This window comes from Pseudorca crassidens, chromosome 3 (assembly GCF_039906515.1).
Source record: "Pseudorca crassidens isolate mPseCra1 chromosome 3, mPseCra1.hap1, whole genome shotgun sequence".
NCBI lineage: Eukaryota > Metazoa > Chordata > Mammalia > Artiodactyla > Delphinidae > Pseudorca > Pseudorca crassidens.
Window position 1 is genome coordinate 79,991,939 of NC_090298.1, and position 144,179 is coordinate 80,136,117.

The 144,179-nt window shown below is 35.9% G+C and overlaps 2 protein-coding genes across 7 annotated transcripts; one reads left to right on the forward strand and one right to left on the reverse strand.

Moving 5' to 3' along the window:
* Positions 1-12,604: 12,604 nt before the first annotated feature.
* Positions 12,605-87,276, reverse strand: CHD1 (chromodomain helicase DNA binding protein 1). Of its 6 annotated transcripts, none has more exons than XM_067731315.1 (37): positions 87,144-87,276; positions 84,887-85,084; positions 61,652-61,853; positions 60,513-60,617; positions 59,174-59,238; positions 57,091-57,240; positions 56,678-56,952; positions 55,396-55,621; positions 55,110-55,210; positions 54,496-54,674; positions 53,128-53,255; positions 52,231-52,447; positions 51,478-51,567; positions 50,406-50,596; positions 49,503-49,691; positions 48,019-48,181; positions 47,004-47,156; positions 45,239-45,310; positions 44,635-44,784; positions 41,940-42,088; positions 41,476-41,572; positions 41,261-41,356; positions 39,398-39,574; positions 36,525-36,685; positions 35,193-35,234; positions 34,369-34,499; positions 33,308-33,446; positions 32,930-33,080; positions 31,487-31,609; positions 30,340-30,468; positions 29,613-29,876; positions 29,123-29,263; positions 24,867-25,045; positions 17,413-17,509; positions 16,395-16,446; positions 15,668-15,878; positions 12,605-14,128 (listed from the first exon to the last, which is right to left on the reverse strand). In XM_067731315.1, exons 2-37 carry the CDS (start codon positions 84,937-84,939, stop codon positions 13,783-13,785), a joined length of 5,394 nt encoding a protein of 1,797 aa, XP_067587416.1. In that variant the 5' UTR covers positions 84,940-85,084; positions 87,144-87,276; the 3' UTR covers positions 12,605-13,782. The 6 variants fall into 6 exon arrangements, with proteins under 6 accessions (XP_067587416.1, XP_067587417.1, XP_067587418.1 ...); XM_067731316.1 differs by lacking the exon at positions 87,144-87,276 and adding an exon at positions 86,822-86,840; XM_067731317.1 differs by lacking the exon at positions 30,340-30,468.
* LOC137220561 (uncharacterized) lies at positions 85,776-102,781 on the forward strand. Its single transcript, XM_067730026.1, has 3 exons — positions 85,776-85,975; positions 86,539-87,924; positions 89,495-102,781. Exons 1-2 carry the CDS (start codon positions 85,776-85,778, stop codon positions 87,602-87,604), a joined length of 1,266 nt encoding a protein of 421 aa, XP_067586127.1. The 3' UTR covers positions 87,605-87,924; positions 89,495-102,781.
* The last annotated feature ends 41,398 nt before the right edge of the window (positions 102,782-144,179 follow it).

Below are 144,179 nucleotides of genomic sequence, written 5' to 3' on the forward strand. Positions count from 1 at the left end.
GGATTATACTTCAGTACTAAAAACAAACAAACAAACAAAAAATTATCAAGTCATGAAAAGATGGAGGAAACTTAAATGTATATTACAAAGTGAAAGAAGCCAATGTGAAAAGTCTACATCCATAAGATTCCACCTGTATAATACTCTAGAGATGGCGAAATTAAGGAGAGAGTAAAAGGATCTGTGGTTGCCAGGGGCTGCGGGGAGGAAGGGATGAGTAGGCAGAGCATAGGGTATTTTTAGGGCAGTGAAACTATTCTGTATATTATAATGGTGGATACATTTTATTATACATTTGTCAAAACCCATAGAATGTAAACAACCAAGAGTGAACCCTAATGTGAACTATGGACCTTGGGTGATAACAGATGTGTCAATATAAGTTCATTGAGTATAACAAATTTACCACTCTGGTGAAGGATTTTGGTAGTAGGGGAGACTGCATATGTAGGGGTAGGGAGTATATGGGAAATCTCTATACCCTCCAATCAGTTTTGTTGTGAAACTAAAATGGCTCTATAAAACAAAATCTATTTTTTTAAAGACAGAAGCAATAAAATAAAAAAATCAATAAAACCAAAAGCTGATTTTTGTTTTATAAAGAGCAACAAAAATGGTAAACCTCTAGCTAGACTGAAGAAGAAAAGAAGCTACAATGTTCCTGATTAATATCAGGAACAAAAGAAAAGGAAAACATTACTGCAGATCCTACAGACATTTAAAAGATAATAACTATAGGCCAAAAAATTTACAACTTAGAGAAAATGTACAAATTCCTTGAAAGACACAAATTGTCAAAACTGAAAAAGCAGAAAATCTGAATAGTCCTATATCTACTAAAACCAGTCCATATGGCTTCACTGGTAAAGTTCTATCAAACATTTAAAGAAGAAATAATATGCCTACACAAACTGTTTTAGAAAACAGAGAAAAGGCACAGCAAAAGAAACCATCAACAAAATGAAAATACAACCTACTGAATGGGAGAAAATATTTGCAAATGATATGACTAGTAAGGGATTAATATCCAGCATATATCAACAGCTCATACAACTCGACATCAAAAAAACAAACAACCCAATTAAAAATTGGGCAGAAGAATTGAAAAGACATTTTTCTAAAGAGGAAATGCAGATGGCCAACAGGCACATGAAAAGTTGCTCAACGTTGCTAATCATCAGGGAAATGCAAATCAAAATCACACTGAGATACCACCTCACATCTGTCAGAATGGCTATCATCAAAAAGAACACAAACAGCAAATGTTGGTGAGAACGTGGAGAAAAGGGAACCCTTGTACACTATAGATGGGAATGTAAATTGGTGCAGCCACTGTGGAAAACAGTATGAAGATTTCTCAAAAAACTAAAGATAGAACTACTATATAACCCAGCAATTCCACTCCTGGGTATAGATCTGAAAAAAAACAAAGACATTAATTTGAAAAGATATGTATACCCCAATGCTCATAGCGACAATATTTGTAAACTGTAATTGCCAAGATATAGACGCAACCTAAGTGTCCATCAACAGATGAATGGATAAAGAGGTTGTGGTGTATATATATGGTTGGACTTGGGGTGCATTATGCTAAGTGAAGTAAGTCAGAGAAAGACAAATACTGTATGATATCACTTATATGTGGAATCTAAAAAATACAACAAACTAGTGAATAAAACAAAAAAGAAGCAGATTCACAGATACAGGGAACAAACTAGTGGTTACCAGTGGGAAGAGGGAGGGGCAATACAGGGGTAAGGGATTAAGAGGTACAAACTATTAGATGTGAAATAAGCTACAAGGATACATTGTATAACACAAGGAATATAACCCATATTAACTATAAACGGTGTATAACCTTTAAAATTTTAAATCACTATATTGTACACCTGTAACTTATACAATATTGTACAGCAACTATAATTCAATTTTGAAAAAACTAAAAATTACACAACACCATAAACAAAATGACAAACGGTTAATACCCCTAATATGTAAGATCCTTTATAAACCTGTAAGAAAATGACAAAATATTCAAAATCAAAATGGACAATTAAAAAATTAGCCAACATATTTTTAAAAATTTTCACCTCCACTATTTTCAGTCATCAAAAAAGGAAACAGGGATCTGCTGGTGGGATTGGAAAATGATCTCTCAGAAAGGCAATTTGGAAATATTTGCCCCAAATCTTAAGACCCACAAATTCCACTTCTAAAAAGTTATAGTAAGGAAATAGTGATGTGCCAGGTATATTTCTTAAAGTTTTATTTATAATAAGGAAAAATAGAGTCTATATGCCCAACAGTGGGGATTGGTTAAACAAATTTGTGTTATGCAGTTATTAAAAAATATATAAAACCCATTTTATATCATATTGCTGTTATATCACATTGTAATATCACATTATTAAGTGAAAAGCAGGCTATAAATTAATACACATACACACATCAAACATATAAATACACATACATGTGTGACCACAATATTTTAAACATTATATTTAAAATATTTTAAAAAATATTAACAGTGTGGGCTTCCCTGGTGGTGCAGTGGTTGAGAGTCCGCCTGCCGATTCAGGGGACGCGGGTCCGTGCCCTGGTCCGGGGGGATCCTACATGCCGCGGAGCTGCTGGGCCCGTGAGCCATGGCCGCTGGGCCTGCGCGTCCGGAGCCTGTGCTCCGCAACGGGAGAGGCCACAACAGTGAGAGGCCCGCGTACTGCAAAAAAAAAAAAAAATTAACAGTGGTTACCTACAGACAGTGGGGACAGTGCTGGAATTTTTTTTACTCTTCTTTGTATTTTCCACATTTTCCAGATTTTCTACCATGGGAAAAGATACTTTTTTTCTGGGAGTCTGAACTTTGTCATTTTCACTATGTCTTATTTTCACAATTTTTGCCCTTTATTTTTGATACCAAATAAACATTAATAGCTCAAAAAAAAAAAGAGAGAAAAGGAATATACTTGTCACCTCAACCTACAAGATCAGCGTTATCCTACTCAAACTAGAAAAAAAAAAGTTATAAAATAATACAACAAAACTACTGACAAATAGCACCATGAATATAGATGTAAAATTTTAAACAAAATATTAGCAAGTTGAATCCAACAGTATATGGAGAAGGGAAATACACCTTGATAAAATAGGGCTTATCTGAGGAATGCCAGGTTGGTCTGACATTTAAAAACCAATGTACTTCATATTAATAAGAAAGAACAAAGAACACATCTCAACAGACATTTATGATAAAATGTCTCCACAAACCAAGAAGAGGTTAACTTACTAAGCCTGATAAAAGGCATCTATGAAAAACTTACAGCTATGATCATACTTAACAGAGCAAGACAAATGCTGAGATAAGGGATAAGCCAAGGATGTCCACTCCCAACCCCTCTCCCATATCAACACTGTACTGGTGGTAAGGAAAGGAAAAAAGTATACAGTTAGGAATGAAGGAATTAAAGCTCTTTTTATTTGCAAACAGGATCATGTACATAGAAAGACCTAAGGAAATTATCCTCCCCCTCCCTTGCAATCTACTGGAATTAATAGTTTAGCACATTGGCAGGATGCAAGGTCAACACAAAAATCAACTGTATAACTATACACTAGAATCAAAAAATTGGTAATTGAAATAAAGTACTTACAATAGCATCCAAAATACTAAATTTGGGACTTCCCTGCTGGTCCAGTGGTAAAGAATCCGCCTTACAATGCAGGGGATGTGGGTTCCATCCCTGGTCAGGGAACTAAGAACCCACATGCTGCGGGGCAACTAAGCCCGCGCACGGCAACTACTGAGCTCAGGCGCACCTCAACTAGAGCCCGCATGCCGCAAACTACAGAGCCCACGTGCCCTGGAGCCTGTGCGCCACAACTAGAGAAGAGAAAACCCACACGCCACAACTAGAGAGAAGCCTGCACACCTCAACGAAGATACCGCGTGCTGCAAGTAAGATCTGACGCAGCCAAAAAAAAAAAAAAAAAAAAAAACTATCAAAAGTCATCTAAAAAAAATACTAAATTTGTAGAGATAACTTTAACAAAGTAAGTGTAAATCCAATTCACTGACAACTGAAAAAACACTGCTGACAGAAATTAAATACATAAATAATTGGAGAGATAAAGCATGTTTGTAAACTAGAAGATTCAGTGTTTTATTAAGATGCCAAGTCTCTCCAAATTTATCTGTAGATTCAACACAATTTCAATAAAATCCTAAGAAGATTTTTTTGGTAGAAATTTACAAGCTGACTAAATGTATAAAGAAATACAAAGGACCTAGAGTAGCCAAAACAATTTGGAAAATGTACAAAGTTGGAGTACTACTCTTAGTACCTGACTTCAAGAATTATTTATAAAGCTACAGTAATCAAGATCATTTTATTTTGGCCCAGGGATATTAGATATAGATAATAGAAAAGAAGAGAATGTCCAGAAATAGACACACACGTGGTCAATTTGTTTTTTTTTTTTTATAAAGGAGTCAAAAAATTCAATGAGGAAAGGTTACTCTTTTCAATAAATGATGCTACAGAAACTGGACATCCATATGGAGGGAAAAAAATGAATCTCAACTCTTCACATTGCACAGAAAAAATTAACTTGAACTGAAACAATGATCTAATAGAACAGCGAAAACTCTTCTAGAAAAAAAAAAGCTTTGAGATTTTAGGTTAGACAAAGATTTCTTACATGGGATACAAAATGTATAAAATATTAAGGAAAAAAATTAGAAAATGGACTTCGTAAAGATTTAAAACTTCTTTGCAAATTACTGTTAGGGAAAAAAAAGGCAGACCATAGATTTGGAGGAAATATTTACAATATACATATCTGATAAAGAACTGGTGTTCATAATATATATTAAAAGTGCTTATGGAGGATGTTGATAATGGGAGACACTATACATGTGTGGGAGCAGAAGGTATATGGGAAATCTCTATAGCTTCTGCTCCATTTTGTTAACACTGCTCTAAAAAATAAAATGTCTTTAAAACTACAACAGATAAAAAAGCTTACAGTTCACTAGCAAGAAAACAAACTACAAAATAGGCAAAAGATTTGGCAGGTACTTTACATAAGACATACAAATGGCCAAAAAGCACATGAAAAGAGATCAATATCATCAGTTATCAATAAAATGCAAATTAAAACCATAATATGACTGCATTACACAACTATTACAATAGCTTAAAAAAACTTGACAGTAGCTCATGCTGACAAGGATGCAGAACAACTGGAACTTTCATACATTGCAAAGTGACACAGCTGTTTTATGTAACAGTTTGGTAGTTTCTCTAAAAGCTAATTAAGTACTTACCATATGACTTACCAACTCTTTTCCAAGGTATTTACCCAAGAAATAAAAACATGCAAAAAACAACTTGTAAAGGAATGTTCAAAGAAGTTTTATTCATATTAGCTAAACACTGGAAACCCATTTGTGAGGTGAGCAGTATATCCATACAATGGAATTTTACAAAGTCATAAAAAGGAACGAACCACGGATATATGCAACAACATGAACTAATCTCAAAAACACTATGTGGAGGAAAAGACAAAGTGCATACACTGTATGATTTTTATTAATTTACGTATTAAACTTGTTAGACAAATCTAATATGTAGTATTTTAGAGCAGACCAGTAAGCAGTTTCCTGGGCTACCATTTAAGTATGGAGATTGACTGGAAAGGGGCAATGAAAACTTTTGGAGTGACGAAAATATTCTATGTCATGAGTATGTTATATATTTCTCAAACCTCACCGAACTGTGCACTTACAGAGCAACAGAGCACTTACAGAACTGTGTACTTACAGAGCAACTTATTGTACATATATTACACCCCAGTAAAGTTGACTTAAAAAAACCTCTCATTTGAGAGTTTCTCTTCTCAGGATGTAAATAGCTCCAAGAGAACATTCCTCCTGTTCTAACAAGAAAAAAGATGGTTAATCTAAAAAAAAAAAAAAAAAACAACAGTTTTTCTTGAACCCATTAGAGAGCAGAGGTCACCAGGCAACCAAGTGAGCCGAATCATAAAGAATGGCAAGACTCTCCAAGAGGAGCTAATATACATTAACTGTATACTATATTTGACATATTATGACAGGAAGAGAGTGTTTTATAAAGCAGGTAGGAAGAAATCAGTTCAGTTTGAATGAATTCTTAAAGACTGTGTGTGGGCTACTGCTGTGGTTTGCAAATGCAGCAAAAACACAGGGACGCTTCAGGAAATTTTAAATTTTCAAGGGAAACACAGTGACAAATATCTATTGGCCCAAAACAACATTAACTACCAGCTTGAGATGGTTCAGTTTCATCATTATATCCCATTACATTGCAAAGCTGTTTTTTGATGGTTTCTTTGATAAACAAGTACTGGGAGAAAATCAGTATGAAACAGGTGATAAGGGTGGCTGTCTCCAATCTGATTCCATGATCTGAGAAGTTGTACAACAGGTGCACATATCCCATGAAAAAGTACATAAGGTTATTTTAAGAATAAAAAACAAATATTTTTCTTTTAATACTCCAAAAACTAAGATTAGAAGGGAACTTCCTTAACATGACAAAGGTCATATACAAAAAAACCTATGGCTCATACCATACTCAGCGGTGAAAGACTGAATTCTTACCTTTTCCAACCCAGATGGGAATAAGGTAAAGATGCCCATTTTTACCAACATTATACTAGAGGTCATTGAAAGGACATTAAGGGAAGAAGAAAAGGCATCAAGATTGTGAAGATACAATTTTTGTCTTTTCACAGAAGATGTGTTTTTCTACGTAGAAAATCTCAAAGAATCTGGAATTAGAACTAATTAGTGAGTATAGCAAGGTCACAAAATAAAGGTCAAATCCAAAAAACAATGAACACCTTGAAATTTAAAAAAACATAATAGTAGAAAAATATGAACTACTAAGGGGTAAATTTAACAATATATGTGTAACATTTGTACACTGAAAAACCACAGCATGTGATGAAATTAAAGACCTAACAATGGACATATATACTGGGTTCATAAGTCAGAAGTCTCAATATTGTTAAATTGTCAATATTCTCCAAATTGATTATAGATTTAATATAATCTCAATAAAGATCCCAGCAGGCTTTTTGGTAGAAATTGAGAAGTTAATCCTAAAATGTATGTGAAAAAGCAAAGGAATTTAGAATGCCAAAACAATCTTGAAAAGGAACAAAATTTAGAAATCATACCACTTGATTTCATGATTTACTATAAAGTACAGTAATCAAGATAGTGTGGTGTTAGCATAAGGGCAGAAATATAAATAGGCCAGAATAGGGAGCCCAGAAACAGACCCAAACGTATATGGACATCTGATTTTCAACAAGGTGAAATAAAAATTCAGTGGAAGAGGACAGTCTTTTCAATAAATGGTGCTGGAAAAATGGGATATACATATTCCAAAAACAGAATATGAAAACCCCACTCCAACATGCAGTTTTGATCCATATCTCATACTACATACAAAAATCAACTTGAAATGAATCACAGACTTAAAAGCAGTTCCTAAAAGTATAATCCTTCTAGAAGAAATCATAGGAGAAAAAAATCTTTGTGACCTCACGTTAGGCAAAGATTTCTACACACAAAGAATGAATCGTAAGAGAAAAAAATGGATAAACTGGACTTTATCAAAAATTTTTAAATTCTGCATTTCAAAAGACTGTTAAGAAAATGAAAACACAAGCCATAGAGTAGGAGAAAATCTTTGCAGCTTATCTGATAGATGACTTGTATCAACAATCCTGTTTTATAAAGTTGGAAAAAATGTGAACAGATACTTTACCAAAGAGATAAGGATGGCAAATAAATACACTAAAAGATGTTATCACTGGTCACTAGGGAAACGCAAATTAAGTTACCACTGCACGCTTATCAGAATGGCTAAAATGCTAAATGCTCACATGAGTAGAGTAATAAGAACTCTCATCTATATCTGGTGGGAACATAAAATGGTACATCCACTTTGGAAAATGGTTTGGCAGTTTTTTATAAAGTAAAACATGATTTACCATACCACCCAGCAATCCCACTCCAAGGTATTTACCAGAGAAAAATGAGAATATGTCTATCCAGAGACCCTTACATGAAATGTTTGTAGCATCTTTATTCATAACTCAAAGACTGGAAACCCAGTTGGTGAATGGTTAGAAACAAACTGTAGTACATCCAATACGAGAAATGCTACTCAGTAATAAAAAGGAGGGGATTTTTGCTATTTCACTTGAGAAATATTGCAAATGCAACCTATTTCTCTTGCATTATAGTGTCTTTACAAGTCATGTTCTTTACTTGTGAGGAGGAAAAGATAGTGGCATGCCATCTAAAAACATATTTCCTCTCAAAAGATAAAATAGACAAATCAAAATGTTTTATATTTTCCTACTACATACCACATCTCTGAATATCTTTTCACAAAGTATCATTAAATTTCTTAAGTAGCCATAAATAACAGAAACCAATTTTTCATTTATATGTAAGCACATGCATATTATTTATAACAGTGGAGTTAACCTCTATTATTCAAGTCAATAAATATTAAAATCCCTAAAAATATTACTTGGGCCCTTCTCTGCCAAGTTTAATTTATGGAAATGACACTTAGTTGTTTCTCTATTTCTCAAGTGTCTCAGGTGATTTGTCAGGTTTAAAAACTGGAAGATTAGTAAACAGACTCTAGTAATAGAGATGCCGATAAGGCATACAAAAGTTTCCAATAATACTAACAGATCACATAACAATGACAAGAAAGAAAAGTTTGGTAATACTAGCCATTTATGGAACATAGCATTTCTGGGAGACATCAAAATAATGAAAAAAACAGATATGTGAGGCACTGTTTTAGGTGCTGGGGATACATCAATGAACAAAATAAAGGCCCTGCCCTACTGGAACTACATTCTAGTGAAGAGACAATGACAAATGAAAATAATAATAATAAAGTCAAGTAATGGTTAAGCATTAGAAGAGAAAGCAAGATAAGGAATGTAAAAATAAGAGCAGAATACTAATTTGGAGACCTGAGATGACATTTGAGCTGAGACCTGAATTAGGTGAGGAACAAGTTTTCTGCAAATCAGGGATAAAAATATTCTTAATAGAGGAAACAACAATCCAAAGACCCAGGAGTATTCTCGGGTGTATTCTAAAAACAATGGAAGTAACGTGAGTGAGGCAAAACAAACAAATAGCTAGGGGGAAAGTGTCAAAGATTACTGAGCTGTGAATGCCGGTCCATTTATCAAAAATTATGGAACATTTGGAAGTTGGTTTTTTTCTTTTTTTTTTTTTTTAACTGTCAGTGATGGAGAAGAGTTGAATCAAGTTTTATTTAAAAAAAATTTTTTTTTACGGTATGAGGGCCTCTCACTGTTGTGGCCTCTCCCGTTGCGGAGCACAGGCTCCAGACGCGCAGGCTCAGCAGCCATGGCTCACAGGCCCAGCCGCTCCGCGGCATGTGGGATCTTCCCGGACCGGGGCATGAACCTGTGTCCCCTGCATCGGCAGGCGGACTCTCAACCACTGCGCCACCAGGGAAGCCCAAGTTTTATTATTTTAAAATTAGGTATCTATTAGATATCTAAGTGGAGATGACTTCATGGGGAGTGGTTGAAGCTGAAGATACTCAGCACAGAAATGGAAGGAGAAGGAAAAACAGTAAAGCTGTTGAGACAGAGAAAAGAAATTCAAAGGTCGTACGCTAGCAATACCATAGGAATTCCAAAAAGTAAAAAGAACTGGGCAAGAGGCAAGACGTGAGCAAATAAATAATAAAACCACACCTAGACTTAGCACAGTGAAACTGCACAACACCAGAGACAAAGCAAAGGTTTTGAAAGTAAAAAGAGAATAAAGCAATAAGTGCCAATTCAATTCCATAGCTCATTCTATAGACTGGAAACCTAATGGCAGCCTACAATAATGAAATTACAATGCAACCCACATTTGTGCATGTGAAGTATGTATGTCATCAATACAATCGATTATCCTTAGCTCATTTAATAGAATCATTATAAGCTAGGGAGCTTCTTGAAACTGTTTATACCTCTTCAATTTAATATTTAGATCAAAACGCAAATGTAGAATAGAATTTGGAATTAAATTAGGCATCTCCTTCATTTGGGAGTTTGAACTACCAATCCCATTTCAAGTAAAGGTTGGGTTTTCTGGTTTTTTTTTTAACTGAAGGACAAGATGGCTAATGGCCTTTTACAATAGAAAATCTGGCACATGAAGCCCCACTGGAGAACTTGTATAGATACTTGAAAAAAATCTGAAAAGTATTTTTTAAATTCTACTTTACCAAGTAATCTCATCTTTCATTATTTAACATAGGTACTATTTCCTAAATGTAGGTCTTTCTTTATAAAGAATCCAAAGATTTTCTGTAATAAAATCTACCTATTAGGTAGGTGCTAAAAAAAAGAAAAAAGAAACAAAATTAGCGTAAAGCATTCTGCAAAATCACTATAAATATATAGTCATTTCCAGGAGAAAATGTAATTTCAGTTGAATTATTTTCTTTTAAATGTCTAAAGTAAATGCCTTAAGAATTTAACACAGAAGTTTTGACACTGTCTCGATATTTTTGTTGTGGCACTATTGCCTAGTTGCTTCCTTTTAAACATGTTCCATCCATCAATCTTGCATAAAGTGCTGCAATAATATGTAATAGGTTTTGTTTGTATTTTTGAATTGAGTCTTGAATGTAAATAATCTTGTTTGATAGAGGTATCTATGTTAATATGCTTGAATGTATCAATTCAGAAACATTTAAAAATTTTTTTTTGCATTATTTGCTAAGTAATGAACTACTCAAAATTTTAACAGTTAAGCCCCATTAAGCAGTTTACATTTAACTTTCAGATGAAGCTGGGAAATTCTAGGGAAAAAATCCTATGTTTTAATGATTAGTTGCTTTTTCAAATTCCCCCACCTTAAAAACCCTCATAGAGTTATCTATAGTCCAATGATCATTTTCTAGTCAGAAACAGTAATGTGGTGCAAAGACAGAATTATGCCATTTACCCTTTGTGCATACTCTTGATAAATTTCAAGGAAATGAAATCTGTGTAAACCAGCCTATAATCTACACAAAACTTTCATTACTTAACCTCAAAAACAGATCACAAAAGGGAAATTACATATGTAATCTATGTTTTACGCAACTTTAAGGTTCTAATTTTATTAAGCCCACTCACTGTGAAGTTAATGAATGAATCATTCACCCTCATTTTCCACAGCTTTCCAGTCTGAAAATTATCTTCTAACATACCCTAAGCAAAGAATATTTTCTTTATACGCAAACAAGCCATTGCTTTTAGTAAGAATCATTTATTGTATATTATTAAGGTGGAGGGTTAATTGGTACAGTACTATGCATAATCTCTCATTCTCGAAAAATTAAACACAAATGGATAAAAATGGCAGATCAGAATGAGCATGTAAAAAGACAAAAATTAAGCATATTTTATAGAGAATTTTTCCTGTTATATCTATGTACTAATGTTCTTCTTCATGTGTCTTAAAAAATTTATGCCTTGTTCCTTTTCTACATAATTGCTGATTCTTAAAAATAATGAACATATTTTTCATCAATTAATAAATGTTACATACAGTTTTAGATTTTTCATTCAACTCAGCTATTAGTTGACTGAAATATTCAACTAAACGTAGCATTATTAAGAAAGTTAGAGCCCATTCCATTGTCTCAAAAATGTAATACTGTTTTATGAAATTTTCACAATAGGATATAATGCAAATGTCCCAGCTACAAAGTGATGAATTAAAAATGCCAACCCTGATCTGTTTGCTATGTTAATATTATGATTTTATTAAGCATTATAATTTTTTATTAATGCGATCTTATAGAATAAAGTAATCATTTATACTAATAGTGGAAAAAAGTGAAAAAGCTTAAAAAATGTGTACCAGCACTAAACTGTTTTATCACTTTTATATTTAATTATAATCAGATGTTTTAAAATTTGAGTTATTTCTCTTGTTACCTGACATACCAGGAAAAGACATTCAGGGTAACTCTGGGGCGGGGGGGATAAAGAAGCTCTGTTTTGTACACGTAGTGTAAATTTTAGACCTAATTGGATAAAAGGAAAATATTAAAAAATATATCTATGGACAAATTTCTGTACATCACTCCCACAGCTAATCAATAGATACATTTAAGAATATTATAGGAATATATCAATACACTTATATTTGTCAGTTAAGGTTCAAATTTGTTAGATCACAGCACACATCCAAGAATGTACGCCACATGATTAAAAAATTCCCACTGAATATAACAAAATAAAAAAATCTGTAAATAAATATAAGGCATTCTAAAATAATATCTGCAGAAAATCGAGTCCAACAGATTTCTATGATCTAAATTTTACTTCATAGATTCATATATTCTTCAAAATAGATTTAATTATAGTGCTACACATTAACAATATTCAACTGCTTATCAAAATATCCTTTTCTATAAGCTAAATGTTACTACTTAAAAAAAAAAGTTAAGTGCTTGAGGGAATAAGAATGCAGCAGAAAATTACAGGAGCCCACATATCCTTTTTCTTAAATTTAATTTGTCATATATAAGGTTTTTATATACAATCAGTGTGCATTGTAACAGTTTTTATTAAAAGTCAATCAAGTTTATCTAAAATGTTACCTGGCTGCATAGCACATTTGACATTATTGCCCACATGAAAAGGAAAACAAATGGATTTACAATAACTTTTGGCCATTTGGATTCTGAAAGTGTTCATACACCTACCCTTTTAAACCAAATGCATCTGAAAAAACTGTTTCCAGAGCATGCAGTTTAGATTTTACATTATCATCTCACCATTTTGTTACACAATATTGACTAAAAAAGGGAAAGGAAAGAAATAACATGTATCTAATAAAATAGTCAATATAAAAAGGACTAATGGAATTAAGTGGCCCCTTTCCCCATTTTTTTACATTCTAAACAATGATTCCATCAAGACAAATCATTAAAAAGTGTTATTACACTGATATATATATTTTTAAATGATAAGAAGGCCTGAGTTGGTAGGGAAAGGAACAGTCAAAAAAAGCCTGAGAAGGGGAAGGAAGTAAGGAAAGCTCATTTAATACATTTACAGTAATTTACAGCCATTGTTTGTGTGTGTAAAAAGGCATAATAATAGATCACAAACAGGAAATTCCTGGCTATTTTACAGATATAAGTACAGAATTTAAATATTCAAGCTTGTGATGAAAAGCGGCAAGGTGGTCGCAGTGTACATGTAAACAAGTAGCTTTGGAAAGTGAATAAAGTCCTTGAGTGTGTTTTCTTTATTAAGAAAAGAACTCTCTTTCATTCCTTCCTGAAACAAGATCACAGGTCAGAGTAAAGTTCATATACAAACATAATTTAAATGGATGTCAGTCTAAAACCACTGACTTAAAAACAGTTTTATCCAGCCTATATGGAAGGGCAGTGTTGAGGTCCCTGTAATAGTAAACATTTTCCATTTCTTTAAAAAAGAAAAGAAAAAGTACTACAATATTTGTAGTACAGTGCAGCATAATCCTTAAATATAAAAATAGTTTCTCTTCTGTTGGGATAATAGACCTTGCATCCTGGAAAGAAGTAACAATACTGCTACTGATAGAAGATCTGTTTATATCTTTCAAGTCATGTAAGGCAATTACTGTATTGGTTTATGATATATGGCTAAAAGAAAAGTCCAGAAAGACACTATCAGTTTTTGTTATGTTTTCCGACTACTCCAGGTATGCTCAGGTGTACTTCTGTGTTCAATTGAGTGTTCAAATGGAGATCTGGAGCCATAAGGAGACCTCTGATCTAGTGGTGATCTAGAGCCACTACTGGAAGCTCTATGGTCCAACTGCCAATCTGAGTGATACCTATAATCCCTGGAAGATTTATGGTGTGTATATTCAGAACTTGACCGATGGTCTGAATGCAACCGATGATCTGAATGAGAACGATGATCAGAATGAGTTCTGTCTTTTAAACTTCCTTCCAAATTTGACCTGTGGTCTCTACTCCTGTGATCATCCAGTTTTCTGTGTTTCTCTCTATCACTATAGTATCTAACAAAAGAGAAATTAGGAATTTTAGTTAAATTAATAATGCTAATTAAATGTTTCCAAATAAAATCTTATTAAAAATAAAACAAAATTGCTTTAAAGCATACTTTTAATTGTATACAAATTCAGTGTTTCATCACAAAACTTTATAAGTGAGCTTAAAAATCACTGGAAATATCTCTGCCTGCCTTTGGAAAAACTATTCCATTCATTAAACTAAAGTGAAACCATACAAAGCACTTCAGGTAGCATCTAATTTCTCATGCTCATTTTAGATTGGTTGCTACTTTTTATTCTATGCATCATTTGTCTTAATACATCTTAACTATCTGAAAGTTGGAATTAAGGTAACTACATGAATCTAAAATACCCCTGAAATCAGAGCCTTTTATGAACCTGTAAGCAGGAAAAAAAATAAAAACCTCTAAAACAGTCTATGAAATAAATTTGTAAAAGAGAATTTTTATTGGTTGGTGATGCCTATTAAAAGCTTCCTTAATTTGATTACTTATATAGTAAGACTTGATATATGTCATTGTGAAATTTACTCCATACATAAATGCAGCAGTTGGCTAAAAAAAATTATGGCAGTTTAATGAAAAGTAATCTCTAAAATGTTTGCCTTTTCAAATAAAATACACCAAACATAATTTAATGGTTTTTGGTTCACAAAAGGTCCTTATTATAAACAATATAAATTGTTATATAAGTCTGTGAAATTACAAACATTTACCACAACAAATATGGCTTTTCCTTTTCATTGTGTGCCTTTTTCCAATTTTAAGAGCCATTATACAATTGACATGTTTATAATGTGGCTGTGTGTCTCAGAAATTACTGCAGTGAGCACAACTAAAATACAAAAAAACCTACTCATTTCCGTATTTCTGATCTTTACTTTTACTCTTCTCAGTATTTTTGTTTGGCTTACAGTAATGATCACTATAATGAAAATATTCCCTTACCAACAAAGGAGTAAAATATATTGTTATTATATTCCAGTTATTTACTACTTAAAGGCTTCAAAAATATAATAATATATGGCGAAAACTTCCTGATTTCAGGACTATCTCAGATTGCTTTAAGTTTAACCTCAATGAATTGTTTTCACATAAATTAATTATTCACATAAATATTAGTTTTTTTTAATGGAATAGAATGTAGAATTCACTACCACCTCACTTCAGCCACAGTCCATCAACCTTTTATTTTACCTTACTTACTACATTTTGAAGAGTATTTGAGCCAATATTCTCCCAAACCAGAATAATGAATCCCATGACTTACAGAACTCCCTACACTAAACTTTTTCTTATTGTATACTTTGATCTTAAATTTATAATTAAAAATCCATTTTTATAGAGAAATTCAGCTCTTAACCAAAAGAACTATATTTCAGTTTTTCTTATTTACAAACAAAACCTTTACCTTACATAAGACTTATTTTGATTACCTGAAGACTGAATTGGCTGATAAAGTCAAATACAACAAATAAAATAAAGAAGACATCAATAAGCAAAATTTTAAAACTGTTAAGTTTACCTGCTGTCTTGCTTGTAGTGATCCCAATCACGATGATCTTTACCATTACTAAAAGAAGAATAGGGTCTTTTCCTAGAGTCACTCTTTTTATAAGAATCTCCCTGATGTCGGTCTTTATGATGATCATGATATTGAGATAAGTGCCTATCAGATGAGTAACTGTCCCTGCTGCTATCATCATGATTTGTATTCTCTTTTAATCTTTCCACATCTGTTAGATAGAAGTGTCCAACTTTTGTTAATGACTTAAAAAAATACATGGTAAACAAAAGTAACTTCACTGCTAGATTATAAGAACTTTTCAACTCCAACTAACAAAACCAGTTCTCAAATACAGGCAGTTACAGCATTTAGAAATGGCTTTACAAAAGCCACACTAAGGCTTACAAATAGGTTACTTTAATCTGCAATGTGAACAATCACAACCGAAAAGTATAAGGCCCTTTTCCTTCTCAGACTATACTTTTGTGACTCTTACACAGAAAGAATACTATTATTCCAAATAATGTTTTTTTAAAAATATGTTCATTTCAACAATTATTCTATAATTTTCTAGAAACTGGTAATAGGTTGATTTATGGGAAAGTTAATAATAAGCTAAAAAGGATTATTAAGATACTAGATACAATATAATAACATGGGTATATATCATCTAAAACACCCCCCGCCAAAAAAACCCCCCAATTTTAAAATTTACTTTCCAAAACAATTAGCAAGACTGACTTACCTGGATTTCTAATCACTTGAGTATTCAAGTTGCTGTTCTGGTCATTATTTTGCTAAAATAAATGCACATAGGTAAGAATCTTTTAAGTGGCTTCAAACACCCTTATAAAAAACAGGATACAGAAAACCCTTATGCTAAAAGAAGTTCTCACTTAAGATATTAGAATGTATAAATGTAATATTTGCAGATATTTTTTAAAAGTATAAACTATTTGTCCCATGACTTTTTAAAAAGTTTGACTTTGAAATAATTTTAGACTTACAGAAAAGATGCAAAAATAGTACTGAGGGTCCCCATATGCTTTTTATCAGATTCTCCTACTGTTAATATCTTATATAACCATGGTATAATGATCAAAACTAAATAATTAATACTGGCACAATACTATTAACTGAACTACAGACTTTATTCAGATTTCACATTTTTCCACTGAGATCCTTTTCCTCCAGAATCCAATCTGGTACTCCATTACACTCAGTTTTCATGTCTTCTTAGTTTCCTCCAAACTGGGACAGCTCTTTAGGTTTTTCTTGTCTTCCATGACCTTGACACTTTTGAAGAATACTAGATAGCTATTTTATAGAGTATTTCTCAATTGGGGTTTATCTGATATTTTCTCATGATTGGATTGAAGTGATGCTTTTTTGCCAGGAATTCCACAGAAGTGATGTACCTTTTTCAGTACACAGTGCAGGGGGTTCATGATGTCAGTATGTCTTATTACTGGTGACATTAACTTTGATTGCTTGTTTAAGGTGGTGTGAGGCAGGTTTCTCCTCTACAGAGCTATTATTTTTCTCTTTGTAATCAATAAACATCTTGGAGGAGATACTTTTAGACTATGCCAATATCTTGTTTTCTTGCCCACTCATTTTAGCTTCCCTTGGAGGATCTTACCTGCAACAAATTTTATTGTGAGATTTTCTATTTCCTTTATTCCTTCTACATTTATTAACTGAATTCTTCTGTAAGGAAAAATGTTTCAATAACATAAAGAAAAAATGATGCATTCATTTACCTGAGATTCCTGCCGTTTTTTAATAGCATGCTTATATAATTTATGTAATTTTCTTGCATCAAACTCAGTAAACTTAGATACAAAAATCCACAGGTTTCTAGAAGAAGAAAAGGCAAGTTAGTCTGGTGGAAAATATTTAGCTTTTTAATGAAATCCCTCCCTCTACACAGAAATACACACATCTTAGCCCTCTATGGAACAAGGTCTCAGGAGATTATTTCTAGCACTTTTTTTAAAACTTCATATATGGATAAGATTCCAAATAAAACTGGACATTGTTAACTTTTACTTCTCTTTCAAATTCCTTCATTTTACAATCTTTGGATTTGAAAAGTAGTAATCAATCCTAATTTGAAACCAAAGGGAAGTAAACTTACTTACAAATCAGGAAGGGACTCATACTGTGGTTCAGATTAGATACAAAAGGAATAAACTATGTTAATAGTTTGAGTAAAGATACCATCAGATAATATGGATTAAGCCTGTGAATTAAAGGTCCTGAATAATGCATTAAAAAGCAACTGTCATTTTATAATTGTGATGTAATCGTCATGAGAGTAACATGATCAGACACTATAAACCAAGGACAGTATTGTATCTTTAAGTCTCTCTTCCCATCCCAAGGCTGGGATCAGTAATTGATCATGGTACTCCTTCATGATAAATTCAGATGCAGTCTCTGAATCCTTCTCAACACAGCTTCCTCAGAGGCACTAATAATCAGTGACACTTGAATTGAAGTCTATCTGCCATCACTGAAAAAGTAACAGCTTCATATATTTACAATTTTTTCTTGAACCACTAGCTTTACAGTAGGTATGTTAAAGATTTTGAATCTTGCTTATATAAACAGAGGAAAGAAATTACTAATTAGCCAATGATGGAGGTTTAGTGGACTACCCAATATCAACATCTTTGCTGAGTCAAGCAATAGATTTTTTTTTTTGCGATACACAGGCCTCTCACTGCTGTGGCCTCTCCCGTTGCGGAGCACAGGCTCCGGACGTGCAGGCTCAGCAGCCATGGCTCACGGGCCCAGCTGCTCTGTGGCATGTGGGATCTTCCCAGGCCGGGGCACGAACTGGTGTCCCCTGCATCGGCAGGAGGACTCTCAACCACTGCGCCACCAGGGGAGCCCCAAGCAATCGATTTTAAGTGATTTTTAAAAAATAATAAACTCTGTGTTGTGTGAATAATGACTTCCCAAAAGAAAGCCATCTCTCAGGATATTAATGGAAGAAAGAAGGCCTAAGGAAGCAAAAATTCTTAGCTAGAAAATAACTATTCTCATCCTTTTTTATGGGAGAAATAAAGTTATACAGAAGCACTTAATTGGGGGATTTTTTTTTTAAGATTTATTTGTTTATGGTTGCGTCAGGTCTTAGTTGTGGCATGTGGGATCTTTCGTTGCGGCGTGTGAGTTTTCTCTTCTCTAGCTGTGGTGTGCAGGCTCCAGGGTGCATCGGCTCTGTAGTTGCAGTGCGCGGGTTCCAGAGAGCGTGGGCTCTGTAGTTTGCGGCATGCAGGCTGTCTAGTTGAGGTGCGCAAGCTCAGTAGTTGTGGTGTGCGGGCTTAGTTGCCCCACAGCATATGGGATCTTAGTTCCCTGACCAGGGATCGAACCTGCATCCCCAGCATTGTAAGGCGGATTCTTTACCACTGGACCACCAGGGAAGTCCCAATTTGGGGATTTCTAAACAGCTGAGACATATTTCTCTCAAATACCAAGCATCAATTGCCTATGACTACAAAACATACATTGTTACAAAGGCTTGAATGAGATAACTGTATAAAGTATCTAACCTGTGTCTGGCTAGGTACTTTATACAGTTTTTATATTTTCAAAGCTCTTTTCTATTACTTAATTCCACAAATAACCAGCCTTTAGGTAGGCACAGTCAATGTAGCAGACAATTTTTCAAATAAATGAACAAATGGGGTAATGAGGCTAAGTGACTTGCCTAAACTCATATAGCTAGGTAAGGCTAGAAGGCAGGGCTCTGGCTCCTAATTCTCTTTCCACTAAGATGAGTAATTCCCAGCCTTTTGATTTTGGACATTGAAATGTGTGAAGAGCTGCTTGCTAGTAAACTCCTAAGTGTTAGTAAATTTTGGAAATCAGAAATCTGTGAGTCATACAAAAATTGCAAAATTATCCCAGCATGTGTGCATACAGAGATGGATATCCGGTGATTTTCTAAAAGAATTCTTACCAGTGTTGTTAAGACAGTTGTGGCTTTCTCAAGTGTTTTCTTTCCTTTTTGTTTTATTAATTATAAATTACCATTTATAATTTAGTTTGTGACGGCTCTTTGCTTAACTGTGTATATGATGATACCTATTCCTCATCAATATTTTGATCTATAATTTTACAAAAACTAGACTATAAAATTGTACTGCAGTTTAAAGAGCAGTCACCCAAACCCTTATATTTAATGTGCATATGTGTGTGTAATACTCTCAAAATTTGCTTCTATAGTGATACTTCATATAGCCTGTAACACTGGGCTATTTAAATAAATTATGGCATATTAACAGGCATATCAAGTTATAAAGACTAATATTAGCAGGCTATTTTAAACTAATGGGACATTTTCACAATACATATGCACAGACTATTTTGTTTCTTAATTTTCAACATCATGAAAATTTTCATACAGCGAAGATAAAAGAACTTTACAATGATCAACCATATACCTAATACCTAGATTCTCTTATTAGCATTTTACTGTGCTTGCTTTATCACATATGATTCCATTATGTCCATCCCTCTGTCAATCCCTCTAGTTTTTGTTTGATACATTTCAAAGAAAAACAGGTATTAGTATATCTCCCCCCTAAATACTTCAGCATGCATATCATTAACTGGAGTCAATATTATTTAGTTTTTTCTTTTGAAACACTCTTTAGATTATACTACTCTCGGTAATCAATTATCAGTGAAATGAAAGAATGAAGAAATAGCTAATACTGAGTCATGAAAGCTAATTCTTTCAACAAATTTGATAAAAGTTTATCAGATAGCAGTTGGGAAAATTAAATCATTCCTAAATATAGTAAAATCCTTGTAATTTACATCTAACTTAATTAGCCAAATCCTATTATTATCCATTGTTTGACATTAAATTAGAATAGCTTATTTAAAAAAGTATCAAAACGCTGATTAAAAATGGGCAGAGGAACTGAGTAGGTATTTTTCTAAAGAAGACATACAGATGGCTGACAGGCACATGAAAAGATGCTCAACATCAGGGAAATGCAAATCAGAACCAAAATGAGATATATCACTTCACACCTGTCAGAATGGCTATTATAAAAAAGGAAAAACAAGTGTTGACCAGGATGTGGAGGACATGGAGCCCTCATGCACTGTTGCTGGAAATGTAAATTGGTACAGCCACTATGGAAAACAGCATGGAGGTTCCTCAAAAAATTAAAAATAGAGCTACCATATGATCCAGCAATTCCACTCCTCCGTACTTTTCTGAAGGAAATAAAAACACTAATTCGGAAAGATATATGCACCCCCATGTTCACTGTAGCATTATTTTTACAATAGCCAAGACATGGAAGCAACCTAAGTGTCCAACCATAGATGAATGGATAAAGAAGTGGATCTCTCTCATTCTCTCTCTCTCTCTCTCTCTCTCACACACACACACAAATATTACACTGCCATAAAAAAGAATAAAATCTCGCCATTTGCAACAACATGGATGGACCCAGAGGGTATTATGCTAAATGAAATATGCCAGACAAATACTATATATTTCACTTATAGGTGGACTCTAAAAAAACAAAACAAATGAACACATAACAAACAGAAATAGACTCACGGATACAGAGAACAAACTAGTACTTGCCAGAGGGAAGGTGCATAGGTGCATGGGCAAAATAGGTAAAGGGGATTAAGAGGTATAAACTACCAGTAAGAAAATAAATAAGTCACAGTGATGTAACGTACATCACAGGGAATATAGTCAATAAATACAACAACTCTGTATATTTACAAATCACTAGGTTATACACCTGAAATTAATAGTGTAAGTCAACTATATTTTAATAACAATAAAGTAAAATGCAAATTTGGTCCTGTTTAAAAATAAATGAAGTTAAAATTATGACTAATGTTCATGGGGTTCTATTAATTTATAAAATACTTGAGTTATTTATTAAAGATAAATGAGTGTAATCTGGTTTTCATTTTGTTACTACAACAAAAGGCTAAAAAAATCAGTATGTCTTTAAATTGTTAAGAATACTGTGTTAGGGCAGTGGTCACCAGATGATATTAAAACTTTCACTATTGGTATGACATTAACCTTGAAATAAAATTTATAAGCAAACTTAGAGAAAATTAATTAAATGATACCTGAGTGAAGTGAAATCCACAGCAGCTGAGAAAATTCATCGCCTTTAAATGAATTTATAGACTATCTCTAGACTATCTACATTCTACAGTTAACTCAAAAGAGTAAAGAGGTAGGAATTAATAAACTGTGTTTTTATTAGTAATTAAATTTCTTTTTAAGAATACTTTTTTCCCTAGAAAAAACCTAGTTGAAATTAGATTCTGGTCCTAATTATATCACCTGCTGAATTGTGTGATCTTGGGCAAAACTCCAGACCTGCAACTAGCGTAGAGTGAGCGCCTTGTTGTTAAAGTTCATGCCCTATGCGCCTCCTTGGCCATTACCCCAGTCCCAGCCCTACAAAGCTGTTCACCTGAGTCCATTTTTTTCTTCTGTAAAAATGGAAGTATTAACTATTAAGATTTCCTAAATACAGCATTTTTAAAAGGATCAATTAGAATGACGCATATGAAAGTACTTTGATATACAAACGAAACACAAATATACATTATTATGGTTATCACTTGATTGTAAGTGATTTTTAAATAAAAACTAGTGTTGCATTTCTTCACCAACTATTTGGCCAAAATATTTATATATAAACATCTATAAGCAAGAAATAAAGCAGATAATTATGGTTACTGTAAAAATTTGCTTAACGTCAACTGCTGTATAATTATGGGTGAAGTCCCTATCTTTAAAATTACAGGTAAGGTCTTGATCTTCCTTCCTTTTGTAGAATCAGTAATTGTAGCTGTGTTCTGTGGGTTGGAGTGGAATAGAGCAGGGTGGTCAGAAGTTCAACCTTAACACAAGGGACTCTCCCTTCTACATTTTTCCCCAATCTTTCTCTAAAGACAGCACTCAGACCAGAGCAAAAACTAATTTGCTTTTGAAATATTTTTCAATTGGGGTCTTTCTGTTCTTTCCCATTTAAAGGAATCTGGTATAACCAGAGACAGTGGCAGCAGGAATAAGTACCAAGGAATATGAAATCAAGGTAGATTGGGAGAAAAACAAAAGCTAATTTGCCCAGCTGGGTAAAAAGAGGAATAAAACCTTGGGAGAGGGCTTCCCTGGTGGCGCAGTGGTTGAGAGTCTGCCTGCCGATGCAGGGGACACGGGTTCGTGCCCCGGTCCGGGAAGATGGCACATGCCGTGGAGTGGCTAGGCCCGTGAGCCATGGCCGCTGAGCCTGTGCGTCCGGAGCCTGCGCTCCACAACGGGAGAGGCCCGCGTACCGCAAAAAAAAAAAAAAAACCTTGGGAGGTAAGGGCGAACACAAAGAAAAATGTCTCCTGGCTATTTGGTCTCTCTTCTTTTAAAGGTTTTTTTACCCCCCTCCCCCATTTCCTAATAACAACCTAAACCTGAAATAACATCCAGTTGTATTAGTCGACATGTAATTTCAATGAGATGCTGCTTATTTCTAATCTAGAAAGCAGGTAAAATAGATATTCTGCCTTCTTCACAACATCAAAAATCTAAACTCTAATTATATTAAGGTTTAAAAACTGGTATGTAGTACACAAGTTTTGTCAGAGAGAAAATAAGCTCCTTTACACTAAAAAGTAGAAAATAACTTTAATATAATCCTTTAAATTAACTAAATTTAGCTTTAAAAATAACTCACTGCATTTCCTTTTTCCCTAATTTTATCACAGACAAGCAACAATCAAGAATATGTCTGGGAGCCACTGACAGAGAACATTTATTTAACTTTGGATCTTGAATATAAAAAGATAGAGGAATTCCACTATCTTCTCATTTAATCCTAGTATATATAATTAAACTCTACTGTATTCATGTCCATGTCCTGTGGTTCTGTACTTTAGGGGTCCCTGTATGAGTTGATAAGAGCTTGAGAAGGATGGAGTAATTCTATTTTATGGTATTTAAGGAAAGCATTAAGCTCCGGTGTATATATATTCCAACCATAAATAAAAGATTCAACTAGACACTATGAATAGTACTTTAGAATTATTGCCTCTCATTCTGCATAATATATCTTATCATTATCCTTCAATAACTGAAAAATATGCAGTGCCTTATCATTTTACACATGATAATACTGGGGGGCTCATAGATATTGGTAACTGTTTAAGGTCACAAAGCCAAAAATTAGCCAGGATGGAACTAAGCATGCATATCTTGTGATGCCAACTCCAGTGATCATTCCATGTCATTATAGGCACATGACTTTAGGCTCTTCTTCATGTCTGTGAATGGTTTCAGTTTCTTTAGACATGAGCTCAGTTTCACTTGTTTTCAAAAGCCTAGTGATCACGATCAACTTCTATCTCCTCTTTCTAAAATGGGGGTCCTGGTTGAATTTAAGAAGAAAAGGGACAAGGATAGAAATTTTTTTTTTAACTTTTGTGTAATCATCATGCCTCCTCCAGAAATGTGTCATTAAATTTTTTGTTTTGATGTATAGCTGCACTACATGTAGCAAAGTAATCAGAAGGCTAATAAACAGATATCAATGACTGGTTTATGCTCATTTTATTTTTTTCCTATCCTGTCTAGTAGTCTGGCTTAACAGTGTCCTGGATTTGGTAATCATTAAGTGATTAGTATCATACCATAGCAGTTCAGATTTATAATTTTAAAACCAACTGTAACTTTAAAATCAATCAAATTGCTGCCACTTCTAAGATGAAGAGGAAAACAGAAGTCTGCATTTTACATTGCTTGAGGACATTGAGTTTTACAAGGCTTTAGTCATACTTAGAAGATGAATTGCTAAATTTATGTAACAAATTGGTATACCAACCTCTGAAGATATTACTGAGAATAATTTGGTAAATTGTGGAGATTTTTAAAAATAAAATGCAATTTGAATTTTAATGAAATGCCTTTCACTATTTATTTAAAGGCAGAGATGCTACCTGTGGTTTATCATGATGCACAATTAAGTAATCACGTATTTATAAAAAGCTTTAAAGTTAAAGGAAAAAGTGAAAGCAATCATCCTCAGGTTACCTTTTTAAACTTTTTGTTACCTAAACTTCAGAAGTAGAAAAAAAATTGAAATACAAGAGACAAATAGATGGTTACAAAATTACAAATTTAACACTTCCTGAAAAATACATCACTTACTTTCTCCACTGCTTGATTTGTTCAGGATTTGTATACTCTTTCAGACATTCCGTGATATGGTCTCCAATTTTTATTAAGCACTGTCTAGTATGTTCCAGTTGTTCTCTTTCTGAAAGGCCTTTCTCGGGCCTATCAAGTTGCTTCAAAGCTGCTTTGACAGGCCTCATTCTTTCTTTACACTTTAAAACAGGAAAATAAGAACACAAATACATGTATTAAAACCATGAATTCAACAAAGATCTACTTCTTTCAATCATACTTACTTACCTGAGTAAATATAGCATTGTCTAATGCTAAAACGAGCATTAAATCTCACCTCACAGCTCTTAAACATCAAGCATTTCTCCTTCAGACTTTATTCAGAAAGCAAGGCTTTCCATTATCATTTAAAATCAGTCTTTGCCTAAGTAAAAGCCTTGGATTTTACTTACTTTTTATAAAAATGGTTACTTTTTACACTGTAGAACACCATTCTAAACAGACTTAACGTTAAAAGATAACAAAATATTTCAGAGTATAACAATATTATGTATTGACTATAATATAGAATAAAATGTAAAAAAAGATCTTTATATATTGGCAAAGCTATTTTTATATATAAATACATAAATAATAATCTTTATATAATATATTGGCAAAGCTATTAACATCAATATAGCTAAAAGTATAAACTGTCTATTCCTGGGGCCGAAGTAGCTAATGATGAATTTTGCTTCTATCGTATTTGGGCAGTCAGGGACGTGGGGGTAGTTGATGGAAACCAACCTCTTCCTTGGCCTACAGAGCACTAGCATGCTAGTAAAAGGACAACACACCCAAACTGTACCATTCAGTAAAGTCCAATTTGTGTAATAAAAACTGTTAACCTTATACCAAAACCAGAATTAAAATATCACTAAAAAAGCAAACTGCAGATAAATTTTATTGTATACAAATGCAAAAACAACTTTATAGTAATTATATCCATGAGTAGCAAGTTGAGTTAGTTTGGGGAATGTAAGGATGGATCAACTACAGACAATATATTTAGTTGACCCAATGCCACCATTTATTTACATCACTGCTGTGAAGGGCCTTTCTTATTATCAATTAAGTGTTTATATTATATGTGCAAATTTGTTTATGAGTACTTTATTCTGTTTTATTGACCTATTTCTCCAAATCAGTTGGGAAACTTTCCATTTTGTCAGGAATAATTTAACACTGGAATCATTTATTCTTTAGTTAAAATTAGAACTCAGCCAAGCCTAATGTCTTCTTTAAAAAAGGGAAAATTTAAATTTCCTTTCTAATTTTTAGTGTTACTCATATTTGTTCTCTACATTTTCTGTTTCTTGTTCAATTTTCTAGTTTATATTCTGCTAGAAAATTATTTATTCAACATATGTAGGCTGGATACATACTATATTCTAGGCGTTGTTCTAGACCCAGAAAACAGAGTGGTAAATAAAACAGAGACCCTGCTTTTATGGAACCTGTAGTCTAGTAGGAGAATAGAGCCAATAAGTAAACAAGACATAGTGTTTAAGATGGTGACAACCATGATAAAAAAATAAATAAAGCAAGAAAGAACAGGGAGCTTTCTACCTTACTTAAGCTTTCAGAGAAGGGTGATGCTTGAGCAGGTATCTAAAGAAAATGAAGGAGTAAGCCATTTCAAGCAGAGGGAAGAGCAAGTAAAAATGTCCTATAACTTGTCTGACATGTTCAAGGGAACAGTATGAATTCCAGTGTCGCTGGAACCAAGTGAGTCAGGCAAACAGCAGGAGATGATGGGAGTAAACCATATGCTGTATCTTTTAGACTATTGTTATGAATCTTTTATCCTGAACGAGAGGGAAAGCCATTCAAGGGTTTTAAACAGAAAAGTAACAAGGGGTGACTTTATTAACCCTGTAACAGTTATTGTCAGTCTGGGCTGCTGTGTGTAGTACAAACTGGGGTATGAAAAGGGTATAGGGTGAGATGCGAAGGGTGAAAGCAGTGAGAACAGCTATGAAGCTATTGAAATAATCTAGGAAAGAGATGGCTGTGGCTTGAACCAGTGTGTTAGAGCCAATATGATTTACTCATTGAATGTGAGTGGAGGAAAAAGAGAGGAATTGATGACTAAAATCTATGCTAAGGTCAAGGCCTAAAGATGGGAACTGGAGCAATGATAACTAATGTTTATAAAGCACTTATTAGGTACCAGAGGCTGTGTGTTCATTGTTTTAAATTTGATTCTGACAATAGACCTTTGCAATACCATTCACTCTATTTTATAGAAAAAGAAATTGAAGCTTAGAATGAAATGACATCTGTGAAACCCAGTTTTGACCTCAAACACTTTCTTGACTGCTAAATAATACTGCTATCTAGGAAGACAGATCAATAAGACACAAGAAAATCAAGAGATGCTAAATGAGGCAAAGATGTCAAGGAATATGAAGACTGGGAAAAGACCAGTGAATTTCTTAATAATCAGAGCTATTCCCGAATACAATAAAATGTATATACCAAGAAAATTTTTTTTTTTGGCTGTACGCAGGCATCTCACTGCCGTGGCCTCTCCCGCTGCAGAGCACAGGCTCCAGACGTGCAGGCTCAGCGGCCATGGCCCACGGGCCCAGCTGCTCCACGGCATGTGGGATCCTCCCAGGCCGGGGCACGAACCCGCGTCCCCTGCATTGGCAGGCGGAATCTCAACCACTATGCCACCAGGGAAGCCCCCAAGAAAATCTTAATCATACAAGCTCAGAAAATCTGGAGTCCATGTTTAAAACTATTCCATTATTCCTTTCCATAATACAAGAGATTTTAAATCATTTATGAAGGTTAATGAAGAAGAAATTCATGCACTGGGCACAAAAGAAAACTTTCCATTTCATCGGTTATATGAACAAGTCAGATGGCTAAGGAGGAAATGTGGGCAAAGAAGAGGCAAGAGGTGCAATTTCACTTACCTCAGTAATGGAGCACATAGTGTAGGGGAAGCAGTTCAGAAGAGTTCAGTGTTTTCACCTCAGAAAAGCAAAAGCACACCATCACCCATTCCCACCCAATACAGAGGGGGTAAAAAACAAAAACAATAGAAAATGGATAGAGAGGCTAGATTAAGATCTAGGCCATAAATAGAAAGGTTAGCCTTAAAAGTTGCTAAGGAATCACAACATGTGAACCTGGAGAAAAGATAAAAATGAAAGTCAAGAGATAAGATATATGTTCATTCAAGTAAGTAAGATGGAAGACAGGAGCTGCAACAGCTTACTTGGGAATGTCCCCAGTATTCTCAGAGATTAGAGGGATGTAAACAGCCAAAAGTGAGGAGGACAAGAAAACTGTGGCAGGAACTATGTTATTTAAAGAGCATATCTGGAACTATATTAGGACATGTAATGGAATCAGTAGGAAATGAATAAATGCGTTCTCAGTCTTAATATCATCTAGTCAGAGTACACAATAGGAGAAAATGGGACATGAAGATGAGCTGGGGATCTAAAAGGACGTAGTAGGTCGAACACAAATATAATTTTAGAAGGTGAAAATTTCCATCTTTCAAGTATAGCATTTGATTAGTATCAGTGATAAAACTGACTTAAGATTACACCCATAAGATTATTTGTGTTCCTGAATATATACAGCAAATAAACCCTTTGGAGAAAGGCCAAGATAGATTCTCCCTGACTCTGATGAATATAAAAGCATGGTAGCACGTAAAACCAGTAATATTTTAGACCAGTGTTCCTCAAAGTGTGGTCTATGAACCTGTGTTAGTCCAAAGCAGGATAGGTACAGAAATTTTAGAAACCTTTATATCAGTTTGACAGTGCAAATTTATACCTACTGAATCTAGTAATACAACACCAGGGCTTATATTTTATATTCTTTTCTTCCTAATTTCATTTTTATTTTATTTTCTAAAAACACTGGTCTGTAAAAGATTAGAAAACAAGGGTCCTTCACTGTAGATAAAAAGCACTGTTATATGGATAATAGGCTCAGGAATTGAAAAGTTTAAAATTCTAAAGTTGGAGGAAAAAAAGTTTATTCCCTAAATACCTCTTCTTAAAATCTTTAATTTATGAAGAAGTTTTTCTAGGTTGATTCTAAATTTAGGATACCTTTCAAAATTTAAATCTATTGCTTTTGTCAGCTTGAACTGCAATGCTATCAAATTCAAACACATTTCTAAAGTTAAGGTTTTAAAAGATGAATATAAATTAAATAAAATGCTATATGAATTATTCCTAATAACCAGAAACTTTACTACTTACTATGCTGAATGTCTTCTGATCTAGCTCTTCAGATTCTTCAGATATGGGAACTGGTTCACCACTTGCAGTGATATGAACTGGAGCATCCGACACTGAAGATTTCTTAGATCTTTCCTTGCTATCAGACTTGGATTCACTCAACTGATGAAAAAAAAACACAACAACAACAAAGGCAAAAATGATTAACACTTCCAGAAGAATTACGGTCCCATTTTATTCTATAAAGTTTACTCACATTTAACATTCTTATCTATTTGATCTTTCCCCCATTTTATTTGGGGAAACCAAAAATAAAGCTATTCTGTAACATTATTTATTAGGTAAGGCATCAAAAAGGATTCAAACCTGTTCTTCTCCTCTACTAGATACCCATATGCATTTTTAAAGAACTCAGTTATTGAGACTAATTGGGCTGACAGACAATTTATTCTCCTAAACTGTAAATATGCTGTTGTGTCACTTTCTAAGTTTTATATTATGATTTGCATACCTTTTCTTCCTTTATGTCTTTTTCTTTCTGTATAGCTTCTTTTACTTTGTTTTCTCTTTTCTCTTTAAAATCTTTTTCCTTTATATCTTTCTTATCCTCTTTTTCTTTTATCTCCCTTTTAAGTTCTCTTTTATTTTCCTTTTCTTTCGCTTCCCTCTTTTCTTCTGGTTCCTTCTTTATACAAACATCTGGCTCAGGTTTTTCTTCACTGTCTCTTTCTGTTTTAACTTTTTTATTTGGATGTTTCACAGAAGTGATCTCATCCTGAAAAGTGCAAGTATGGCCAATGTATTACTAACCAAATCTTGACAAAGACTAATTTCTTTTCTTTGCATGACTACGTATTGCATGTATGTGGATTCTGAGAGAAGTAACTCAGAATCCCATTAGTAATGATACATGCAATATTTACCTTCCTATAAAAATTAAGGTAAGCCAATCCCATTCAAAATTCATAACAAAATTAAAGGAGACAGAATGTCTTCAAATGGCAAATGTTTGAAAAGGAAGGACCTTTGCTCTATCCCTGTAGTGAAATATAATATTCTATTGGATGGGTAGAAATTCTGTTCTGTAAATGAGACTACATAGCAAACTATAAAAAAGAACTTCAGTATCTAAAAGTAAAATTTCAAGCCTTACTTCAAACTTCAAATGTAAAGCATACTAAAAATATGCCATGTTCCCTTTCTATATAACAGGTTGCTTTTCTAAAACACATTCTTACCTTATCATCATCTTCATCAGACTTTTCTGAGGGCAGGGGAGAAGAATCGCTCTTTACTTCCTCTTTCATTTTTATAGACTTCATTGCTTTATTCTTCTTAGCTCTTACTTTCCTCCTTTTTGAACCTCCCTAAAAATAATTATTTTTATTCTAACCAACCCCACAGATTCCATTAAAAAAAAATCTTAAATACCACATCTATAAAGCTAAAGAACACACACTCCAACTCAATCCTTAACGTGCTGGCACTAAGCTACACCAATCTTAGAAAGTTATTATCAACAAAAGTGATATAACTTAATGAATCAAGTACAAATTAATGTGAATAAATGCTAACCAACTGTAATTATTTCTTAAAAAAAAAAAGAGAGAAATAGAAGGGTTGTTCACCTTCCTAAATTATTATTATCTTCAACTAAATCCAATGTCACCAGAGATAGCCTTAGAAATTTTTTGTTTGTTTGTTTGTTTGTTTTGCGGTACGCGGGCCTCTCACTGTTGGGGCCTCTCCCGTTGCGGAGCACAGGCTCCGGACGCACAGGCTCAGCGGCCATGGCTCACGGGCCTAGCCACTCCACGGCATGTGGGATCTTCCCGGACGGGGGCACAAACCCGTGTCCCCTGAATCGGCAGGCGGACTCTCAACCACTGCACCACCAGGGAAGCCCAGAAATTATTTTTAATAATACACAGGTAGTTATTGACACTGTGGTCACAGGTAAACTTTCAAGGGTTGCTTTAGTTTCCAATCACCTCTGTTTTAGTGTCTTTTTCCTTCTTTTGTGAAACGCCCTCATAAATAAGCTTGGTGATCTTTAATGCTATTCCTTAAGCTGCCCAATGTCTCCAAATGAAACAATAATGGAAGCCTGTCCTCTCAAAAAGCACTCCACTCTACTCCAAAAGTTGCTCCCACTCTCTTTCTAAATACTAGGAAAATACAGATCCCATTCTGAAAGATAGGACTCACTAGAGGTTTAACATGAATGCTGAGATCATTTAAGGCAAAATATTACCATATTCAAATAAAGCTAAATTACAGATAAACATACTGATGAGCCCATGCTAACCACGGGTGTCTAGGGTGATCAGAAAACTAGATTTATCTTATTCAAAAGTAAATGCTCTTAAGCATATGTTAACTTACTGCACCAGAAAGCCTCTGAGCTTCTTTTCTTGCAAGATCTTTACTAAGTAATTTGATGAGGTAGTCCGCACGTGTCTGTAACTGTTTTGCTTGTGGTTTTTTATCAGGATCATCTGGAAGAATCTGAAAAGCAATTAATTTTTTCATCTTGTCTTTAATAAATAACATGAGAAATAATAATCATTGTTTAAAAAAGGGTTACTCATTTAAAAACTATGTATAATTCACTAACAAGTTACAACTCTTAAAATCTGTAGGAATAAACAGCTTAAAATGCAAAATACATTTTTTATAGCTATGCCACAAAAATTCAATTTATCTGGGAATGAATTCTAAATACATGAGAAAAATATCCCTCTATTCAAAATGAGACTACACAGTATGAGGTTAGAAATTTCTTTCAAATATATAATGGTGTATTGGCATTCAGTGTTATTAAACATCATAGTATTCTTAGATTTCCTTCCTTCTCAACAGTATATTTTAAGTATAAAGTATACAAAAATTCCTAGAATATAAAGTATCATCTATCAGAACTTCCAGGGTAGCGCAGTGGTTAAAAATCCGCCTGCCAGTGCAGGGGACATAGGTTTTGATCCCTGGTCCAGGAAGATCCCACATGCTGCGGAGCAACTAAGCTCGTGCACAGCAACTATTGAGCCTGTGTACCACAACTACTGAAGCCTGTGTGCCTAGAACCCGTGCTCCGCAACAAGAGAAGCCACCACAATGAGAAGCCCGCGCACCACAATGAAGAGTAGCCCCCGCTCGCTGCAACTAGAGAAAACCCGTGCGCAGCAACGAAGACCCAACACAGCCAAAAATAAAAAATTAATTTAAAAAAAAAGTATCATTCATGTAGAAGATGACCCAAAGCATGTAGTGTGAGGAAACTCTTACAATGAAAACATAAACTAATTTTGTTTTACAGTAGCAAATGACAAATATCTGAAGGTTCCCACTTGTCCATGAAGAAGTAAAATATAAAAAGATAAATGATAAGCATAGGGCAATGCTTCCAATGTTTTCCATTCTAGGCAAAGAAATGATTATAATAACTAGTGTGGTGGCATCAAATCACCAAAACACGTAAACACTGTTTGTTATTTTAAAAAAATATATAAACACACACACATAAAAAACAATCCTCTTTTGCTTTTGAATAACATAACTGAATGACAGGTTTACTTTTAACCTGATACTATGAAGAAAAATATACCTATGCCTTAATAACAAAAATGTAATTTCAGAGGTAAAGCAGAATCTAGAGATCATTTAAATTCAATCCCTTCATGAAAACCAGATTCCTAAGAAGCCAAGGTCACACAGCTAACTAGAGCCATGGTTTCCTGACTCCCAGTTGAGCTTATTTCTAACATAATTTGAAAGCAAAAAATTCAATGTAACATCAGCGGTCAACAGAATCAAGAAATATTTAAGTACCTTGTGTGTCAGACTGAGGTCAGGATCCATTTTAATCATTTCCCAGCTTCCATATCCATATTCGTAGATACCAATTAACAAATTGGAATCATCTTCTTTGCCCCAGTCTATATCAAAATGAGCTGCCTTCGTGTGGCATGGGATGATATACCTATCATTAAAGTTAACAGCCACTGTCAAGTTATAATTGCCTTATTAAAAATTAATTTTGAAAAACATATATGAGTCATTACAACTTCTAAATACTATGCTTTATTTTAGTTTTAAAAACATTTTATTCAAATTGGCCAATGGCATAAAAAACATTTTTAACATACATTCATATCCAAATTATTGAATAACAACAAATATTTTACAATGGTAAAGTAAAAAACTCACTGCTTTCTTTCTTCTGGGTCTGAAGGAATGGATTTGTGCAACGGTATTAATTCTTCTTCATGGGAGATGACTAGCTTGGCATTCACTTGTACTCCTGATATTCGGAATGTTGGACCCTTTACTTTTCCAAGTCTACCACCTTATTTGGAAAAGAATATTAAAAAGTATAAAATATATACTACGAAACGCAAAGCAAAATATGTTATTACTTATATAAATAAGTACTATTTACCTATATTTTATTTTATTTATTTATTTATTTATTTTTTGCGGTACGCGGGCCTCTCACTGTTGTGGCCTCTCCCGTTGCGGAGCACAGGCTCCGGACGCGCAGGCTCAGTGGCCATGGCTCATGGGCCTAGCCGCTCCGCAGCATGTGGGATCTTCCCGGATCGGGGCACGAATCCGTGTGCCCTGCATCAGCAGGCGGACTCTCAACCACTGTGCCACCAGGGAAGCCCCTACCTATATTTTAAAGTATTACTTATTTGTGTTAAGGGGAGGCTTGCTGGCAAACCCTAAATTTCACTCGAGATTTTTCAGTACATACTACTGATTATAATATAGCACATGAAGATTCACAAAAAGCATTTCATGTACTTTAGCAAATGCATAAGATACATCAATCTATTAATATGTCAGCCTTTCTAAATAAGAGTTCCAGAATGATTTTTTTCAGTACATATAATTACTGAATCTTATCTATTTTTATTTAGATAGATGAATTACAAAATAAGTATAAAGTAACTATGCTAAAACCATTATCACATGTGTATACTTATAATATCTCATCTATACTAAAAATATAGTACAACTAACAATAATTCCTGATGTTACCTCCCAGCCAGAAAATATACCAGGCAGATAGATTCTACTGCCTTCAATGATATAATTCTGCTGCCCATTTTCTCTTACCCAGAAATGGCCTTGCTTTGTTTTATAAAGCATCTTTTAAGACTAATGAATAGGTAACTTAAGATATAATACCTAACTAACTCAATAAAAGCATATTTTGAAACTTCCATTTAACTCTCTTTAAATCACTTTCATTTTAGTATTACCTGTTCGTTCTGTTCCTGAAGAATTGTCCTTTAAAGCTTTAATGCAACCATTGTGTACCAATTCTCCTAGTCGTCTTAGGTCTGTCTCTGACTTATCAACTAATTCAGCATCTCGAGCAATTGCATCTAATCTATAATAAAATAATACAATTTTCAAGTAAATATGCAGAATAAAATGGAGCCATTTAAGACAGATATTATAAGAGTAAAGTTCTATAATTTTTTAATTTCTATACACTGAGAAAATATGAATAATAAATGTTCAAAACATCTTTTTCATCATCTAAAATAATTATGTAAGTATTTCATTGTAACTTCATGTAAGTCATCTCAAAATAAAACAGAAAATATCTCTATTTTAAGATGGAGTTTTGGGGAGAAAAATAGAATTAAACCAATTTGAGTCTCTGCCACTCTATAATTAAGATAGTGGTTATAGCGGTTATTGAGAATAACCGTTAAACAAAATTGGTCTTTAAGTCAGAGGCTAGGTTAGCAACTTAGCTTCTCTACAGATGAATCTGCTATTTTATAAGCTTGTGATGAAAAGGTAAGAAAAAGCATTTGAAAAGTAGCTTACAATTATAAAAATGCAAATGTTTTACAGGCCATGTATTTTATAGAAAACTTCATTTGTAGATAAAACTTTAGACACTAGAAAGGATTAAGGATAGTACAAAAAGCTTTCAAAAATCTATCTGAAATTTGCTTTCTACAGGTTAACTTTATAAAAACCTTTTACAGCAAATTTAATAATAGTATAAATAAAGCTGACAGCATGTGATACATTCTATAATTCTACTGAGAATGACAAATGTATTTACCTTTCCAGAGGGCCACCAAATTTCTTGTAACTCTTGATAAACCTAACAGAAAATAATTGTTTGATTTAAATGTGGGCTTCACTATTCGTTAAAAAATAGATATAAATATATAGAAATAATACTTGTTAGTGTAAAAATTCAAGGCACTGTTACTAACAAAAATGAATAAAGTATGCTAGAATCAAAACATTAAGATAAACCAAGTAAGACAAGATATATTTTTTAACACCCAGGATGATGTTTAGAAACTAATATAAATAAAACAGAAGCTAAATTTTATTTTAGAAATTATTTTTTCCACAAGACAAAAAAGGTTCAAGGCTACCAGAGGAAGTGTCTCCAGAATTATCAATTACATTACACCTCCTCACATTTCAAGTGTAGATAAAAGTTTACTGAATATAGCTTTAATTCAGATGTACGGTATTATACCAACAATGGAAAAATAAATATTACTTAAGCACAAAGCTACCCAAGTGGTTGATGGATAAGGGAAAATATCCAGGAAAAGTAGAAGTTGAAATGCCTCTTCAACTAGAGACAGAAAGTCCGACAAATCAGGTGGTCATAAAAGTACCCTAAACAAAATCTAACAATATATTTAGTTTTCTGGTAGAAAAAAATGAGGAAGAACTTTATTAGTCAGGTCTATGATTTAAAAGAAAAGAGTTACAGTGGCTTGAAAGAAACAACAAACTCTCAAAATACAACAACGAACAACCTTTCACAAATTTCATATGCAAAAATATTACATAAACAAAGTAAGCTGCTATCCCATTCCCCTTAAATAAATCTGTATATATGAACAAACATATTTTGAAAGAAAACTACAATTTATCCTGCCTGGCCAATCTTACCTCAACTCCTATTTGGACATATCAGAAACACTTTTAACATGGTGAGTTTCAAAAAACCAATCACCTCTGTGTAAAAAACTAGAAAAATATGGAACTAAATTACTCCCATGTAAAGAGTAATGTTGGGAGTCATAAATACAGTCAGAATTTTTAATAAATAATCTAATGTACTGAAATATACATTCATTATTCAAAAGGGCCACTATTCTGAACCACATTAATAAAACCAAAATAATTTAGCAGTCTAAATAGAGTACCAATAAATAAATTACACAGCAAAGATTAATGCCAAACTCATTTTTTACCCATAGTTATAAAGAACAACCAAAAGCAGAACCACCCAATCCCTACACAATTATCATATATTTGCCTCCTCTAAAACTTTCATCTTAATCTTTAAAATTTATGGAATTTGTTTTAATTTCACCCCCTACTAAAAGCAAGTTGAAGTAAAAATGGTCTTATGTCATCTTACCGCCGAATTTCTGCATCACTAAATCCTTTAATATTTTCCCGAGGGATAGTTCGTGGTCTTCCACGTTTCTTTGGCCTTTTCCGTTCTGAGACTGAATCACTATCAGATCCAGAGTATCTCCTACTTCTACTGCGCCTCCCTTCACTTCCATTGAAACTAATCTGGAATTTGAAAATAAAATTTTGCCCAAGTTTAGGTAAAGCAGGCTTCTATGTTAAGGGCAAAGAAAACATTATAAAAGATTGACAAAATTAACAAATATGTATCAAAAATATTCTATAAACAAAATTAAAAAGCAAACAAAACAGAAAAAATAGCACATTAATGACAAAGAGTTATTAAGAGCCTTAACACTTAAAACATTCTCATAAATCAGGAAAATATCCATTGTCCTTTTGTAAAAATATATGAAAGGTTATTAAAAAGCAATCAAATAACATAAACACAGAATTATACAACCTCATTGGTATATTTCTTAAAATGTGAATTAAAGTTACAATGAAATGTAATTCTTTCTTTAATCCATCAACTTGACCAATACTAACTAAGCAATAATAGCCAATACTGGTACTGGTATAGAATAACAGTCAAACATCTCTGGTGTGTATTTAAACTGGGACAGAGGGCAGTTTGGCAATATTGTATCAAACGTCTTAAAATTTATCATTCTGCTAACCCAGCAACATCCCTATTAGGCATTTTTCTTGATATCAGAAATGTAAACGAACACTGGCCAAGTCATTTTTATCATATAAAAAAAAATTGCAAACAATCTAAATGTTCATCAAAAAAAAATCAGACAAATAAATAATCTATACAATAGAAAGCTGAGAAGCCATTAAAAATTTTGTAGAATGACTAACATTCATTATATACTGTCAAAAGGAAGAAAGCAGGTCCAAAATTAATGACTCCAATTAAACCTGGCAAATGATATGTATTAAAAAAATACTAGAATTATGTATACTATATACTATAATAATATTATTACTATGATATCTCTGAGTGGACAGACATTCTTCCTGCAAGTCTTTGGAGTTCTTCCAAAGCCTCAGTATATATTCTGAATCCCTAATATGCTGAAAACTAATTGAAAGTCAATGATGGTATTTACTTCTTATTTGTTCTAACCTTCTCCCATCCTTTCACTAGATCTAATATAATGCTGTGCTTCCCTTGCACTATAAAAAGAAACCACTAAGGGGTTTGCAGAAATAAACACAAACAAGAAACTACACAAACAATTACTCTCAGGCCAAACACAAATTACTGGGCTCCATTTCTGCCTGGGATGTAAAAGTTGGTATGCTGCTCCTGCCCTAACAACAAATCTAATCTACAAAATCATAACTTTTTTTTTTTTTTTTTTTGCTGTTTGCGGGCCTCTCACTGTTGGGGCCTCTCCCGTTGCGGAGCACAGGCTCAGCGGCCATGGCTCACGGGCCCAGCCGCTCCGCGGCATGTGGGATCTTCCCGAACCGGGGCACGAACCCGTGTCCCCTGTATCGGCAGGCGGACTCTCAACTACTGCGCCACCAGGGAAGCCCCAAAATCATAACTTTTATTACACACATCAAAATCACAAGGCAATCTAGTAGTCTAAAATATAAGGAAATAAAGCAGATTATAAGAAGAGATGGAACTTGGACACTGGCTCACTTGTGAAGAGCATGAATGGCAGACATCAAGTACCATTCAAGCAGGAAAGAGGAAAGTCAGCTAACATTTGCTAAAGACTGAGTGTGAGCTACCATGAGAGCAGAAGATCCCTGGGAACCAAAGACACAGGGAGAACCTGTACCCACTCTCAGGCGCTTCTCCACAAACCTCCACCAGCTGCTCATGAGACAAACTGGAAACAGGGCTGGAGATTACAGAAACTTTCCTTCACGGTGAAGGCCTAGAGAAAGAGAGTAGTCACCTTTGAGGGGACAGGCAGAAAGCCTGGCCAGACCCTTCTCACCTACTGAACCAAGGACACAGAAGAAGACCTAATATGGTTGTAGGAAAAGAAAACGAAAACAAAAAACTAGCAGGGCAAGGATTAGGGTAGGGTGGGTTCCTCATTTCCCTCAGACTCAAAATTTAAGGAGATACCAAAAAATTCAGTAATCAGGACAAACAATCTTGTAGTGCAACAGTAGTCTAAAAACAGAAGTTAACGCAAAGAGCTCTAACATTAAAGTTTTTCCTTTTGCCACAGGACCCAATATAGCTTGGCATGGCGCTGCTACCATTATTTAAAAATCTACCATTTTGTTCATTTAGGCCATAAAATAAACACCAACAAATTTCTAAAAATTCAAATCACACAAGGTATGCTCTCTGACCATAAAAGAATTAAACTAGAAATCAATAGCAAAGATACTTGACAAATCTCCCAAATATTTGAAAATTAAACAACACACTTCTAAAAAAACCCTATGGGTCACAGAGGAAGTAACAGAAGATATCGGAAAATATTTTGAAATAAATGAAAATGAGAACACAACAAAAATCAGAATTTAGGAGATTCAGAAAAGGCAGTGCTTAGTGGGAAACTTGCAGCATTAAATGCTAATATTAGAAAAGGAAAGTCTTGATTTAATGATCCAAGCTTACACCTTTAGACACTTAAAGGCCTAAATGGCTTCCCTAACGCTGCCTAACATTTAACGAGAAAATAATAACCTATCCTACACAAACTCTTCCCAAAAATAGAAGAGGAGGGAACACTTTCCAACTCACTTTATGAGACAGGCATTATTAAATCAGATGAAATCATTACTAGGAAAAAAAAAAAAGCTAAGAATCAATATTTCTCTAAACAAAAAAGACAGTCCAGATGTAAATACTCTTACAATACAGAAATATCTTTTAAATCAAAAAGTCACCTGTTTTGCACAGTTTCTCATTCTGGGGAGCATATAAATTTCTTCAAGTTCCTTTTGTCTTTCTTCCTCTTCTAATCGTCTTCTTTGATCTTCAGGAATGATTTCTTCCCAATTCTTTGAATTTCTTTCAGGTTCCAACTCAATGTCATCCTCATCCATATTTGAAAAGTTGGCAACCTGATAAATTCCAGAATTTTAGCAGAATAAGATTAAAGAAGAACTCATCCTTAAATTATATTTTTCTTTTTTAGCGGGAAGGAAGAGGTACACCAGAATAAGATAATATAACTTAAATAGCCTCAGGATAATGAATATGACTATGGGTTAAACCAAATATGACTGCTAAGTGTATTTCTTCACGAGGTCAAAGTAGATCAAACCAAATGACTTCTAAGATTTCTCTTCCAGGAATGATTCTCTTTTGCCTTGCTTATCAACAAAACTATTACTAATAACAGAACTAGAGGAAGTTAACAGAGTAACAACAAAGTAATTTATAGAGTAATATGCTAAATCACCTTCTGCAGAAATTACCACACCAGTCCATTAACTACAAAGTGCTATAGAACAACCCAAAATTCTTATTTTTATTGATCATAAACGAAGTACCTAAAGAGCTAATGACAAGACACAAGGAGCTCTGAGACCATAGATAAATTTATTTAGGTTCCCTAAGCCCTAGTTTATTCAACTCTGAAAACAGAGGGCTAGTAAGAGCTCACTAAGTTTTGTGAGGATTAAGTAAGATAATGCATTTAAAGAACTGTGCAGAGTCTGGTACACAGAAAGCACTCATTAAAGCTAACTGCCAATACTAGTACATTAAAGCTTACAGATAACTGAAAAGACAAGAAAACTATGCTCATGCTATACAAGGAATGGGGCTGAAAATATAGTGCTTATTCTCTCATGTATGCTATCTAAATGTTAATGACAGCCTTAAAGCCAGCTGTGTATGAGTAGCAACTCACTGGTATAAACATAATCTGTATTTATTCAAGTTAATGTATCAGTGACTTTTTCAAATTGCCAATTAGTCAAATTAAAAGCAAATAGTATAACAATGTTTAAAAAAACAAAAGTTCATTAGACAATACCCAGAGTGAGTGCCGGTTCCAGAAAACTTTACCTCTCACCAGGATTACTGAAATAGTCTTCTAACTTTTCTTCCTGCTTCAATTCTTGCCCACTACAGTAAATCCTCTGCACTGCAGGCAGGGTGATCCATTAAAATTGCAAAAGTTTCTATTCACTGCTGTGTCTGTGTGTGGCACATTGCAGGTGCACAATAAATATGTGTGAAATGAATGAATGACATTAATTGACCCTTAAAAACCTCAGGTTGTAGGAAATGGCTAGGATATAGAGGAAGCTGCTTCTTTATGCTAAACAACTGGCACACACTTTATGAGGCTGGTTGACTTTAGGACTCCTTGCAACCTTTTAGCCCTCACCTAACCAGGGGTATTTGTCAGTGTTACTGCTTACTTTGCTTACTTTGCCTGACTGATTTGAGTCAAACTTGAAAACTTGAGTTTTCTTAGTTGTGATAATGCTTAAACTAATCTGATGTCAAAAACTGCTCCAATAAAGATTAGCTAAAGTCTTCAGTCATGAAAACGTAACTGTTCATAAATGATTTGGTCCCTTTCAAATCAGGTCACTACTGGTTTGTCAGAATAAGAAAGAAAAATTTTTATACACCATAGCAAATTTTAAGACAAAGATGTTTTTAACATTTTTTAGATTATCATGCTGATCCTGCTTAAAGAAAGAAAAGATGAATAAAACACTAAATGACAAAAAAAAATCATCCCTTATCAATTTATATAATTATAAAGAAAAATTAAAAAAGAAAACTACCTTGAACTGAGAAAGTAATTCATCTCCTACAGTTAAAGGTCCTGGTTCATTTTCATGAGTTTCAGCCCTCTTCAAGATTTCATCTATATCCATTTCCTAAAATAAGAAAGAAATCTTTATTTTAAATATGCTTTATGTTTTAAAATAAATATACTTTACATTTATAGCTTAAAAAATGACACATTTTGAGACAAGTTTGTTTTTGTTTGTTTTACCTGGGGCTCTTGTTCTTCTCCCTCGGGCTCCTTAAAAAGTTCCTCAGCACCAAACTTTAAAATGGCTGATAACTCTTCTTTATTGAAAGGAGTAGAACTAAAATCAGGACAAACAAAAATACTTAACACTAACAGTCACAAATTTAACATTTACATAGCACTTCTATGAGTTATTGACATAGTCACCTTTACAACAGTTAATATGACATAGATAAGTGAAGCATTACTAGTATACTTATTTTAAAACTAAAGAACTTGAAGCTTAGGGTTTTCCCCCAAGATTACAAAACTAGAGTGGTGAAACCATGTACTGAATGTATGCCATTGACTAGAAATTAGCTCAGTGCTTTAAAAAATAACACTAAATATAGTACTTCAATGACCTGTTTACACTATGTAACATTTCAGAAAAATGAGTATAGTATGATTCTAAAAGGACTTTTTTTTTTAAGTAAAGTAACTACCTTGAGGGAGCAGAACCCGTGTGTAATACTGTCTTCCCAGTTGTGTCCATTCGTTGAATCACAAGATGATCTAAAACCATCTTCTTTTTGGCCCTTTCAAGAATATCCTCTTCAACTGATCCCTTTGTAACTAGACGATAAATGTTCACCTGTAAAGATAAACACGATGAAACTTAAAGTGCAGTAAAAAGGATTCGTTTTGCTAATGTTAAATGCCCAAATATCGGTACACAGACTGATGTTCATCTGACGTAAAATTTTCACTGGTCAAAAGCAATATGAAAATTAAAAAATATAAAACTAAGTTTCTTCAGTTTAAAGACTGAGAGTATGTCCTTCCTTCTTACATTTTGGTTAATAGACTTTATTTGCTTCATTTTCTTTTTATAAAGGAATGACAGTAATTTTTAAATTATCTTTTAGCTGGGAAGGAGGGGGAATGGTAATAAACTTATGACAACCTTATACCAGTTCCCTTAATTCTGATTAATGTTTCATCATTCCAATAATCCAAAATTCCACAAATCACCTGCCAAGTTAATGATGAAGCCCTGCCATTAAAAAAAAAGAAAAAGTTTTCCAAAATAGACAAAAATTGATGTGTAGTAATTCTGCCCTACTTCTCAAAGTCAGTGGTTCTATATCAAACAATACCACCATATAGGGATATTATGAAAATTTATGGAAACATTTTTAGTTTTCAGTGATTAGGTGGGCTTACCAGCATTTAGAGCATAGGGACCTGGGATACCAGGCATTCTTCATTAAACTGGACATTTTGGCTCAATGAAAAATTATCCTGTGCCTTTTGAGTCTTCCAAATGATTTTTAAAAACCGTTCTAAATTATCATGAGTCTAAATTATAACTGTTTTAATATAAACATGAAGCGTTTTTACAAAGTTACAATACACACTAATTTTTTCAGGATTGGAACTACTGTATAAATCAGTAGATAACTGGATATTGTATTATTTGCATCTTTATCAAAAGTTATTTCTAAACATTTATAGTATTGGGTCACCAATAAAACTCATCTGTATTAGTAACCTACAACTACTCAGTTTGTAGTTGCTGCATGCAAATATTTAAAAGGAGGTCTTAGACTCCTTTGATCAGATTTAGAACCAACTACTACTAAAATAGCAAGTACATGAAGCACAGGAATCTTATATGTCACCAATAATGAAATAGTAAAGAATTTATCTCATTAATAATAAAAATATATTTCATATATATAACTATGTTTAAAAATTTTTGTTAACACAATGGTAAGAAATCTGTATTGCATTATTTTGTGATCTTACTTAGGTATTCATCCCAGAGTTCTACCACACAGCTTTCTATAGTATCTTGTCTTACTGGTTCTTTTCCTAATATGTATCCTCTATTTTCTATCCTGTATTAGAAAATGTGGTAGCCAAGGTCTTTAAGTAGTATAAGTGGAATGTTTAGTCTAGCCATGTGTTGAGGATTTCAATATAGGAGGTATCTTGTTCAGTGCAATTAATCACTTTTCTCCATCTCATTCATAATACAGGAATATGCTGTCTTTTCACATATACATTAGGCCCAGCTCACCTGTGAGAATATCCTATTTCCTCACTTTCTCATCTTTGACAGTCTATAATTTGTCTTGGCATGTTGTTATCCCTACTTCAAGTTTCCCTCTCTTTTATAAGAATTATATGAGTAAAACATTTTTTTCCTTTTATATTATGGATTTATTTTTCAGTAGAAAATATGAATGTTTACAAGTAAATAAAACGTGCCTTTTTGTGCTACTTGCTCATATCTCCTACTTTGAAGAAGTCTGAGAACACTACTGTAGATGGAGGTAAATGAATTAAAAGTACAAGGACCAAGACATCAAAAGGATGACAGATGGTTTTTCTCAAGGGCTATTACAACTGTGCCAGACAGTTGTACAAAACTTATGAGAATGGCTTTTTTGCATGGAGAATCTTGTGAGCACATGGATAAAACACAGCCTAACAAAAAGGAAGCAATGTACTAAGCAAAACTCTTTCAATAGTTAAAATAAGTATATGAAGACATTTTAAAGTTTATATACTGAATGAAGAACATTGTATTCTATAGCTGTAAACTGAATTATGATCAAAAGAGAGTGCACGATCTTATTTAGGCATAGTTTTCTCAGTTCTGTCAGAATTTCCAGGTGATTCTGGTAAATCTGAGTTCCTCAGTACGCTATCTGTTCAATAGCAATATGACTGTTCCAACAATCTTACCAGAAGGATAAACCAAAATCACTTCTAAACACTGATCATAAAAAAGATTCTAAAAGAGTAAAATAGGGCTTCCCTGATGGTGCTAGAATCCACCTGCCACCGCAGGGGAAATGGGTTCAATCGCTGGTCCGGGAAGATCCCACATGCCACGGAGCAACTAAGACCGTGCATCACAACTACCGAGCCTGTGCTCTAGAGCCTGCGAGCCACAACTACTGAAGCCCGTGTGCCTAGAGCCTGTGCTCCGCAGCAAGAGAAGCCACCGCAATGAGAGGCCCGCGCACCGCAATGAAGTGTAGCCCCCACTTGCCACAACTAGAGAAAGCCTGTGTGCAGCAACGAAGACCCAACACAGCCAAAAGTAAATAAATAAAATAAATTTATTTTTTAAAAACTTTAAAAAAATAAAAATAAAAGAGTAAAATAAGGAGAATAAAAGAATACCTGTTTCTTTTGCCCAATTCGATGAGCTCTAGCCTGTGCCTGAAGATCATTTTGTGGATTCCAATCAGAATCAAATATAACAACAGTGTCAGCTGAGGCTAAGTTAATTCCTAAACCTCCAGCTCTTGTGGAAAGCAAAAAGCAGAAATCCTGTAAGGAATTACAAATAGGCACAATTTTAAATTTTTCTAAACTGGGACTGTGAATAATCAATGTGAGAATTTTACAATTGAATTTCTGAATTTAAAAAGTATTTTACCAATAAAACTGAAAGGTAGTTTTAAAAATTACTAATAAAATATATAAACATCTAGCAAAACCAATCAACAAGACTCCAAAATACAAATATATATATGGGAATAATAAACAATTCATAAAGAATTCTAAATCAAAGTGGGCTAATTTATTTTGAAGCAAATCTAACTGTCCTATATTGTAATAGTATTGATACAAAAGGGTAAAATTCCTCAGATTTAACACAGAATACTGATTTAAAAAGCTCACTTCAAATCGAAACTGGCTATCACCAATAAAAAACTACAAGTTATGTATGACTAAAATAATGACTAAAACAATTTATTTACAATTTTGAAAGCATTCATACCTCTGATCCTTCAGCATTAAAATGATCTAGAGCTTGTTTCCTCAGCTCTCCTTTTATTGATCCATCTAATCTCTGGAATAAAACATTAAAATACTGCATTGTAACAGAATCAAAACTTTAAAAAGGAATTAAAATCAATTATGAAATTAAGTATGAAAATGCAGCATCGCTTTTGCTAACACTAGAAGGTACTTATAGGTAGGAAAGCAACGCCCAGGAATTCTGTCTCCAGAATCTGTGCTCTTAACCACTGGAACTACTTTCGCTAAGAGTAAATAATAGCACTGGCTGTCATTTTACCTGAGACCCACCGTAAGAATACATTTTACATGTGAATGAAGTATACAGCTATATGCCCAAAGCAAGTTTCATGACACAATGTACTGTGATATACCCTCATTATTTTATGATTAAAAAAAAAAAAGTTGGTACAACCCATTAAACTGATTCCCAGATCCATTAATGGGTTACAGCCCACAGTTTAAAAAACAGTCCAGTGTGGTTATGGACCAACACATTGACGTCGCCTGAGAACTTAGAAATGCAAATTACTGAGACCCATTTCAGACCTACTGAATCAAAAACTGTGAGTGAGGGATCCAACAAAAGCCCTCTGTTTTAAAGTATGAGAATCACTGATTTGGGGCACCATGGCTCTAGATGAATAGCCCACATTTGAGTATACTGAGTATTCACGGGTGCCTTGGGCAAGTAATTTGCCTTTTTCTCCTTGTAAGTTTCCTTCTCACTAAATGGACAGAGGAAGTAGTGTACTTCCTTCATACAGAGGATTCAGTTAGAGAACATAGTAAAACACTTAGCACAGTGTCTGACATATTGAGTGTTTACTAAATATTACCTAAACAAGAATGTCCAAAATCAAAAAAGTTTTTAAAGTATTATGTTTCTTTTTCACTAAAAATTACAATTAGTAAAACCTTTCACTCTTTCTACTTTTTCCCCTAAATGACTACATGTATCTCAATCAAGTTTATATCACCCAACACCTGCTCTTCATAGCACTTACCAGAGTTGTAACATTACATTTGTAATTACCTACTTAATGGCTATCTCCCACACCAGATTGTAAACTCCAACAGAGCAGGGATTATGTGTATTGAGGTTCATCATTATAATTCTACTTCTATTTTACTGCCTGTACTAAATATACATCATTTATTAGCTGTATATGCTATGTGTTCGCTATGTTCCAGGTACTGTTCATAAAATTGCTCTAAGGACTAAAGTAAAGTGCTAAGACTGACTCTAATATTAAACACTCATTCATATTAGCTGTAATTATATTGAATGAATTTCAAAATAAATATTGAATAGACGGAATGTAAGCCCATTTTGGTCTTTGGTATATTTTCTAAAGTCATGTAAGTTTTACTCAGCAAACTATGCATTAGAATAACTATGAGCTCATAATCTTCAGAATCTGCAACAGTCCTGGCAACATTCACAAGAACTGCTCTCTCTTATCCTTCCTAACACTAAAGCCTAATACATAAGGCTGCCCCTTAGGATTTGAACACAGGAGAGGAATACAAACTTAAAAGAAAGACTGCTTTGCTATAAGGTCAAGAAGAAAAAAAAAAAGAATGACAAAAATTTTTTTAACAGATCTATTTTCTTAAACAGAGTATGATTTATATAAAATCTATTCTTCATTTACAAAAGAATTTCAAAGGTAATTTTGTAGAACACGCCCAGGAATTAGATGAAATTTAAATCAACCAAAAAGACAAAATGAAATGCTTACTTGAAAGGGGAATTGACGATACTTCAAATATTCTGCAAGTATATCTAACATCCGCACCATTTGAGAAAAAATAAGAACTCTATTGCCTCGCTCTCTTAGGCGAATTAACAGTTTGTCAAGAAGAATTAATTTTCCGCTACTACGGATTAAGTGCTATAAGGAAACAATAAATTACAACTGTTATGACGCGTTAAAAGAACTATATCAAATGAAATAAATGCCCAACAACACCTGTTTCTTTAATTATTTTAAATTGAGATTTTAAATTTTCATAATGTTGGAAAGTTTATTTCAGTTTTTGAAATTTTCTAGAAGCTTTATCAATTTGCTCTATGACTTAAGCTAAATTTTCCTTGCCATTTAGCACCTAGGTTTTTGCTGTATTTTCTGGAGACAAAAAACCAAAAGCACTGTTTCACTCTATTTGCCAGTTATTACACCATTTCTCCAAAAATCTTAGCTGAAAAACAATACACTGAAAGAAGCAACAACTAAGTAATCAAAGGTCTTGAAAGAGTGCGAAAATGTATTCTAATTTATATGTATAAGTCACTGATAGCACTTCAAAGCACTACTATGGCTGGATGACAATTGTGCCTTCTTCACACTCTTCATTTGTCTTCCAGAAGTGATAGGAAATGTAAGATCTAAGGTCCAGATGCCCTTCTTAAGACTACCATTTGCCATGTCACGAATTCAGCACAATCACTATTAGTGAATTTTTTCCACAATGAAAAATACACTAAGGGGTTTTTGCTGGATAAAGTGCGACAGTCCATGGTTAGAGAGATCTGTTTTTAGAAAAATGATCAAAATGATTAAATGGATAAATTATAATTTTAAAATCTTTTTATAAAGACTAAAAAATAAGCAGCACCATTATTTAAATATACCATTAACCAAAGAGAACTTCTAGCCAATATATTAAAGCACTGTGCCATTTTCAGTTAAAACTGAAATAAACCTTTCTAGAATTTTGCTTTACCACAAAGTTATAAAATTTTTAAATTCTTACTTGTAAGGCCTCCTGTTTATTATAGAATTCATTATTATCTGGTGGTTTAATGAGGTAGCAATGGTTACAACATTTCTTTAGCTCCATCATAATATTCAAAAAGCCTGAGGTACTGCCCTTGGAACCTTTGCTGAGGGCTTTGTAATTCCTAGTTAATATCCATCTGTTTAGAAAAATGATTATGAAAATGATGTAGCAGAACAATTATCAGGATGAATTCTAAAACCATAAAAAATCAATTAAGTACCAAAGCAAAACTGCACCATTAAGAAGTTCAACTGCATATACAATGGACCAAACTCTGTTCACAAGACTACTGAACCTCATTCATAAGACTCATGAGAACACATAACTTCTTATCCGAACCATTAACTATACAAAGTAAAGGCTTAACATAACATAGTGAATATAGTATATTAATCCCTTACCCCAAAAATTTATTTTTAAAATGGTCAACTGTATTATCTATCTTAACCTTCCTACAAATTTCACTACACTGGGTACCTAATACGTCATGAGGATATCTGGTTTAGCCCCACTGCCTTCTCTAAATTATAGTTACACAATACACATGCGACTTAGAGAAAAATTGTAAGTGATTACTTTATTACTGCAAATTATACATAACATTTCCTCTCACCATGATCTAACTTGACTAATATCTTTTATTTTCTTCCTTTTTACAAAGTTAGTCTTCGAAGGGACTTTAAACAATTATATCTGATTTGCCTCAAAATGACAGGAAATAGGGGAAGTGGGGGTGGCTAGAGATAAAATAAGACTGGCTATGAGCTGAAAACCAAGCTGAGTGATGGAGTTTAATATATTACCCTATTCTGCATATGTTTGAAATTTTCCATAATAAAAATGTGAAATTTATATAATAAGTGTATTTTTTAAGTGGATGACACAGATTTGTCATAAAATATGTTTCTGAGAATTCAAATGCATGTAGCAGTGCATTTTATGCAATTAAATGTTTAAACAGATATTAGGACACATATTTCTTTTTGATTCTTTGAAGTGTTACTATATAGATCCAACGTACATAATTTATACAAAATATGATTATTAACATTCTTCGAAAAGCAGGGGAAGCCTAAAATTTTGTTCTAAGTTTGTTTTTCTGGCTTCTACTTCTATCTGTCAATTATATAATCATCATAATTACGTAATAATGCCTTGGTATCATGGCAATCCTAACACTTAAAAAGAAACCCTCCATAATGTAACAGTACGAAATAGAGAAAAACAATTAATGATGTGTTATAAGATGAATTATTTAGTCTTATGTCACCCATGATCTTGGACATGCCATTAAATCTCTCTGCCTCAATCAATATTCCAATGAATAAACCCATTCTAAAATTCAAGAATTGTTACTGCTCTAAGACCCAAATGGGGCTGGGGGGCACCTGGATGAGAAAAGGACAGGGATTATATACAATTAAATGTTCAGAACATGTGCTCTGTTTACAGCTTACTTGTAATATTGTTTCTGTAAAGCACTCATTTCCATTCTTAAAATCTGTTCAACCTTGGCAGGAAGAGATTTTTCCACATCTTTCTTAACCCTGCGTAACAGAAATGGCTCAAGCTCCTTGTGGAGGCTTGCATAACCATATTCTCTGCCTTTGCCATGTTCTTCTTCAAAATCTTCCCAGGAAGAAAACCTTAAAAATTTAAGCAAATGGAAGAATCACTAAAAGAAGTCAAATTGCATTTGAGATTTTTCAGGATAGTCAGATGTAAACAAAGTACAGATTTTTAGAAAAAAAAAAATTAGCTAAAATGAATCACTTCTAATAACTATCTTTCCAAGAAATCTATTGTATATCTATATAGAGGTAAAATATAAGGAGTTGTTTTATAAATAATTTTTGACTTTCCTTGAGTTAAATAAAGGTGAAATATTTTCAAATACGGGAGTAATTATCAGTAAAATATTTCTCAAAGAAAGTTCTGAATCTATTCAAAGAAAATATGTATGTGAACTTGGACGAGTTGTTTACCCTTACTTATTCTGGTTTCCCTCATTTAGAAAATGGAATTTTCTAAGAGCACCTTGTTACTGTTGTTACTGCTACTGTTAAGTACTAAGAATGATACCATTTCCATTTTTTAAGCAAGGTATATTTTGAACCCAGGCAAAATCAACTGTTGTAATTTATGTGGCTCAAGCTTATTTACAAAATTGGAAAATTAAAGTATTATTTCAAACATGAAATATTCCATCCCATTTCCATTTCTTTTCTTCTTAATAATCCCTGGTCCAATGTTTGGGACAATAAAACCTCCTTCTGACCTTATTACCTACACTAATTATTTTCCTGCTAAACTTAGCATACAAAACTAACAGTAACATTGTATATCTCAATTTATCTTACTTTTCTGGCATAATGAAATGTAGCAAAGACCAGAGCTCTTTGAGGGAGTTTTGCAGAGGAGTTCCAGTGATAAGGAGACGGTGATTGGACTTAAAATCTATTAAAGTTTTATACAGAAGAGAATCATCATTCTTTAATCGATGTGCTTCATCTACACCTATAAATGCCCAATTTAGGCCTCCAAGGAATGCCTTAAAATGAACAGAAAAACATAGTTAATATTTCGAGAGAAACATTAAAATGGGGCAAATTTAAAAACAAACCTATATCTAATATTCAGATAAAAATTATGTATTATTCTAAGATTTATTGGAATCTTCAAATCAAGTAACTCAACATGTAAAATAAAGTTCCTTCCATGACTAACTGAGCCATTAGAAAAACAAAGTATAATATAATAAAATGAAAGTTTTTTTTACCAGCTTACATATTGAAAATAAAACTATAGTATCATTTAAAAATTTTACAGAAGATTTTTAAGCCTAAGCCCAGTAGAAACCTCTATTAATGTTAATTTGGAGAAAATATATTTGGAACAGTGTCTTACTCCAAGTGTAGTTATAATTTACTGTATAATTTTTATGAATTGTGTATCTCCAATAATATAAACGTGGGTCTCTGACTTAAAACAGAGACAAACCTGATTCTGCTACTTAATAGTTGCATGACCTTAGGCAAGTTCATTAACTTCCTTGAGAACTGACTTTTCTTCACAATAGGGACAGCAATATATTATAAAATAATTATGAAGAATTAAATAATAGGTATAAAGCATTTACCCAGTGGTAGCATAATCCTGTTAAGTATCTTCCTCCTCTTTAAAGACTTCACAAATCAACAGACACTACACCAAACTAGTTTCATATTCTTTGGCTTGTTTTCACAACACTTTAAAAATGTAAAAATCATTCTTACTTCAAGGATCATAAAAAAAATAAACAGATAAGCCAGATTTGACTCACAGGCTTTAATTTGCTGACCCTTGATTTAAGTTATCTTCTCATCCTATCCACAACATATGGTAAAGGAAAAACTGATGTATACCAAACAGAGAAACACAGATAATACACACCTTATCCTTCAATAAGATTTCATAAGTTGTTAACAGTATATTAAACTTTAACCGTTTGGTCTGGGGATGCATCCATTCATGAGTTCTTATCTATCAAGAAATTTCAAAGACAATTTTAAGACAAACAGTAAAAAAAAGTATACTGTTACTTGAATATCTAAAATAAAATCCATTCAAAATACACAAAAAACTATGTCTATATGTTTAGGTAATAAAATAATTTTAACTATTCTTTATATAGTCCAACAAGCTACATTGATCTTATCATAAATAAAATATAAATACTCCAGCATATCAAAACCTTCTATAAAAAAAGACACATTTTTAATATACACTTTTTACTGAAGGAAGTTCTCATTTGACGAAACACAAATGATTTTTTTTTTTTTTGAGGATGAAATATTATGTCTGGGGTTTGCTTCACAATAACTGGGGGGAAAGTACCATGTAGAGGTACAGATGAAACAAAACTGGCAGGAGTTAAAATTGTGAAGTTGGACCTATGCACATGGTAATTTATTATACTCTTCTGTAGGCTTTCATGTATATTTGAAACTTTCAATAAGGCAGGAAAAAATATATATAAAGTAACACTAAACCAAAAATTAATTTTTATTAAGCCAGTCAAACACGTATTGAATCTTACTGTGTGGCAAGCTTAATGCTAGAAACTAAGACTTTATAAAGACAAATCAAGATGTGTCCTCAAAGACAAGTTTGTCTAAATTTCTAAATTTGTGACGAACAACTTACCATGTTTCTGCTGTTGATGTCACCTAAATAAACCACAGCATTCATTTGAGAAGCCCATGTTTGAATCTCCCTTTGCCAGGAAGTGAGAGTGGAGAGTGGTACTACTAATAGAAAAGGTCCATATAATTGGTGTTCATGAAACAAATAGTTCAGAAATGAGATCGTCTGTATTGTTTTTCCAAGGCCCATTTCATCAGCGAGTATGCAACTATTTCCTCTACAAAGTTAAAACCAAAAATCATGTATGCAATAGATTCAAATTTACAAGAAACCTTTTTACATAATCCATGTACAAGTTTATATGAAGTTAAATAAGATGAATCTGATAGTATTATGTATAATATGCCACTTATATTAACTATAAATAATAAATGTCAAGACCATTATAATAGTGTAAGAGAAGAGTTTATCATTTTAGACCAGAAGCAGCTAAAAGATTAACAGCATTACCTATAATCAGATATGTAGACAAGAACACAACCCATCACAAGTGGTAGAGCCCAGATAAAACTACAGCTATGGTAGTTTTTTTAAAAAATTGCACCTCAGTCACCTCTATTGCCAAGAACAGAGTAGGGGACATAGGAGAGAGGAAAGAAAAATAGAGGCCTAAATGGATATTAGAAATAACTGGAAGAGAAATAGTCCAGAACTACTGTGAAACAGAATGTATACATATTCTGATTTCAATTTCAATAAAAATTTATTTAAATACTGCAACGATCAAAAGGTTCTTTCTTCTTAATATGTAGTAAGTACTGTTTATATAATTGGAAATTCAAAGACCTGCATATAAACACCAAAGGGTCTTATTCTTTACATTGGTAGAAATCTTTTCCAAACCCTGTATGTGTAAAATTTTTACCCTCTATAATACACAATTCAAAATATACTTACTTGACCCAAGAGTGAGCAAGCCAATTTAAACCATTCAGTTGATAATCTCTTAATTCTAATCCCTCATGTCCTCCAATATAGGATGGCTGCTTCTTCAGGGCTACAAATCTTGGCCTTTGTTTTAAAACCTTTAGTAGAAATAAATGTTAATATGAAGAATTCTTAAACATAAGAAATCATATTAAAAGCTGAAGATCTTTTATCTTTTACCATAAATTTTAAAATTTCATTTCAAATCATCAAGCCCAGAAATTCCATGACTCAAAATATATCTGAGGATTCAGTCAAAGAAGACTGTTTTCTATTACTGTAACAATGTAAAGTAAAATATTTTGCTCTCTTTTGTGAATAAAATGATAGATAAGTTCTTACTGAAATACTTGGGTCTCACATGTTTCACAAGCAAAAGCTATGTTAAACTCATTCATTTAACCATTGCTCCAGCACTGACCTAGAAATAAACCATAAAACTGGTTTAACTTCCCATTTGATTTCTGATTTCTAAATTACCATTATGAATTTAATTCCATCTTGTAATAAGAAAACAAATTCTAGTAGTACAGACCCCAAACTATTACTAATAGTAATTTTAAGTACAAAGATATTATATTAGGCAAGGTAGTCCTGGATACTTTCTTATGGGGACATCCCTCTTTTCCTACCATCACGGAAAATATTCACTACTTTTTAATAAATAAATAAATAAATAAATTTATTTATTTATTTATGGCTGCACTGGGCCTTCATTGCTGTGTGTGGGCTTTCTCTACTTGTGGCAAGCGGGGGCTACTCTTCATTGCGGTGCACGGGCTTCTCATTGTGGTGGCTTCTCTTGTTGTGGAGCGCGGGCTCTAGGCACACAGACTTCAGTAGTTGTGGCAGGTGGGCTCAGTAGTTGTGGCTCGCAGGCTCTAGAGCACAGGCTCAGTAGTTGTGGCGCATGGGCTTAGCTGCTCCGTGGCCTGTGGGATCTTCCTGGTCCAGGGCTCGAACCTGTGTCCCCTGCATTGGCAGGCGGATTCTTAACCACTGCGCCACCAGGGAAGTCCTTCACTACCTTTTAAATCAAGCATATACATCTAGTTTCCAAGGAATTTTCCCTTTTTGATCTCCCTAACCCACTCCCCACAACTACCACCACCAATTTATTATCTTTCTGATACAGATTCACTCAACAAGGCTAAAAGACAGTGCCACATGTAAGATGGAATAGCAATTACAGGAACATCATTTCCTGTAAGACCTACCATCCAAGCAGTTCTCTCCTTTAGCCTATGTGAAATCAGGATCCAACTCTCTATGTAGGCTTGTAATATTTATGATGCATAAATATATTTTCAATAATTAAAAATGGCAAACAATACTTACTTTGCAGTCTTTAAAAGGAGTAGTTTTTGACTGATTCCTGCTGAAATACTCATCTATGCACGCCTGAAACTTTTTGGAAATGAGAGCTCCATCTTCCCAGCTGCACTCTGAGTACGGAAGGCCCTGCCATTTGCAATAATAATCAGGATAGCCAGCAGCTGACTTTTGATTTGAATGAGCTGTGAGATAAATCAGGTATTTATTTTACTTTTTACACTGAATCTTATCCAAGGAATAATTTTTGGTTAAAAGCTATACAAGTAAAAATTAGCCATCTGATTTACAATGCTCTATTATTATTATTTTTATTTTTATTTTTTTTGTGGTATGCGGGCCTCTCACTGTTGTGGCCCCTCCCGTTGCGCAGGCTCAGCGGCCATGGCTCACGGGCCCAGCCACTCCGCGGCATGTGGGATCTTCCCGGACCGGGGCACGAACCCATGTCCCCTGCATTGGCAGGCGGACTCTCAACCACTGCACCACCAGGGAAGCCCCTATTATTACAGTAAGAGCAAGCTACTGTATTTGATGTGTAAGCAGTAAATTTAAGATTTTTTTCAGATGACTTCAAGCATGGAAAGATAAATGTTTAATTAGAATCATTTATTACTAACCAATTATTCGCTCCACTATTTGATACTGCTTATGGAGATCATCTGTAAGTTCTTGCTGGCAATTATAATATTCCACATCTTCTGGAGAAGCATTTTTCAACCTGAAAGATTATTAATCCAAGAACAGACTTAAAAATCTCCCCCAATAACCCATCCCCCAAACACCATCTGTAGCACAAAATCTCCCATTTTGCCACTCATCATGTGAATCAGTTTGAATAATGAAGAAACTGAAAAAGAAATAAAGTTAAGCATCATTAATTTTTAACTCTAATATAAAACATACCATCTTTTTGTTTCCTGATCTTTTTTCTTATAATTATCTAATTTTTTCATTCCTCTAACATTCTGCTGCTTAAGGGTTTCTTCTGTCTCCCAAGTATTGTGGATATGTGACCATCCTTTCCATTTAATTAAATACTGGATCTCGCCTGGTTCCTTGTTTTTTTCAAATCCTGCATTTGGGTCACCATCTGCTTCAACTGCATAGATGGTTGTAGTAGCACCAGTAGCTGGAAAAAAAAGCACAAGTACATTCCATATAATTCTGTTATAGAAGCATTTCAACTCAAAAATTCAAGAATATAAATAGAAAAATATATGCTCTTTTAAATAAAAAACAGGGTGTAAGAATTTATGGGAAATTATATTACACATTTATAAAAGAAACTCTGAATTCTAGAACAGAAAGATTATCTAATTTAATTCCCTCGGTTTTAAAATTAGAAAAAAAAGGTCAGAAGGACAGCAGCTCACATGAGATCATACAGCAATATATGATAACTGACGACTGAAACATTAATAATTGGAAATTAAAATAACTAAAAATCATCTTTGAAAACTACATTTCCAAAATCACTATGTGGAAAAGATATCTGCACCCCCATGTTCACTGTAGCATTACTTATAATAGCTAAGACACTTTGGAAAGAGCATAAGTGTCCCTTGACAAATAACTGGATTTAAAAAAACGTGATACATACATATACATATACATGTACATATACATGTACATATACATATATTATTACATATACATATATTACATATATACATATACATATATTACATATACATATATTAAGACATACATTTTAAGACATACATATATTAAGACATATTTTATATATACATATATTAAGACATATATTTTAATATATGTCTTAATATATTAAGACATATATTTTATGTCTTAAAAAAACTGAAAGGAAAAAAATGTACGTCAAGGTAATTAAAAAGTAACTTACATATTTGAGATAGAAGAAAGAAGTTTTAAACCAAACCATATGTCAAATTGAAAATACTTTAAAAACAACCATTTATTTAGGCATGGTAACAGAAAAACTCAAACGCACAGGTTAAAAATTCCCTAATATCCGCAACGTATGATGAGATCAAATGGCTACTTCCTGGGAAGAAAATATTCAGGCTAAGCAAAGTATATTTTATAGCAAATAAGAAAAAAATCCACCCTCTTGGCTTTCAAAGTTGAAAAACCTTCAAGAAATACTTTACTCTAATAAATATTACTGAAACAACCAAAAAATAAATGTTTTTTAAAAAAATACCTCCTTTTCTCCCAATCCGACAATCCATAAACCGTTCTATTGTTTCAAATTCCTCTTCCTCGGGTTGAGGAACATCCTCTCCACAGACTTCAAGTAGGTCATCAGAATCTGTTTTCATTTCTTCGTCTTCCTTATAGCTAATATTGACAGTTGCTTGTCGACGAGAGCTTCTTTTATCATTATCATAGTCTTCTTCATCCTCCTCCTCCTCCTCAGATGAATCAATCTGTCTCTTTTTTTGTCCAATAATCTTTTTTCCATTTTTTGACTTAGATCTAGTGAAGACCAGGGGAGAGAGGTGTTTTACAGAAATACTGGCATAAAAACAAGATTTGAGAAACTGTGAGAAAAAGAACGAATACCTTCCATAACCAACAATTTTCAGAATCAAACCAAGAACATACTATACTTACCTATTTTGAGGTTTTCTACTTCTAACTTTGTTTTTTGGCTCATAATCAGATTCTGTTTCATCACAACTACTTTTATCTCTTTCTTCTTCAGATTCTGAATCTGAACCAGACTGAGATGGAGATCCTGACCCAGACATCTGCCAATCTTCACTGTATGTAAAATATATAAAGGATGTTATTCATACTTATCATATTGCAAATTATGTCTGATAAGATATAAAAATAATCAGGCTAAATTACATTCCAGCTGATATCAAAAATATTGCTTTCACCATTATAAAAACATTCAAATGTCTATAGAATAAGGAAAATGTTATAAAATATTCTTCACAGATTTCTCCAACTCCATAGTTTTCTGTTAATTATTTAGTTATACCTCAATGAAAGGCAAATTAAGTGGATCTATTTTGATTATTAGTATAGATGAAAACACAGTATGCTAATTTGAAGAGTCACAGTGTTTAATTTTGAAAACCTTGTATAATTATTATACTTGCCATTTCAAAAAGAGATTCTAATCCCTTTAATTTTCTGGAGATTGTGACTTTTAAAAACATACTCTTCAAAAATGGTTTTTAAAATACAACACATTCATCAAGAAGCTTAAAATAAGGTATCAGAAAATGCAAAAACAAACAAAAAATTCCATCTTAACCAACATTCAATTATTACCTTAACTTTATTACTATTTTTAGTCTATTTAATTCCAATTAACATGTAAAGAAAAAAATACTGGATGCACTGTTAATATTCTGCTATAATATAAACTTCAAATGAAAGATACACATTAAGTTCTTACATATACACTACATCCTGTCTCACAGCTGCTGTGCTACTCCATTGCTCTGCATGGCTTGCATCAATTATGACTGTGTTAAGGGTTACAAAAGCAAGCACACATGATAAAATTTGGTTTATGATAAAAAACATAATAGAGAAGCTAATTTTTTTATCTTGAGATTTTTTTTCAGAGTTTGCACATTAGACAATAGCAACAGCCAGCATATATGAAAGTCTCCGTTTTACATTTTTATAATAAATATTATGATTTTTATATCCAACCAAATCTATCCATCATCCCAAATTACTTTTGTTTTAAAATATTCTTGCTTGCACCCATGCTAAGTTCAGAAATTACTAACTCAGTGGAAGAGTTACAGTTGATGAGACACAGTAGTTGAAAATACACTTAGTAAAACAGAAGACAGATATGAAGAAATCAGCCAGAATGTAGCATAGCAATAAAAGGATAAAAAACATGATACAGTAAGATTCATGGATAGGATGGATGATCCAACAAATATATACAATAGATATGATCCAGTAAGACAGATACAATATATATCTATTAACTGTAGTAACAGAGAAGATTTACAGAATGGGAAAGAGAAAATGCCTAGAGATACAATGACTGAATTTTCAGAAACTAGTTAAACTCATGAATCTTCACATTAAAGAAGCATGAAATAAAGTGCATAAAGTGGGATAAATAAATAACAAATCCAAAGCTGGATGCACCAAAGTGAAAGTGCAGAATACCCAAGACAAAGAGAAAAATAAGAGACAAGACAATGGAACAATGAGAAACAAGAGGAAAAAAACCTCAGACCATCTAAAATATCGGAACTGAGATCTGAGGTACTCTTAACACTTCCTGGGTCAAGATCTTTAAGAAATTACAGTGAGTTTCTAAATGAGCTCTACAGAAGAAGTAAATTTCATGTGCAGATAAATAGTAAGGATAGCTATTAACATCGGAATCACCTAAAATCTATCATCTGTTGGTCCCTACACTCCTATATAGGTTTCTCAAGTTATCAAGATTTTCTGATATTGTGACTAAGAAGATCTTTGAAGTTTAAAAATATATAGAGGAGAGGGGTTATAGGAGATAAACAAATGGCACAAAAAACTCAGGTTGTCACAGAAAGATAAAAGTTAAAAATTAATGGTTTAAATTAACCTAATAAAATGCCATGAACCAAGAAGTTCACTTTTGGCAACAATTGTTCATAAAGGAAGAAATACAAAATCATTAGGATTTTCTTGATATAAAAGTAATCAGTTGAACAAAACGGCATACTCTTTATGCTTTTTCCTTTTGACCTCACTCGATGAGTCATCAGAATCTTCACTGCTAGAAGAATCCTGTAGAGAAAAATATATAAAGTTAATGTTATTAATGATTAGAATTTAACCATAATACATTTTTATTACTTTTATTAACTTTTTATTACTTTACTACTTTTATTACTTTTTATTAACATTCACTTTAATAATAAAGGCTCTTTTTTCATGTTATGTTTATACCATTAATTAGCACATAAAGTAATTAATAACATTTTTATTGCAAATATGTAACAGCCAGTGAAATTAGGTAAACATCACAATGCCAGCATTCTGTATAAAATCTTATAATCTATTGGCTCTGGAGACTATTACTGTTGCCTAGTATGGCCTCAAAAAGGAATCCTAATTGTTGGTATGTCAAATTTTCATTTAATATTTTTCTTCCTCATCAGGCAGTTTTTGATATACAAATATCCCCCACTCTTTGAAAGTTCAATTTCTACCACTTCACTTTTACAAAAAACCTTCATTGGTACCTGTTTTCACTAACTGAAAAAAATCCAAAGAGAATTTTTACTTTTACAAAAACCGGCAAAAAAGCAAAAACAGCATTCAGCATTTGTTTTGCAGAGAGCTGTTATAGAGGCAGCAAGGATGCGGAGCAGCAAGAACAGCACCTCCAAGCTCCTTCCCTGGGAACTACACTCTGCATCTCAGCACTAGCTGCCATAATTCTGAACTGTGTCTGTGAGCATCTGTGCTTTATATCTCCGTTTATTCTGCACAACAGTTAGCAAGATGTGTCCTAAGGAAACAGCTTCTTTGCTTTACACCATTTGGATTAGGAAAGGAACACTCTACTTTCGGATAGTTGGGGAAACCTACAGTTCTTCCTGAATGTCTTTGTGCAAACATACCTGCATGTGTGCTCATGTGCACACAGGAACTACATTGTTTACAGTTGCAGCCTATTCTTTTAAAAACATGTTGAGAATTCTCTTATTAATGTTCTGTACAAATATGATCTAACAGTATGGTATTTCTTCATATATGTGAGTGCATACATGTGTGTGTTTGTGTATGTGTATTTTCCTAGTATTCATATTTAGTTTATTCTAGTTTTGCTGTGATGAGCAAATGCACACAAATTTCTGTTGTTTGTTTTAGAAACAAGAGGAAATTTGGATAAAAATATGTCTACATTTCAAGGCTATTGATACACATATTTAAATTTAGTTATTTTCCTATCCTTTTAAAACCCTTACTGTTTCTAGTAATTTCATAAATAGCTACCTAAATGATTACATATCATGTCTACTTTTCAGATAAGAGTTTTCACAATGAAAACTCACCTCTTCTGATCCACTATTAGATGAAGCTTGATGTTGCTGCTGCTGCTGCTTCTTGAGCATTGCAGATCTCTGAACAGCCAGAATACTAGGGCTAGATTTCCAAAACTATAATAGAAATATAAACAAGTAAAGAACAAAGTTTTGAGAAAACTGGAAAAAGGTTAATTTATTGAAAAGTTGTACCAACATTTTCACTGCCTCCAAATAATAAGACTATTTTTCTTACATTATACATAATACAATATTACTGCAATATAATTAAAATAAAATGCTGAGCTTTAGTTGTATATAAATAATTTATGGTGTTTTGAGTTTCACAGACAATCAATCAATATGTTCTTTGGTATTAAGATTATTATTTTCAAAAAAGATGTGATAATATACGACACCAGTGCTACTCAAAGTGCGGCTGCTATTTTTTTTAATTGGTGTGAGGTGAAGATGAAGAGCTTGAGTCAGAATGCAAATCAACTAAGCACAGTTTTAGTTCAACTGACTTTTTGTTTTTGTTTGTTTTTGGTAGCAAGACTTCCTGAATGAAGGAAGATGTATGTATATTCTGGCCCAAGCATCTTATCATGACTGGTATTGTAAGTAACACTACTGTACACTATTCTGAGGTATAGACAAGTTTTAGTAAATCTTGTAATAGCCTTTTTTAAACAGAATGGCCCTTAGCCGATTCTACCATGTATCTTCAAGGAAGCAGAGTTCTATTAAAGTCTCCTATTTGCAATAAAGTATCTCCTCTGAAGATCTTGAAAGTAGAGATCACACTGTAAGATTAACAAAAAGACCTCACAAAGCCTTACATTTTTATCCATGAGACAATGAATGTTTATGCAACAATTTCTGCCTCAAAAAGAGAAAGTTTTGTATGTGTTCATTTTTATATGTGTTACAAAGTTTTGTATAGTTACAAAGTTTTGTATGTGTTCATATAGTTACAGACTGCTTCTCTTCCAAGCCAATCAGTCCACAGATACTGAACCACAAGCTTGAGAATCACTTAAAGTGTATTTTAATATGTGAAATCAACATTTTCTAAAAGCTAGATTAAGAATGCTCTAAACTAAAGCTATAAATTTTCCCAAAGTAATACAAGAAATCTACCTTTCATTGGATAGTTTATTTATTACCTCAGCTCCATCAACTTTCGGTGGTTTTGCTTGAACTTTATTTTCTCGGGAATTGTCTGACTCAGACTCTGACTGACTGCCCGATTCAGATCCAGAGTCAGAGTCACTGCTACCTGACTGGCTACTGCTTCCATCACTACTGCTTCCAGAACTTGAACCAGATCCAGAGCCTGACGCTGACCCAGAATCATCATCCGACTGGCTACAATTAGAAAATAAACAGATTTCAAACAAAATTCATTAAAAAATTTAGTTTTTCTTAACTCAGCAAAAAGCCCCAAATCATTAAACCTTGTTTAGTTCATATGTCAACTGTCTATAACCAAACAAATAGAAAAGGAATTAATGTTAATCTCTGGTAATAACTGACATACTAGATAGATTTAGTACAGTTTGGGATAAAACACAAGCAATCAGATCACAATCTTCCTCCAAGATAATGAACAAAACCTACCAAGTACAGAATCCTGGGCTAGAAAGTTGGGAAAACAAAAAGTTTAAGCCGCAGTCCCTATCTTTCAAAGGCTATTTGATGTAGTAAACATAAAGAATGAATTCTGTGAAGAAAAGGTTAAATGTGTTAAAAATTCTCATAGCAAAAGGTAGAAAACAAATTAATTTACAGTTTCAACTTCTTTTCAGGTTTACATTTTATGTTCTATCATCTCAGGGGAATGTAAATTATTACCACTAAACTATGATAAAATACAATTTACTAAAAAATAAGATCAGTAATTGCTTCTCTGAGAAAATTATTGAATCTTTTATGGTTCCTTAGTAATAAATCTGAAATAGAAAATTCTCAAATCTTTCCTAGCCTCTATACACACACATGTGAAAGCAATTAATAGTTCAATGAGAATATCTCATTCTCCAGTACTTATTTTCAGTCCAAAGTAGTCTAGAGATGGTCTGTACTAAATAAATGATTGTATAAATTACTATTATCCAAAAGGCCATTTGTTCACTTGGTGTTTCCATTTGAATTGTTGAAAACCAGGGCATTAAATTTTTGAAATACATGGTAGACTCAGCTTTTGATGTAATTTCATCTGGCTTCATGAGAAACAACCAGTAATATAATATACACCAACACACAGCAAAACTCAAGCTTCATGTTCTCTTGCTGTAATTTTCAGAAATACCACCAGATGGAGGTATTACTCTAAGAAAATCCTGCAATATCAAAAAGTAATCCTTTCCTAAAAGTAATTTCTCCTTTTCGAGAGCGAGAAGTTTCTACATGGAAACACAGACATAAAAGTTTTCAAGAAGACTTTTGATTCCAAAAGTTAGATATAAATTAAAATGCTTAAGGTGTGAACAAACATATGCCTATTTTTAAAATCTGGGAATCTAGTGGAATATATGTTTTTCTACATTTCTGCCACAATTTCTACCCTCTAGACACCTGGTTCAAGAACAGCATAGTGTCTTAATTAAAGAACAAAAACAAAATTTACCATACTGTATTTTACTTGGATCCCTTGAAATTTCAACAAGAATATCAGAGAAGATATTTTTCCTGACACAATTTTAGTTTTCCTTTAACCCACTAGGCAAGAGACATTTTTCATTTATTCAATAAACCTTACTGAGAACTTTCATTCGTTAGGCACTGGGAAGACTGAGATGAGATAAAGTCCTTACCATTAAAAGAACTTCTAACCTGTTATGGAGAGACAGTCATGTCAACCAATAAATACCACACTGGGCATATTTAAGATAACTGAACTAGGAGTACGCACAACACTGAAGATACAAACAAGTCAGGTACAGTAATCGGGGAACATTTAAACAAAGTGAAGATGAACTAATCCCTTAGGAAAGAAGAATTAAGCAGAGGGGTATCATTTTAACTGCTTACAAGCTTCTTGAGGGTACTGTTTATTTTTCCCAGCATACCTTACACAGGGGGGCGCTCAGTAAATACCTGAAAAGTAAATGGACGGATGATTGAATTTGGGAACTATCATGAGCCTATATTATTAATTATATCTTGATTAGTCATGAAGTAGCTAGTCAAAATTCCTTGTTAATAAATCAAAATTCTTAAGTGAATGTAGGAATCTTCCTTTCATACTCTCTAGGCAAAAGTTGGCTGGAGATAAGCTAACAGCCTGAGCCTAGACTACTCTAAAGGCATATGTTTATTATTAGAATGTCTTCACCTTAGGTATTAAAAGTATAAAGTATTTATTTTATTTAGTTGTTTATAGCAGGATTAAGAATAGACAAAGAATTAGTAAGGAATGTTTTACATACTTCCATAGAATGAACTACAGGATATATAGTTTGGTAAAAAGAGCAAGATACAAAAGTGTTTATAGTATGCTTCCTTTGTATATGAAGGGGGAAATGTTTACACATAGTTGCTTATGCTTCTGAAAAAAGCAATAATGACAGCATAAAACAATTAAATTAAAAATGGTTACCTAAAAAGGGAGGGGAAGAAGAAAGTAGAGGGAACAAGGATTGAAATGAGTTGTCAGTTTCTGAACCATGTAAATGCTTTACATAATTTATTTTAAAAGGAAATCCTAACAATTGAGAGAAAATATATATAGGTTCGGGGGCGGGGGGAGAATCTATATTCAGACATAAAATTCTGAGCGAAAATAGGTGAAAAGCCTCTCCCTAATGAAGTAATTCTATTTCAGCCCACTGCTGCATATGCTCTTTCTAGACAGCCACTGCTCATAATGCTCTTTCTAGAATAAAAATTAAACATGGCCTAACTTGAGAAGTTTTCAGTGTTTCTGTAACAAAGGTCAAACACCTATGAGGTGCAAGAATTTGTCTCTGCCAACCTATCTCCAGCCACTTTCCCACATAAACCCTTAGTTTTAGTGATAGCAAACTACTTGTAATTCTCTGAGAGCGAGTTTCTCTTCCCACTTCCTGCTTTTGCATAATTACTTCCCTTTTTTTTCCCCACTATATAATTTCTACTTGAGCCTCACTTCATGGGTACTTCTCCAACAAATCTCTCTTGACTCCAACATTAAATCACCTGAACATTAAATCAGGCTTACCTCAGCATTCCCACAGCATCCTGTACCTATTACTATCTTGCCACACATCATATAATAATCACTGTAGTTTTCTTTTGTTTTTTGGTATCCTACCTTTGGTATTCTACCATATGTTCCTGGAATTCTTACTTGTTCTTTGTATGCTGAGCACTAAATGAAGGGCTCAATATATGTTTGGTGGGTGGATAAATGTATACATAAGCAAACAAATCAAAGATATATATGGATACAACGTCTTACATAAAATTCACAAATTGAGTTTGACTATAAAAAATATTTCTAAGCTCCAATTAACATTTTATTTATTTAGGTAGTAATCAATAGCACTGATTTTTTAATACAACGTAAGTATCTGTATACCATTTAAGAGTTATTACTTATATTAAATCTCACTAGCCCAACAGTAATAAGGTGGTAGATTATTAAAAAAATAAAAACACTGAATTCTTTTCCTCATCTTTCTCAATTTACCAAAAAAAAAAAAAAACCCACCATCATGTTTATGGGTACTTTGATAAAATTATAGTTTTCTTAGGGTAAATTAAGTAGAAATACAACATTTAAACATAAAATAGCAATTCAAATTAAAGTTTCTTTTCAAGCTTGTTTCTATGCTCAATTTCAAATATAAACAAGAGTAATATAATGAATTACCATTTATCTAACAACCAGCTTCGCAATTAACAACTCATACCAATCTTGTTTCAAATAATCCAGCTTCCCACAAATACACAATCTCAAACATGTTAAAATTTCATCCATAAATACTTTAGTACTCATATGTAAAAACAAACAACAAAAAAACTCCTATTTTTAAACACCCACAAAATGAGTATCATTTTTAAAACAAAATCACTTATTCCTTAATGTTAAATATGATATTATTATTAAATAGTATTAAATATCCAGTTTAGTTTATCTCTTTAGTTGATTTTGTTTCTTCATGGACTGGAAATCCAAACACAGTTCATATACTGCAACTGAGTCACATATTTCTTAAGTCTCTTTCATTAACCTGACAGTTCCCTCTCCTTTTTTTTCCCCTTGCAATTTATTTTGTAGAATAAGTTAGGCAGTTTTTCCTGCAGACATTTCCTGCTTTCCAGATTTTACTGACTGCATCTCTGTGGTATTATTGCACAGATTTTTCTGTCCCTTGTATTTCTTGTAAACTGTTCGATCTAGAGGCTCAGATTTAAATTCAGTTCTTCTTGACAAGAATGTATTTTAAGAGTTGTTGTGGACTTCTATTAGAAAAAACAATGTTTGGTTGTCTCTTTTTGTATGAGGTTGTTTGATCTGTGTGTGCAGGTTATTTTCAGCCTTATCCTTCCATTATACAGTTCCTCATAACCCCTACAGGGAATTCATCCACTATTTATTTAGAGGCAGTAAAATGGTGATATTATATCATTCTTTATTTACTCATTATATCATTTCTTCACTAGTAGGTGGAATACTTCTTCTATAAGGAGAAAATTTCCCTCACCATATTTGTTAACTTTGAGGTACAGTTCATATAGGAAATGCACTTACATTTCTTTTCCTTCTTTTCCAGCTTTCAAAATGAGTTAAATTGCTAGCATCCTTTCAAAGTAAGTAGACCAGTAATTTTCTAAGTCTCATTATGAACTCATGGATTTGAAGTTATTTGATGAGTTTTAACAATCCATTATCATTGTTAATGCCCAAATTGTCCCCTCTTTAGCGAACAGGAAACCCTTTACTACTTCCTGAATCCTTTTCACAAGACCTCAAGTCGTCTTTGATAGCTTCCTCACTTTCTGGTCTGATGAGATGAACCACGCTCATCTTATATATTTCTTGCCTCAGACTGTAACTCAGGGCATTTCATCAAAAAGCCCTGCTTCTGTTTAAGCTGGAAATTAAATTGCAATCTGAGTACTAGGTGAGCCTATTACTACTGGATTGGTCATTGTTTTTAAGATATTTTTTTTAATAAGATGAGCTAGGATACGTGTATTTTTAGAGACAATGAATTAAGAATTTACACTGTAATTCCAAGTCAAATTTGTAGGTTTTTTACTTCTCTGATTTTATATTTGTACCATCACTTGGGTTGAGTTTCTTGGTTCCAAATGACACTAATAAAATTATTTATTTGCTTTATCTTAGAATATACATAACAGTTTCAAAATAGCAATAACATTGATTAACAATGTTAATTAAAAGTTAAGATGTCTTAACTAAAAGTTAAGATTTCTTCACAATTCTCCTTGGCCTTCAGGGAATACTCACCCCTACTATCAAATTACTGCTTTGAAGCCAACTAAAATAGTGATATTTTATTAGTGATATTAGTTTTGATCACCAAACTTCTGTATGGTCACTAATTTTGTTTAATTAGGGTCATTTGCTTTTTTTTTCATTTTTAGGAACTGCTTTTTATTCACTTTGACCTAATGTTGCTTTATTATTTACTTGGATCCAACCTGAGCTACCAAAGTTATCATCAAAATCCAGCTTCCATCCTTGTCTCCTCTACAGCATGACCTCTCTCCCCCTTCAGAAATTATTTTTTTAAGTTTTTCACTTATTTTCCCTTTTTCAATATAAGCAAATTATGAGTAAGAGTATATGTATATTCCCTTTTCACAAATGATCATTAACATATTTAGAATCTTATATAAATGTCCTTTATACACACATTGTATCCTGGAGGTCATTCCATAGCAGTGTAGGGATACAGTCCCCTTTCCTTCATGCAACTGCATATACTCCATTTTGTAGATACACCATAGTTTCAACCTGTCCATCAAAGATGAACCAGTCTTTTGATACCACAAACAATGATACAAAAAAATGACCCTCCGCATATCTTTTTTGTATTTATGGCAGTGTATCTTCTTATTTGCTATTTATCAACCAATGTAAATATATCCCCTTTGAAATTTTAAATTTACAATCACCTAGCACCCAGGTCTTGATTCCTAAATACAAATCCACACTTAAGTAAACTAGAAGTCCTTTGAGAAATGGCAGATTCTAAGGCTGGGACAGGGAAGGCACCGGATGAACCTAAACAAGCTTGCTGTGCCAAAAAACAAAATACTAAAGAGAAAAGAAGAAAAAACAGGGTATGGGAGCCAACTTGAAGGGGCTTCCATCAGCTCAATCTGATTTGAGCATCAAAACAGACAGTAAAGGATTATTACCTAGTAAATAAAACAGGAATCCTCAAGTCCATGCTTATGATAGGTAGGTAGGTAGAAAGACAGACAGACAGATGGCAGATGACAGGCTGAAAGAATTCTGAATGCCAACTGGTAAATGTGGACAGAGTGGCAGTGTTAGAAAATTACCATTTTGCAATCATCATAGAAAACACTGGTTCAGGCAAAAATCATCAAAAGATGCTAAATCTAGGGGGAGAGTTTGATGAGTAAGATATTTACACAGTCTCAAAGTATCTTCTCACAAATTGCTTATTAGCTGTATTAATGGATAAATTAGAAACTACAGTGGAAAAACCAGATATCACCCTGTCCTGGTGATCAAAATTAATATCACCAATAGGGACAGACAGACATTATGAGCCTCCAGATTTGATACCTTTGTGAAAGACATATCATCACTCACACCGTCCTCCAGCCAGGGGATGCAGAGTGCAGGGGATATATAAATTGCATCAAATCATAAAAAACATAAGACAAACCTAAATTGAGAAATATATTGTATAAAATAACTAGCCTATAGCCTTCAAAATGCTAATGTCATGAAAGACAAAGAAAGAGGAATTGTTTCAGATTAAAGGAGATTAAAGAGACATGACAGCCAAATCCAATTTTAGACTGAACCCTGTACTGAAAGATGACTGGGATGATTGACCAAACTGGAATACAGAATAAAGATTAAAGTATTATATTAACGTAAATTTTCCTGAATATAGTAACTATACAGGGCTTATACAAGGGAATTCCTTGGTTCTTAAAAATATATATACTGAAGTTTTAAAAGCATAAATGGATATGATTTTTGCAACCTACTCTCAAATTATTCAGGAAAAATAAATACATATTACATAAATATCATGTATATAAACATATATGTATAAAAAGAAAGAATTAAAAGGGAAATGTGGCAAAAAGCTAAAAATCACTGCATCCAGGCAGAAGCATATTACAGGAACTATTCTTGCAACTTTTCTGTAATTTGAAATTCTTACAACTTTTCTGTAATTTGAAATTAATTCAAAATTGAAATGTTAATAAACAAAAATAACTTTTTCCAATACCACAAGATTGTGTCACTAATATTCAATATTGTGGTATCTCATATTCAAGTAGTAAAAGGTACAAAGATGAGGAAATTTTAAAGCTGCAGAAGTCAAATGCATATGAAACAGGCAAGTAAGTAAACATTCAGTGGCATGAAAAATAAAATATCTAATATTCAGCCAATAAAATGGCCAAGCTGAATAGGTAAAAATATAAGAACTGCATAAAGCTTTTCCTTAAGAGATATGGAAAGATAAAAACACTAAGGAAGGGAAATTAAAGACCAGCTGTATGTAACAGCTGCCTCAGAAACTGCTGGTCACCCAACTCAGTATGTCTTCTTTTCCTTAGTAACAGAAATCCCAATGTTATGGTCTACAAAGTATAGAAAAGTGTACAGCAAAAACTCCTTGCAGCTAAAGTATGGCTATTAGCTAAAAGTTCTGACAAATGAAACATACGCAGAAATGTTGGGTTGTACTTCCCAGAAGGCTACTCAACCAGGCTGACTCAGCCAGGAGATGCTCCCTTTTTTGGCCCTTCTGATTTGCCTTCAAAATTTCCAGCTGTCTGACAGTAGGAAAAGTACTCAAAATTCACATTTGCAAGGTTCTTTTAGTATAAAAGCCAATATTCTTTTCCAGTATTCCCAAGGTTATGGTAAGTGAATGTTCTTAATAACCTGAGTGACCATGAAAAATTAATATTCTGTTCAGTAAGACATTAAATCCATTTTTAAATTGTTTTATTCAAGTTAAGTTTTTAGGATCTTTAGTGCAGCTATCATCAATGGTTTACTTCCTCATGAGTTCCACATAACTAAAATGTTATGATTCTCTGTATGTATGGATTGGCTCTGAGAAATGCTTTTCAAATTCTAACAAACATCAAGATGACCATCCCTCTCCAAGTTTTCAATTACATATGCCTTGGCCCCATCTCATAGCCTCTGGTGAAGCTAGTACCTTGAGGAGTTTTAATGACTCACTTTTGTTCTTGGGATAAAATGACTAAAATCTGATCTCTGCCTACCTCTCCAATTTATCTTAAATGTCTCTATTCTGCACCCTAGTCTCACTAACCTCCTTTAGCCCTTGAATTTTCCATGCTTTCTCACCTCATAGCCTTGGTATGAAGCAATTCTCCCTACCTGGAAAACTTGTTAATCTTCATCCCACCTTCTTCCCTAGTTCTAGACCTCTTCCCCCAGACTACATTAGACATCTAGCATGGTATCTGGCACTTAGTGTATGCTTAACATAAACTAGTATGAGCACTTAACAACTGTATCCCTACTTTCTAGCACTCTACCTGACATATTCTGAAAATATATTTGTGAATTAATAAATGGCTAATACTACCTCCTCATTACTTTTATTCAAAAACACCATAAGCCTAAATCTTCCACAGAAATTTTCTTGTTCTTACTCCTGGTTTCTCTGCCTCTACTTTTCTCTTTTGGGTTTTTTCTTCCTCCAAGTCATCTAACTTAAAACTGTTTTGGAGAAAATAATTTTAAGAAGAAATTTTTTCTTCCTTTTTTTTTATTTTGAAGAATCAGACGATCTGAAAACATCAGGTCCACTTCCCACATGGTCACAATTGTCTATATCTAAGTAGCACTGGTTCCTTTTGATGAAGGATATGACCTCCAATTCACCAGTCGCCTCCCCTAAACAAATGTCTTATACCTGGACAGCTTCATTCATTTATGTTATCCGTTTGGCCCTTATGGCTCCTTTTCTCATTTATACTCCAATTAAGACAAAATTTTTAATATCTCTTTATAGCTTTCAAAATATTTTGGTAAAACGAATTCCATTTTATCCTCACCACCAAAAAATGTCCTTGAAGGCACATATAGGGAGACTTCATAAACTGTCTTCAGAGAAGACAACCCTTCTAAGGTCCCAGCTTTAAGGAGACTTAATTCTGTAGTCAAATACTAAGTTCCAGTCCCAATCCCAGCACCCTGTCCAGAGGGCCCCTTCCAAATATCCTACGTTGCCCTGTCTGCTCAGAGCTTACTGCTCTGACTTTGAGTTCCGTTCTGTTCCTGGCACATCAAAGTTTTCTCTAAAGTTCAGCTGCACATCTACTTTTTTTTCCTTTGCTCTATATTATTTAGCATTTTCACGTGTTTGTGGGTAGGAAGTGCTTCAGAGTGAGAGTCTATGTTAGCTCAGCCCAGCCTATAACAGAATTGCAAGACCTCCTTTCTCTATACTCAACTTTCCACTCTTATCAGTCCTTTGAACTAAAGAAAACACTACTATCTATACTGAGTACTTGAAAATGATGTACTCTCAAGTGAATAAACAAAGATTCTTCTACGTTACAGGAAAAACATGCTTTTTTTAATCACAGGAATTGGAAACTAGCCTGCAATGGAACATAAAGAAAGAATGAATAAAATAATGACCTTCTAAGAAACTGGTAGCAACGGACAGCTGCTTTCCTTACCACCAGATCGCCAACAGAAGAAACTGGCCCTGATAAATCTTGGAATAGACTGAAAAGTCAAAAGAAAGTAATACTGAAGTGGGTGTAGAAGTACTGAGGAGGAATGAAAGGAACATCTCAAAACAGTAGCACTAACGAAGAAGAAAAAAACACTGTGTATTTAAACATCATATGTAAGTTAGACTACCTTTATCAAAGGCTTAAATCGACGATTTCATTTTAAAAACATATCCATTTGTTTACTTCTTTACTTCCTAATATGTAAAGATTTTCTTTCTAATATATCACATTTCCGTAATTTTTCTTTCCTTTTTTTAAACTGGTAGGATTTAGATGAATTAGACTCTGGAGAGGAGGAGGGGAAGAGAAGTTATAGGGTACATTGATAAAAGGTAAACTGATTTTATTATAATAGAGGCTTGTGTGCCTGATAATTACAGTAATAATTTATTTATTATATTACAATAAATAGAACTGTATTTGCAATCAAAGAACTGTATTTACTGTTCTAAAGAACAAGCATATTGCACTAAATTGTCACTTTACGCCTTGCTCCCTTCCTCCTTAACTACTGCTTAATTGTCAATGCCATTCAAAAGGACTTCTTTGAGGGAGTTTTTGAAAGAATTTTTTGACAGACATTTGTGGGGAAATTCGGGACTAACTTGATGGTGTTCTGAAATTCAACTGACTTATTTTCTCCTCGCCTCCTAGCCCTTTTGTCTCATTATATGTATATATTTACACCCATTAGATAAGCCTCAGGTTTCTACCACATGGAAATAATAAACATACTTAAGGATTACTGTGAAGATTTAAAAAAATGTAAAGCATATTATCTGACATATACTAGGAGCTCAATATTAATAGCTATTAGAATTTTAAAAACTGATTTTTTTCTCCTGAGTTCAAGATCAGAATCATTACTTCAAAATTTGTGTTAGGTGTTCTTTGGACTGTCATAAGTATAAATATATAAAATGTCTATGAATAAAACCTGTAGAAATACTAACATTTTCAAAACAAACTAATAAAAAAAAGGAAGACATGGTGATTACTAACAGGTGCTATGTGCCAAACACTGGGTTCTCATCTAATCCTTTCATTTTCATATAATAAATAAACAAACTGAGGTTCAGAGAAGGCTAAGTGAAGAAAACAAACACTAATATTATGAAGAATTGAAAGAAAATTCAGAAAAATGAAAGCCACTAATTTCTTAGGATGATAGGAGTGATTTATTTTTAATTTCCCTTGATGTTGTGCCATATGAATGTTGTCTACTTGCCCCTCCCCACTCACCCAGTATCCACTGTGCTTGCCCTTTGGTATTACATAAGTGGCACTCCAGTTTTAAATGGCACATGCCAACCCAGCTAAAGATTAGATTTCCCAGCATCTCTTTCAGCTAGGTGTGGCCATGTGAACAGGTTTTGGCCAATGGATTATGGCTAGAAGTGATGTGAAATTTCTACATCTTCGTCTTAAACATTAACTGGCTTGCCTTAAATCCTCCCCATTTCCATTTTCTTCCTGTTGACTGAAGATGGCAACCACTGGAGCAATAGAAGCCACATGTTACAGATAACAAAGCTGTCCTACTAGCCAGAGTACCTGGATAACCTCAAGAGGTAGAGCTCACTTACCTGATAATGAAATGAAGTAACTATTTTTGAGACCCTGTGTTTTGAGGACTCTAGTATATATGGCACCTTAATTGGTTCTCTAACTGATATGCTATAATAATGTTTTTGCAATAAACACTTTTGAAATAACAAGTTTTATACATATGTAATTTGAATTTGTTTGCTCATCTCTTCAACTAACAAGTATTGAACAAGAGTTTCTAGCAGGGACAAAATGCCATGGGAAAAGTAAAACTTGTGAGAATCAAAGATATAAGGATGATGATTAAAAAAAAGGAAAAAAAGACATAAGGATGGATCTGTTGTTGATTGAGGAACCGGAGGTAGGGCAAATGAAATTAGGCACAAGGCTTCATGGAGGGAGTAATTTTAGAGCTGGGTATTGGTGTATTCCCCACACTTTCCCTCTAGAAAACACTTCTTCTCTGAGGCAACTGATAAAACTTCTCACTCTTTAAGATTACTCAAAAATATCCTATCCTTCATGTAACTTTCCCCAGTTTCTCTATGGACAGGTCATTGTTCCAGCCCATGTGTTCACAATATTTTGCTCATATGTTACTAATAATTCCTTCACAATATTACAAATTATGCTTATACATGTATCTCTCTTCTAACTACATCCTGGAATTCATTAACTTGGGGCCTTTAGTTATTTTTATAGACCATTATCCACTTCAACAGGGCTAGAGAAACAATATGGAAATTAGCAGGTACTGAGTACTTACAATTAAAAAAAAATACAAATTAGTGGTCAAAGGCAATGGCTTTTAAACTTTTTGGATGACTTAAATAATAAATACATTTTATATCATGATGTAGTATACACATGCACACATGTAACAAAAGTTTGATGAAGTAATACTCTACAAAAGGAACACTTTTGTAGTTACATTAGTAACTACATTATTAGTAGTTTACATTAGTTTACTAATGTATTAGTAAATACATTAGTTTAGTATTATTAGTTTACATTATTCTCTTTCATTAAAAAAAATTCAGTTATGGTCCTCTAAGGTGTTGCAACTCACTATTTAAAATATATTAGCATAGAAGCAGTCACTTAGAAAATGAGAAGGGTTCAGCTAGATGATAACTAAGATCAGATCACCTTCAAATTCTATAAAATTACACTGTATTAAAATTTGTTATCCTTATCTTTCACTACAGGCTATAAAATAACTATCAAAGGTTTGAGAAAATCTGGAAAGTATTCATCCTCATGGGTCTGAAAACCAGTTACTGCCTTTGTTAGGAACTAAAGAACACACACAACAGCTCCTTCTAGCATTCTAAATTACCAATCCAATGCAAAATTCTATCATAAACTCTTCTTAAAGTACAGTATTATTCTTAAAGTCTCTAACTGAATAAATGAGAATAAAACTGCTATAAATAGATGCTAAGAAAGGTAACATTTAGAAAGACTAATTTCAAAGATGACTGGGTTTAGTCATGCTGAATCTGAGGCAAAGGCAGTAAACTCAAAAGTTTCTCTAATAAGCATTCAGGGAATCAGATGAGAAATAAGGACTATGTATACATACACTTCAAAGTCACTTAATAAGTTTCATAAAACATGTATGAAATTTGTTATAATATCTATGATATGATAAAACCCTCTAATTCTATTATTTATAATTATAACAAGTAGGCAAAACTTAACATTTATATTTTTTCCCCATTAGTGTTACCTATCATGCGAAGTCTAACACATGTAGAAATTATATAATGTTTCAAAACAATCCACAAAGTAATTGAGGGGAGGAGTAGTAGGTAGGATTTACAGATTAAACTAGATTGACCATGAGATGAAATATGTTGAAACTAGATGACATATACACGAGGGTTCACTTTATTATCGTCACTACTTTTGCATATGTTTGAAATTATCCACAATTTTAAAATTAGCACAAAGAATAAAATAAATGTCTACATTTAAAAGTTCAATCTTTAAAAGATTAATCATTTGATTAATTTGCTTTTTTAAAAAGGTTTTAAAAATACTTATATGCTTTTAAATTACTTTAATGAATACTCTAACAAGAAAACAAAGTTCCCAGCGCTATATATTTTACTTTCTAACAAAATTATTTGTAATTTGGTATTCATCACAGTCTGCAGATACCCATGAGAGTGTGCTGCACATAAGAACCTGCATCTACCGTGTCATTTAGTGAAAAAAAAAGTGAAATGATCAATGTAGTACAGTATGACTGAGAGAAACTACTGCACACTAGGTCAAACCTTTGGTATAAAATACATGCTAAAACTGGAATAAGGAGATTATTTATATTTTCAGCTCTCATGTACCCCTAATTGTAATTCTCTTCTTATAAAATTTCCTTTCAGATCAAACTTCTTCCTTTTATTAATGTAATTCAGGATTTAGTAATTTAGAACTGGAAATACTATAGTATTTGCATCAGATGGCAATCATAATATTATAATCTACCTCAAGCACAAAAACAAGAACAGCCTTCTTTGAGGGAATTTAGACTAACTCCACTCTTCCAATGGCCCCAATCCTTTACATATAAACTCTTCAGCATAATGTATTGCCTTCTAACCCCATTTTTCCTCAGTATAAAAAATTATTCTTTGCTTTTTGCCTAAGCCTGTCAAAACACCTCACCACCATAAAAGCCACATTACAAGGACTTTTAACATGCGTAAAATTTAAGGCTACCAGAGGTTTTAAATGATCTCGCAAAAACAAACAAAAAAAGCACAAAATTTCATTCTGATATTGGGTTTGATACAGAGATTAACCATCTGTCTTATGATCAAACTTCCTTGTCTCCTACCTTTGAACTGCTGCAGACTGTATCTCTCTGTATTTACCATACCCACCTGATACTCAGACATTAAAGGTTTAGGTCTCTTTCTTGATTTTAAGTTTTAGAGAATAATCTCAAATTTTAGCATCTTATGATATTCATTACATAGTAGTTGCTCAATCATCTAAATAACTATCTGGGAACAGAGAAGTGTATTTCTAAAAGCAGTGAGATGTGAAACAGCTAATGAAAATGGTTTTCATTGAGAAAAGTGCTCCCCACTATTTTTGTGCCTTATGCCACAGCTCTGATAGATACTGTAGACAGTGGATCCCATAAGCCAGTACTGTTTAGCCAGAACTTTGTGGGTCTCTGTATTTTAACCTCAATAACTGAAATCTCAATCTATCCGCACCAAAGTAACTTTCAAATTCAGTTTAACATTTATTTAAAGTTGACTTCTTAGCAGTCACCTCATATCACAATGACAGATAATATACCAATTATAAACAGCAATTTTCTCAGTCATTAATACACAAGAACTTGATTCCGGTACAAGAGATTCCTAGAGTCTCTCTCTGAAACCAGTGGGTCTGACCAGTCCATTCACATGGGTAATATACTCTCCCATTAGTATCTCTTAATATACGTAGTGTTTATTCAGCTATGCTTCCTTTTTTCCTCCTTCCTCCACCTGGGACTAAACCATCCAAAATTTCAGTATGACACTAAACAAACCTCAGGGTAAAGAACTGCAAAACTAAGATGTCCAACACATTCTCTGCACTAGGGAACTTGTACTTCTTTTACTGGGGGACTATGAATCCTGTGAAAACCTTCCTCTCCATCATGTTTCTCAATATACACCATTTGTTCTTCTTTTCTTTCCAAACCACATCATTTCTGATCAATAAGACTACAAAGTTCAAAAACTCCATGAAGACTTCCCATATAGCCCATTACCTCACTCCAGTAATTTGCCCAATTCCATTTTCTTTCACCTCACCTGAATGCCTATACGACCCCATGAGTTTGAGCATAGTCACTTGATTGTGTACTTAAACTTGGCTATTCCATTATCACCTCTAGATCAAAATAATCTTTCTGCAACTTAATTTATAATTTCAAAACATGGCAAGATACTGAATGACTCCAGGTAAATAGTTTCATATATATTCATATAAATTTAACATGCCTATACATTTCCGTGGGAATTTTGTTAAAATGAAAATTCTGATTCAGTAGATCTGGGACACAGAGGGCAACTTTTAGGGTAAAGGAATCATTCTGTACAGTACTGGGGTGGAGGATAAATGATTCTATGCATTTGTCAAAACCCATGAAACTGTATATCACAGAGTAAATGTAATATATGCAAGTTTAAAACATAAACCCATGTGACTGAGGATCCCAGGATAGAATGCAAACTGATATATGAATCTAACTATTACAAACTTATGACATAACCACACTGAAGGGGATGAGGGGAAGAAAGCTACCTCAAGTAACTTTGGAAATCAGTGTTCTGACTAGAAAATATAAGGCTAAATATAATAGGAACTGTACACTGTACATAAACACTGTATTTTAGTTGGTAAATCTGTTTCTTCTGGGAGTATAGTCTAAAAATTCTGAAACGACTTTACTTGTATACTGAGGTTGGAGTGCATGCATGGTGGATGGCAGATGGTGGGAGCCAAGTTTCTCTCTACTAGAGATGGAAGTTATGAAGGTACAAGAAAGGAAGATTAGGATGAATCCTGTAGTATAGGATTAGAATTGGAGACAACAGTACTAATTCATGTTTACCCTAATATGCACACAGATGGGGGCTTCCCTGGTGGCACAGTGGTTAAGAATCCGCCTGCCAATGCAGGGGACATGGGTTCGAGCCCTGGTCCGGGAAGATCCCACATGCCACGGAGCAACTAAGCCCGTGAGCCATAACTACTGAGCCTGTGCTGTAGAGCCCACGAGCCACAACTACTGAGCCTATGCGCCGCAACTACTGAAGCCCGCGTGCCTAGAGCCCGTACACCACAATGAGAAGCCCGCGCACCACAACGAAGAGTAGCCCCTGCTCACCGCAGCTAAAGAGAGCCCACGCACAGCAACGAGGACCCAACGCAGCCAAAAATAAACAAATAAATAAATAAAATTTTTAAAAATGCACACAGATGGACAGACACAGAAACAACTATAGATACACATGGTTTAGTATATATAAACATCTATAGATTGATATAACTCTGTCTGCTCTGTCTACTGATAGGACTTCGAAGCAGTGACACCTGAGTAGCAACCCAGCACCCAAATCTTGGTTTCTAATTACCCTTTTCTCCAATAAAAGAAACCAGCCAGGGCTCTTTGGAGAAATGGTTGATTCTAGGGCAAAAGAATGGGAGGGTGTAAAAAGAACACAGAAGCCAACTTGAAAGCATTCCCAATGGGCAAGGCTAAAACAATTTGAACAATAAAATTAACCTACTGGATTATAACCCAAAGAATAAAATATACATAATAAGTCCGTGCTTATATAAGTGAATGACAGAATTAATGAGGGAGAAATTATTTCTTTATAGAAGAATTCCATTTAATATTATGTAGTTACTCCCTCCCAGCAGGAGACAGAACTTAATTCCCACCCATGCCACCACTCACATCCCTTGAGAGTGGGCTAGACATAGTGACTTACTTCCAAAGAATACACTATGGAAAGAGAAAAACAGTAACTTTATAGTGGAGAAACCTGGCAAATACTACCTTGGTCAAATGATAAAGGTTAACATCATCAGTAATGTCAAGTGGATATTCTGCTCCCCATATGATGTGACCAGTAGAGCACTTCATCTCTGTGATACTCTTTCTAAAAACTGGTAACTGATAACCCTAGTTTATCCTAGCAAAAAAAATCAGACAAATCCAAATTGGGGGATGTTTTATAGGATACCTGGCCAGTACTTCTCAAGACTGTTAAAGAAATTAAGGAAAGACTTAGAAACTCTCACAGATCAGAGGACACTGGGGAGAGTTAACAACTGAATGCAACATGGTACCCTGGACTGAATCCTGGAATAGAAAGAGGGCATTAATGGAAAAACAATAAAATCCAAGTAAAATCTGAAATTTGGTTAATAGTTGTTTGGTATTTTTTAAGACGTTTAAAAAGGCTATAAATCTGGTTTCCCCTTCTGGAGAATGGTAAACATAGTACTAAATACATCACAGGAATTTTGGAAGGAATAGCTACAATAAATTAATGTAATGCACCATGTACACCATGGCTCAGTCAGAGTAAGAGTTCAATAATTACTGGTTGCCATTATTACTGAGAAATGAAACGTACCCAACTTCTTGCTTGCATGGCCTATGACACAGTTCTCTGGGGGGTTCCCAGAAAATAAAAAGCATGTATAATGACATCAATAACAACAAGTAGCAAGGTGGTGAATGACTCCATGCAAACAGCTTCATATATAATGCATATGAACTTATTATGAATACATATCACTTGGGAATCTTGTTAGAAAGAAGATTCTGAGTCAGGAGGTCTGGGGTGAGGTCCAAGGTTGAACATTACAAACAAGCTCCCAGGTGATGCCAATGCTGCTACACCAAGTACCACAACTGGAGCTATAACTTTTCTACTTCTGTAATGTTTTAAAATTTTTCATAAAAAACACACAAAAAAGTTTTCGCCACCAAATTTTATGTCTTCGCCACAAATACTTGTATTTTTAAACACAGAACTGTACCAGCTATAACCCGCAAGTCATCAATATCTTAAATAAGCAATGACTTAACCAGTATAAAAAAGGGGCAACTACACATTAATATTTGCCCCATTATCTCAAGCCTGTGAAGATAAAAATAATGTCTTTGAAAGTCAAATCACATACAATTCTCTTATCTTTACCAATTAAAAATTAGTCTAAATACATTGCAGTAATCTAGATTAACCACCATTTTCAGAAGCCCCGGGAAAATTTTAATTCCGTGAATTCGGTTTGGAGAGAGTAACCTATTACCAAAGCTCCTGATTAACAGTTTATTGAGTTTTCAAAGCATAAAAAATGATCTTAATAAATGATCTGAGATTCAGCAGCATGTACAAGATATTTGAGGAAAGAGAAAACTAGTAGGAAAAGATGAAGAAAGTACATACTGAATCAAGAAATAGGGATTAACAAAAAAATGAGATGTAAAACAGTCATACTTTCCTACAATTAATGACATCACAGTTAATTTTAAAAACCAGTTTCTTTAACTCAATGATTTCTAGCCATTCTGGCTTTGTGATTTCACATTTTCCTGTCTTCCTTAAAATGCTTCTTCGCAAAAACTTTTGAAATTTAAGAATTGAACCTTTTAAAAAACACTCTGAGGACTTCCCTGGTGGCGCAGTGGTTAAGAATCCGCCTGCCAACGCACAGGACATGGGTTCGATCCCTGGTCTGGGAAGATCCCACGTGCCACAGAGCAACTAAGCCCGTGCACCACAACTGTTGAGTCTGCACTCTAGAGCCCGCGTGCCACAACTACTGAGCCCATGCGCCACAACTACTGAGCCCATGTGCCACAACTACTGAAGCCCGCACACCTATAGCCTGTGCTCCGCAACAAGAAAAGACACCGCAATGAGAAGCCCGCGCACCACAATGAAGAGTAGTCCCCCGCTCACCACAACTAGAGAAAGCCCGTGCGCAGCAACGAAGACCCAATGCAGCCAAAAATAAAAATTAATTAATTAATTTAAAAAACTCTGAGATAACATCAAAGTAAGCTCAGGAAATACCATTCTATTGCCTTTAAAAAATGTTCAAATTCATTTATTGAAAGAAACTGATTTTGATGGCAAGAAATCTTGCTGGTATGTGTATACATAAAAGCAATGTTTCCAAAAACGGTATACCATAGAAGTCTTTGATAGGATACTAACAGATACATGGTGAAATATGCAGCCCTGTCTTCAAATTAACTTTGACTTGGTGTTCCTTAAATTTAACAGGTCATTTCGACTATCTGGCTTTTTTCTCAAAGCCTTTAAAAAGTGTTTAAGTGGCTCTGAATTTCTAAAAATGAGATTTTCATTTAGAACATTTCCATTGATATTTCCTACTCACTGCCTACTCAAAACACTTCAAAAGTTGAGACCCAAAGATTCTTGAAGCTTAAAACAATTAAAGTATTTTCAGTAAGCCAAGGAAATTTAATTGCAACAGAGTTCCTCTAAGTAAATATAAAATTTACACACATATATATTTAAAACATATTTATAAGTATATTAGGTCAAGCACTGTTAATGCTATAAAAAGGTATAATATATCAAGGAAAAGAATTCTTTTAGGGACTTCCCTGGTGGTCCAGTGGTTAACAGTCCACCTTCCAGTGCAGGGGACATGGGTTCGATATGTGTCAGGGAATTAGGGTCCCACATGCTGCAGGGCAACTAAGCCTGTGTGCCACAACTACTGAGCCCGTGCACCACAACTAGAGAGCCTGTGTCAGAACTACTGAGTCCATGCACTCTAGAGCCCACATGTCACAACCAGAGAAGCCCTCGCGTCGCAATGAAGTAAGACTGTTATAACACATCACCAAAATTTCCTTCACTCTGTGATAATTTTTCATAAGCATACTATATAGACTAAACAATTAAAATAAATTCTCAAATTTACGTGGGCAAATTTACATTATTGAAAATTTAATCTACAGGCAAGCAGAGAAATTACTTCTGAGTATTAAGCATTTATCAATCGTCCAAAAATTAGTAAAATGTAACCATGTATTTATGGTCTTTACCCACAAATCTATTTCTGGAGCAAATCATCATTCAAGTTAACTTTAAAATAAAAAATGTCTAACCAGGCTTTGAAAAACTTCATTACAATTAACAACAGAAATCTAGAGAGCTGGGAACTGATGCTTTGAAATCTTCCAATAGTATCTTCAGAAAGCTTAACTTCAGTTATATAATAAACTTTGTGCTAACTTGAAACTGAGGTACAGGTGCATCCTGACACACGTTTCTTAGTAAATAAGTTTCAAAATTGTCAGTTATAACATGCCAAAGAGACGTTCTCCTGTGTATTCTTCTTCCTTTCTGTCAATGGTTATGGAAAGGTTTTCACATCAAAAGAAGCAAAACAGACACTTTTGAGTAGAAAGCTAATCATACCAACTAAAAATGCCAAATGACTTCTTGCTTAATTCTACTTCGTTTCATAAATTTCCGTGAAGGAAAAAAAGGAAATCTGAAGCAAAAATACATGTAAAAATTCTAGCCAATAACAATCAAATTCTACAGCATATATCAATTTTAAAAACAAGCATAGGGCTTCCCTGGGGGCCCAGTGGTTAAGAATCCACCTGCCAATGCAGGGGACACGGGTTCAATCCCTGGCCCAAGAAGATCCCATATGCCACGGAGCAACTAAGCCTGTGCACCACAACTACTGAGCCCACGCTCTAGAGCATGCTAGCCACAACTACTGAGCCCACGTGCCACAACTACTGAAGCCCCGGCGCCTGGAGCCTGTGCTCTGCAACAAGAGAAGTCACCGCTGTGAGAAGCCTGCGCACTGCAAGGAAGAATAGCCCCCGCTTGCTGCAACTAGAGAAAGCCAACAAAGACTCAACACAGCCAAAAAAAAAAAAAAAATTAATCAATTAAAGAAAAGATGTGTGCTTTATTTTTTTAAAAAAGCATATTTCTCCCCTCATCACTCTATATTAATATTCATAGTTATGGTGACTTTTGGTTTTTGCAAGAAAATCCCTGTATCTATAAAGTTCACCTCACTCTTTTAACTAGGCACAATCTCCCTTCTCTGTACTGCCTTGTTATGAAAGCTTCTGGTATGGGGGCACTGAGGCTTAGTAACTACGGTAGAGCAAAGGAAAAGGACAGCGTAACAGCAGAAAGGAAGAAAATGAAAGGAAAACAGAAGCAGGTCTCCCTTCTTCAGATAAACACCAAGGCAGTTGCAAGAACTAGATAACCTGACAGCCACAATTCTAAGAAGTACATAAAACCTACATGGTAGAAATCATGACTCAGAATAATTAGAGAATATACATTGCATTTACTTAAAATGAGTATGCATTGTAAAAGATTCAAGTAAACTTGATTTCACAGGGTTTAATTTTTTTTCATCTCTACTATATCAAATTTGATTTAAGACTCCCTCTTTGCTTTACATATGGCAGCAAAATACATAAAAGATTACTGGAAAAGGTAAGGGGTCAGAATATAACAGCATGTGATCTCTCTACATGCTCAACCAGAAGATTTACTCTCAAGAGTCTTATTTCCTATTTCGTGGGTAGTTAGGCTCCTGCGTTTCCCCTAGATATTTCTACCTATTAACCATTTCATTGTTCACCAACGAACAAGAGAATGTGGACAATGTGACTCTCCTATTAACTTACTCCAGTCAATATACCTGTAGAGATTGGAATCAAAGCTGAAACTCAAAGGTCTTCTAGTTTAGCCCTTCAACTTTGGCGTTTCCAGTTAAACTCTGTTGTTAAATACTTTGTATATTAAGTAGTAGGATGAAACTTCAAAATCATTTAATTCAACTCTCCTTATTTTACAGTTCAGAAGTCATTCAGAGAACGAGTTAGTGCAGAGACAGGTCAAATCAGGTTTTGTAACTCCTAGACCAATACTTGTTCTACTAAATCTTTCTGCTTCCCATAACTACTCCTTGTTTTCTATGATGTTCTTGTTATCCAAACAGTCTGCCTGTGAAACTGATAAAGTATACCTGGCATAACCAGAAAATCCCAAGCCTCAGGTCAAATACATATCCCACTGCTTCATTTTCTATCCAACATTTTCCTGAAGCCCTCTTAACTGCCAAAACTTTCCTGTTCCTTGTCCTTCACATTTCTCCATCACTGTAATTAATGTTTCAGTTATGTAATATTCTATGTTATATAAAATATGATGCTAATTATAATAATATAGAGTGCTCATTATAGCAGGAACTATTTTAAGACCTTTACAGGTAGCATTTCATTTAATCCTCAACTCTAAATAAGATAAATAATACTATAATCCCCATTTTATAAATACAAAACTCTAAGTCTCAGAGGCTAAAAAATCTGCCCTAATTCACACAGCTAATAAGTACAACTGGGTAAGTAATCAGGCAGTCTGACCCCAGTGTCCATATTCCTGACCTCTCTATATGATAAGCATATATGATAAACATATGTAACTACATGGGATTGAATTATTAACGTGGCTGGTAACTTAAAACTGGGGGGCTACAGAAGAATTTAAAAGTCTTTGTATTTGAAGAGGTTTCTTACACATTAAAATAGCTTAACATGGCTTACTCCCATAAACCATATCTTCTTTGCAAAGACATGGCCCACGTAAGAACTCTTAACTCAGTCATATATAATTAAAACTCAAATTTGAAAAGGTAATGGGGGAAAAAAGTGTTGCAGCAATACTCTAACAAATGTCCACATCAGCAGTGTCCAAAAGAACTTTTGCCGTGATAGAAATGTTTTCAATTTTTCTCTATTCATCACGGTAGCCACTAGCTACATGTGACTATTCGGCACTTGAAATGTGTCTAATGTGACTAAGTACTGAATTTTGAATATTTTGTAATTTTAACTAACTTAAATTTAAATAGCCACATGTGGCTACTGACTACTACACTGGACAGCACAGGTATAGAAGACAAAATGCCAGAAAAAAATGAGTAAAGAAATTCTTATGGCCTTTATTTGGAGAGGGCAATAACAGTCAAATCAATTTAAATGTCTTCCTTTACTTGCTCTAGTTTCAATTATTAACCCAAACAATATAGACCTCCAAAGAGATTTAAGTATCCCAAACTTTCTATATTTAAATTTCTCTTTGTGCATCTCAATGGAAAAAAATAATTAAACTCTGTATTTTCAACAAAGCTTTATTTATTAGAAACTTTTTAATGTTTGGAGAGCTAACAGTGAATCTGAAAACTCTGCCACCTATTAGAAAAACTAAAAAGAGTCACATAAGTTTTCAACTGTTTTCATAATAAAAACTTGATAATAAAGTACTTACCTTGACTCTCCACTACTGTTTCTAACACTTTCTTCATCACTGTGTCCATTCATTGTAAATATCAAGAAGTTTTAAAATAAAATATAAATCTTCCCAGTTTAAAAGACGAATATAAATACTGACTCCTCTTTGAATATCAAAAATTCACAGATGAATTTTCTTCAACATTCACAGGTTTCCTGGGACCCTCTGACTCACCTAAAAAAAAAAAAAATTAAGAAAGTGAGAAAATTTCCTGTAGACAAAAAGATAAATAAGTCTATTTGGAACTTATACAAATCTATCTAGGCCAACTAGATTAGAGGTGGTAAGGAAGGGGTAGGGGTCTTTTTCTCAAAATACCTAGGCTTCTATTAACTACATTCTTGACTACTTACTAGAATTTAGCACACCACTGCTTATTTTTGACAGAAAAAATTAAAATATTTGTGGAGCGATAGAACTTTTAGACTAATTGCAACCGTGTGTATATACCAACATTATAGACAAAAAACTAAAGCAAAATGGTAGTATATAACATATACATACGTTCCAAGAATAGAAAATAGTCTTATTAGATACTTGACCAAACAAATGAAATAAGGGGGAAAAAGGTTACCTTAACCAAGCACTAATTCCTATCACGAAGGACTTCGTATACCAGAGCGAGGGGAAGTGTTGAAAATGCTCACATGAGAACAGGAGAGTAAAAGTGTATCATGTAATCTTAGCCAAAAAAATGTACAGGTCAAAATAAATGTGTCCTTTCACAGGTAAACCGATAGCGCAGTTTTAAGTTTAAATAATACAGTATATATATCCAGTTTGGACATGCAGAGATTCCTCCGGGGGAAAAAGGTAACAGAATATGCACTATGATCTTTTAAGTAGGGGGTTTGGGGCAGAAATCATGGACCGAGATACAACATTTCCACCTTTCAACATATCAGCACAACACTGGAGAGTCACCTACAAGCCACCCACTAATAAACAAAGGAGATCTCTGGCAGGGGAGGGAGAGGAAGAAGCGGGGGAAGGAGACGTCAGATCCTTCCCCAGCCAGAAAGTACCGAGACAGACGACTGAGAGCAGAGCTGTCCTCCGACCTCAGCAAAGAGAATTTACTCCTACGATTATTTCCATTCCACAAAAAAAGAGGGGGGAAATAGGCTGCTGCCAACTTAATCATAGCAAACTCTGCATCTAGATCGGGATTTTAATAATCCAGAAACTACAGTCCAGTAGACTTAGCAAGAATTGTTATCTAAAAATTATTTCACGCAACATTTATTCCTAATGTTAAATATTAATTCCAACTAGCCAAAGAGATTAACTATTAAACAATTAGATCTTAAAAATCTAGGTACTCTTAACAAACTGCCTCTCCCGAAAGTCTCTCTTCATTGAGAAAGTTCACTCCTCTTTTCGTTCTTTCTTTTTCACCTCCCTTTCGCCCCTCAAAATGGCTTTCTCTGTACTTTGTAACTTCCTTTCTCCTCCTCATTTTCCTTCTCAGAGTTAAGTCCTCTTTCTGAGCCCCTTCTTACAACCGTAAGTTCTGAAGCTCCAAGCACCCGCAGCTCTCTCCTGCCTTTCACTCGTCTTAACAATGATTCTTCCCTAAATCGTTAAACCTCTTCAATTCGCCTTTTCTTTGCCCCGTCTTTTATCAGTTGCTTTCCTCCTGCTAAGTTTTCAAGCGGTTCTCGAAAGGAGGTTGGAAACCTTCCTCCCCCGTCCGTCGCAGCTTCGCTCCAATCAGCCGGCCACCCGGACGCACCCCCCCACTCCCATCCCTCCCAGGGCCTCCATCTCGGTCCCGGAGTCTCCCTTCCCGCCTCAAACTTCCTACAGACCCACCCCGCGCCCTCCTGGGCTCGCCCGGGCTGCTGCCCCCTCCCCCTCCCCGCCGCTCCCCACGTGCTGGGAGCCCGGGTGGCGGCGGGACCCACGCACCGGCCAAGCGCACAGCTAGCTTCTCGCAGCTTTCCCCTCGCGGCCCGGCCTGCCCCAGGCCGAGGAAGCCCGGTCTCGACCGCCAGCTGCACGCCCGTCCGGAGAGAGGATGCGGTCTTCGGCGCCGGCCTGCTCTCGCCACTCACACGCCCCCTGAGCGGCGAGTCCATCCGCCGCCGCCGGCCCTCTCAGACCGCCCCGGCCTATGCCCGGCGCCCGGCCGCTGGGCCGCCGCCCGGACACCGCGCCGCCCCCGCCCTCCGCCTGGCCAGCTCCCGTCCTCCCCGCCACATCCAGACCCGCCCGCCGACCCCCTTCTTACCGGCGGGCGTGCAGGCTTCGCGGGGCGGAGAGAGCCAACTCGATCGGCGGCCTCCCCTGTGCCCGGGCCCGCTGTCTCCGCCACCAAGAGTCCTCGGGCTCCGGGGGTTTCGGGGTAAGCAGGAGTCCGTGAGGGCGAGAGGGAAGGGGAAGGACGCGGAGGAGAAGGGGAAGCCCCGGCCCGCGGCTCCAACGCGCTATCCCCTGCGGAGCGGATCCAACAATCAATTCATTATTAAAGCACCAACGGCGAGGTCAGCAAAAGCAAGAAGTAACGAGTCGTCGTCTTCACCGCGGCCGCGCGCGCGCCCCCGCTCCCGCCGCTTATCGGCTCCCGGCAGCCGCCATGACGCCGAGAAAGCTAGCGCAACCGTCTCCGTCGTAGGCGCCTCCGCCGCCGCCGCCGCCGCCGCCGCCGCCGCCACAGAGGTAGCCGTTGCCTCCGCCTCCCGCGCGACGTAAGCTTCTCGGCTCACTCCCCTTCCCCACTGGGCGCGAGGCGGGCAAGCGGGCGCGCGCACGCCGAACTCCACCAACTGGCGCGCGGATAGTGGGAGGGGCTACGTTTTGGAGTCGTGGGGCGTAGGAAGAAGACGATTGGTGCTGTGTCGGGGCGGAGGGCGAGTGCGCGCACGCGCACTGATGGGAACGCGCACGCCGGCCGCGCAGAGGGTGCTGGACTCTGGCTACCGTGGTGGGCCGTTGAGCCTTGCCCGGTTCCCTCCCTTAGCGGCCCGGAGTTGAATTCCGGGAAGTGGGACCTGCAGGCTCGCTCCTTGCGGGTATGGAGGCTACTGTCACTCGGGGCGGTTGCGTAAGGACGTCACAACCGAGAGCCCGAGAAGGAACTAGGGAAACAGAGGGGTGGGGAGATATTGAAGACTGATGGGGCTTGGGGAGCCGCGGAAGGGCTGTGTTGGATAAGCCGAGGGGGCGGGGTCGAACGTGGGGTCGGTAGCCCAGGCCTCGGCCCCGCGCCGGGTCTGAGCGCCTGTCTGGAGAGGCGGGGAGGGGAATGCTGCGTCACACCAGGCAGCCTGGGAACCGAACTGTTGGGCCACTGTGGTCACCTCCCGCCGCCTCCTACGCTTAGGCGACCTGAGACAAAGGCTCCCTAAGGGAGGTGCGAGCCGGGCACCTGAGGAGGCGGAGAGAAAACAGAGACCGAGTTGTTGACACCCTGTGACCCTTCTTGACTCATTTGTGGGTAGCCCGTGCCCGGTTCAGGAATAAAACGTGCAGAACGTTTCCAGGTCGCTTCCTGAAGGGCTGGTGGAGGGTGCGGTGCCAAATCACTACAAAAAATGCAACGCGAGAGACGTTAGTAACTGTCGCAGGTTAGCGTACTGCAACTTAGTTGACGGTTTCTTTCATAACTGTAACTGCGGGCCTCAGTTACAACCTTTTAGATCTGTCCAAAGAAACACTACCTTTTCAAGCACGGGAGTGTTCCGCTTCTCTCCTTTAAACCATTTTTTTAAGTCAGAATTATTTTACACTTCCATTATTTTTCTCGTCCACAGATCAGTCTTGAGTCAGCCCAGGTTAATGATAATTTCTGAAACTTTCTAATCCCATTCTTCAGTTATTTGATCTGATATAAAGGACTGCCTTCCAAGTCAAATGAGTTTGAATGCGGTAGCTTCATTCCCAAAATAATTATTTTCACATGTGGGAAATATTCAAGTTTTAGTCTACTGTCTGTTTAAACAGTTTGTTCCGAGCCCTCAAAAAGATCTCCAAACATAACACCAAATATGTATTTATTATATGGAAAGGTATACTCACCCTTGGGGAGTAGGGGAAGGCAAACAGGTAGACACAGTCTCTCGAAAAAAATGAGTATGTCTGTGGTCAATGAATAGTGAAACAAAATGAAACACCACCATAGTTTGCAAAATGATCTATGCTCAGCCTCTTTTTTTATCCTAGTTATTAAATAGCTATAATTCTGGGTTGTGAGGAATAAAAAGATCTTTCAAATATTCATCTCTGAAGTCCTTAGAAACTAAGTGCTAATTTTTAATACTATGCTTTATAAAATTATGATAAGGTGCCTTGATAATAGGAACTTCCTGTTCCTCGGACTAATTTATTTCTTGGATTACTAGAGTGGTAAGTAAAAAATAAAAACCCGAGAAAAACATGGCAGGTAAAGAATTTTGTAATCAGAAGTGTGATTCAGATAATAAAGTCTTCAATTATAACCATATTGCATTTTGTTACGTCACCAAAAAATGCTTACTGTATTGACTTAATCTGTTTTATATGTTTTTTGAAAGCACCTTTTTAAACTGAGTTGGTGTTTGGATGTGATATGCTACGTATAATTTTGAGACACTTGTTTTGCAGACAAAAGAAAAAACCTTGCCAAATTTGTAATAATATATTGAACCTTGGAGACTTATATTTCTGGTAAAATTATAATATACTTTATGACGTCACAGGATTTTAGAATGACTATTGAGACTGTGGAGAAATACAAGGTAAGTAGAAAATTGAAAAATCTTACCAGTTCAGTTTTTTAAAAGTCAGTTGATAAATAAGACAAAAATATTTTTTGACCATATTTTATCTACATAGTTAAATTCTCAGTTTCACTTTGTTTAAACAAACTGTATGTCTACTTTTTGAAAAGTCTACTGAAAACAATAGACAAACAGTAAATAATCTGAACACATGAATAGCAAAAATCCCTGAAAATTAACATCATCCAGGAGGTCTTTATTACTATCTGATTTTCCATTTGGGAAATTTCATATTCTTTGGAAAGAATATTACTTTTACAAAATCTGGGACAGCACTTTATAGGTTCTTAGTTCTGACATGCTCTACTAGGACTAGTTACCAATGGGTATCCTTAGGTGGGAATAGATTGAAAACCACTTACCCAGAATTGTGAGATGTGCAGCATAAAGACAGTAACAACTCTTGCTTTTCTGTTAACATTTTGGATGCCAAGATAGTATTTTAATTCCATAATTATGTTCTTGTTGCCTAGAGGATTTGTATACAAAAAGCTGCTAAAACAATCAGGACAGTATTAAAATACTCTAGAATCTCAATCTATGACATCATTTCCTGGGTTTTTGCCAAACAGAGAAAGTATCCTCCAAATATGATACTTAAATTTACAAAGTCTGCTATAAACAGAACCCATGAAATCCCAAGTCACCTTATAGTGAAAATTTACTGTACATTTTCTATTTTCTTGATCTTAAAAATTATAGGAGAGTAGCTGTGGTTCCCAGTGTTGGGCAGGGACAGGAGTCAGTCACCTTGGAAAGTTTTTCCTAATTACACATGCTGAACACTCCCTTTCTGAAATGCACAATTTCTAGGTTCTAAGCAGTGTTTGGAAAAACTAGATTGTTCTGATAACCACCAACAGCTCATCCACCTTGTTTATGGCCACTGTATTTGGAGATTTTTAGTGATAAATTCTTAAATCATAGTAAAATTTCAAATGTAACGCTCTTAGAGATGATACTAAGAAGCAACTGTGTATAAAATCTAATAGGTATTGAAGTGGATACAAAGATTTCACTTAAAAATTAAGTGTGCAGATGGGGAAAAGTGTTGTTTAAGTAGCTAACCTCAAAATATCAGATTGGTGCCTTGATGCTGTATCATTCCTTCCTCTCCCCCAAATCCTTTGTTTACTGTCCATTTTACCTCATGTATGTTGTCTTCAGCCTTTCTCCTTAATCCCCACTACTTTGTTTACTTAGGTTCTATTCCCTACACCTTTCCCTCCAGGTCACCCTATAGGCTTCCTTCAGATTTGAAATCTAGTGATATCACTCCCCTGCTTCAAATACATATGTTTAAGTGTACCACATATATTTGCATACGTAATATTTTAATTACTTTGTTCACAATATGATTCCAGCATTGCATCCCATCATTCCTAGCAGACACTTGACACTCCAGCCATACATTTCTCCAGGTCTTTGGGAATGTATCAGTATCACTGTAAATGGATATAGTCCATCTGTCTTATGAATCATTTTATTTTAGATGTAAGTAAATCAATAGCTGTTGAGTACACTGACAAATTGTGCCAAAACCCTACGAGACATGTCATGCAGCTCTCTCATTTCCCTTTTAGGAAATTTTGTATTCTGCAAATACAGCATATCGTTATATTGTAATAAAGCATTTGTTTCCATATTACATTGTGAGCTCCTTGAGCAGACTCTGTTTCCCATTGCATTATATCCACATTTATTCGATACATTGCATACCAGGCATTCTACAGGGGTGGGGGAGGGAGGGTTATAATAGAGCAAACACAGACAGTTTCAAGAGTTAAAGTCTAGTGCAAGAAACAATCACACTTGGAAATCATAACTGAGAAAAATGGTATGAAGAAACATAGTGCCGTGAGAATTCATAGTTCAGAACCCTAGTCCCAAAAGTCTCCCTAAAGGAAGTGACATCTGAGAACTGAGAATTTTTTTTTGAATTTTATTTTTTTATACAGCAGGTTCTTATTATCTATTTTATCCACATCAGTGTATACATGTCAATCCCAATCTCCCAATTCATCCCACCGCACCCCCCACCCCCGCTTTCCTCCCTTGGTGTCCATACGTTTGTACGCTACATCTGTGTCTCTATTTCTGCCTTGCAAACCATGAGAACTAAGAATTTAATGTGGATTAGGTAAAAGGGAAGTGAAGAGCTTCGTAACAGGTAAACGGTAACAACATGGCAAAAATTCGGCGGCCAGAAAGATAATATCAACTTACATCCCAGTTTGCCAAGGATAGGCCTTTTTTTACTTTCAGAAGTGTTCTGGTTTGGATAAGTTACATTGTCACTCTATAAGGGACTAAAAGAAGTACAGTACTGCTGGAGCAACAACTGAGGATGATGAAGCTGCATGGTGGCCAGACCATTCAGGGCCCAAAGGCCAGGTTAAGAAGTAGGTTCTTTGCCTGGAATAAAGGGAAACCTTTGACAGATTTTAAATTGGGTGGTAATGATGAGATTTACAAATTGAAAATTTTAACTGTAAATTCCAAAAATGGATTAAAGGTGGGTCAAAGTCGACACAAAATTCTTGAATTAGGAGGCTAAAAGATTAGAAATAACTTTAATGAAGCAGGGTAGTAGTATGGAAGTAGAGAGAGTAGATTTGGAAGGAAATGTCCATAGGATTTGTTGATGCAGTTGGATTCAGGGTTAGGAGAAGGAGGGAAGCTGTATATACAATGGAATGGAACTGAATGGTAATATGTTTGGAAATGGGTAGGTGTGAAGATGATAGATTTAGTTTAGAATTTAGTTTAGAGTTTCTCATGTCATTGAGTCATCCAGGAAGCTTTTGGATAGAAGTCTGGACCTGAGAAGGGAGATCTAGACTGAAAATAAAAACTGTTAAGTGTGTAGGGGGAAATTAAAATCTTTAGTGTATGTGAAGTAGGCTTGGAAGACAGCCTAGGACTGTAGAGTGAAGAACTTCAATTAATTTTTGGCTAGGTAGAGGAAGATTAGCTGGATAAGGAGTTGCGATGTCAGAAGGGTGTTGTGCAATAGAGGACAAAGGTCTGAGTGCTTCAAGGAAGGAGTGGTGAATAGTGTCCAGTGCTATGGTGAAATAAGGCCTGAATAATAGCCACTGCATTAAGTAACATGATGGTCATCAGTTACCTTAGCAAGAACTATTTTGTTGGAATAATAGGGCTAGAAGCCAGACTGGAGTAGAACTTGATAAATGAAAAAGTGGAATCTGAGTCTGAATTTCTCATTTAGGTGATTTAACTTTAACTTGGGAGGGAATATGAGTTTTTTTTTTTTTTTTGCTGGCTTTTGTGGATTTTTATTTAGGTGAAAGATTTAGAGTGTTTCAAAGACAATGGAAAATGTTATTATGAGAGAGAGAGTGAATATGAGTTAGCTACAAGAATTAGCTGGAAAGATTACCACATAATAATCATTCAAAAAGAAAATACATGAACATTTCAAAGTAATTTGGGGAAAAAATAGAATTTTTTTTTTCAATCAGGAACTGAATACTAGATAACCACTGTTTATAGTTATGGACTATAGGTGGCCATTTAATTGCTGTGATTTGAGAGTTTCTGTGAGCCTTCTACTCCCCAAATACATGCCTTGTGCTCTACTAATGTTTGAAAAGTTTTTGGTAGAAATCTGTTTTAAAGCATATATTCATGGGAAAAGTAATCTGTTAAGAAAGTAGTTCTGAACTGTGCCAAAATTTAGAAATACCTGAGGAACTTCACGATAAAAATGCTGAAGCCCTACTTCAAGGAATTCCATTCCATTGTTCTGAGAAGGGGCCTGGGCATATGCATTCTTTAAACGCTTTTTAAATGATGATTCTAATGTGCCACTGACGTTTAAAAACTATGGACATCATCATGTTAACACTGCATTGACTCAACATTTAGTTTAGATGAGGTAGGGAGAGGCCAGGTCACTTATTTTGAAAACGGTGGTTATTAACGGGGAGATTTTGCCTCTCAGGACATTTGACAAAATATGGAAACATTTTTGGTAGTCACAATGAATGGGAAAGGGGGTTGGAGCTGCTGACATATAGTGGGTAAAGGCCAGGGGTACTGCTAAAGATACTACAATGCACTGGACAACCCCCCACATCAAAGAATTATCTGGCCCAAAATGACAATAATGTCATTGTTGAGAAACCCTGCTATAAAATAGGATGGCAAGCTAAGTAGTATTTTTTTTTTTGCAGTACGCGGGCCTCTCACTGCTGTGGCCTCTCCTGTTGCGGAGCACAGGCTCTGGACGCGCAGGCTCAGTGGCCAAGGCCCACAGGCCCAGCCGCTCCACGGCATGCGGGATGTGGGATCCTCCTAGACCGGGGCATGAACCCGCGTCCCCTGCATCATTGGCAGGTGGACTCCCAACCACTGCGCCACCAGGGAAGCCCTAAGTAGTATTTTTTAGTAAAGTCTTAACGGGTGGGGCTTACAGTTTAGTAAGAGTGCTAATGAATGAGAATCTACCTAACAACTTAGCTCCACCTAACAGCTTAGCCTTGCTTATAACCAGCAACAAGAGAACCTCAAATAAAATAAATTTGTAGAACTATGAAGTGTGACTAGCTCAATAGACTGGTTACATTATTTTCCTAGTTTAAAAAATATAGTGCAACTGAAACTCTTATTGCTGGTGGGGGTATACTTTGATTGCAGTCACTTTGGGAAATGGATAGACAGTATCCATTACAGCTGAATTTAGGCCTGTAATTCAGCAGTTTCTCTCCTGAGTGTATATCCAAGAAATTGAGTGCAGGTGTCTTCTAAAAGTCTTGTATACAAATATCCATAGTAGTTTGATTCATTATGGCCTCAAATAGGAACAAAGTGAAATATATTCTTACAATGGAATATTACCCAGCGATAAAAATGAATAAACTGCTACATATAATAATATGGATGGATCTCATAGGTATTTGTTGAGTGAAATAGACAAAAACCAATTCATATTGTATTGGGTAGGCCAAAAAGTTTGTTTGGGTTTTTCCATAAGATGTGATGGAAAAACTCGAACAAACTTTTTGGCCAACCCAATATTATTCCATTTATATGAAATTCAAGAAAAAAGTAATTCATGTTGATAGAAGTCAAGATAGTAGTTACCTCTCTGGGCATGGGTATTGACTTAGAAGGGGCAAAAGGGAGCCTTATGAAATGATGGAAATGTTTTGGATCTTGATCTCATTGGTTGTTATATGAATGCATACATATGAAAAAGTTCATCAAGCTGGACATTTAAATTTTGTGAACTTTACATATGCCGTACCCCAATTTTTAAAAATTAAAAATTATGAAAAAAAATCAGGAAACCTAATTTTGAACTACTTGAAATCTTGTATCTTAAGGACTTGGTTAAATAAAGGGTTGGCTACCTAACATGTTCTCAACAGATAAAAGCAACTCTAGTGCATTGTATAGTGAAAGTAAATTTTGGATTTGGAGTCAGACCTAGTTTTGAACCACACCTTCATCCATTATTACCGTATGACTTTGGGCAAGTTCTTACATTGGGACCTTATGTTTGTGATTATGGAAGAATAGAAGATCAGTGAGTTGGGAGAAGTATAAAAAAATTCTTAAAAAAAAAAATTCAACCTTGATTCATGATCCCCTACCACTGAGGAATATCCAGAGACATTTAGGGTGGGCCTCAGCAGCTATATATGTATAGGTATCCCCTTTTCAAAAGTTCACTTTATGCCACTTCACTTTTATGAAAAACATACCTTAGTACCTGTTTTCACTAAACAAAAGAAATCCGAAGAGGACTTTTGCTTTTACAAAATAAGATGAAAAGCGAAAATAGCATTCAGCATTTGTTTTGCAGTGAGCCGTTGTACCAGGTGGCATGCGCCCTGAGCAGCAAGAGTGGCACTTCCAAGCTCCTTCCCTGGGAACTACACTCAGCCTCTCAGCATCAAGCCATCATGCTTTGAACTGTGTCTGTGAGCATCAATGCTTTATCTCCATTTATTTTGTGCATCCATTAGCAAGATGTGTCCTAAGGTAATTGCTTCTTTGCTTTACCTCATTTAGGTTTGCGAAAGGTTTCATAGGAACACTATCCTAGCTTTAGCCAGAATGAACAACTGAACCCTATCTGGACCAGTCAGATTGTTCTGATAATTTAAAATTGGAAAGTTCATCAGACAGCTGATCTTTTCCTGAGAAACGTAAAGTTAGGCCAGGGTACTTTGTTTGGAAGCAGCACATGGAAAGTCAGAGTTGTGTTGCAAAAACAAGAATAATCTCAGATTACTTACTGTATCACTTGGTGTTATAAATGTTATAACTATGAGATTGGTACTGTTATCTACAGGTAAGGAAACTGAGAAGCTTGACTAAAAATACGTGCTGAAGCGCTGAAGCTAAAATATTTTTCTTTTCTTTCTCTCTTTCTTTTTGGAAGCTAAAATAAAACCTGGGCAGTTTGAATCCAGTCTGTGTTTTCATGAAGTGCTGACATATCAGACACATGTATAATAGCTGCCTTGGTTCCTGATAGCTTTCCAGTTCCTGAACTCAGTCCCTTGAGAAGGGTAGTCTGCTCCCTATCTTTGAATTATTTATCATAATTTATCCTTATAATAAAATTTCATGTCTTTGCCTAAATGGATCAGCCAATTGCAACTGAAAGTGTCCTGCTCTAGTTTGACTATGAATGGGAACGCAAATAACAAAGCTCAGAGAAACTAAAACTGACTGAATCGAGGTGGGGCTGCGGGTAATAAAGACTTTCCTACCTTAAGATGGGAACCTGTTAGCTTCTGTTGTGCAATAGTGAATCTTTTACCCAGGCTTTCTCCAATATTGTCTCAGAACTCAGACTAATGTAGTCACTGAGGTAGGGCCCAGAGATCTTGGTAGCCAAATATAAAAAATATTGAGTGCATTGGTTTCTATGTGTGGAGTTTTGAAAAGTATGTTGGAAAAGAGAGGAATTCTGAACAGAGTTCCTAGGTGAAAGTAGATTGGAATGGGTTGTGTGAAATTTAGCAAATTTGATTTAGCAATTATTGGAAGCCAATTTGCCTTTGGGCTGAGAATGTACAACTAGATCAAGAGATTACTCAAGGGGCTCATTGAATGGCAACATAATTTTTTTTTTCCACCTGTTTCTAACACTAAAGTTTTGACATTGAATACCAGAAAGTGAAATTTTAGTAATAGGAATAGGACTCTCAAGGAAGAACAAATGATATTAAGGACTCTAATTCCTCAGCTCCTTCCAAAACATTTTCCACTTCCCATCCCCTCTCATGCTTCACAAAAGTGTGATGATCCTTCACATTGTTTATCAATAGCCACTAGGATTGGAATGCAGTATGTGTCTGGGAATATTACTAAATGACAAACTGCAAACTGCCTTGCCTACTTTTTCTCTTGTTTGCTTTGAGGCTAAAGCAGAGAACAACGGGGATGGACAGAGTCTCAACTGTTGCTAAGAGACAAGTCCAGATTGACAACTTGAGAAACCAGACTCACTAAAGTCTTCAGCATTAGCTAAATGGAAAAGGAATCTGCCTAAAAGAAAATTAGCAGGCTCTCCTCCACAGTAGAGCAGTTGCATGCCGTAAAATCCCAAAGTAGACTCAGACCACAGACTATCTCAATCCCTCAAGCACCTCCTGTTTTCCAGTACAAAAGAATCTGCACCAGGTAGAAGTGGGTATCCTTTCCCGAAATGAAGAACCTTAGTGTCCCTTGTCAAGAGTGGCCCTGGAGGACCCTGAACAAGAGAATCCAAACTGGATATAGACAGATTTTCTAATAACTGACTAGGAATGTGGTCAGTTAACTTATGCCTTATGAGATTTCAAGGGCCATTATTTACTATCCCACTCCTGCTGGGTACAATGTATACTTTAGCGAGCTAGTTAAATTTATATTTAGTCCACAGATTGCAGAATTAATCCAAGTATTTCTTGTATGGGCTTTATATACCTATCCTAGGGCTAGTTACATTCAAAATAGTGTTAAGATGGACAAGGGTTTTTCTTACTTGGAATTGACATTCTAGTTTGGGGAAGGAGGAGAAGAGAGGTTAATGAGGAAATAAGCTTACAAGCTGGGATGGGCTCTATAAAGGAGAGATAGATAGTGTAATGTCAGAGTAGAGAGAGACATACTCAGATGGGAAGAACAGTGGGGTGGTCAGAGGAGGCCTCTTTGAGCTGTAACTGGAAGAGTGAGGTAGAGCCTACTGTGGCAAGAACCACAAGAAGAGTAGTAAGGAGAACAAGTGCAAAGACCCTAAGGTATGAAAGGGTTTGTGACGTGTGAAGAACTGAAGGCGATAAATATAGCTGAAGCATAGCGAGGGGGAAGCTGGGTTGACATGAGATTGAAGAGATGGCCAAGGAACCTCCTTTGATCTAGAGCCTTGAGGGCTATGGAAAGCATTTGGGGTTTAATTCCAAACACAGCAGGATGCCATTGGAAGTTTTTACACCAGAGAATTGCATAATCTGATTAGCCTTCCGTAAGATTGTTCTAGCTGCTGTGTAGAAAATGGATAATAGTAGTAGCAAGAGTGGCTCTCCACTCTCTAGCTCTCCACTTAGGGACCTACTTTAGTGTATAATGGCCTGTTAGGATTAGAGGAGTAGCTTTAGAGATGTAGACAAGATGGAATCAAGATAAATTGGGGATGTTAAAGTAACAACATTTGAGTTGAGGTCCTCATTTGCCATTCATTAGTATCTAAATACGTTAATTGATAAAAAGCAATACAAACATATTATTTGGAAATGTGGAGACATATCAAAGAGCTAGAAATGCTGAAGATAGTTGGGAGTGGAGAGGGGTGGGGGAGAGAATGCTACTTTTTGTTATAAATATTCAATATCATTTTCTTATAAAAATTGTATATATATATGTGTAAATGTGTTTATGTGTAACGTTTGCTGTGAAAAGTTCAGAGAGGTGTAGTGATAGATGGAGGAAGTCAGAGGATTTTTAAGTAGGAAATACTAATATATGTGGGAAGAATAATAACTAATGTATGTTGCATGAATAATAAGTAGAGAATGAAAATGTGATGAAGTGCAGTAGACAAATGGAGTAACTGAAGAAGCAAAATACTGAGAAGAAAAGAAACTGTAGGTGTTAAGAGTTAGAATTGCCCGTGATAGGAAAAATGACACTCTTTCAATTTTTTACAGAAAAGAGGCTGAGAAGGTGAGTACAGATGCAGAGAGGTGTGAATATTTGTTGGAATGAAAATGAAGTAAATCCTCTTTGATGGTTTCTGTATTCACAATGAATTATGGAGTAGGATCACCAGCTGAAAATGGGTAGAGTGAAGGAGTTTGACAAAGCAGGAAAAAAATAACACATTTTTACCTCAGGGAATGTGAACATGAACTTCCTAGGGAAGCATAGTAGGACTGCTAGGTTGTCTTGAGTGTTCATTTGCAGTCTGTGGTCATGAATTTCAAAAAAAAAATCAGTCAACTAATTGTATTGTTTCTTTATTAAGTTCCTTGGTTCTCTGCACAAGGAACCAAACTGAGTTCAAGCAGTTCTGGGATTTTGTTAAGTGAGTTCAACAGAGAGAGTTGGTGATTGTGCTTAAAAAGGAATGAATATAATGATGAACCATGAAATTCAAGCTGGGTAAATGTGGGAGTAAATACAGATAATTAAAAAGTAGTGGGGTGAGGGTGGGAGGTGGGGGTCAATGGACTGGACATCTCTAAGAGGCCAAACACTTATTGCCAACCTAAAGTGATGGTGGACTGAATAAGATGCCCAAAATTGACATTTCACAGGTAGTGCAGTTATTAGGGCTTACGTGGTCTGGGGTTAGTCTAAGATATGAGTTTAGGTTGTGTAATAGTCTTTGGAGGTGATAAAGTTAGAGAATTAAGTTGTTTCTGGTTCGGCGTGTAAGGAGCTTACAAGTTTCCACTCCATCCTAACTGAGTGAAAAATCAACAACTCTTTTTGGATCCGTAAGATGGGGGAGGACACAGGACAAACCTCTGTCCCCGAGATTGGAGAGACAGGAGAATATTGGGAGTCACAGTTTACCTAAGCAGAGGTGAGCATAAACTACTGTGGGAATCAGTCCAGGGTAAGAAAATCTGAATTATAATTATGAATTGCTGAAAGCCCAGTGCAGACAACTCTAAGAGTTAAAAACTTCAGGGGACTCAATCATGGGCGGGTAGGGAGGACAAAATCATAACGTTTACCTCTAGGAGTTCGACTAGGTTCCCACAGTAAATATCTGACAAAAAATCTTCTTGGGCTTCCAGCAGGAGGAAGGGAAAAGGACCCATTTTGAAATATCTAAGAGCACTCTGTTCTAAAGAAAGCCTGCTCTGGGGGGGGGGGGGGACCTAGTTAACCAGAGCCCAATCTGCTGGGATATTATCAGAGCCTAACTGACCTAGGGGAAGGGAAATACCCAACTCCAGCCCACTCTAGCCATCCTGTCCCACCCAAGAGGGCAGAAAGAAAACTGAGGAACACTTGTGAAGTACACAGTCCATAGGCATAGGCTCACTAAAAGACTGAGACCTAATCATAGGACTAGAGAATGCTTCCTCTGTCCCCACACATCACTGCTGCGTTGCTGAAGACCATTTCCAGCAGTTTCTTTTACCCGATACAACATATCTAGATATCAATAAAAAAAAATTACCAGTTATATCAAGAGGCAAAAAAACATAATTTGAAGAGAAAGAGAAAGCATCAGACCCAGACACGGCAAGAATATTGGAATTATCAGACTGGGAATTTAAAACAATTATTATTAGTATCCTAAAGGCTCTAATGGATAAAGTAGACATCATGGAAGATAATGTAAGCAGAGAGATGGAAAACCTAAGAAAACCAAAAAGAAGTGCTAGGGATAAACAGCCAAACCAAAAAAACAAATAAACAGTGAAACAGAAAAGAATTAAGGGCTTCCCTGGTGGTGCAGTGGTTAAGAATCCGCCTGCCAATGCAGGGGACACTGGTTCAAGCCCTGGTCCGGGAAGATCCCACATACCGCAGAGCAACTAAGCCCGTGTGCCACAACTGCTGAAGCCCGTGAGCCACAACTACTGAAGCCCGTGCGCCTAGAGCCCGTGCTCCGCAACAAGAGAAGCCACCGCAATGAGAAGCCTGCTCACCGCAACTAGAGAAAGCCTGCACGCAGCAACGAAGACCCAGTGCAGCCAAAAATAATAAATTTTTTAAAAAAGAAAAGAATTAAGAGACTGTGCTGTTGGATGGGCCATCTACATATATTTTTGAAAGTCACTGGGAATGACTGTATATAGTCTTTTTTTTTTTTAAGATGTTGGGGGTAGGAGTTTATTAATTTATTTATTTTTGCTGTGTTGCGTCTTCCTTTCTGTGCGAGGGCTTTCTCTGGTTGTGGCAAGGGGGGCCACTGTTCATCGTGGTGCGCGGGCCTCTCACTATGGTGGCCTCTCTTGTTGCGGAGCACAGGCTCCGGATGCGCAGGCTCAGTAGTTGTGGCTCACAGGCCTAGTTGCTCCGCGCCATGTGGGATCTTCCCAGACCAAGGCTCGAACCCGTGTCCCCTGCATTAGCAGGTAGATTCTCAACCACTGCGCCACCAGGGAAACTCTGTATATAGTCTTGAAAAGGGAAAATATGATAGTAAACCAGGAACTAAAGTTGATAATAAATAAGAGAGTAACCAGAATGGACAGCTACAGAGGACTGATCAGTGGTAGAGCTGATAACATTAGCTTCAAGGGAGCATATATTCTTGGAGAAAGGAGAATAGTGGCCCCAGATCCTAACCCTGAGATTCATAATACAGGAGCAAAGAAAGTCTTCATTTGAAAAGGATATAGTTGAATCATGAGTTTAAGACAGCCTAGACTCAGTTAATGTTAAGAATATAGGTCTTAATTTGAAAAGGACACACTATTATTCAACAAGTATGTGTTGAACATCTGTGTATTGTGCTTTTTGTTTTAAGTGTTTGAGATACATCAATCAACAACAACCAAAAGTAGTCCCTGCATTGTTTGGGGCTTATATTCCTGTGAGGGGAGCCAGAAAATAAACATATGTTATACCTAATAGTGGTAAGTGCTATGAAGAAAAGAAATGAAATATATATATATATATATATATATATATATATACACATATACACACACATACATATATATATATAGAGAGAGAGAGAGATAGGGATGGTATTTTAAACAGAATCACAGAGAGCTTCCCTGAAAAGGTAATAGATATGTGAGCCAACACCTGAATAAAGTAAAGAAGAGAGACTTGCAGATATATTTCAGGGGCAAGGGCAGGGGCATTCCACCATGTAGAATAGTGAGAGAAAGCCATAGACTAGAGTGGGCTTATTATGTTTATGGAACAGCAAGGAATCTAATGTGATTTCAGTAGCATGAGCACTCACATACTAATTTTTAAAAATTGTTTGTTTGCATTTATACTAATTTTTGTGTTAAGAAAAATTTCAGGAAGTAAGAATGCTTATTTAGCTAGAAGCTTCTCCATAGATTTTAATTTTTCAACCTGAAATTTGAAGTATTTGGAGACTTGGTATAACAGTTATAATAAAGCATAAATGCTTTATTTTTAAAAAAAATAGAAATCAATTTGATTCTATGGTTTCTTAGTATTATTTGTAACTATGGATCACCTATTTTTTCCTCTGTTCAGTTAATATCACTTTAATTAGAGAAATGTAAGTAAAAATTACATGAAACTATCAATTCATATGTATCACAAGCAAAACTTTCAGAGGAAGTGAGCCTACGTGATTCATCTGAAATAATTAGCCAAGACAAATAGACATATTTGAACGGAAGGAAAAATAAATGTGAGTACCTTGTTTAAGTTTGATGTCCTATGGGTCTTCATAGTTAAAATTAACATTTAATTTAAAGTGACAATACATTATTAAATAAAGCTGATTAGACATTTTCAAAACTGTTCAAAACCATAATTCAAAAAGAGTCATGTACCACAATGTTCATTGCAGCTCTGTTTACAATAGCCAGGACATGAAAGCAACCTAAGTGTCCATCGACAGATGAATGGATAAAGAAGATGTGGCACATATATACAATGGAATATTACTCAGCCTTAAAAAGAAACAAAATTGAGTTATTTGTAGTGAGGTGGATGGACCTAAAGGCTGTCATACAGAGTGAAGTAAGTCAGAAAGAGAAAAATAAATACTGTATGCTAACACATATATATGGAATCTAAAAAAAAAAAAAAGTTCTGAAGAACCTAGGGGCAGGACGGGAATAAAGGTTCATATGTAGAGAATGGACTTGAGGACATGGGGAGGGGGAAGGGTAAGCTGGGACAAAGTGAGAGAGTGGCATGGACTTATATACACTACCAAACGTAAAATAGTGGGAAGCAGCCGTATAGCACAGGGAGATCAGCTCGGTGCTTTGTGACCACCTAGAGGGGTGGGAGAGGGAGGGTCGGAGAGGGAGGGTGGGATGGAGATGCAAGAAGGAGGAGCTATGGGGATATATGTATATTTATAGCTGATTCACTTTGTTATAAAGCAGAAACTAACACACCATTGTAAAGCAATTATACTCCAATAAAGACGTTAAAAAAAACCCTCTTTTTTAAAAACTGCCTTTATAGGACAAAATGTACAGTCCAGTAGAATTGCTATGAGGAAGAGAGTGGCGGTAGTACCCTGCTTGATTTTCATACTTCCATTTCTGCCTTACCCTGCCCCCTACCTTCCATCCACTCTCAACATAGAAACCAGAGGGGTCTTTTAAAAACATAAAGCAAATCATATCACTCTACTGTTTAACACCCTTTCAGAAAAAGCCAAACTCCTTTCCATGGTCTTCCAAGAGCCTGCATGATCTAACTTCAGTCTAGCTCTCCAAAGTCTTACCCCCATCATTCTCCCCCCTACTCATTATGTTCCAGCTACTTGGCCTCCTTTCTATCCTCATGCCTTACAAATTGTTTTCCACTCACTGGCTTTCGCTTTGGTTGTTTCTAGGTGTGGAATGCTTCTTTCAGCTCTTCTCATGCAGGCTATTCGTTATCCTTTGGGTCGCAGGCCAGATGTCACTTCCTTACAGAGGTCTTCTCAACAACATACTCTAAAGGGGGCTTCCTCAGTGACTTTTCTAGTTACTTTGTTTTCTTCATAGTAATGATCATGATTTACAATGACTTCATTTTACTTGTCTTACTTGCCCATTGCTTTCTCCCCTTCTTACCAAGAAGGTGAGCTCCTTGATAGACTGCTACAGTGAAACATTTGGAAAAGTAAAGGATATGTGGAAAGTAAATTTTGTAGGATTTTTTTTAAAAAAGCAATTAAAAAGTTACAGGTAAAGTGTAAAAGTTCTACAGAAAGGAAATAAAATCCTAGTACCCTATGGCCATCTTTTCCATGATCATGATAAAGTTAACACTGTTACTGTTTCAGATAAATATGATGATGTAATTCTCTCAGTGTGGTTGGGGTGGGAGGGGTGTGTGAGTGCTAGATGCCCACAGTGGAAGTCAGCATTGCCATTCAGCATCCCTTCCACCTTTCCCCCCTGCATAGTGGCCATGTACTTCAGCTTTAGAAGTGGGCCTGATTAATCCTAATTGACTCATGTAATCCAATACCCCGTGCCACTCTAATAAATTTATAGGTGGGCAGGTGTAAGCCAAAAAATTCATGACATTCCTTAGGCCATAGGGGATAATTCAGGAATGAGCTGTGACCCAGTTTGTAGTATAAAGCTGTCTAGGAATTCAGAAAAAAAGAGATTTCCTTATTCCAATGTGAAAGATCAGAGAATGAACCTCTTTCTTCCTCTGGATTTTGGGTGTGTCAGTGTGAAACCAGGAGGTGTTATAGGTCTTTGCCCTCACAGGAGAAGCAGTCTAAGGATGGGATGTCACCCAGAGGAGAATAGAACTGAGGAAATGACAGAGAACTGGAGCTAGAGCCACTGCATGAAGCTGACTCAGGTTCATTGCACACTCTGGGCTTCTAATTGTGGAAATCAGTGCATTTCTTAATTTCTTAAACCAGGTGGGATTGGGATTACTAGAAATTGAGGCATCCTAACTGACAAAATCCAACTCTCTCTTAACAAGTCAAGAGATATTTAAAATATGTAAATTATATGTATATATGTTAATATGCATTATTTAGAAAAGTGGAGCTTGCTAACAGAGGAAATAGCTTTAAATAGTTGAAGTGTTTTCTTTTTGGAAACAGGGCGGAAAGATGGAAGGAAGGGAGATGAGCCCCAGGCTATTCTTTTTCATTGTTCGCCTTACAAAACTATTTGATTTCTTAAACATGTACCTTAATTATTTAGATTTTTCAAAAAGAACCTAATGAAGTTTAGAATTTTAAATTGAGTCCATTTAAAAAATTATTTAATTACTTTTTTTTTTTTTTTTTGGTCCTGCCGCGTGGCTTGTGGGATCTAGTCAGGGAACTAGGGACTGAACCCAGGCCCTCGGCAGTGAAAGTGTGGAGTCCTAACCACTGGACCACCAGAGAATTCCCTTTAATAAGGCAGTTTAAAGATTAAAATATTTGGTGTTCTAGATCTAAAAAGAATAAAGAAGTTTGAAGATGTCTTTGTTTAAGTGTCTAATGGCCAATATCTTTAAATGTATGCACTATGCTGCGAAAGTGTTGAACCGAAAAAGTACTGAATGCTTGTTTATTAAGAAGGATTTCTTAAAATGAAATGGACATTTTATATATATGGTTATCATAGCCTGTTTCTGACTGGTAAGAATATCAGCTTTTCTTTTTCTTAGGGTGATATTGTTAATACACTTTCCCTACATAATATTATGGCCCATGTTCCTCTTGTAAAAAACTTTTTCTATGTAAAGCAAATTTATTACTCCCCAGTAGATGGTCACAGTGCTCTCGTGTTCACTCTACATAAAATTTCACATGTTTGATACTTTCCTACTCCTACTACAAATTCACTTTGTGTCTTTTCTCATCCAGATTTCAAGTGTCATCTGACATATATTTTAGTGGAGTGTTTCAGTATCTTCCACAACCACTTAATTTTTATACAGTCTAAATAGTTGGAGACACATTGAGTAATTTTTTTCAGTACACACAGAAGTGTCCACATGAGGAGAAAGCGGTGGCTGAAATCCAGCCTGTGTCCACACACTGTGTAGTCTGGATTTTGCTTCCAGGAAGAAAGGGCACATTTTGTCATTCACACCAAGTTTCTCTATGTATTAGTGGTGAACAAGATTGGAGAGGGAAATAAAAACAGCAATAGGAGAAGGTCATAGAATATATAATCAATTTCACCTAAGCTTTTTGGAGCACAAGCTGAGTGTTAGGCACTGAGATCACATTAATGAAGCAATTGGTGGGCCCATAATGAGTAGGGGAACCATAGACCTGTCTGCATAGGGCTACCCCAGTTCATACCTGTTTTCTCAATGTCCCATCTGATTAATGTCCCCTTTCACTCTCAAATGTGTACCAGTTTGGACAGTAAATTATGTAAGTCACCCTAAAAAGAAGGAAAAAAGTCATTCTAGACTGAGCAGCAAAGTCATGAGTAAGTGAAAAAGCATGATCTTCTCTGGTTTGGCATGACAGGGAGGTTGGTGGGGGGAAATGGCATGAGGTAGAAATATGACTGAAATGATAGGGAGTCTGAGCCGGTGATGGGCCTGATACACTACTTTTAAGGAGTTTATTTTTCTGGAAGGCATTGGGGACTGATGGTGGTTTGGAAGCAGGCAAATGATAAGATCAGATCTTTTTAGCATTGAAAAAGAGCAAAAGTACATTCGCCTACCACTATCCTCCATGCTCCTCCCACACACATGGGGGGAGGGAAAAAGAGATGAGAATCATGTCCTTTCTGAATGTAAACACACTCATAACTGAGCTCCACTTAATCTTTAAATCTACTCTAACTCCTTGGAATGAATAACAGATCCTCTCCTTTCCATCTGTAAAACACACTGCTGTCACTGGAATGCTGAATTTCTAAATGCTTACAGGTGGTAAACTACTCTAGTACCACACACACATTTCTGCTCCTATATGTTGAATTGTGTATTTTAAGAGATTATGTTTTTGTTCTTAAGCCTATTTTTGCTACTTATACTTGTTATTGCAATTATGTAATTGAAAAATTTATGTAAACTGATGAACTAAGAAGGCAAACGGTTCTTTCCATGAAATTTTTGTGGAATGCTTTTTAAAAACCAAAGGCAACTGACTAAAAATATCCAGGTAAGTGAGGTGTGGATGAAACAACTGTAAAAACAACAACAAAAACAAAAACAGGAAAATAGCATAAACATTCAGAACGTTCTGTGCTCAGTTTGCTTTTTCACATACTGTATACCTGAAGCCATGTTAATATGCTTGAGTAAAGACAATTCAACGCTGCCACCTACAATTAGGGCTGCTACTTGGTTGGGCTTGCTGTTGTCTATGGTCATTCTCCAGGATTCATCCAGTTTTTGTAGGAGACAGGTGAATTAAATAGAGAGATGATAGGGACTTCCGTGCTGGCACAGTGGTTAAGAATCCACCTGCCAATGCAGGGTACACGGGTTTGAGAGCCGTGGTCCGGGAATATTCCACATGCCGCGGAGCAACAAAGCCCGTGCACCACAACTACTGAGCCTGCGCTCTAGAGCCGCGAGCCACACCTACTGAAGCCTGTGCGCCTAGAACCCATGCTCTGCAACAAGAGAAGCCACCGCAATGAGAAGCCTGCACACCGCAACGAAGAGTAGCCCCACTTGCCGCAACTAGAGAAAGCCTGCACGCAGCAACAAAGACCCAACGTAGCCAAAAATAAATTTATTAAAAACAAATAGAGATATGATAGGGACCATATTAGGAATCTCCAGAGAAACAGAAACAATAGGATATCTATAAATAGAGATTTATTGTAAGGAATTGGCTCACGCAATTGTATAGCCTGAGGTGTCCCAAGATCTGCAGTTCGCAAGCTGGAGACCCAGGAGAGCCCGTGGTATAGTTCCAGTCCAAGTCCCAAGATCTGAGAACCAGGAGCGCTGATGGTGTAAGTTCTAGTTAGAGTCTGAGTCTGAAGGCAGGAGAAGACTGATGTCCCAGTTCAAAGACAGTCTGGCAGAGAGAGCAAATTCTCCCTTACTCAGCCTTTTTGCTCTATTCAGGCCTTCAACAGATTGCATAAGGCTCACCCACACTGGGGAGGGCATTTTGCTCAGTCAAACAATTCAAATGTTAATCTCATTCAGAAACACCCTCATAAACACACCCAGAATGTTTAACCAAATATTTGGCACCCTGTGACCCACTCAAGTTGACACATAAAATTAACCATCACAGACGACCCTTGTGAGTTTTGAGTGGCACTGATCTCCACCATCCTCACCTAAAATATATGTTGCTTTTGGTTTATTTTGTCTGAAGTGGGCTGGGTATAAGTTTCCCAGACTTCTGCTTGGCCTTCCCCACTATGATAGCTCTTACTTCAGGAGCTAAAACCCAGTGTGGGGATTACTCCAACTGCCAAGTGTGTCAATCACAATTTTAACTTTCAGGGACTGAGGAAATGACCACTAGCTGTTTTGATGGACCCAGTACCCACTGTGAGCCAGGATTTAGCCAGGACTACATTTACTACCTGGCCTCTGAATGTTTCTACCCTTAATGGGGAGGCCAAGATGATGATACTCCAGATCTCTAAGTATCAATGTCAACTCAGACCCTGTGTCTGATTTTCCATGAACTGTCTGGATATTCCCTGTTTCTCAGTATGGTATGCAGTCACCTGAGAAAATGGCCTAGATGCCTTTAGGGAAGGACTAGAAGAATTATTACAATATACACTTGCTGTAGTGTTGTGGGGTACTTTCCTCCAGGACCTGGCCACTTCTACAGTCAGCACGTTCTGGGTTGGCTCAGATCTGGGAACTAGGCAAGAGATCATGACATTCTCTTATTGTTGTAACTACCCTCAGTCTCCTCATCCAGTCTTGCTTTCTTTGGTTATGAATGGTAGGCGGTACTCTTGTTGCCTGCCCATCAGTTTTTCTCCTTGTAACACTGGGTTCTATAAAACACCTCAGCTAGTTCCAGGTCAAGCTCCCTTAACTGTCAGTCCAGTTTTGCTAGTCATTATGATAATTCTGACTGTCCTGATGTTTGGCATTAAGTTCTGCCTCCTGGATCTACTATGCTTCTAGGCCCCATCATTTCCATTGCAATTTAATACACCAAGCCTGTGATAGCATTTCCTACTGTGAGCCTTGACCCTCAGAGGTGAGCTGTCACTGAGCTTCTTAGGGTAGTTATCTCTCTTAGCAGGGCACTCCTGATGACCTTGGTGAAGTGTGTACCCTCTGGCCCCTCCCATGGAACATAATCTTCCCTGTGGGCTTCTGGCCTCCCATAATATATTCAGTCCAGCCTGCCCACTTCTCTCAGCTTTTTAATCCCACTCTCCACTGTCTGCGATTCGAACATTTCAGCATCTCAGCACAGACTATTACTTTGTGCAGACTTTTAGGAACCATCCTAACAGGAAGTTGGCACCATCCCCTAGTGTCAAGGTATTAAATCCCATATTCCAAAAATGCCTCCAACTCAATAAGTTCACCCTTATGCAGTCTCACCTTCTAGCTCTCTTGATCAAGCACCCTCAAAATCCAGTCCCAAATACTCCCCTGTTTCCTGCCAGTATATGCTGACTAATTCTTGCCATTTCTTTGGGGTATAGATCAGACCTAGCACATTCCCATGTGGGTTATGCTGTGATTTGCCACTAGTTGTTGGTGTGGCAGCCCTGAGAGGAGGTGGGGTAGTTGTTTGAGAGGGCTTCTGTTGTCTTGCTCAGAAGCACTCACTGCAGTGGCTTTTCTGCTTAGGGGGAGTGCTAGCTTTTAATAAGGAAGGTGGGTGACCTCTGCAGGCTCCGAGTGTTCAGAGGAGTCTCAGGACCCAGAATCTTTGGGGGCATCCACCCAGCTGTCCCCATTCTGTGTGTCAGGGTACCAAGTCTTTCAACAAGTTATCTCTCCTTGGCTTTAATGACCTTTAAAGCATCTTGACGATTAAGTTCTAAGTTTGGTGTTCAATTTTCTGTTTTTCCAGAGATAAGGCCTTCTTTGGAAGCTACTAAAGAAGCCATCTGGCAATGAGTTTTCACTTGTTTGTTAACTGCTTTCAGGTTTTTTATTAACTTCCTGTAGGCCTCAATGCAAGTTAATAATGGCTGGCCAACAATAGCCTGTATCCATTGTTCCATACACATACATAAAGTTTTGAACTGCCTGCATTTTTCCCCAGCCAGGGCATTCCTCCATATCAGAATGATCTTCCAAGTCATAACTGGTGAGAGTTTTAGTAATCAGGCCACCACATTCTGCCAGGGACTATCTGTGCCCCAAACACCATATGGAATTAGGTTCATTGATAGTGGGACAGTTCTGATCTAGCCCAACCCCTATCTTACTGCCTGCTTTCCTGGACTACTCCTTTTACCCACTGTGTCACTCTGGGTGTTCCAAGAAATAGAAGATGACATGAAGTTAGGTGTGCAAGAAGTCTACTGTAAAAAAGAAAAAGAGGGAGAAGGCAGGAATGGGAAACATCTTCAGCTTGTGCTACAGATAAGACAAAAGCTCAGTCAACACAATGTGGAGCTCTGGAGCAAATATTGCCTGTCATGGAAATCCTACAGTGGGCAGAAATGGCTCGACCCTAGTACCATCACATGCTCAGTCACTGGCTGAGGGCTGCTAGGGAAGAGATGGCCTCAACTGGAAGTCTGTAGCATATCTTAAAATTGCTGCAGATGGAGGCAGTTAGCTTATTAGCATTCATGGCAGCTGAATGGCAAAGTTATATCTTGAAGGGAGATCGACGAAGTGCACTTTCATGGCTGCCCTATTGATCTAGCCCGAGAAGGTTCAGGGGGAACCCGCAACTGGAGCAGGAGAACGTGATCGGGGGAATGGACCTTCATGAAGGCTGGTTGAAAGCTGCTGAAGAAACAATGAGAATGCTAGATGTCCCCAACTTCTTATCACTGGGCAAAGGCCAACTGCAAACTGAAGTTTTGTTGGAACATAGCCATGCCCTTCTATTTACATATTGTTTATGGCTGCTTTCTTGCTACGACACAGAGTTGAGCAAATCGAAAACACTTAGTACCTGGCCATATACAGAAAAGTTTGCTGACTCCTGACCTCTGTTAAGTTTTTTACATCTGCATTATTTCTGTGGTAGAAATACTATAAAATGCTGTGCTGCCGCCTATCTCTTCCCAACTCTGCACTCAGAGGAATCACATTGGTAGCCTGACGTTGGCTGAAATAGGAGACTTATTGCCAAAGAAATAAGTAAATGCTAAAATTCAGGGCATTTTCTTTTTGGAGAGCCAATTATTAAACATTTACCAGCAGCATTTATTGGTGCATCGTGAGCACTGTGGACTGAATTGTGTCTTCTCAAAATTCATTTATTGAATCATAACCCCCAGGACCTCAGAATGTGACTGCATTTGGAGATAAGGTCTTTAAAGAGGTAATTCAGTTAAAATGAGATCATTAGGGTAGGCCCTACTCCAATATAACTGGTGTCCTTATAAGAAGAAATTTGGAAACAGGTACAGAGGGAAGACCACGTGAAGAGTTGGGGAGAAGACGGCCATCAGCAAGCCTAGGAGAGAGGCTTCAGAAGTCTACCCTGCTGACACCCTGATCTCAGGCTTCTAGCATCACAGGACGCTGAGAAAATAAATTTCTTTTGTCTAAGCCACCCAGTCTGTGGCACTTAGTAATGGCAACCCTAGAATATAGTGAGTGACCCAAGAAAGCATTAAAGTTTCTACAGAAGTAAACTTATTGAGATGAGTTTCAAAGAGCTTTGATCTAGTGAGTGTCTACACCCCACTCTTTTTACTCCAACACATTTTGGTGACACTTAGTACACATGTTGGGTACTCCAGGTGCCAAGTCAGACTTTCATACTCCTTGAAGGCCAGTTGCCTTAGGGAATAAACAAATACTTGCTATCCTAGTAGTACAACTATGCTAGTACTAGAATATGTATTTGAATAGACTTTTTAGCAAAGCATCTTTATTACTTCTTTAGGCATAATTTGACTTCAAACACTTTATAAATACTTTGTTTTTAAAAATGAAGTACTCTAGGGAAGATACTATTCTATTTTCAATTCAGATTAATATTACAGAAACTATAGTCAGAAATACATTTTTGAATGTGAATAGATTTGCATTCAGTTAATAAATATAGTCATCTACCTGTGTGTGGGTTTTTTGTTGTTTTTTTTTTTTCTCTGTAATTTCAGAACCTGAACTTGAGGTCAGTAAATGAAAAATGCTTTCTTCAGGGGGCTTTCAAACATGGACAATATATTTTAAAAAATCTTCTTGCATGAAAAAAGAGCAATTCCTAAAACATATACCATATACTAAGAAACCAGTTTAGTGTTTAGGTGGTGTTGAGCAATTTTCTAGGCAGGATATTTAAACTGTGTGTGCAGTACTAGGTATGCACCTCCTCTGGACACTGTGGAGTAGTTTAGCAAATGCCAAAATTTTTAAATGTGTTTTTTTTTAGCAGTGAAGCTATTTTAAAACAAAAGCTTGCTTAGAATCTTATGAAGTCAAAGCTGTTCGAGTAAGTTAGGGAGAGATGCAGAGACTCTTCTACTTAGCCACCCCTCCATCATCCTAGAAGCCCTGTAGGTTTCTCCAAGAATCCTGGGTCCCTGAGAAATATAGTTTGCAAACTATTCTAGAGGAACAAGCATTAGGTAAGAATCTGAAAGCATTAGGTAAGAATTGAGCTGAACACTAACTCTCTTATGGTCTTTGCTTTCCTGATCTGTACAGTGGAGATATAGGATATAAATTATCTCTAAGTCATCACCCTGTTCTAAAATTCTATGATCTCCTGTTCTACCTGGTGACAAATCATTCCTCATCTGTTCAGCTAATACCAGAGATTTAGTCTATGCTCACAAGCAGGCCAGGCTATGCAAAGGGGAAACAGTTCTTGACTCTGCACATTGTATTGTTTTTAACTTTGGAAGCTTATTCTATTTTTCACATTGGCTAAATTCATCTCTGGTCAGGAACCAATGATTATTCCAACATTGCCTGGTTTATCTGGCATAGCTATGAAATGTTCATATTGTAATTAGAAAATTCTGACTTCTAGTACATGAATATCAAATTGAACAGAAACCTAGTACATAGTAGGCCTTCAATAAATAGTTGCTGTCTCTTGTGGCTAAAAACCACTGAATTGTACACTTTTAAAGAGTGAATTTTATGATATGTGAGTTATACCTCAATTTTTTTTAAAGTTGTTGAATGAATAAAATAGTTGTATTTTGAATGTAGAAGTAAGATAATTCATTGCAGTTTTAAAATGCTGATTTCTGATGCTTGGAATAAAATGATAGCAACAACCAAAACAAAAAAACAAATAAATAACACAAGATAAAAACGAAGGAAATTTAAATCAAATATCTAAACAGCACAATTAGTTGTCAGGAGACATTAAAGATACGTGGGATACATCCTTGAACTTCGAGATTTGGCAAGCATATATAAAATAGAAATTTCTTTGCTGCCTTTTCAGAGGCAAAATTGTGACTAGATCAACTCTGCTCCTTTTTTGGCATAAAAACATTTTTATGCTTTGTAAGTATTACACATATTTAATGACATGAATTCATGATGCCTAACAATATTATTTTCTTGGGTAAATTTCTTAATGCAATGATAGCCATGGGCTTTCTCATTCACTGTAAAATTTTACAATCAAACCCACATGAATTTAGTATTTTAACATATTTCCTCCTTTCTGAGTAAATGAGTATTTGTCTGGAGGGGTGGTAGGAATCTTATAAATTAGTTAAAAATAAAGCTCTGTGTATTTGGTTTGTTATCTTCACCATATAATTAACAGAAGAGGGCAGTCATAGACTGCTTTCAAGAATTCTATAGCTTATATATATTTCAGAGACAAAATCCTGTAATTCTGCTTTAAAAACTCTTGCTTCAGTAACAGGTGCTTTATGCTATCTAAACTCATTGCTGATGAATTGTTTATACATTGGTTGCCTTTCTTAGACATGAGGGGTCCTTAGTAATTGTCTAACTAACTCTCATTTTTTAAAATTGAAGTATAGGTGATTTACAATATTGCATCAGTTTCAGGTATACAGCAAAACAATTCAGTTATACACTCACACACACACACATATATATATATTTTTCAGATTCTTTTTCATTATAGTCTATTACAAGAAATTGAATGTAGTTCCCTGTGCTCTACAGTAAATTCTTGTTGGTTATCTATTTTATATATAGTGGTATGCATGTATTAATCCCATACTTCTAAGTTATCCCTCCCACCCTGCCTATCCCACCCCCCACCACTATCCCATTTGGTAAACACAAATTTGTTTTCCATGTCTGTGAGTCTGCTTCTGTTCTGTAAATAAATTCATTTGTATTCTTTCTTAAATTCTACATGTAAGTGGTATCATATAAGATTTATCTTTCTCCGTCTGACTTACTTCACTCAGTGTGATAGTCTCTAGGTCTGTCCATGTTGCTGCAAATGGCAAAATTTCATTTTTTATGGCTGAGTAATATTCCATTATATATGTATAAATACATACCACGTCTTCTTTGTCCATTCATCTGTTGATGGACACTTAGGTTGCTTCCATGTCTTGGCTATTGTAAATAGTGCTATGAACACTGAGGTGCATGTATCTTTTCAAATGAGAGATTTTGTCTTTTCTGTATATATGTCTAGTAGTGGGATTGCTGGATCATATGATAGTTCTATTTTTATCTTTTTAAGGAACCTCCATACTGTTCTCTATAGTGGCTGCACCAATTTACATTCCCACCAACAGTGTAGGAGGGTTCCCTTTTCTCCACACCCTCTCCAGCATTTATTATTTGTAGACTTTTTTTTGGCTGTGCCACGCAGCATGCAGGATCTTAGTTCCCCAACCAGGGATCAAACCCGTGCCCCCTGCATTGGCAGGCAGGCTCTCAACCACTGCGCCACCAGGGAAGTCCCTATTTGTAGACTTTTTGATGATGGCAATTCTGACTGGTGTGAGGTGATACCTCATTGTGGTTTTGATTTGCATTTCTCTGATCATTAGTGATGTTGATGTACCTGTTGGCCTTTTCATGTACCTGTTGGCCTTCTATGTATCTTCTTCAGAAAAATGTCTATCAAGTCTTCTGCCCATTTTTTAATTGGTTTTTTTTTTTTTGTTATTGAGTTGTATGAGCTGTTTATATATTTTTGATGTTAACCCCTTATCACTCAGATCATTTGCAAGTATTTTCTCCCATTCAGTAGGTTGACTTTTCATTTTGTCAGTGGTTTCCTTTGCTGAGCAGGAGCTTTTAAGTTTAATTAGGTCCCATTTATTTATTTTTGCTTTTGTTTCCTTTGCCTTAGGAGACAGGTCAAAAAAAATATTGCTATGATATATGTCAAAGTGTGTCTGCCTATGTTCTCTTCTAGGATTTTTATGGTTTCCAGTCTTACATTTAGGTCTTTAATCCATTTTGAGCTTATTTTTGTATATGGTGTTAGGGTGTATTCTAATTTTATTCTTTTATATGTAGCTGTCCAGTTTTCCCAGCACCACCTATTGAAGAGACTGTCTTTTCTGCATTGAATATCCTTGCCTCCTTTGTCATAGATTAGTTGACCATATGTGAGTGGCTTTATCTCTGGACTTTCTATCCTGTTGCATTGATCTATATTTCTGTTTTTGTGCCAGTACCATATTGTCTTGATTACTATAGCTTTGTAGTATAGTCTAAAGTCAGGGAACCTAATACCTTCAGCTCTGTTCTTCCTTTTCAAGATTATTTTGGCCATCTCTAACCGTTTTTCTGAGATCTAGATGAAAATTTCCAAAGATCTTTTTGACCTCTCAACTTGAATTTTCTACAGGCACTTCAAATTCATCATGTTCAAAATTAAACTCATAAAGGTACTGAGCTTATGGAGGAACAAAACTGCTCCCTCACAGAGTCTCCATCTCTTTTTATACAGTCACTACCTTCCCAGTTTCCCAAATAAATTACCTTAATCATTGTTATTCTTCCTTTATATCATACTAACAATTGGTCACCAAGTTTTTTTTTTTAATTGAAGTACAGTTGTACGATATTATGTAAGTTACAGATGTACAAATATAGTGATTCACAATTTTTAAAGGTTTTACTCCATTTGTAGTTATTATAAAATTTTGGCTATATTCCCTGTATTGTACAGGTCACCAAGTCTTGAAAATTCTAATCAGAAGAGTATCTAAAATCTATTTTTCCCTCTGCTTTATTCAGGCCCTCACTATTTTTTCTTTTATTGCCCCAAACCATACCTACATATCTTATTTCTTTAATCATCCTCCATTTTCTCTTTCAACCTTGCATCGCTTAAGCAGTGTTACTCACCATGCCACTTACCTGTAGGCTATAAAAGGAACTACCCATTGGTGTTTGCAGAAACCATTCTGGCCTCTACTTCCTTGGTTCTGGTCCATTTCTTATACATATTGTGATCCCTCATTCCATCTCTTCTACTTCCTAACCTTGGCATTTATGTGTAAGTTCTGGCCCTTAAATCTTGAATTTGGGACTGTGCGTTGGCCTTCTCTATTCTGGACCTTTGCAGGTAATTTAGTCACCATAGTCATGCTCATGCCCAGTGGTCTGCAGCCCAGGCAAGCCTAATTCCCAGTCCCTGTGTGGAGACAATGGATATTTTGCTGCTAAATGTTGATTCTAGGAACATAGTCTTTTAAAAGATATATGCAAAAAATACACTTTAAATCAGCAATTTTTTCAACAAATATTTTTTGAGCCCACACTGTATGCTAAATGCTATTCTGATTACTAATGATAGGGCAGTCAACAAAAATCCTCACATTCTAATGGGAAAAGTGCATCTGTTGAAGCTCAGATATGAGGGAGGGGAATGCTGACCACAATAGTTATACATACCTACTTGGCTTAAAAAGAGAAACTGGGGCTTCCCTGGTAGCGCAGTGGTTGAGAGTCCGCCTGCCGATGCAGGGGACACGGGTTTGTGCCCCAGTCCGGGAGGATCCCACATGCCGCGGAGCGGCTGGGCCCGTGAGCCATGGCCCCTGAACCTGCGGAGCCTGTGCTCTGCAACGGGAGAGGCCACAACAGTGAGAGGCCCACATACTGCAAAAAACAAAACAAAACAAAAAAAGAGAAACTGCTTGTCCTGCAGGTATCAGCAGCTCCTCCCACAGCTGTCTAAGGGATCTGCAAGCCGTCACTGCTTCATCTCCTCAAATATGTCTTGGGGTCACTAAGAAAAACTGCCTTTTTTTTTTTTTGGCCATGCTGAGCAGCTTGTGGGATCTTATTTCCCCGACCAGCATGGAGTCCTAAACAATAGACCGCCTTGGAATTCCCAAAACTGCCTTTCTTACTTAAGCAATTGCAAATCCATATGGAAACCCAAGACTTATAATTGGCATGTTTAATAGGATGATATTTTATTTTATAATATTATAGTGATACAACTTAGTGCTTCTTCGCAGCCTTCCTCCCCCTGGGTTTGAGGCTTATTACACAAAAGGAGCCCAAGGCTATTACACAAAGGTGCTATACCAAAAAAGACACAGATGAGCTTTAGACTCAAAAGCTGACTTTCCTGACCTCTTTAGGAAGATAATTGTCTTGCAAACCTGGAGGGTGAAAAAGTTTTCCCAATCTTTTTTTTTACTCACATTTAACATATCAAAAGCTAGGCCTGATAGCTACCAGACTTTCAAAGCACCACTAACCACAATAGGAAACATTGTGTTATGACACAGTTCACATATATGTATAATATTTAGTATATATATATGTTACAGAAACAACAGTTTTACATAAAAAACTTAACTTTTATTACTTGCAGTGCATTTTGATATAGTCTATGTCCATTACAAATCACAATTTCATTTCTTTTTAATCCACTATTCATGATACATTAAAAAAAAAAAACTTGTCTAGGGTTTTTCGAAAGGGAGGATTCAAAGAATCAGAAAAAGGAGAGAGGTTAAGTCGGCTTCTGGAGGGGATGATGGGGTTGGGGGCCAGCGCTGAGGGAGAGAATCTGAGGATCTGGATTGTTCAAATTCCTGGTGTTGAGTAGAATTGATCAGAGGGAAAACACCTTATATTGGAGAATGGAATTGTAGTAATGTAGGTTATAAAAAGCAGAATGTATGAAGTCCCTGAATTCAGAGAGAATTGTAAGGTCATCAAGACACTGAGAAAAACAGATAAGGATGATGCAGCTGCAGAATGTTTCCATTCTTATGATGATAAGCACAGGAGTTTGACCAAAAGAAGGACAGACTGTAACTGATGTTACACTGTATAGACCCTACTCCTGATGGCCTGGGCAATCAAACCCCTCTTCTTGATACTAACATTTTAATAAGAAAATAAAATAAGAAAATGAATGAATTGTTAAACCTGTGGTCTAGTTAGTGTCTCCTTAAGGAAAAACTAGGGAGCATTTGAGGGGGTAAGGGGGAGGGAAGTTGTCCAAGAAAGATGAGAAAATAAAAATTATAAACTTGGGTTAGACATAAAAATGTACAGACTTGCATACTTAGAATATACTTGGGTGCCTTAGACCTGTTATAATTAAGTGACAAGGTTGCATTCACTGTAGATGGTAGAAGTTTGTGTCTCTACATTGCCTTATCAGTGTGCCTCATCCTACACATTTGAGGCAACAAGTAGATTAGGGTGAGATTTTCCTGGGTTGCATTAAATTTAATTTTTTTTCTTCCTTGCTTCCCAAAATGGTAGGGTCTCACAAGAAGGATCAGATAAGCTACAGAAAATGCAAAGGCCTCATTGTCATACATCTGAGTGTAGTGAGTAAATGTGTAACCCTATCCTTATGATCTTTGTTCAAATATCACTTTTCAGCAGGCCTTCCCTGACCACTCTGTTTATAATTGTACCCCGAATACTCATTCTCCTATTCTGCTTTACTTTTTTATATAGCATTTATCACAAATGAGCAATTGTGTGTGTGCATGTGCACATGTGTGAATGGTATAATGAATGCCATGTTCCCAATACCAAGCTTCAATAATTATCAATTTTTTTACCAATTTTATTTAACCTATACTCCAACTACTTTTTTTCTACTGTATTTTAAAGAAAATCTCAGATATTTTGGCATTTCCTTCCTGTGTTTTGCTTATTTTGACTACTGTCTGTCTTATCTTACTAGCATGTACACTAGATGAGGGCGGTGATTTTTATCTGCTACATTTACAGAAACATTCCCAGCTATTAAAAAGTTTCCTGACACATAGTAAGTGCTCAATAAGCATTTTTTAATAAATAAATATGGAATCTACAAAAGCAACATTTTTATTCTCTTGCTAATGAGGCATAGATGAATGGTTAATTTTATTTAGATAACCTGGCAGTTCCCCTTTGGGGAATTATGGGGGGGTTTCTGGCCATCTCCTAGTCTGTGTTTGAAGTATCCAACCTACCCTAATAGAACAAGTTAGCACATCTCTTTTGGACAGTATGGATATAGAATTAAGGTTCTTCTAGCAGCCGGTGATCTGAAACTGACCCATGCTTATGTCTTAGATCAGGAGGACCACAAGAGAGCACTGACTGAGAAGCTGGCCCAAACCATGAGTCCACTAGTTGGCCACAATTGGCAATAACTGAGATAATTAGGCAGAAACAACAAGTGGAGATGATACCTTTAAGTGTCTGGTAGTGAGCCAGACACAGCCCCGATCAGGTCCTAAACTAGACAAAAACACCTTGCCCCATGTTTCAAATGAGGAAACATAAACATGAATCTTAATTGTGTCCTCCTGCAATGTTGCTCATAGAAATTTCACATGCTCCCTCTTCCAACACAATTCCCTACACTATTGCACCACCCAGTCATGTACTTCTTTGGGATCAGGAAATCCCGGAAGACTTTCTTCATTCACTCCAAGTCCCTAGCCCCTCTGAAAAACCATCACCATGGATTTCATAAAATACTTGCATCTTTCCAAAGATCACATCACAGTCTTGGTAGATGCACTCACCAAAATTCCAGACTTCATTCTCTTTACTGAACTCTAATCCCCTGTCATTGTCATATGACTTAAGAAAAATTGCCTAGCCCTGATATCTTACCATTGAGCCCTTTTCTCCTCATGCTTCCAGCTGTCACTGCTCACAGTTTTAAATCCTCATATCCACTTGTCCAACACCTACCATCTTAGAACAATTAACTCACCAAACATGTTCTAAAAGATCATTTATAGAAGATCACTTCCACGTACATACCATACAGGCCCAAGGAATAATCCACTACAGTGGAAATTTCAAAGAGTATATTGCTGTACCCATTCAGCTAATCACAACATTCATTTTCATCACAGCTTCCATCCCTACTTCCCCATTTTTTGCCCCTCCATTAACAAGCCTCTGATTAATACCTGGATGAGCTGCTCAAGGAAACCTACAGGATTCCCTCTGCTCTTGGACATTTGTTGTTTTAGCTTAGCCAGAACAGCACATTCTCCTGTCTTATAATAAAGGCATCAGCTTTTTTTTTTTTTTTTTTAGGGCATTGCCTGTCTTCTATTGTCAATCCACATTGTTAGGTTGGGACTGATGCCACCAGTTTGATCCAGGAGTGATTATGTGATCCAGTCAGAGAATCACATTAGCCTAGCCACAGTGCTTGGGTCATGGATAACTACACAATAGAAGACAGGAAGATAATTTCTGAGCTATATGTTGCAATTGGGGTACAAAAATTCCTTTACAACAGATTTAAACCTAATAATAAAAATCTTGAGATGATGATAGCAATTTTGTTACCATTTGTGGAGAGCCTGTCTGAGGAGAGCCTATCTGAGATTGAAGTTAATGCAAAGAAAAAGAGAATCAAGGTATGGTTAGAATCAAGAATTGTTGAGCAATTACTATGTATTAATTAACCATGCCTTTAATCATTTAGTCCTACAATAGCTCTTAGAGACAGGGTTGACATTTTTCATCCCCACTCTAGAGATGAGGTAAATGAAGCTAACTGTCTTGGCCTACGTTTTACAGCCAATGGTAAAGCTGAATTTCAACCTACACAGTCTGGGTGTAGAACCTGTGTTTATTACCAGTATGTTACACTACCTCAATATATGCTGTTGGGAATAAATACACAAACTTAAGAGAGAGAGAGAGATTGAGAGAGAAGGACCGAGATCCACTTTGTTTTTGAGTCCCTGGATGTAGTCATGCCTGAAATCATGAACTTCAGGATATTTTTTCAATTAAACAAAGAAATTTCTCTCCACTTCCTATCTTTTTTCAGAAGCCAGTTTGACTCTTAAAAATGGGAAAACTGAGTAATATACTCTCCCAATATGCAAGGAGCAATATAAAGTACATAGAAACCTATACTAAACATCACGGCAATCAGGCCATATGGGAAACACTGGATGGTTCTCCCTACCTTATAGACATTTACACTTACACCTGTTGGAGGACAACTGATAAGGTTCTTTAAGATAATTCATTGAATTAACCAACCCTTTAGTATTTCCTCCTATATTTATCCCTGCTCATCTATGCTATATTTAATTCCTTCATGCCAAGCCTGTCTGACATACACACTGCTCCACATCTAGGGCCTGCAGCTTCAGGTAGGGAATCAGAGTACACAGTGGAAGCAGTGCCCTGGTGACCTTGTGTGCTGCAAACCCAGCCTCCCATACCAAGGCTGCCCCTGAATGCATGCCAGCTTTTCCTTAGGTCATTCCAAAGAAAGAAAATATGGTGTGTGTGTATATATATATATGAATACTATTCAACCTTAAAAAGAGAAGGAGATTCTGCAGTATGTGACAACATGGATGGATTTTGAGGACATTATGCTAAATGACATAAATCAGGTATAGAAGTGATTCCACCTATATGAAGCTTCTTAAGTAGTAGAATTCATAAAGTCAAAGGTTGGAATGGTAGTTACCAGTGGCTGGGTAGAGGGGAAACGGGAGTTATTAATCGACAGGCATAAAGTTTCAGTTAAGTAAGATGAATAAGCTCTAGAGATCTGCTGTACAACATTGTACTTATAGTCAACAATACTACACTGTCCACTTAAAATTGGTTAAGAGAGTGGATCTCTTGTTAAATGTTCTTACCAATAAAATAATAATAAAAATGAATAAATAGTGTGTGGCATAGTCATAAAATAGAACACCATTCAGCAGTGAAAGTGAACACATTCTATAGCTACATACACAGTGTGGATGTATCTCACAAATATGCTGACTGAAAGAAACCAGACATCAAATAATAAAACTGCATGATTCTATTAGTATAAACTTCAGAAACTAAATTTTAGAAGTTAGAATAGTGGTTAGTTTTGAGGATGGGACAGCAGATAGCTCCATCTTGATCTAGAATACCTCTAGTAACACACATACTCTCATGGCTAACTGTTTAGTGAGTGATTCTACCTTCTACCCCAAGTCTTGCTCCAGACCACTGGCAGGTTCTCCATTCTGCCTACCCAACCTGGCAATGGAAGTGGTGGTGAAACTGTGCTACAACAATTGTTGACAACTCTAATTTTCCTGAATGTCCCATGTATATGAGTATCTATTTGTTCATACTGTTTCCTCTGCCTATGATAGAATTCCCCCTTCTCTCCCAGCTGTGAAACCAGTACTCGTGATTCAAAACATAGATGGCACCCGCCTGAGGCCAGAGAAAGAGGCAAAAAGGTCAGACTTGTCATTAACTCTTGACTTGCCACTTTAGAGCTGTGTATGCTTGGTCATCACTTAACTTTTTAGCCTTAGTTTCTCATCTGTGAAATGAGAATAATGATATCGAACTCACAGGCTGTTGGGGGAATACATAAGATGATATGGTAAGAGTTCATCACATATTATTTTTCTTTGCTTTCCTTTTTCCTTGTGGTATTACTTGTTTTCTGTTATGTACTCCTCTAGCACCCACTTGGAATAATTTTGAAGCCTTTATTCTATTTTATTTTATTTCATTTCATTTCATTTTATTATTTTTCCCCACTGCATGGCATGCAGGATCTTAGTTCCCGGGCCAGGGATTGAACCCGTGTCCCCTGCAGTGGAGGCACTAAGTCTTAACCACTAGACCGCCAGGGAAGTCCCTAAAGCCATTAATTTAAAAAAATGATTTAGTATAGGAGCAGGGGTTACAAAAATGAGGAAGATATAATTGAAGAAATTACTACCAATATTTTGGCCAACAATAGCAGGTTATTGAATAAGAGAATGTTCTAATGGAATAATTTTAGGAAAAGTAGTAAGGCTAGTATGCACAGAAGATACTAGAGTTTTTGAGAGAGAGAGAGAGAGAGAGAGAATAATTCAGAATCTACTTCAGTCATACTGATCTAAAGGTATCAGTACCTAGCCCACTAGGATGTGTCAATAGAAAGAGGAAAAGAAGAATAATACATGAGACATTAAGAAGGAAGAAGCATTAGAAGCATTTTTTTTCCCTAATGGATATTGTACATAAAGAATAATATAATGGGAAGTTAGTTTGAAGCTACACAGCTAGGAATAGTATTTATTCTGAAAACAAAATTCTGTGTTATTTTGTCTCATCCAAGATATAGGACTCAGATCCTTCACATAAAATTCAACTCACACTGAAGTGTTAGTGAGAAATATAGATTTCATTTGAGCTATTGCAGGGGACAAGGAGGAATAGTTTGTATGCTATGGTTCATATGCTTATGACATCATTGATTTCCTAAGTTCTTTCTCAGATAACATGCCACAGGGATTTTCTCTTTCTGGCCCATCCCTCTTTTATACATCAACTTTGCTTACTTTTCTTCCTCCCTCTGATATATTCCCTAGAAGCTCAAATTCCTCTGCTTCTTTTTCAAGAGTTACTTTTCCCTTCCTCTTAAGTTTTCATGCCAGCTAATACCCAGACTTCAGGACCTCAGCTCCAACTCTCAGCTTAAAAGTATTTTCCCAATAAAAATAGCTCTTTCTCTGTAAAAAGAATTCTCACATTTGTTCCTAAGATAATAAAAACTCTTCATCTTTACAGTGAGTTTATATTTTCCAGAAACTGAACTTGAACTGAGTATGTTTTTGTGTACCATGGAGAACCAAAGGATTGTAATGTCTGAGGCTGAGCTCAGCCTTGAAGAAAAGATAAATTGTTGATCAGAATTAACCTGTCCACTACCACTTAGTGTTGCAACATGACTCTGGTACAATTAATATAGAGGGATGCCCTTCAAAGATGTTAGGGGGTCAAAAGTGGTTTTAACTGCCCTTTGGACTTCTAGGTTTGTATTTTGGATGAACACTTGTGTTTTGGCCCGCAATGAGTGATGTGATGGAAATAAGAGGCAACATAATACAGACTCTTGGCCTAAATTCAGTCCTGGGTATAGGAATCCTTATTGCATATGGTGCCATGCTGGGTGCCCTGGACTTCTTTCAATCCTGCTAGGTATAAAAGTTAACTGCTATCGGCAGGGAGTAGCAGTGATGAAGTTGAAGGTGCCGCAGGGTAGGGCTGTCTTCCAGACACCTTGGTAATTAATCTTTTCAGACATAGCATCAATTTCCCAAGACATGAAATTTGGTATCCAAACACTGGAAGAACAGAGTTCATGAATGTTTATGCCTAAGCATGGACTGTGCTGAGAGCCATGGCTTGTTTATGTGGACTTGTCTTTAGTTAGTATCATAACCCCATCCCCAGAGTATGCTGTAACTCACAAATAAAGGTGGAAACTGGCAGACATAATTCCTGTTTCCTTATTGCATGTACATATCTGGGAAGAATTGGATTTTCCCAGAGCATTTCTAAATCCTGGTCATGGTGGATTCCCAAGCATTAGAAATAATTTCTGTTAGGGTCTAGGACAATGAGCCCAGGCTGTGCTATTCCAATCAATGTAGAAACTATTGAGAACATATCACTGGGAGTCTTTATTTGTGGGTCATAGTACACATAGCCTGTCACATTGAAAATGCTATATAATGTTAGCTAATGTAGTTGACAAAGCTAGCTTTTAGTAATATACATTCTTTTCCCCTTCCTGATACATGGAAGACCACTCCTCAGCTCCGTTGCTGTTGAGTAGAGCTGTGGCACTAGATATGTGAGTGAAATGTGAGCAGAAGTGATGCATATCACTTTTAGGCAGAGGTAGGGAAAAGCCCATTCACACTTTTTTTTTTAATTAAAAAAAAATTTTTTTTTGGCTGCATGGCATGTGAGATCTTAGTTCCCCAACCAGGGCTTGAACCCATGCCCCCTGCACTGGAAGCATGGAATCTTAACCACTGGACCGTCAGGGAAGTCCCCCCCTTTTTTTTTTTTTTCACATTTCTTTATCTTTCTTTTCCTGCTGGTCATGGAGGAGGCCTCAAGTTGAGATGAAAGAGCCAACACATTGAAGCAATCTAGATCACTGGAAAGTCTATGGAACACAGCTGCCCTAAAACAGTTCCTAAACCTGCAACAAACTTTGCATAAAGGAAGAAACTGACTTTTATCTGAGATTTTTCTTTTTTTCTTATAGTAACATAACCTAGATTCTCCTGACTAATACAGCTACTATTGTTGTTATTGTTATTTTTAAAGATGCTCTTATTTAACTGCTGAATTTAATTTTTTGGAGTGCTGTTTTACAATAAGGAATTTATAATTGGGAATAGTCATTAATTCTTGTTTTTTTCTATACTCACATTCAATCCAATATTAATTCTTTTAGAATTCACCTTCAAAAGCTATCCCAATTCCAAAAACTTTTCACTATTTTAAAAACTTTTTGATCTTTTATCTGGATTACTACAATAGCCTCTGAACTCATCCTCTGCATTCTCCCTACTTGCCCTCCAAACCCCTTTTCCTCTCCAGTCTGTGCTCAATGCGGCAGCTAGAGATCCTTTGAAAGTGTAAGTCAGATCATGCCACATCTCTTTTCCAAACTTCTTTTTTTTTCTTTTAATTGAAGTATAGTTGATTTACAATGTTGTGGTAATTTCTGCTGTACAACAGAGTGACCCATTTATACACATGTACACATTCTTTTTTCATATTCTTTTCCATTATGGTTTATCCCAGGAGATTGGATATAGTTCCCTGCGCTATGCAGTAGGACCTTATTGTTTATCCATTCTAAATGTAATAGTTTGCATCTACTAACCTCAAACTCCCAGTCCATCCCTCTCCCTCCCCACCTCCCCCTTGGCAACCACAAGTCTGTTCTCTATATCTGTAAGTCTGTTTCTGTTTTGTAGATAGGTTCATTTGTGCCATATTTTAGATTCCACTTATAAGTGATATCATATGGTATCTGTCTTTCTCTTTCTGACTTACTTCACTTAGTATGATAATCTCTAGTTGCATCCATGTTGCTGCAAATGGCATTATTTTGTTCTTTTTTATTGCTGAGTAGTATTTCATTGTATATATGTACCACATGACAGGCCTTTCCTGAGATCCTCATGTTCTGCCTTTTTCTGAATTATTTTTATTGTCCCCTAAGGTTCCATTGTTTTGGCCTCACGATTTTGGCCTGAATTGAGGGTGGCCTGTGTGAGCTGCTTTCATCCCAGCAGAACCCCAACTTTTTTGCTTATGCTACTGCTCTAAGCACATCCTACCACTCTACACACAGGGGCTCATTAAGAAGTGTTTTATCTCAGCCATGTCTCATTCCCCAAATCTCACCTTTGTCAGTGTTGAAATCACATAGCTTTGGCTAAACTTATCCTTCTCATAGTGATGCAAACATTCTTTTCTGTCACCTATTTTCCTGCTGCAGCAGGAATTTGCTCTATTTTCTCTGGTGTAACATATTGTTCCTTCTGCCCTGGGTGGAATAGGATGAAGAGGAAAACAGATAATAAAGTGGAGAACACAGAGCAGTCCAGCAAGGTAACTAGCATTGCTAAATCAGAAATTTACCTATTGAAACTCAGCCTTCAGATCAGCCTGTTACCTAAGAAATGAATCTTTATTTTCACCGCGACCATGGTCCACTTACTAGCTCCTTCCTGCTGCAGTAGCTTTGCTCTTCTTGTGGGGATTTACCCATCAATAGTGCAACCGTCCTTCAAGTTTGAGATACTCAAATGATCTTACCTCCCAAACCTTAGTTATATACTCACTTTGGTCAGCTTAACTCCACCAGATGTTGGTGATCAAATTCCAAATTCTGAATCATGTTATTGGGTTGTCCTTTGGCTTTCAACCCCAATGTAGTCTGCTCATGATTCAGCCAGGACCCTGTGAGACTCCAAGGATTTCTCTTGCCTGGATCAGAGGCAGGCTGAGAGACCATTCTTTACGAACTATACCCTAAAGTTATACCTCAAAAATCTCACTAATTGGGCTTCCCTGGTGGCACAGTGGTTGAGAGTCCACCTGCCGATACAGGGGACCACGGGTTCGTGCCCCGGTCTGGGAGGATCCCACATGCCGCGGAGCAGCTGGGCCCGTGGGCCATGGCTGCTGAGCCTGCGCGTCCGGAGCCTGTGCTCCGCAATGGGAGAGGCCACAGCAGTGAGAGGCCCGCGTACTGAAAAAATAAAAATTAAAAAAAATTGAAAATCTCACTAATTGAATGAAGTGAAGGGCAAGAAAATATGAATATAAGGAAACATGAATCAAAGAAGCAAAAGACATTTCTTTCAGAGGCCTAAATTTGAGTTGGTAGAAGCCACTTCTCCTAAGCCTTCTTAGGGCTGCAGTTGTGTTGTTGGAGTTAGTTTGGGACATGAGAGCTATTTTCCAATCACTATGACCATCTTTTTGTTTTTATTTAATTTTTATTTTATTTTGGAGTATAGTTGATTTACAGTGTTGTGCTAGTTTCTGGTGTACAGAAGTGATTCACTTATGCATATATATATATATATATATATATATATATATATATATATATATATATCTCCATCTTTTTCAGATTCTTTTTCCATATAGGTTATTGCAGAATATTGAGTAGAGTTCCCTGTGCTATACAGTAGGTCCTTGTTGATTATCTATTTTATATATAGTAGTGTGTATATGTTAATCCTAAACTCTTAATTTATCCCTCCCCCCTACCTTTCCCCTTTGGTAACCATAAGTTTGTTTTCTATGTCTGTGAGTCTGTTTCTGTTTTATAAATAAGTTCATTGGTATCATATTGTTTAGATTCCACATATAAGTGACATCATATGATATTTGTGTTTCTCTGACTTCACTTAGTATGATAATCTCTAGATCCATCCATTTTGCTGCAAGTGGCATTATTTCATTCTTTTCTAATGGCTGAGTAATATTCCATTGTATATATGTACCACATTTTCTTTATCCCTTCATCTCTCAGTGGACATTTAGATTGCTTCCATGTCCTGGCTATTGTAAATAGTGCTGCAATGAACATTGGGGTGCACATGTCTTTTTGAATTACAGTTTTCTCAGGGTATATGCCCTGGAGTGGGATTGCTGGGTCATATGGTAGTTCTATTTTTAGTTTCTTAATGAACTTCCATACTGTTCTCCATAGTGGCTGTACCAATTTACATTCACACCAACAGTGTAGGAGGATTCCCTTTTCTCCACACCCTCTCCAGCATTTATTGTTTGTAGACTTTTTGATGATGGCCATTCTGATTGGTGTGAGATGATACCTCATTGTAGTTTTGATTTGCATTTCTCTAATAATTAGAGATGTTGAGCATCTTTTCATGTGCTTTTTGGCCATTTGTATGTCTTCTTTGGAGAAATGTCTATTTAGATCTTCTACCCATTTTTGATTGGGTTGTTTGTTTTTTTGATATTGAATTGTATGAGCTGTTTGCATATTTTGGAGATTAATCCCTTGTCATTTGCTCTGTTTGTAAATATTCTGTGGGTTGTCTTTTCATTTTGTTTATGATTTCCTTTGCTGTGCAGAAGCTTTTAAGTTTAATTGGTTCCCATTTGTTTATTTTTGTTTTTACTTTCATTACTCTAGCAGGTGGATCCAAAAAGATATTGCTGCAATTTATGTCAAAGAGTGTTCTGCCTGTTTTTCTCTAAGAGTTTTATAGTAACTGGTCTTACATTTAGGTCTTTAATCAATTTTGAGTTTATTTTTGTGTACGGTATTAGAGAATGTTCTAATTTCATTCTTTTACATGTAGCTGTCCAGTTTTCCCTGCACCAGTTATTGAAGAGACTGTCTTTTCTCCATTGTATATTCTTGCCTCCTTTGTCAAAGATAAGGTGACCATAGGTGCATGGGTTTATTTCTGGGCTTTCTATCCTGTTCCATTGATCTATATATCTGTTTTTGTGCCAGTACCATACTGTTTTGATTACTGTAGCTTTGTAGTATAGTCTGAAGTCAGGGAGTCTGATTCCTCTAGCTCCATTTTTCTTTCACAGGCTATTTGGTGTCTTTTGTGTTTCCACACAGATTAAAATATTTTTCATTCTACTTCTGTGAAAAATGCCATTGGTAATTTAAATTTTTTTTTTATTTTGGTTGCGCTGCATCTTAGTTGCAGCTGGTGAGCTCCTTAGTTGTGGCTCACCAGCTCCTTAGTTGTGGCCTGTGAGTTCCTTAGTTGCGACATGCAGTCTCCTTAGTTGTGGCACATGAACTCTTAGTTGAGGCATGCATGTGGGGTCTAGTTCCTGACCAAGGATTGAACCCGGGCCCTCTGCATTGGAAGCACAGAGTCTTAACCACTGTGCCACCAGGGAAGTCCTTGCCATTGATACTTTGATAGGGATTGCACTGAATATGTAGATTGCCTTGTGAAGTATAGTCATTTTGACAGTATTGATTCTTTCAATCCAAGAACATGGTATATCTTTCCATCTCTTTGTGTCATCTTCAATTTCTTTCATCGGCATCTTATAGTTTTCAGAGTAGAGGTCTTTTGTCTCATTTGGTAGGTTTATTCCTAGGTATTTTATTTTATTCTTTTTGATGTGATGGTAAATGGGATTGTTTCCTTAATTTTCTCTTTCTTATCTTTCACTGTTAGACTATGTCCTTATTAAATCAGACAGGTTGGAGGTTGGTGCTCAAAAAAATGCTGACTCAAAGAACATTAGGCCATGGCTAGAGCTCTAAAACTGGTCATCACTCCAAATATGTCCCCTAGCAAAGAAAAACTTAATGAGAAATAGGGAAACATCTAGGACAATTTTTGAATATCTTACTAGATGGTGGTACCCATATTCAAGACAATATAAAAGAGATAGCCATTCTGTGGGAAAATGTGGTGAGTTCAGTTTTGGTTTGTAGTATTTGAGTCGTCTCTGATATTCAGAGGTAAATGTCTAGTAGGCAGTTGGATATACTGATTTGAAGCTCAAGTTATAGAGAGTTCTGGGATAGGGCTAGGGATTTGTGAGGCAGAAAAAAAAGGTAGTAGTTGAAAGTACAAGGTGATCTTTAGATCTTCTGTAGCCTTATTACTCTGTTATTACTGCTTTTCATGTTGATGATGACTAATTTTTGCCTACCAGTTTAAACCACGATGTTAAAAATGGGCAGAGAGAACGTCCCTCATTTTTTGCATCCTCAGTGATATAATTCATTGACTCCATAGTTAAGTGTTCTATGTACAGGTTTTCTTTTGAAGGGTGTTAACCAGTGCAGAAAAGGAAAGGGAAGTAGAGTATAGTTATGATGGTATTGATGCAAATCTCCTCATCATTCCATCACTCCTCCCATTCCCAGGCAGGTTTTATACTTTGACTTTTGGTGTCTTTGTTTAGGATTATTTCTCATAATAGAGCCGAGAACATATTCATCACAATATTTTAAATGCCTATTAACATTAAAATTTCTAGGCCATTTCCATTCCTATCATATTATTATATATATTATAATATTCAAACTAATATTTAAGAATCTCTGGCTTGATAATTATGATTCCACTGAAGATAGCTATTGATGTAACCACCTTTGAAGCAGTTCTCAAACTTTAGTGTGTATGTCAGTCACCTGGATGCTTGTTAAGAATGCAGATTCAACAGGTTTAAGAAAAGGCCAGGAGAATTGCATTTTTAATAAACACTCCATAAACATGATCACCTGATCACACTTTGAGAAGTAGTATTAAGTGTTTGGCTATTGAGGGATCCAAGGATAGGTGTAGAATGGGGTTTTTTAACCTAAGATCAAATACCCCCAAGAAGCCTATGGTCCACAAATTTGGTTGGGAAACAAGATACATCTTTATTTTCAGTAACTTCTAACTAAACCTTAGCATTAAAAAAAATTTTAATGTAGGCAACAAGCCACAGAAATAAGAGCAGTTCCTCTAACCTTAACACCAATAGAAAACACAGGTGTTTTCATACCACATTAGAGTTTTTGCAAATATCTTAAAATGTTGTTTACAACCATTACTACTTTGAAATTATGGTAGTGTTTAGACTGCCATTAGATCTCATTTAATTTAATAAAGAAGCACATGTAGTGCTCTAAAATTAAATTTTAAAAAACATTTTGAAAACTGTGCCTTAATAAAATTGGTTTCTTTCATAACCCTACATATTTTCTGTGCATTTAAAAATTATTATTAGATGAGGTCTATGGCTTCTCTAAAATGTTAAAATGGTCCATGGCACAAAAAAGTTTAAGAATCTTAGGGCTTCCCTGGTGGCACAGTGGTTGAGAGTCTGCCTGCCGATGCAGGGGACGCGGGTTTGTGCCGCGATCCGGAAAGATCCCACATGCCGCGGAGCGGCTAGGCCCGTGAGCCATGGCTGCTGAGTCTGGGCGTCCGGAGCGTGTGCTCCGCAACGGAAGAGGCCACAACAGTGAGAGGCCCGCGTACCGCAAAAAAAAAAAAAAAAAAGTTTAAGAATCTTAGTGTAGAGAAGAATAGTCCCCGTATTGAAACATTAGAGAGGTGTATTACCTAATTCTATGAAGAAAAATATGCAAGTACTTACACATCAAAAGAGATTCTTGTCCCAGCACCTGCTCCTCATTCCTGACTAACTTCACTCTCCAATATTTCTCCTCATGGACTACACATCTCCCTGGGTTCGTTTACTGCTTCTCAACGGTTGAATGACTGTGTTTTCCATCAAGAGTAACAGATTTTAATCACAGATCTCAAGCCCATTGTGAACATTAATTAATATCTGACATCTTTTAACAAGGTAGGTAAAAACTATTATTATTGCATTAGTGAGAAAATCAGGTCTAGACAAGTTTCGTGACTTCTTCTTAGGCCACCCAAGAAATTGTGGCTCATTTCCAGAATCAATGTTTATTCTCCTCATATGCAACCAATTTTTTGATTCATGATACACCAATCTGTTATGAAAACAACCTATTTTGCAAAATGTTTTGTTGCAAAATAAACATGGAAATAATCTTCCTTAAGTAGAAACATTTGATGGTATCAATATTCATACTACTCAATACCATTATCTTATTTGCTGGATTGTTCTCTGAAAAATAATAGATGTCCTGGTTGGAGAGGAAAAGCCCCAAACCAAAATAAACCATTAAAAACCATTATTCATTCTGAAATAAAGTGATTAGTTTCTTATTTTATTTAGAAACTTTACCCAGTAAGAGAGTCAGAGAAAAACAAAATGAACATTAGTTATCAAAATGCATTGACTTTGCTTTTGCTCTCAAGACACCACAAGTTAGTCAGCAAGAACTTTTGTCTTTCTGAGGTCAATTTGTTTCTTATGGATTCCTGTTGCTTCGATCAACGGTATTTATGTGTCTGATCTTATTCTAACTTTTTTTGTTTGACAAATCCATCTGACTTGACAGGATAGTGTGAAAAATTTGAAAATTTTTTGTGAGTTGTCTTTTTAAATGGTGTTTACTTTTATCTATTGCTTGCTGAATTTCTATTGGCCTGACAAGAAAGGGAAACAGAAGGAACACTCAAAAATGAAGGGCACAAGCGAATAAATACATAATTGAGGGGGGAGAGATAGCTTCCCTTTATAGAAAAATTCCAGTTAATATATGTAGAGGGAATAAGGAAAATTAAAAATCTTCGTTAGACAGACAGCACAGTTATACTTATTAGAGGCAAAAATATGTTGAAGGATGTTAAAATTCATGGGCAAAAGTTTGAGGAGAAGCAGAATATTTGTATAGTCTCAAGGTATCTCCCCTAAGATATTTATTAATGACAAGGGAATGGAATAATTACCTGCAGAAACTTGGCAGGTACCACCATGTCTCCTGATATTATGCACTGAGCAGGACACAACACATTTTTTATGGTGTTCTTGCCCAAAATGCATAAACTTGATGTAAACATGAGAAATCATCAGATGGGTATGTGACAAAATAGCTCCACCGGTACTCTCTTCCAAAGTGTCAAGGTCAATAAAGAGAAAAAGACACTGAGGAACTGTAACAGATTGAAGGAGACCAAAGTGACTTGACAATTAAATGCAGTGTGGGATCCTGGGTCAGATCCTGGAACAGAAAATGGATCTTAGTGGAAAAATGATCACCAGTGTAAAGTCTGTAGTTTAGTACTAATATTAATTTCTTGGTTTTGTTGACTGTACTGTGGTATGTGAAATATTAACATTGGGGGAAGCTGAATGAGGGTATATGGGAACTCTATTATTTTTGTAAGTTTTCTGTCAATCTGAATTATTTCAGAATTAAAATTTTAAAAATCAAAGGGGCACTTACAGCAATTTTCTAAAATAATTGTCCATTGGTGATGGGAAAAAAGATTTTGATGGTTTTGAAATATCTGGAAAATATATCTTTCCAACTCAGTCCAATAACTCTACCTCGGCATGTACCGTTTCAGAAATTTACCTCTTTCAAATGCATAGAAGATCAGAGCCTTTTTCTATATGAAATACTCTATTTTTTCCTCATATGACATAGACACTCAAAAGGTATTTTTATAAAATGTGAACGATGATTGCTGTCCTGCCCATTCCACTTTTCCCTGGCATAAAAAGGATAAAGGAAGTGGAAAGTATTTTACAAGTTGTAAGCATTGTACCAGGTGTAAGGTGTACTCTACTTTCCCTGTACTCTAATGATATTTCCACCTGTTTCCCAGGCTTAAAATTTCAAAATTACCTTGAAATTAAGGACTAAAGGAAAGGGAATAGGTATCAGTTACCAAAACTCCAGCTAGTCTTCTTAAAACATGCCCTCTTTCTTTGTTCTCACTTCTATTCTCGTGTATGCTATATGAAAGTATAGATTAAAAAAGAAGAAATTTTAGAGCAGGATAGGGCCCTAGAAGTAATCTAACTCAGTGTCCCATAAATAAATCTGATTATGAGAATCACCTAGTGAGGTCATTTCAAATATGAATTTCTGGACCCCTGAAATCATAATCTACGGGAGGGACTCTAGAATATGTATTTAAATATACATTTCAGCTGGTTACTATTGGCAGGCAAATTTAGAAGCACTATCCTTTTATAGATAAAGAGACTGAGACAAAGTGACCAAATTTATTTTTAAAAATAGCGTATACTATCTTTGATAGATATGAATTTCTGGGATATAATCTAGAATAAAAAACAATTATGTAAACAACTGTATTGCATACTTTATTAGGAGACCTAACTAAGCTGAATGCAACTAATTCTTCCTTGGGAGAGGGAGGATTAAGAAAACCTCCAGAGACTTTTGTAATACTGTGCGTTGTGGATAGATAGCAGAGGACACATACTTCAAGAAGAAAGTACAATATGCAGAGACACATAGATGTGCATGGCATTTTCAGGAATTAGGAATGGCCCAGAGACCTGGAATGTGGTATGCAGCAGTGTAATGGTGAAAGATGAAATAAGAAAGGCAGACTGGGGTCAGATTTTGAAAGCCTGAGAAACCTTGCTAAAAGATTTGCTCTTATATGACACCGAAAACACAGGCAACAAAAGGAAAACAGATAAATGAGACTGCATCAAACTAAAAAGTTTCTGTGTAACAAAGGAAACAATCAATAGAATGGAATGGCACACTACAGAATGGGAGAAAGTATTTGCAAACTATTTATTCAATAAGGGATTGATATCTAAAATATATAAGAAACTCAATAGCAAAAAAACCCCCCAAAAACAAATAAGTAATTAAAAAATAGGCCAAGAACTTGCATATACAGTTCTTCAAAGAACACATACAAATGGCCAACAGATATAAGAAAAATGCATTGAATCATTACATTGTACACCTGAAACTAGTATAATGTTATGTGACAATTATACCTCAATTTCTGAGAAGACTTGCATTCAGACTATAAAGAATTCACAAAATTCAACAAGAAATAACTCAAAAGAAAAAAGCCAAAGTTTTGAACAGACACTTTACTCAAAAAGACATATATATATATATATATATATATATATTTTTTTTTTTTTTGCAGTACACGGGCCTCTCACTGCTGTGGCCTCTCCTGTTGCGGAGCACAGGCTCCAGACGCACAGGCTCAGTGGCCATGGCTCACGGGCCCAGCCGCTCCGCGGCATGTGGGATCTTCCCAGACTGGGGCATGAACCCGTGTCCCTTGCATCAGCAGGCAGACTCTCAACCACTGCGCCACCAGGGAAGCCCTCAAAAAGACATATTGATGGTAAATAACCATATGACAAGACACCAGTATTCATGATGAAAATTCAAATTAAAATCACAATGAAATATATACTATACATATATATGTATAAATCAATATACATCTATTATAATAGGAAAAAAATTCCTGACACTACCAAGTGTTAGCATGGATGTGGAACAACTAGAATCCTCATACTTTGCTGGTAAGAATGTAAAATAACATGGCCACTGTGAAAAACGGTTTCATAATTTTGTTAACTTAAACAAATCTAAACATATGCTCTTATGTTTACTTATATTCCCAAATATTTATCCAAGACAACTAAAAACTTACATATACATAAAAATCTGTACATGAATGTTTATTTCAGCTTTAAAATTGTCAAAACTTGGAAGCAACTCATGTGAATAAATGAATAAACAGTTTATAGTATATCTATACACTGGAATACTATTTAGCAATAAAAGGGGGAAAGAAACCATGAGGGATTCATGCAACAACATGAGTGAATGTCAAATGTATTTTGTTAAGTGAAAGAAGCTAGAACCAAAAGGCATCTTATCATATGATTCCACTTATATGACAATTCTGGAAAAGGCAAAATTATGAGATGGAAGACAGTGGTTTGCAGGAGTTGGGCACAGGAAAGGGTTGATTACAAAGAGGCAACACACAGGAATTTTTCTGTGATGGAGCTTTTTGGATCGTGACTGTGATGGTATATACAGCTCTTTGCATTTATTAAAACCCATAGAAATATACATCACAAAGAGTGAATTATGTAATTTAAAATATGTAAAGTTTTATTACAGATTTCTAGTTTAATTCCTTTTTGGTTTGAAAGCAGGCATTGTATGATTTCTATTTTTTAAAATTTATTAAGATGTGTTTTATGACCCAGAATGTGATCTATCTTAGTGAATGTTTCATGTGAGTTTGAGAATTTGTATTCTGATATTGTTGGATGAAGATGTCAATTTTATCTAGTTGATTGATGGTGGTGTTGGGTTAACTGTAACCCTACTGATTTTCTGCCTACTAGTTCTGTCCATTTCTGAGACAGAGTGTTGAAGTCTCCAACTATGATAGTCGATTCATCTATGCCTCCTTGCAGTTCTATCAGTTTTTGCCTCATGTAGTTTGATGCTCTGTTGTTAGGTGCATACACGTTCATGTTTTTTATGTCTTCTTGGAGAATTGACCCCTTTTTCATTATATAATGTGCTTATCTCTGATAACTTTTCTCATTTTGAAGTCTCTTCTGAGATTAATATAGCTATTCCTGCTTTCCTTTGATTAGTGTTAACATAATATATTTTTCTCTATCCATTTACTTTTAATCTAATATTCTTTGTATTGAAAGTGGGTTTCCTATAGACAACATGTAGTTGGGTCATGTTTTTTGATCCCCTCTGACAATCTCTGTTTTTTAATTGGTGCATTTAGATCATTGACATTCAAAGTGATTTTTGTTATAGTTGGATTAATATTTACCACATTCATTACTATTTTGGGTTGTTTACAAGTTTTGACAATTATAAAGCTGAAATAAACATTCATATACAGGTTTTTGTGTGCACATAAGTTTTTAGTTCTCTTGGGTAAATTTTTGGGAATAGGATCACTACTCCCACATAATTATTATTTTTGTCAGATATTTACTGTGAGAATATAGCCAAACTCCTGGAGGGAAATCTCACAATATTGTAAATATTATAAATTAATTGCCTTGGAGTTTTCAATTCTCACAGTTGATTGCTCTCAGCTGCCAGCAATTTGTCAATTACAGTCCAGGCTTTGTACCCCAGTACTAGTTCCTGAGGCAGTTTCCACTCACCAGGCTCTGCTCTGGTAAGCCACTGCTCCCTATATTCACCTGTCTATCTCTCAGACCATGAGGTTATCAGTTTCCCTGTGTCCTCCCCTCTTTTATGGATCCAAGAAGAGTTGTTGAGTTTTCAGTGTGTTCAGCTTTTTACTTGTTATTGGATGGAGTGGCAACTTCCAAGTTCCTTACATGCAGAACTGGAAACTGGAACTAAAAACATGTAAATTTATTAAAAGTCAAGCAAGATAAGGATCTAGAAAAGACTTGGATTTTTTAAGTAATGTATGCCATTGGTGACTGAGCTATTTTGATGAACTGGGGTTCATTGAAACCTAACAGCATTATGTTTAAGAGGAAGTGAGGTGTCTAAGTGAAAACACATAGTATAGATAACTCTTTCAAGAAATTTAACTATAAGAGGGAGAAGGGAAATAGCTGGATGAGAATGTAAGTCCATAAAAATTTTAAGTTTTTTTATTGGAGATCAATTAGAAATAAAAACTAATAAAATATGCAAATTATAGAGAAAATATGAGAAAATTATAGAATTTAATAAAAGACATAAATTATCCAAATAAGTAGATACATCATGTTCATTGATGGGATAGCTTAATGTTATAAAAATTTTCAATGCTTTCTGAATTTATAAATCCAAACAATCTCAAAAAAAATGCTAATAGATTTTTTTTGTGGACTTTACCAAATAGATTCCAAAATTCATTAGAACAAGCAAATGTATAAGAATGTCAAAAATATCTTTTGACAACAGATGGTATGACAGATGAATGGATAAAGAAGATGTGGTACATATATACAATGGAATATTACACAGCCATAAAAAAGAATGAAATAATGCCATTTGCAGCAACATGAATGGACCTGGAGATTGTCATACTAAGTGAAGTAAGTCAGACAGAGAAAGAAAAATATCATATGATATCACTTAATGATACAAATGAACTCTACAAAACAGAAACAGACTCACAGACTTAGAGAGAGAACTTACGGTTACCAGGGGGGAAGGATAGGGGGAAGGGATAGTCAGGGAGTTTGGGATCAACATGTACACATGGCTATATTTAAAATGGATAGCCAACAAAGACCTACTGTATAGCCAAAAAAAAAAAAAAAAAAAGTAATTATCATTTTTTTGTCTTTAGTTTTCAAAATAAATAAATAAATACATTATAAAAGAAAGAATGTCAAAAGAATCTTTGATATTGGGAATTGCCTCATCAGTTTTGAAGACACATTATAAAGCTGTATTAATAGAAACAGTTTGGTACTAGTACAGGAATAGTTATCCAAAATTGAGATATAAGTGGAGTCCCTTGAGGAAGAATGCTAAAACTCTGCCAATAGAGTATACTGTAAATCCTTCTCTTTGCCTTCCTGGAAATGACTTGAGGTTGTTTACCCAGATATCTGTGTACTGGAAAGAGGGAAACATTCAGGTCTTTTTAAACATTATATTCATTTATTTTTTGGTTTTTTTTTTTGGCTGCATCAGGTCTTTGTTGCTGTGTGCGGGCTTTCTCTCATTGTGGTGAGCAGGGGCTACTCTTCCTTGCATGTGCGGGTTTCTCACTGCGGTGGCTTCTCTTGTTGTGGAGCATGGGCTCTAGGCGCCCAGGCTTCAGTAGATGCAGCACGTGGGTACAGTAGTTGCGGCACGCGGGCTTCAGCAGTTGTGGCTCGCGGGCTCTAGAGTGCAGGCTCTGTAGTTGTGGCGCACAGGCTTAGCTTCTCTATGGCATGTAGGAGCTTCCTGGATCAGGGATCAAGCCATGTCCCCTCTGTTGGCAGGCAGATTCTTAACCACTGTGCCACCAGGGAAGTCCTTACTCATTTATTTATTTATTTTTTGGCTGCATCAGGTCTTAGTTGCGGCTTGCAGGCTTAGTTGCCCCGTGGCATGTGGGATCTTAGTTCCCCGACCAGGGATCGAACTGGCTTCCACTGCATTGCAAGACAGATTCTTAACCACTGGACCACCAGGAAAGTCCCCATTCAGATTTTTTGAAATTACTAGGATAGGCTTGGAGTTGATGCTAATTCCTGGGGATCCCAAATATTCTTTGGTCAAATAGGCAGAGTGAGGATTTATAGAGATTAGATGAAAAATGGAGCTTTGATCTGATTCCTTCTAACAGTAGGCCCAGTGGGTCCACACATACAGCCATAGAATGATTCTCTCTGTACCTGAATTTTACCTGAATTTATATTTCCTAAGAAAACATTTGCAAACCAGCAGACTCTTCATGCCGGCTCCCTAAACTGTGGAACAAAGGCTTATATGATAGAAAGGGCCAAGTGGAAACCACTGTAATTGCCCTGCTCAACCAAAATATTAAATCAAATTCAGTACTGCATTCCTGAGGAGGTCTGTGGAAATTAATGTTACCCTGAAAGTCTTGAGAGATGCAAAAGTGTTGACTTGGCCTGTCCACATGGTGGTGGGGTTTCGGAGAGTGGTAGAGGATTTCCTTAAACTTAATCAGTTGGTGATCCTAAATGCTGCTGCTCTTATAGTTGAAGTCTCCTTACTGGAGAAAAACCACAGTCTCTGACAACTGGTATACAACTATTGCTCTGGCAAATACTTTATTCTCTTTATATCAACCAAGAAGCAATTGGTTTTCACATGGTTAGGCCAACAAAACATACCCATTGTTGCTTTCAGCTCTAGGGCTCTCTGTCATGATCTAGGGTACAGAATCTATGAAATCATGCTAGTAGACCTGTGAGGCAGGAAGTAATAAAAACCTGGAAGTTTTAATAAGATATATACGGGCCAGAATGTAGGAGATAAACGCTATGAAATTTTGGTAGGTTTCTAGGGCTCCAGGGGCCTGGGATATACTGAGATCTCTTCAAAGTAAAAGTTGAGTTAATGTATCTTCCACCTGCTAATGTTAAAAAAAGATCCAATGCTTTGTGGGGCTCTTTAGGTTCTGAAGTCAATATATGCCTCATTTCAGTGTTTTACTTTGTACATTTACTGTGTTTCAAATGGGGTTCAGAGCAAAAGAAGGCTCTGAAGCTGGTCCAGGGTACAGTACAAGCTATTCTACCATTTAGGCCATATGAAGCAGCAGGTCTGTGGCTTTTTTAGGGCTATTCTAAGTAGCTTCTGGCAGCCCCCCATAAGAGAACGACAATGCATTGCACTTAGGATTTTAAAGCCAAGCCATGCAGAGATCTATTCTCCTTTTGCAAAATGGCACCTTTCTTGCTACTTAATGCTGGTTGGGACTAAATACCTAATTATGGGGCAGCAAATGACCAGACAATCCGAGATGACTGTAATGAACGGGGGTTATCTGATCCACAAAGCTCTAAAGTTGGTTATGAAACAGCAGCACTCCATCATAAAGTGATAGTGGTGTGAGATTGAACTCAAAGATATATTGAATATATAATTTGCATGAGTTGAAGTTCAGACTCTCATGACACCTACTACCATTGAATTGTTGCCTCTCCTTCAACTCACATCTATGACCTCATGGGGAGTTCCCTCTGACCAGATGACTGAGGAAAAAGAAATTCAGGCCCAGTTTACACATGATTCTTTATGATATACTGCCACAGATGGAAGTGAATTGCTGCATGATTATGGCCAAACTAAGGGGTGTTCTGATTGATAGTAAGGAAATGAAATACTTCCACTGAGCAGAACTTCAAGCAGTATATCTGCTTGCCCACTGTGTCTGAAAGGAGAGATGACCAGAGATACAGATTACATGGGCAGTGGCTAGTGCTCGATACTGGATATTCAGGGACTTGGAAGATACAATATTGGAGGATTAGAGACAAGGAAATCTAGGCAGAGGCAGGTAGATGTAACCCTTAGAATGAGGACAGAATATGAACATTTGTCTCATGTGAATTCTTATCAAAAGTCACCAACTGGAATCTTGCATTTGCCAGCTAGAAAATATGACAAATTATGTGGATAACTCTCAGCCTCTCTCTCTAGCCACCCAGTGCTTACCTAAGGGCTTATAAAAAAAGTGACATGAAAGCAGGGATCGAGGTTATGCATGGGCTCAAAATCATGAAGTTACTCTCATCACAGCTGATCTGATTACCACAACTGCTGAGTGTTTGACTGGCCAATAGGGTAAATCAGGGCCGAATCTCTGAAATGGCAACAATCCCCTGGGATACCAGCTAGCAATCTGGTGGCAGGTTTTCCTTGCATATATCCTTATTTTGGATAAATGTCCAAAATGTCTTCCTTGCCTGAAATGTCCCTATCAGCACCACCATCAGAGAACTTACTAATACTCTGTTCACTATTGTGGTATCCCATATAACAGTGTGGGGAACAAGTGTGACCCTAGGGTTCTTTAAAATTCTCAGGGAGTCTATGAGGTCAAAACTGTGTTGTTGTTGTTTTTTTAATTTTAATTTTATTGGAGTATAGTTGATTTACAATGTGTTAGGTTCAGGTGTACAGCAAAGTAATTCAGTTATACATATACATATATTCATTCTTTTTTAGATTCTTTTCTCATATAGGTTATCACAGAATATTGAGTAGAGTTTCCTGTGCTATACAATAGGTCTTTGTTGATTATTATTTATTTATTGCGGTACGCGGGCCTCTCACTGTTGTGGCCTCTCCCGTTGCGGAGCACAGGCTCTGGATGCACAGTCTCAGTGGCCATGGTTCACGGGCCCAGCCACTCCGTGGCTTGTGGGATCTTCCTGGACTGGGGCACGAACCCACGTCCCCTGCATCGGTAGGCGGACTCTCAACCACTGCGCCACCAGGGAAGCCCCTTTGTTGATTATTTATCTATCTTATATATAGTAGTATGTGTATGTTCATCCCAAGCTCCTGGTTTATCACTCCCCCCCACCATGTTTCCCCTTTGGTAACCATAAGTTTGTTTTCGATAACTGTAAGTCTGTTTCTGTTTTGTAAATAAGTTCATTTGTATCATTTTTTAAAAATTACATTCCACATATGAGTGATATCATATGATACTTGTCTTTCTCTGTCTTTCTTATTCAGTTAGTATCATAATTTCTAGGTCCATTCATGTGGCTGTAAATGGCATTATTTCATTCTTTTTTATGGCTAATATTCCATTGTACATATGTACCACATCTTCTTTATCCATTCCTCTGTTGATGGACATTTAGGTTGCTTCCATGTCCTGGCTATTGTAAATAATGCTGCAGTGAACATCGAGGTGCATGTGTCTTTTTGAATTATGGTTTTCTCAGGGTATATGCCCAGGAGTGGGATTGCTGGGTCATATGGTGGCTCTATTTTTAGTTTCTTAATGAACTTCTATACTGTTCTCCGTAGTGGCTGTACCAATTTACATTCACACCAACAGTGTAGGAGGATTCCCTTTTCTCCACACCCTCTTCAGCATTTATTTTTTGTAGACTTTTTGATGAAGGCCAGTGTGAGATGATACCTCATTGTAGTTTTGATTTGCATTTCTCTGATAATTAGTGATGTTGAGCATCTTTTCATGTGCTTTTTGGCCATCTTTATATCTTCTTTGGAGAAACTTATTTATATCTCCTGCCCATTTTTGATTGGCTTGTTTGTTTTTTGACATAGAGCTGCATGAACTGCTTGTAAATTTTGGAGATTAATCCTTTGTCAGTCACTCCGTTTGTAAATATTTTCTCTCATTCTGTGGATTGTCTTTTCATTTTATTTATGGTTTCCTCTGCTGAGCAGAAGCTTTTAAGTTTAATTGGGTCCCATTTGTTTGTTTTTGTTTTTATTTTCATTACTCTAGGAGGTGGATCTGAAAAGATAATGCTACAGTTTATGTCAAAGAATGTTCTGCCTATGTTTTCCTCTAAGGGTTTTATAGTGTCCAGCCTTACATTTAGGTCTTTGATCTGTTTTGAGTTTATTTTTGTGTATGGTGTTAAGGAGTGTCCTAATTTCATTCTTTTACATGTAGCTGTCCAGTTTTTCCCAGCACCACTTATTGAAGAGACTGTCTTTTCCCCATTGTATATTCTTGCCTCCTTTTTCATTGATTAATTGACCATAGGTGTGTGGTTTTATTTCTGGACTTTTTATTCTGTTCCATTGATCTATATTTCTGTTTTTGTGTCAGTATCATACTGTTTTGATTACTGTAGCTTTGTAGAATAGTCTGAAGTCAAGGAGTCTGATTCCTCTAGCTCCATTTTTCTTTCTCAGGATTGCTTTGGCTATTTGGGGTCTTTTGTGTTTCCATACAAATTTAAAAATTCCTTGTTCTAGTTCTGTGAAAAATGCCATTGGTAATTTGATAGGGATTGCAATGAATCTGGCTTGGGTAGGATAGTCAGTTTGACAATATTGATTCTTCCAATCCAAAAACATGGTATATCTCTCCAACTGTTTGTGTCATCTTTGATTTCTTTCATCAGTGTCTTATGGTTTTCAGAGTACAGGTCTTTTGTCAAAAATGTGTTTTAATAGAACTAAGACCTTGTTTGCCATTTTCCTTGTGTTCATTTATACTGATGGTACCAAAGCAATGGTAGGTAAAACCTCTGACCCTTAGCATGAATCAAGGAAGGGACACCAAACTGGACTAAAAGTCATAGGATTCTTCACCACTAGGCACTCACAGAAAAAAATTTTACATCAAGAATATGTAAATATTCACGATGACATAGTAAAAATATTTAATTTTATTAAAGTTTGACCCTCTAGGATATGCCTTCTTAATAGTCTGTGTAACAAATGAGAAGTCATGCATATAGCATTTTTTCTGTTTTTTTACATACCAAAATAAAATGTTTGTCTTGTGGAAAAGCACTTGTGTGACTGTGTAAACTGCAAGCTGAACTAGCTGCTTTTATACTTGAAAGAACAATTGACAGACAAATTACAATTATTTAGACTTTTGTATTTGGCAGATATTTTCTCAAAAATAAATGAAAGTCTTCCCTGGTGGCGCAGTGGTTGAGAGTCCGCCTGCCGATGCAGGGGACACAGGTTCATGTCCCGGTCCGGGAGGATCCCACATGCCGTGGAGCGGCTGGGCCCATGAGCCATGGCC

What these genes read in the sequence shown, in the direction of transcription:
- CHD1 (XM_067731315.1), bottom strand. Translation starts at nt 84,939, where the DNA reads ATGAATGGACACAGTGATGAAGAAAGTGTTAGAAACAGTAGTGGAGAG. An exon ending in GATCAGGAAACAAAAAGATG is followed by an intron (nt 55,211 to 55,395) that starts GTATGTTTTATA and finishes ATAATCTTTCAG; the next exon opens with GTTGAAAAATGCTTCTCCAG. An exon ending in CACTACAAGCAAGACAGCAG is followed by an intron (nt 14,129 to 15,667) that starts GTAAACTTAACA and finishes CTCTTTTGTTAG; the next exon opens with ATACTATAGTGATAGAGAGA.
- LOC137220561 (XM_067730026.1), top strand. Translation starts at nt 85,776, where the DNA reads ATGGACCGAGATACAACATTTCCACCTTTCAACATATCAGCACAACAC. An exon ending in AGAGCTGTCCTCCGACCTCA is followed by an intron (nt 85,976 to 86,538) that starts GCAAAGAGAATT and finishes GTCTTTTATCAG; the next exon opens with TTGCTTTCCTCCTGCTAAGT.